This window comes from Zonotrichia leucophrys, chromosome 14 (assembly GCF_028769735.1).
Source record: "Zonotrichia leucophrys gambelii isolate GWCS_2022_RI chromosome 14, RI_Zleu_2.0, whole genome shotgun sequence".
NCBI lineage: Eukaryota > Metazoa > Chordata > Aves > Passeriformes > Passerellidae > Zonotrichia > Zonotrichia leucophrys.
Genome location: NC_088184.1, coordinates 11,410,375 through 11,533,188, shown reverse-complemented (window position 1 = coordinate 11,533,188; position 122,814 = coordinate 11,410,375). Strand labels below are relative to the sequence as shown.

The 122,814-nt window shown below is 49.4% G+C and overlaps 1 protein-coding gene across 4 annotated transcripts; it reads right to left on the bottom strand.

Moving 5' to 3' along the window:
* Positions 1–2,997: 2,997 nt before the first annotated feature.
* ELFN1 (extracellular leucine rich repeat and fibronectin type III domain containing 1) lies at positions 2,998–105,871 on the bottom strand. 4 transcript variants are annotated; one of them, XM_064726029.1, is made up of 4 exons: positions 105,697–105,871; positions 83,882–83,994; positions 48,570–48,703; positions 2,998–6,604 (listed from the first exon to the last, which is right to left on the bottom strand). In XM_064726029.1, exon 4 carries the CDS (start codon positions 6,163–6,165, stop codon positions 3,775–3,777), a length of 2,391 nt encoding a protein of 796 aa, XP_064582099.1. In that variant the 5' UTR covers positions 6,166–6,604; positions 48,570–48,703; positions 83,882–83,994; positions 105,697–105,871; the 3' UTR covers positions 2,998–3,774. The 4 variants fall into 4 exon arrangements, with proteins under 4 accessions (XP_064582099.1, XP_064582098.1, XP_064582100.1 ...); XM_064726028.1 differs by lacking the exon at positions 105,697–105,871 and adding an exon at positions 102,758–102,935; XM_064726030.1 differs by lacking the exon at positions 105,697–105,871 and adding an exon at positions 93,359–93,435.
* Positions 105,872–122,814: the final 16,943 nt, after the last annotated feature.

Here is a 122,814-nt window from a genome sequence, read left to right as displayed (position 1 = left end):
CTGTGGACACAGGAAGGACATCAGCAGAATGCATTTCCACATAGCCCAGGGCTATGGCTCTACTGCAGGGAACTGTGAATTTTTTTCCCCTAGCCTCCCCTCCTCTTCACTGAACATGCCTTTCCTGTGCTCTCTCCTTTCTGCTTGGTGGGGAGCCCTCTTCTTTGGAAGAGTTTGGGGCAGCAGGAGCAGCCTGGCTGCACAAGGGATCACCTCTCTCTGCAGAAGCAGCTTGAGAGCTTTGGTGGTTGAACAGGAGACATAACAAAGAACAGAAACAGCCAGCAGGTTAGAGGTGATGAAATCCCTGCTCTGTCCCCAGAGGGGGTCGGTAAGGCAGCTGCCTTGGAGGAATGGAAGCTGCTGTGGGCAGAGCTCTCCAGGCCCTGTGCAGAGCCAGCCCTGGGCTCATCCATGGGGTGGTGGCCCTGGGGACAGTGGAACCCCTTTCTTTCTCTTGTCTGGCTTTTTTAACAGCTCATTTTATGGCATGTCCTGCCAAGGGATGTGGAGCATGGCTGCAAGGACTGCACCTTGCTTTGGTGCAAGGTGAGAGAGGGCAAGGGGCTGGAAGATGCTCAGCAGCCCAGGAGCCATCTGAGACCTGTGGTGAGGCCCCACCAGCAATGGGGTAGTGGGTGATGCCTTAAAGATGCCTTAGAGATAGAGAGGCCTGGACTTTTTCTAATTCTCCTTCTTTCCAGTTGCAGACCGTTTGCATGTGGGAAGTGTTTAATTTAGAAAGGCCAGCGCTGCTGTATCACATTCCTGTCAGTCTCTGTTGGTTTATCACCAGTGAAATCCTGGTGTGAAAACAGAATCAGGCTTTGATTTCATCTGCCCCTGCTGTTTTACACCACTAACAGCTTTGCATTTCGATAGCAGCTTTTATTCTAGGAGCTAAATGGGCTTCACAGACAGCCAATTAATTAATTGAGCCTCCCCAGCCAGCCTGTGCCCTCAGTGCCACAAGGAAGCATTTCTAGAGGAGGAAACAGAGGCAGAGAAGCAAAATTATTGGCCCCAGCTAAAGAGCTGAGCTGGCTGCTGCCTCCACAGTGATGCCTCACCCTGCACTGGCTGGGCCATTGCTCCCAGTCCCGTGGGGATGGTCCTGGTGCCTTTTCCAAACTGGTGTGGGAATGGTCTCAATGCAGAGATCAGCTGAGGGGGTTCTTTGGGTGTTTATCAGTGACTGGAGCATCTGAGCCCAAATGAACTCATGAGCTGCCATCACTTTGAAGCACCCCAGCGTCTTGATAAGGAATCCTGTGGGACCATGAAACAGTGTCAGGAGGCCCCACCACTGTTTCCATCATTCATCCTTGCTGACCAACTCTTATTTCTCCTGGCTGGGACCTTGAGCAACGTGATTTAGTGGGTAGTGGGTGACATCCCCACCCATGGCTGGGGAGCTGGAACTAAATGATGATGACTTTTTATTTTATAATCCTAGATGATTTTAAGGTCTTTTCCAAGGTCTTTTATTCTTTTTTTTTTTAAGGTCACTTCCAACCCAAACCATTCTGTGGTCCTATGAGGATGCACTCAGGGTTTGCAAGGAAAGGCTGTTCCAGCTGAAAGGTTTGTTTGGTCCAGGTGCTGGAGCTGAGATCTGAGAAGGGACCTGCCAAGAGGCACTAAACAAGAGAGAGGTGACCCCCAAATCCCCTCAGGTCCTGTTCACTGCCTGGTGAGCAGGACACAGCCCTGGAAGCTGTATGCTGTGGGCAGGATCTGGGGCACCTGGAGGAGGTGGAGGAAGAGCGAATGCATTCCTGCAGAAATTACCTGCCTTTTATTATGAAATCCTGCTAATGGTTTGTTGTCTACACAAATAACCACGGGGAATGAACTCGTGCACTTCCCAGCCTGCTCTGTGTCTTCCTGGCTCAGCTCCTTTCTGAACAAACATAACCTTTTGCAAGAATACCTGTCAAAATCGTTTTGAAATACTGAAATAACAGGATGGGATATGGTTTGCTCCTGGGCCCTAGTGCTCATCCATCAGGACTCAGGATGTCCATCCAAAGCGACTTGTGAGCAGGATGCAAGGGAACAAAACCCTGGCAAGCAGCAGGGCCTCAGAGGGCTGCATTTGGGGAGCTTAGCACCTCACCTCACTGTGCTGGGCTCCCACACACCCACCTGGGAGCAGGGCAGCTCTCAGACCCTCACTTTTTGTTGGTCATGGGTGGGTGTGATTCAACTAGAGCTGATCAGGACAAACCAGTGTCCTTTGGGCCTGGAAGTGCCTTCATGGCCTCACCACCTCCCTTCTCACCTCATGTGAGTGTTTTAGAGATGGGGCAAAAAGCTGTGGAGTCTTGGAAGAGTGTTGGTCACCAATGGTTGAGGGGCACGTGGATGCCTGGGTGGACCCATGGACACAGAGCCATCCCCTCCCCTCCAGTCTCAGAGTGCCAGGGGCTGGTCAGGGCCTACCCAGGGTGTCTCAGTGTGGGAAAAGCTGTAAATGCTGAGTGTCTTTACCTCATAAGAAAAATCACCCCTCCATTTTCTCTTTCCCCAGAGCAGCAACAGGCTTTGTGCTCTAACCCATCCCTGGCTCCCCACCCTGAAAGTGGGGGGATAATCCACCCCTCAGTGGCTGCTCCCAGGGCACAGACACATCTGTTTAGGGACAGAGACCAATGCCTTCTGATTCGCAGGAGAAACCCCACTGCATGGTGGCACCTGCTTGGCCAAGAGCCCTTCACCTCTCATCCCCTCCCCAGTTCCTCCCACCTGGAATAAGGTGAGGGAATCTATTTTCCTGGGTATGAGCCTTTTTTCTTCAATGCACTTGGAAGTGATGAGCACTTGGACACAGGCAATTGGTGGAAGAAATCAAAACAAAACACTTAGAAATCCAAACAGTCCCCCCTCCAAAAGATATCCCATCAACCAACCAACCAACCAACAAACAAAAAAGTCCTTCAAATAAAACTCCATCTCTTTCTCTAAAATCCATGATTAAAACCTGGTACAAACAGGTGAATATAGAGATATATATATATATTTTTTTTTTTAGTAGATGTAGTATTGTTTTTTTTCTCCTCTCTCTCTCTCATTATACAGCAAACATTGCAAATATAGAAATTTTCTCTGTACAATTAACGACTTCGGTTTACAATGCAATGTGTGGTAAAACCTCTTAGTGAGTGAAAATGTGAACGGGCCTTCAACCGGGTGAAAGTCTAAACTGGAAGACTCCGTTTGCAAAAACAGCCCAAAAGATGGAGCTCCTTCTGGTCTCTTTTTTGGTTTTTGTTGCTGTTTTTGTCGCTGTTGATTTTGGAAGGGAAGGAAGGAAGAACACAAACTGTTCACAAAGAATCCACAAAATCACGGAATAGGGACTCATGCAATGCAATATTGGAAAACGCCAGACCTCAGCTCTCTGCCCGCTCTTTCATTTTCATTTTATATTCAATTTTTTCTTTTTTCTTACATTTTTTTAAAAAATCAAAATGAAACAAAACTTTTTTTTTGTTTTTTTCCCAACTCCACAGTTTGTTTGTTTGCAAAGTTTGTGTTCAAATTTGGTGCATGTCTCACCAACGTGAGGACATTTTAATATCTCACTGTATATATTATATAGAATATTTATAGATTTTTTTCATTATTTGTTCTCTCTTTTAATTTTTTTTTATTGACTCTCTTTTTTTTTTTTAATTTTTATTTTGTTTCAAAGACAGTCTGAATAAAAATAGCTGCTGCGGATTTCTTTTTGGTCCAGTTAGTGTGTTAAGTCACGAGTTGTGTGAGGACTCAGGACTTTTGCTGGGCAGAGACGCCCTTCCAGTAGTCTAAGATGTCGTGGAGATCCTCATCTTTGGCAAACTGGACCTTTTTGCGTAGGGCGTGGCCGGCTGCCATGTACTCCTCCTCGTCTTTGTGCCGCTTGCGGTTGAGTTTGAAGCGCTCCCAGATGCTGTGCGAGGGTTTGCAGGTGTACTCTGGGCTGGAGGTGTAGCTCAGGTTGTGGTACTGAGGCGAGAGCTGGGAGTAGGCCAGGTCTCTGGGGCGAGGGCGGGTCAGGGGCTCCAGGATGGAGGGCTTGCGCCCGCCCATGCTGTCGTGCTGCTCCCCAGGGTGCGAGCTGGGGTACGAGTGCCGGTGCTCGCTGTACTGGCGGATCTTCTCCGCCTCTGCCCGCAGGATGGCCGCGGCCGGCGTCACAGTGAGGATGGTGTCGGTGGTGGGGGAAGTCTTCTCGATGTATTTGGCTTCGGATTTGTGGCCCGATCCCTCGGAGCGGTAGGACCTGGGGCTCCGTATGGAGCCGCTGGAAGAGGTGCTGGAGCGTTTGGGGGCCGCCTCCATGCTGTGGTGTCGCTGGAGAGGGTGGTTGTAGCTTTCCTTGTAGACGGGGGAGAGGAATCCATGCTTGCTGGGGATCTGCTCTGACAAGAGCACCAGCTGAGGCTCCACCGTGGAGACCGCCCCCGACTTCACCCCTTGGAAGGAGGTGGACTCGGATTTCAAGGCATCGATGCAGTTGTTGATGATCTGGTTCACCTTGTCCACCTCCTTGGCGATGGTGGAGATCTCAGCCACAGAGCCCTGCGTGTCTGGCGGCAGGGACAGCTCACAGTCTCTCCTCTCAGGCTGCTCACCTGTCCTCACCTCCATGTAGTTGCCCTTGGTGGCCTTGGGGGTCTCACTGCTCTCAATCAGCTTGTACTGCTCAACCTCGCCAGCAGAAGGCAGGTAGGGGATGCGGGTCACTGTCTCCCCACCCAGTATCTGCCCCTGGGACAGCTGGGTGATGCTGGTGGTCTCCATTTCTGGCCCATACTTCAGCTCGATGATGGTCTTCTTCATGCTGCCGGCAGCCTTTTTGTGCTTCTCCTCCTGCTGGCGCCTCTTGCGGAGACAGTAATACACCACGCCCAGGACAATCACCATGCCAAAGAGACAGCCCAGGATTGTCATGATGTAATGGGTGGCAGTGGAAGGGGTGGGCACCGGCTCCTTGCGGTTGGGTCTGGTGGGGGTGATGGTGACGCAGGTGTGGTTGTACTTGGAGTACTGGTGAACGGAGACTACACAATAGGTGTAATCTCTTTGTGCTACTAGGTTGCTCACGGTGATGTTCTCCTCCTTCTTCCTGAGCTTGGTGATCATGGAGGAGAAGCCGTTTTCGAACTGGGAGAGGATGTACATCTTGCTGAAGGGGTAGGGGATCTGCACGGTGAGGACGGCCGAGTTGTGGTTGAGGTGCTTCACCTGGATGTTGGGGCGCACCTCGGTCTCACCGATGGGCGTGAACAGGGAGAACTGCGGCGTCGTGCCGTCGCCGGAGGAGCACTCCTCCTCAGAGCAGGGGCTTTCGGAGGGCACCGTGGTCACCTGGTACCTGGGGGGGATAAAACGAGGGATCACAGTGTAGGAGCCACCAGTGCAAAGGGAAGAGAGCATGCTCAGAGCATTGCGGTAGCCAGTCCGGCCTTGGCCTAACAAGTAGTAGCCCATGTAGTCGGGCGGGGAGTCGCACTGCATCCGGTCGTAGGTGCGTGTCATGTTGGTGAAAGCCTCCAGCCATTGCAGGAAGCCCAGGAGCTCGCAGGAGCAGTAGAAAGGGTTACTGTAGAGTTCACAGACAGAGAGCTTGTTTAGGCCCCGAAAAGTGTTGCTGTCCAGTCTCTGGATCCTGTTCATGGACAGGTCAATGTTCACTATGTTGGGGCACTCCCAGAAGGCATTGGGGGTGACGGTCTCGATGAGGTTGGCCTGGAGATAGAGGTACTCCAGCTTCCCCAGGCCCCGGAGGATGCCCTCGGTGAGGTTCCTCAGTCGGTTGTAACCCAGCTGCAGCACCTGGAGGTTGAACTGTCCTGAAAAGGCACCGTCCTCGATGTAGGAGATCTCGTTCTTCGTCAGGTTGAGGTATGTCAGGTTGCCGAAGCGGCTGAGCGAGGCGTACTGCACGCTCTTGATCTTGTTGTCATTCAGCCGCAAGTCCACGATGGTGCTGTTGATCTGCTGGGGGATGGACTCGTAGGGGGGCTGGTTTTGGCTGCAGATGGCCAACCAGACGAAGCCCTTGTCCCCCTCGATGAGCCAGCAGTCCGCCCGCACCCCGCCGGCGTGCAGGAGGGACACGGCCGCCACGCACATGCAGAGGGCTGATGTCGCGGCCCACCGGCGACCTGCCATCTGGAAGGGCAGCACGGAGAGGGGCTCCTGGTCTGCTGGAAGCGGGGAACAGGACAGGGGCTGGGAAGGTGAGGGCTAGTGCTCCTTGGGCAGCTTTGCTTGCCTCTCCCTTCTCCTCATGGCTCAGAGACGGGAGGGAAGCGTCCGTGGAGAAAGCGGAGCGCGGTGCCCACGGTGCTCGGCAGCCAGCAGCCAGGGGCTGCTACCAAGGCCTGGGTGGCTGAGGCTGGTCCCACATCACCAAGCCTCTGGCATCTCGAGGAGGGAGTCATGAAGTTAAGCGCCTGTGCAGAGGAGTCGTTCAGGCTTAGAGACAAGCCTTCCTCTCATTTTTTATAGTACTTCTCCTCGTTTTCTTTCTGCTGCACATCGTGGCCCTGGTCCCCATCTCCCTGTGCCTCCGGGTGTTTGGCTGTCCCCGCTGGGTCTCCCGGCTCACCTGTTCAAAACAAAACACAAGCACAAGCTCAGCACAAAGGAAAGACAGTCAGCAGTCAGAGGTGTTGGAGATCCATCCAACTCCCTTCTTAGTTAGGCACTCGCCTTCTCATCCTGGCAACCACCTTTCAAGGAGCCTTTGGTTTATTTGGTTGCCACTGGCACTGTTTGGCAGCACAAGGAGAGGTGGTCACTGACCATTGAGGTCACCCTCTGAGCCCTTGTCCAGCATCACTTTTTTGGCAGTTGAGACCAACACACATCCAGCGCACCGTTCGTCTGACCTATTTAGGTGTCTACCTGAGGAGGAGAGGAGTGATGCCCCAGAAGTGTCTGTTCCTCTCTGCTGAGAGCAGATGAAGTCTAGACAAGTGGCTCTGATGTAGATTTGATGCTGCAGTGTTTTGCTGAGGGGAATCCTGACTGTCTCATGTGCTGGTGTGTGCAGCAGCAGTGCCCACACAAGGGGTGCTGGTTGAGGACACTGTGTCTCTCTGCATGCACTGCCATGTGGCATCTGGGATACAGCCCAGCATCAAGCACTTGTCCTGTTCCTGGAAACCTTTGCAAAACCCACTGGTGTGACTGTGAACCATCCAGCATCCCCTGCTTGTTGGGGGCTTGTTGCCTTTCTCCAAGGCTCTCCCTCCCAGGTGAAATGATGCAGAGGTGTGGAAAATCAGCAAACATTCAGTGCCATAAGAAGAACTTGGAACAGTTTCCATTGGAAACATGGCTGGTAAGAACTGCAGGTTTCTTGGGAAGTTGTGAAGGAGATAGGGCCACATCTTACATCCAAATTTTCTTTCATTAAATCTGAAAAATAGTATAAATCCAGAAGCAGTTTTCCAGACCATTTTACAGTGCCCAGGCTGGACTGTTCTTGGTGCTACACACCTGAAAATTGTGTGGGGCTGATTGTTTAGAGGCAGATGTATACTCTGACCCTTGTCCCTAAGAACCCAGGTTCTTTTCCAGCACAATACCAGCAGAAAAGGAGAGCATATTTCACTGCAGAAACCCCTGTCCACCATTCAGTTTGTACCCTGGTAAACAGGCCAGTAATAATAAGCAGTGAAACAGTTTATTTGGTTGGATTGTGACCAGTGAGTCTGTTCCCTGGTCACAGTTGTGTTTCCATTACATGGACGACAAGACCTTCTCTCACATCAGCTCTCTGCACATGAGACTTTCTTTCCAGCCACCTTTCCCTCCGTGTGCTCTCACTGCCCTGAGATGCTCTGGCAATACCTGCAAGTCCATTTTAACACAGCTGAGTCCTCAGAGCCAGCAAGGGAGGCGGGACTGTGCTCCCTGGCAGATTGCAGGTGAGTGCCCCCCCTGCCACCCCCACAGAGACACAGGCTGCAGTGCCAGACTGAAACACGTCTGCTGCTGCATCCCTCTGGTGTTAGACAACTCAATTAACCTCTCTGCACTCCAGCCTCCTCGCTGGTGCTGTGAGATAATGATAGCTCTTCATGGGGTGGTGGGAGACTGAAGCAAAGTGCCCTGAGCTCCTCTAGTTGGGGTGAAAATCCCAGCACACACATTGTGTTGTGGAGACTTTCTCTCTAGGTGTGCCAGCTCTCCTCTGCCACAGGAGCAGCCTGGTGTTCAGCTCCTCCTGCACCCTGTGGGGATGTGCATTGCCCCTAAGGGTGTGGGATGAGGGCATTCCTGGCCTGCAGAGCCATAGGCAATAGCTTATATTGTCCCTCTGGGGTGGCATTTCCCTGTTCCAGCATCTCCCTGCTCTCCTCCAAGGACCTGTGGCAAGGGAAGCCCTGCCAAACCCAGCCCAGGCAGCAGGAAAGGATGAACATGGCATATTCTCTTCAGCAAACATTTATTCTGTCCCCTCTATCTCCCATTGTGGCCCAACCACCCTGTCTGGGCAAGCTTGCGTTTGGGAAGGCTCTGCAGAGCCAAACCAGCCTCTTCCTCACAGAGGAAATTCATGCAGTGGGACCATCCATGAGCAAGGAGCAGAGACAGATTCCCCACAGATCTTGCCAGGCTGATCCCCTATAGCCTTCCCCAACAGCACCTTTGAGCTTCCCCCATCTAATTGGAGGTGTTGAGGATGAAAAAGAGCAGCAGTAAATGACTCAAACACGTTCAGTAAGTCTCCCACTGTATGTTTTCTCTTATTTCCCATACATTGCCTATCAGCCAGGTCCTTCCCAACAACAGAAAGGAGAAATGGCATTTTATCAGCAGCCCGAGTTTAATTTCAGCTCATTAAAGCAAGCAATTTGCTGGTTTATTTGCTTTACAAAGTGTGAATAAAATGACAGCATTAAGGAGATGTGAGAGAGGAAAGAGGGGCTAATCTCCCTTTTTATTAGATTCTCGGGACATGACTGGTGAGTGGAGAAGTGGGTCTTGTTGCTTTGCAGAAAAGGCATAATTGTTCATCTTGCTGGCTCCTGAGAGCCTCCATCCCAGCCTTGGTGGGTGTGTGCCCAAACACCAGCACCAAGCATCCTGCAAGGATCCAGTGGTTTAACCCTCCTGCCTGCCTGATTCATCTTTGCCCAGTTGTCCTGAGTTCATTCTCCTGCTAACACAATTGCACATCACTTTTTCCAGTCCTCTGAACCCCCACAGAGCTGAGAAAACCTGGGAACAAACCAGCAAAACTCTCACATGAAAAAAACCAGGAAAGTGGCAATTTGTGGGTTTCTTTTGCTGCTGGAGAATGAAGCAAAAGGTAGGAATGAAGAGAGTGTGGAATAACAATAGAAATGTTTTGGAATGATGGGTTTAATCTCAGTCAGAAAGGCTTGAAGTGTGGCACCATGGTGACAATGACAACAGCCACATCCATGACGAGGCCATGGCAGCCACCCAGGAAATTCCTGCACCATTCCTGCAGTTTCCTGGACCCTCCAGACTCTGCTGCAATTCCCTTTTCTTCCATTCTCAGGGGGCAGAGTGGTTTGACCAGCTGAGGTGATGCTGGGTTTTTGTGCCCAACAGAGGCCAGCAAAGGGGCAATGACCACTCCCTCACTCCTTGCTCCTCCTGCACATTGCCTCTGATATCCAGTATCTCTGCTTCTCCCTGCTAATCCTCAATATTCACTGTGATATCTCCCCTCCTACCCATCTCTGCTTCTCCAGCCCTGCTCCCTGTCAGCAACCCAGCAGCAAAGAGGGATGGCTGGAATTTCGAGGCTGCAGCCTGCCCTGATGAGCAGCAGCATCCTTATCCTGGCTGAAACCCCACAGCAAGGGAGGTGGAAAGAAAAAGGAAAAGCTGGAGCTTCAAAAACCAGCACAAGCTGAATGGGAAGTTTTTGCTTCCATTTCCCAACTAATGGCATCTTGGAAAATCAAACCAGAGCAGCAGCTGCAAGGAAGCAAACAAAGCAGCTGTGGGGGCTGGGAAGAGAGCTGGCACTCGGTTCCTAATTTTGTTATTCTACTGAATGAGTTATTTCAAACTGTGGATTACATTTACTGAGGGAACACAAGATTACGCATGCGTGTGCGTGTGTATACACACAGCAGGGCTCCTCTCCTTGGCATTTCTGCATCTCCACAACTTTCTCTTCACTAGCTGCTCCATCTCCAGCTTCTCTGAGATCCCCTTCCACAGCCACTTGGACTCTTTTATCAAAAATTTATCCCCCCTACAAAGAGAGCCAGAGGAAAATGGAAGTGGTACAGTACAAACATGAGTGTTCAGTCACCCAAACAGAAGGGGAGGGAGAATTTGGCTAACAGAAACCAGATTTTAAAGCGAACCTTGGTTCTTCATTGTGTGTAAAATAATCTGGAGAGCTCCAAGATGGCAGATGAAACCTTTAATAGTGATGAAATCACTTGTAAATAGTTAATGTCCATCCTGTATATGTCAGGTGGGGAAAGGAGGCTTCCAGGCAGATTTTCCCTTATTCATACTCCTGGTCTTTGCTCCATGACTCCTGCTGGGTGATGTTGGTCAGAATCAAAACCTCCCTGGATCACAAAAATGCTCAGGCCTGTAAAATTCAAGTTTGTTTTATATCCAGACATCCTGGTCCCTTCACTGACAGGGCTTAGGCAGCATTTTGTGCATCCCAACCTTATTCCCAAAAGCCTCACAGTGTCAGATAATAGAGTTCTCCAATCAATTCTACTCTCTCTCCTGCTATTATTTATTATTTAAGAAAAACAGGCAAGGGAGAAGAGATATATTTTCCACAGAGGTTTGAGGAGAGATTAAGAAGGAATGAAGCACAGAGGTGAAGGGGAGGCTGAGAGAGAAGTGCCCAGCATTGCATCCAGGATAGTTTTACTGGGACTCTGGGAGGTCACAGAATGTATGACAACTGTCCAGGTGGGAGGGATGGCAAAGAGATAACTTTTCTGGGAGACACTGGGAGAAACAAAGAGAAATTAATGCTTGCTCTCTATACAGGGACATTAATATTACCAGTATGTCAACACTCTGTATGGTGTTGGGGCCAATCTCTCCTTGGCTTATTCCTATGTTAACCTTGATGGAAAAAGTTATGATTTTTACTGGAAGCTGATAGTCAATCCCATTTAATTTAGCAGTAAACTTTGTGTCTGAGGGGAGCTCTAGTTCAAAGCCACTGTGCCTCCCTACAAAAGCCAGGATGAGGCCAGAGCTGCAGCCTGGCAATGGCCAGAACAGTCTTTCTTTGCACAAACATTTTTAAGAACCTTTTTTTCTATGGCAAGATAAATTCTGGTTTAAAATGACAACATTTTCAAGACAAACTGTTGGGATTTCAGAAAATAAGACTATTCTGCTGTTACTCAGCTGCAGTCTGAAATCATTTACATCCATCTCATGCTGCTTGGTTTCCAGGGTCTGTTGAGATGACAACCCTATCTCATGCTGCTGTGGGCTGCTGAGCAGAAGCCTCTGCTGAGTTTAAGTAAATGCATAAATGATCTTCTTGGTGAGCAACCTCTTAAGCCCAGCCGGGGTACCTGTGCATTAAACCAGCCTTCCAAAACATCAGCACGAGCTGCAGTGGAACATCAGCTCCAGCCCCTGACAGAGCAGCTGAGCCCTCAAGGAGCTGAGAAATGTGATGAGAGAGACAGAGTTAGGGGAAGGTGAAGAGGAAAAACATTTTAGGGAATGTAGAGGAGTAAGAGCTCTGATCAGGCACCACTCTAGCAGTAAGGAAGATGTGTTTCCATGGGAGAAAGCCTCTCTAGTACTTTCTTGATGGGGTTTTTCCTTGGAAATAATCAGTCTGAATCACAGCTTCATTATGGGATGGTTATGCTGATGGCATGCTGGGGAAAAGCAGAGGTCTGGTGTGCAAGCAAGAGTCCCCTTTTCCCTGTAAATAGTGAAGATCACAGGATGTTTTTCAGCACCATGCCATGGAGGGAGCCAGTCCCACACTGGAAATGGAGCTGCTGGTGCTCCTCAGCAGAGACAATCTGAGCTCCCCTGCATTGTCATCCTCACTCAGATCCCTGCTGCTGTTTGGAAAAGGGCTTTACTGCTTTCATTCACTAATTTATTTTTGCAGGAAGCCTGCATAACCCTTTGCCTCCCAAATGGGAAAACCCACTTTTGCACAGGGGGAAATCTGGCGATGGATGTGTGAAATGGTGAGTTGTCAGGAATTATTTTTAGAGGTGCAAGTGCCTTTTTTATTCTGATATTTTTATGGTTGCATTTGCAACCATAAACTTTCCCCTCTGTCCTGCCCTTCCCCTGTGAAGGGGACTTTGTGCAACATCTCAGTTTCTAGGTAGGATGTAATGCTGAGTGCTGAGAGATGGACAAGGAAACACACAGCTCATGAAGGACTTCATGAGCTGTGATCCCTGGGTGGGCAGAACAGAATTCACCCTTCCATTCCACCAGCACGTGTCCTGCACACAGGAATTGTTATGTTTGTGCTGTGAGCAAACACCTCTGCTAACCTCTCACTGACTCACTCACCTTGGAAGCTGGTCCTGCTTTTCTGGTTGGAGACTTTCAGATGTCTCTCCCAATCCAGGTCATCTTGTGATTTCAATAGTCCTCTGGAGCTGAGAAGCCTAGCTTAAGGCTGAACCCTCTGGCCATCCACTTTCTGAAGGGGCTTCTGCCCAGATTTTGCTATATCTGGCAAGCCCCAGTGCCCTACAAGCCTAATTTTAGCTCAGTGCTGCAGGCTGGCTTCTTGTCATGGGCCAGGAGAAGGTTAATGATCATCTGGGCAGCCCTCCAAAACCAATCTAATGTTTATTCAGGATAACAGCATTGCAGAGGAAACCAAGCATGACCACCTTGCACACAGAGCTTCCCCATCACAGCCCTGCTCCTGCAGGTGGCTCTGCTGGAGCAGCTCACCTGCGTCCCCTCTTGGAGGAGACCCTTCCCTAGGTCCTCATCAACATTTCCAACCCTGCCCTCCTAACCCAAACAGCTGCTGTGTTTCTACAGAAAATCAGTTTACCAGGCTGTGGGTCTGATGTTTCAGCAGTGGAAATACGCACCCACCTTTTTATTTTTTTATTTTTTTTAATAGGACACTCCGCTTGGATCAGACAGCCAGGCTACAAACAAATATCCATTTATTTGGACATTTGGGAGGTGGGTCAGTGGTCCCAGCCTGATGGTGGGATGTTATGGCCTGGTTAGAAGTGAGAGGATGAGGGGCTGGTGCAGGTCAGCACATGAGGAGGCACAGGGATGTGGCACAGCAGTGACTGCACCCTCTGGCAGAGGGCAGAGTCCACAAGATGGCTGTGTGCATTCATTCACCTCAGCTGCTCTTTAATGGTTTAATTTCAGCCATGAATTTCAGCTTTTTCTTCCCACCAGGACAGCCTCTGCAGTTATTCCATCATGCCTTTGACATAACATTAAAGGATGTGCAACAGATCCATCCCAAGAACACCCTGCTCCTGCAGGGAGGTGACAACACTGATTTCTTGGGGCTCTCCTCAGGGTTCCATGAAGGGATTGGGTATAAACTGTAAAGCCTCAAGGCCTGAGATGTGCTGTGCTAAGGGAAATATTCTATTCAGCAATAAGTACTCACAGACATACATGGCCCAGGAGAGCTCTTGATGCTTCCCTTGGGGTGCAGGAAAAATTGTACAGAGAGAAAAAAGAGTTTTCTGAGGCAGCCCTGAGATGCTGGTACTGGATTCACCATCAACAGTCCCAAAATAGCTGATATTCACTGCTGGGAGGCACTGTGAGAACATCTATTTAGCACAACACTGGGAATGTGCCTCCTGCTACCTGAGATGGTCAGGGAGAGGGCTGGACAGCCAGATGGCCACAAGTGTTTGGAGCTGATATTAATGTCTCATTTGATTATGTTTACAGCATGATTAAAAGGCTCCTAGACTCCTGAGCAGGTATTTTTATTATGCTAAATCTAAACAGGACACAGATACCCCACTGTGGGCTTGGCTGGTTAAACATGGTGCCAGGCAGTGTTTCTCTCAAGAGAAACCTGATTTCCCACTGGAGCATGCCCATGCACTGGTGGGAACAAGCAAAACCCATCTTTGCCCACAGAGGATACCCAGCTACAGGCATGAGGGACCACTGGGTTTATTTTTTCCAGCATGCCTAAAGCTCAACCAAACAGCCTTCTACCTAAAAGTGTGTAGCCAGATGCAGAGAAGCTTGTAAAAAATGGGTTGTGCACATGCTAGACTCCAAAATAAACTGGTTTTTATCAAGGCACATGCCCAACTGATGGTGGAAAAGCAGCAGTAGGAGCTGCTGTGTGTTAGCACACAGAGCCCTTGCTCAGCGTCCTGGCTGCCCCTCAGCCAGGTCTGTGGCCACTCTGAGCCTCTGTGTTTCCCTGCTTGTACAGAAGATATGGAGAGTGGAAAGAAGCTTTGGAGTCCAAGGGAACAGAAGCAGGGATCTGTGCCAGAGTTTGGATTGCCCGTCCTTTCCCCAAACATCTCCTGTGGAGGTTACCCAAGCTGAAAAAGCAAGTGAACCCAAAACACCTACCCTCTTTGGAGGATTGGAGTTTATTGTTAATAATCTACTGCTAAAGGGTAACATCTGTTTTGGACAAACTGTAATGAGATTTAAACCCCAGGTGGAGGGAGGACTTCACAGTAATAAATGACTTTCTGTATGTCTAAATAGTTTTAATTTTTTTTCTGGCAGAAATAGCTGCTTTTCACCTCAGGCTTCTTTTTGCCAGCTCTTTTTGTTTAATGATTGCTATTAATTTCCAGGGTGGCAGATGGATTCTGGGCTGGTGTAGTTTGAAATGAGGAAAAACAGCCCATGAAGGTGTGAGCTTGCCATGAATGTGTGCACAGGTCACACACGCTGCTGTGATGCCATGTGTGGGAGTTTGCTTCCCAGGGGAACAATTGCTTCCTGCTCCTCCCCACTGGGATGTCTGAGCATCCCTCAGCCATAAAGGAAGGTAAATTAACATTTCTGGTCACTGCTTGTAGCTCTGCTTGTTTAGACCTTCGTTTAATAAAGGTGCTGATTTCAGCAAGGGTTCGGGAGGGACTCAAACCAGCACCAAGTGCTTGGCTAAATCCAAGTGAAATTAGCTGGAGAGCAGCACATGGTCCCCAGAACATGGAAAGGAGCTAGATGCTGCCAGGTGATGGGGATTCCTCCTTGGGCACGAAACAGACATTTTTCAGTGCTTTTCCTATTTATTTGGATTTATTTTTTTTTTTAATAGTGTGGGATTTCCCAAACAAACAACCATTCTCCATCCTCCAGCTGTGGTAGTAAATATCTGATGCTGAACCCAGCACACCCTGCCAAGATTGCAGTGCCCAAAGGAGGACTTTGTTTATCCTCTCTGCTACCAGCTCCTCCTCAAGGAGCCTACTGAACTAATCCCAATTAGTGCCACAGCGTGCTGGGGTGCCCTCCTTTGTCTTCCCCTCCTGTGGAGCATCCCTGCACTTGGCTCAGGATGCAGGACGCATGGGTGGCCAGGTGGGAAGCTGGATCTAGGAAGCAAGGCTGATGATGGACAACCACATGGCAGCACCCTGCGGACAGACAGCTGTCCTGAGACCAGAGCCTGGCAGAGGACACGGGAAGGAGGGAGGGGTTTGTTTGCCTGGGCCTGGGTGAGCTCCTGGGGATGGAGGAAAGGGGGTAGAGATAGAAAGTGCAGCATCTCAGGTGATGCAGATAATCGCCTTTAATCTCCTGCTCAAAATAACCCAAAGTCAAGTAAAGGAGGGATTACAGGGCCTAAGCCACTGTTATTGCTGGGGTGGAACAGACTTAGGTTGCCTCTGAAGGGCTCCTGAGGAAGAAGAGGAGCTGCAGCAAATGCCAGCATGCTAGGAATGCCCCCTGGTGAGGGTGAGGGACCCTCCTGAGTAGCCCAAGGGGATTTGGAGCTGCAGGGCAGCAGCTGAGGGGACACTGAGGAGCCCACACAGGGACCTGGTCCCAGGCAGAGAGTGTCTCAGATGCCCACTTGTCACCTTGTCATTGCTGATGGGTTTATTCTTAGTGCAGGATCCAAAGTGCTTTATAGCCATTAATTATCCTAATGGGGAAGCAGTGCCCGTGAAACCCATTTCACAGATGGGAAACAGAGCCCAGGAGGAGCTAAATGACCTACCAGGTACTGGGGCAGGGCAACTGAGGCAGGCTTCCTCCCATTTTAAGGTGCTTTTCCTTGGATTTGTGTTCCCATCAGCTGTGAGGCTGAAGGCTCCTCCTGCCCTTTGCCAAAAAGCCACAGCCTGGCTGCTGAGCTGCTGCCAGGGGAAACTGAGCTGCCGAGCCCCATCCATCAGCTCCTGGTGCTGCCTCTGAGATAGCAGCAGCACAGGGACTGTGTGAGGCAGGGCTGCACTGGGGAGGGAGCAGAGTATGCTCATTTTAATGAGCCTGTCCCTGCCTAAAGGAGAGAGAAAGCGAGAGGCCAACCTGCTTTAATAAACTCTGGCATGCGGATTTAATCAGACGGATCATTGTTCCCCAGCACAGGGATGAATATATTAAAAAAATGATTCAAACTTTTCCCCTTTGTTTTTCATTTGTATTATGTGCTGTGGTGTGATAAAACATCCTGGGGCCAACTTGCAAGGCAATAAAAGAGAGAGTGGAGGAGAGGAAGACATTGATCCATGCGAGCGAGCACAGGCGCTGTGGGGAGGAGGCTGCTGGCAGGCAGGGCTGGCAGAGAGGGGCTGCAGCCTCCTCAGCCCCCACCAGAGCCCCAGGGGAGATGTGGTTATGGGGGCTGACCTGCTGTCAGCTCCCTCTCAGAGATCGGAGATGACTAATAGCAGTTTAAGTCCAGTGCTAAATGCAGCCTCCTTCAAGCATGAGGCTTCATCTCACCACAGAAACAAGAATATCCCCACACCCCTGCCCCAGGAGGGATGGAGGGACAGTCCCCACCTTTCTACAGGGACACCAGCACGTGGATTGTGCTGGTGGTGTCTTTTGGAGTTAGGTGGCACTGAATGGTGCAACAGCACAAACTTTCCTCTGGACTGTCCCCTTCTCCTCACCAGGAGTTGTTTCATCACTGCCTCCATGTGCAAGGGGATCTGGGTGCTGCTCATTAATTTAGAGAACCAAATAGCTGTGGATAGAAAGCTGCAAACTGCACAGCTGGAAGGCAAAGGCTGCTCCCTGTATGAATGGCACACCCCTGTGTGCCTCTGAGTGTCCCCTTGGAGGCACAGGAAGGTCCTGATCCAGCACAGCAAAGGCAAATGGGTCTGCAGGCAGCGCAGGTGGGATTGTGTCCGTGTGTGCCTCAGCAGCACCTGGCTCTGGGCTTGCAAGGCTCTGCCTACGTGGGTGGGAATAAAGCCAGCTTAGACAAAATAGTCTTTTGTGCTAAATCCTGGACAGACCACCTGGAGCTGTGGACAAGGACAGACCTCAGAAGCCCCAAGATATCTCCATGGAATTCACCTCCTTTGCCCTGCCCCAGCTCACTGTCCTTGGCTCAGGCTTAGATAACCCCCAGCCCTTGTTGTGCTCACCCTCCTCTGGCCCATCAGGCTGCTTGTCACCCTGAGACACAAAGAATTGGCTCTCCAGGGATGGGACAGGGCACTCAGATGGGTTTTTAACCTCTCCCCCTGGTACTAAGGCCAGAGTTGTCTAGCGGCACTAGGCAGCTCCCTGGCAGGGATTTGGCTGAAGGCAGCCCAGAGGTGTTTTTTGAGGGGCTACAGGACCCCCTGCCAGAGCAAAGCTGTGCCTGACAGGTTTGACTGGCCCTAGGATTTGTGATGAGAACCCAGGAATTACTTTTTACATCCTGACCTCCACCAGCAGCTGCAAGGCCATGTAATGTTTAGAGTAGGGGGAAAGGCATCTCCTCCCTTGGAAAAGATTTCTCCAAACTGTGCCATTGACCCATCCACTGAAGAGTCACTTATGGCCACTTGGTGTAAAGTATCACCAACTTTGGCTTCTAACACACCACCATGCTGCTGCTTCATTAGTTCATCCACTACTGTCCATAAACACTAATAAATAATCCTATTTTCATTCCCCCCATTGTTTAAGTGGTCATTAATTGTAGTTTATATGCTGTCTCTGTGTATTTGTGTACGATAGCTTCTTCATGATTCCTTGATTAACTGTGATTGATCGTGTATTTTAAAATCAATTAAAAGTTTCAACACTAAAAGGTAGAGTCTTTAGCAGTAATTCTCCAAGACATTGCCATTTATAATGGAGCTATGGTAGTGCTGGGATCCATTAGTGTGGCAGGCTGTGATCTTTATTTTCCACATTTATGCAAATAGGTGAGTGTGAGTGTGCACGTGGCTATGTCTGGTGTGGGAGTTATAGGCAGGAAGAGGGTGTGGGAAAGAATCAGCTTCTCACAGGGTTGCTGGCTTTTGTGGGTGACCAGGAATCACCCACTCCCTTCCTTAAAGCACTAATGCAAGGGCTGAGCCCCTGGACCCCATAATTTCCTTGCACTGTGTATTAATTTTGTAATAGCAAAGAGGTGCTGATACCCTCAGCTGAAGGGGGCACAAAGTGGGATGGGTGCTCTTTGCAAAGCTGCTTTAGTGAGTGCCCCTGTGCCCTGCTGGGGTGCAGGTGAGGGGCATGAGGGAGCATGGGGAGGGCTGGGAAGGTCTGTGTCTGTGGTGCTGCTGCTATGATGGAGGAGGAGGAGGAGGGTGGCCACCACCATGGTCAGGGCATGGGCAGGGGCACAAATCATTACTCTTTATAGCATCATATCATATAGCATCATATTATATAGCATCATATCATATAGCATCATATCATATAGCATCATATCATATAAGCACTGTGTTATATCAGTGCTTAGCTCCTTGTATTGCTGTTCTGCTGGGGAAATGTGTGTCCAGCACCAGGGCTGGAGGAAATGGGCTTAACACCATGCTGCCTTGCCCTGTAACCCTGGATCCTGAGTGTTTATGCCTCTGTGCACCCTGTGACTGCAGGGCAGCTCTGCCCAAGCAGCTTCTCATGGCCCATGCAGAGAATCAGGGGTGGGGAAGCCACAGAAGAGATTTTGTGCAGGTGTTCTGAGGTGGGGAGCAGATCCCCAAGGCCCAGTGGGAAATTAGGCCCTTGTAATGGATCCCCTCCTTGTGCCCCATCCTCCTGGATGTCTGCCAGGGGCAGGGCCCTCCCAGCCATCTGCCAGCTCAGGCAGAGGATTCCTGTGCTCTAATCTGCTCTCAGATATTTGTCACCCACCCCTCTCCCAGCTGCACGATGCAAAAAATGCCTCAGTGCCCCAGTACAGCTGCTGGGAGCACCTCTAGAGGAAATCACCAGTCCTGTTAAATGATGGGGGGACTATGCTGTGCAAGCCCTGAAATGGGATCACCCTGTTGTATTAAGTTGCCTGCTTGCATTGATGTTAATGAAATAAAGAAATATAATGGTTCCAGACTTTTAAACTTCTTATAGCTCGATTTGCATAATGGCCACCGCTACCCTGAACAGGAACTGATCTGTCAAAAAATATTGTTCCAGCCCTCTATCATTCAGCTCAATGGGAGGTGCAGATTGGCCCACAGGAGCTGTTTTTCGCTGATGGAGTGGAGTTTGCCTAGTGCCGACCATAAAAAGCTAATATTAGCACGCAATCCAATATTGTAAAAAAGAAATTGGTTAAAAGTTATAGATCAATAACTGTTAGCGTGGCTCTATTTTTCAGACACATCATGTTTGCTGATGGGGAGGCAGGCTCCCTCCTGCTGGCTGAGGCAAGCCCAGGGTTCCCCCTTGGAGGAGCCTAGAGCTGCCAATTGAGGCTCAGCTGTTCTGGACAGCCCTGGGAGCTGCAGAGTTTCCTGTGGAAGTTTGTTCCCCTCTAGCCTGGAATATGAAATCCTGCTCCATGATGGTGTTCACAGGGGGCTGAGGATGAGGGAAGAGACGAGGATCTGACTCCATGTTTCAGAAGGCTTGATTTATTATTTTATGATATGTATTACATTAAAACTATATTAAAAGAATAGAAGAAAGGATTTCATCAGAAGGCTAGCTAAGAATAGAAAAGGAAAGAATGATAACAAAGGTTTGTGGCTTGGACTCTCTGTCCGAGCTAGCTCACTTTGATTTGCCATTAATTACAAACATCTAACATGGGCCAATCACAGATGCGCCTGTTGCATTCCACAGCAGCAGATAACCATTGTTTACATTTTTTTCCTGAGGCCTCTCAGCTTCTCAGGAGGAAAAATCCTAAGGAAAGGATTTTTCCTAAAAGATATCTGTGACACTGGTCAGAGCTGGACATTAGCCCTGTCTCCACCTTCTTGCATGTCCCTCCTTAGTGCTACAGATCCCTCTCCTTGATGCCCACAGCAACTCCCCTTGGTGCCTTAGATTGTCACTCCTTGATTACCTAGACCCCTTCTCCTCCCTGCCCTAGATCACTGCTCCTTGATTATCCACATCTCTGCTCTTTGATGCCCCAGATCTCAGCTCCTTGATTACCTACATCTCTGCTCCTCCATGCCCTAGATCTCTTCTCCTTGATTATCCCAATCTCTGCTCTTTGATGCCCTAGATTTCCTCTCATCAGTGCCCCAGATCTCAGCCTGCTGCCAACATGGTGTCTCTCCCTGCAGATGATTCCTGCAGTGCTTCCATCTCTTCCAGAATAACTGGATACTCTCACCCCTATGGGGAGAAGGGTGTTGGCATGCATCTGTCCCCTCCCTAAAGTGAGGTGAGCATCCCTCCTCTCACTGTGTGGATTTAAAGTGTGCCACCCACATGGCAGGGGCTTCTCTCCACACCAGAGTGTGTTTAAGGAGTGCAGACCCAAATCCTCAGCCACAGTGGTGGGGATGGGAGTGTGCAGGAGCAGGGGACCAGCTGAGCACCACCAGCCAGCATGACAGGGGCCCTTTTGCCCCCACTGACCTTGGGCTTGCCTCTGGTAGCTCATTACAGCCTGCCTTAGATCACTTGCCTCTTCCTTGCCCTTTATTGGAGATGCTGGAGAGCTTTCCTGACCAATATCATCAAAAAGGACACTTTTACTTCCAAAATATACAACTTAATTAGAACTGTGAAGGCAGAGAGCAGCCAGTCCATAAAAACACCTACTCTGTGGCAATCTGTACTGATTCTGTGGGAACTGGGGACAAGAGACTCCTGGTTCTCAGTGGGAACAGGGTGGTTTCCCAAACGTTACAAATACCACTCAGATCCCGGACAAAAAGGGTTTATTCCACTGCAAGAGAAGGGTTTGGAGTGGAAATGCCCTTACCTGCAGCCAAACATGCTTTGCTGAATTGGGACCCATTGGAAGCACGGGCTGAATAGCTGCAGACAGCACCAGAGAGACCCTCACCTAAATCATCACCCTCAAACACACCTTCTGGTTGGATGCCTGAATATCCACAGCCTTGCTCACACTCTCACTGAACTGGGACCATTGCCAGCTCCCCAGGGCCGTCTCCCTGCAGGCAGCAAGGCAACCCCACCCCATGGCAGGGCAGGGGTGTGTTTGCATCCAGCTGCCAGGACCTGTGGGCAGGACCTGTGTGTGTTTGCATCCAGCTGCCAGGACCTGTGTGTTTGCATCCAGCTGCCAGGACCTGTGGGCAGGACCTGTGTGTGTGTTTGCATCCAGCTGCCAGGACCTGTGTGTTTGCATCCAGCTGCCAGCTGTGGGCAGGACCTGCCTAACAAACCAGCTCCAGCCATCCCCATCCCTGCAGCTGCCCCATCAAACAGCTGACACCTTAAAAATTGATGGGGTTCATTTCCTGCCTCTGTGCACTCACTTGCAGCACCAGCTCTGCCATTACCAGCAATGTCCACATTAATTACTATCATGCCCAAGTACCTTGGCACAGCTCCCCTGCCTGGAATGCCTGTCCCAGCAGTGACCTGCATTTCCCTCCCCCTGGGACCTTTGGCATGGCTGGGATTGCCAGCACTGGGCAGAGCTGATGCTGTGATAGCCCCTGGGGACCAGGACAGGCACTCAGGCTCTGGTCCAGGCTCACCTGAGCACAGGGGGCTCCTTCACCCCTTGTGTCCCTGAGCAGTAGCATCAGTGCTGCCCCATCTCTGAGAAATGGGCTTTTCCACGTGGCATAAACAATTCAAATATTCATTGGGGACTGACTCTGTGGCTGGGTGGGGGGAGTATTTCTCCTGGGATCATTTGGAGTCCCTGCACTGAGCCCCTTTAGGTTTGAGCCCCAGGGACGAACCTTCAGCTTCCCACTATGGAGTCCTTCTGGACAGAAACCTCCAGTTTCTAAGGAAAAAAAGTCATGGAAAAAGGCTCAGCTCACTCTAAAAACAGCTCCTGAGGGATGGAGACAGGCTTTTCAATGCTCTGTTGGCTGCAGAAAATTGAAAATCTCATCTCTTTTGCATAAAATGCTGATTAACGACTGCTAAACACCAGCATATTTTAGACAGTAAAAGGACATGCACAAAAGAGATAAAACACTAGAAATTATGAGGTAGTGGAAGTCAGCAACTGAAAGGATCATAAAAAACCAACTTCAGCATGGACAGAGTTACATCTAACCCAGGTACCACACAGTCTGACCAAAAGTGTGCTTTGAATGCATGAGCACACCAAAATCAGGACCAGCAAGAGACTGACAAACACAAGAGAACACAACATTCATTCGAGATGCTTCATTTCTGCCTTTTGCTATTCACCTCAAAACCTCATGGGAAACACCAAGCCCACAAGCAATAGCTCCCCAGAAAAAGGTCTGTGAATTTTCATGGGTCACAAGCTGAACATGAGATATCCCTGTCACATCAAGAGGCAGACAGAGCCCTGGGATGCACCAGCTGCATTGTGGCCCAGGAGCCTCACAAAATCATCTCTCTGATCTGCCCAGGCCCCGTGAGGTCTACACTGGAGTGGATTCTGGTATTGGCAGCTCATATCAGAAAGGAGGTGGCGCTGCTGTAGGCAGCACAGAGCTAACAGGATGATCAGAGGTCTACGAGACATGACCTACAAAGAAAGATTGAAAGAACTGGGTTATTTTGCCTAAAAGAGATGATGGAAGAAGAGATGTGATAACAGTTTTCAAGTGCTTAAAAGGCTGCTGCTAAGGGGAAGAGAATAATCTGTTCTTTATGTTCATGGTGGACAGGACAAGAAATAATCAGCTTAAATTACAGCAAGAGAAATCAGGTTAGACTTGGGGACAAAAAAGGCTCCTGGAGCAAGGCAGTGGTTACCTGGGAAAATGCAAATGCTGTTTGGGGACAGGCTGGCAGACATCCATGGGGAGAGGGGGCTGTCCTGGGGCAGGGCTGCTCCCTCTCCATGCCCCTGTGGTGCCTCCAGCATGAGTCTGGAGCTCCTGGATTGTCCAAAGTGAGATCATCCTGCAGCAATCACTTCAGCAGGCTGGACAAATCCCAGACATTTTGGCTTGTGAGAAGATTCAAGATAGCAAAACTTGATTTGGTAGCAGGCTGGGGGCACAAGTCGACGTTTCGGGTTATTTTTCTTGCAGTAAAGAAATACTTCAAAATTGATTTTCCTTTTCCCTCTCATCTCTTTCAGTCACTCAATTGTAACACAAACGAAGCGGAGCATCCCAGCCACGCCACGCAGCCAGGCTGAAATGACACCATCCAAATGAAACCTGTTTGATAATGTCCTTGCTGAAAACAGCAATGAAACCAATCTCTCTCCTCCAGACAGCCGGGGTGGGGTTGAATCACCAGTTCTGAGTGCACAGACTTGCCTGGAGAGGTTTTTCAGCCAGATTGTTGCTACCAGAGAGACAAAAAGAAAACAAAACCAGGGCCCCTTCCAACCCAGCTGTGCCCCACTGAACAGCAGCCAGGATGGGAGATCCACCAGGGTGTCCAAGAGCAGCTCCATCCACTCCCACCTCCACTGTGCTGCTGAGCCTGCACCTCAGGGCTACTGATTAAGAGATTCTGTGCTCTCCTGAGGAATTATCATTACCCCTGGGTTCCAAGAGCAATCCTTTATTTTAAAAACCTGCCTCCTAATTCATTTTATATTTACCCATAGAATCTTGGCCGGGGTTTCTGAGAGTTGCAGGGTTTTTGGAAAGGCCAAGTTTTAAATGGAGCTGACTCAGCAGAAGCTAACTTGATTGAAACAGTGCCTGTTTGAGTTTATTCCATTCCTGGGCAGGATTGGAAACAAAGCAGCAGAAAATGGACTCTTCCCAGCTTTGTTTTCTCCACAGGCTATTGGCTATGTGCAGCAAATGTTGTTGCTGACCCACAGGGCTGGGACTGAAATGGAGGAGAGCAGAAGAGAGCTGGCAGAATCCCTGCTGCATATCCCATATTCTATGGATTTAAAGTTTAATACAGTTGAGATGAGAATCAAAAAACAAAAAGAAGAAAAATGAAGAAATAATGAAAAAATTAAAACCCTGCAATTAATTTTCAGCCTCGCTGCCCAGCATCAGCCTCAAAGAGGGGACTGGGGATGCAACTAATACTTAGATTATTAAAATATCTCTCCAGTTCCCCCCAGGTAGAGGCAAGCCTTGCCATGGGGAACATGGTGCCAGTTCTTTCCCACATTACAACAGCAGCAAACTGGGGCTTGGAGTCATTTTAACAAAGTCCATGCAGCCAAGCCTGCTTCTGCCTTCCTTTTGCCAGGCTGTGGATCCTTGGCTGTGCCTGTGGCACAGTCAGATCACAGAAATCTGACTTCTGTCCACAATGGCAGCACACCTTGTTTGTTGATGTTGGTGGGGCAGTGCTGTCCCAAGCAGGTCTGGCCTGGGGGATGAGTGTCCCCTCCACAGCCTGGCCTTTCTCTCAGGTTCTCCTCCTTCAAGAGCTGGAGCTGGAAAGGAAGATGGATTACAGAGGATGGCCAAGCTGCCATGCCAATGTAGCACTGGGGACTGCAGTTGGATCCTGTGCCAGGTGAACCAAGATTCCTTTAAGGAAAAATTCATTTCAGGTTGAAGAGAAAAGAATAAAAGGGCTGAAAGTCGACCATCTTCTCATACCTTGGAGAATGCCTGCTTCTGATGTCCTCACTGTTATGAGGTGCCTGAGTGACAGCCAGGCTATGAAACACAGCCAAGGGGTTTTCAATTGTCAGCTCATTTCATGTACAAGCAAAGCCTGAAAGACAGTCCAGAGCTGCTTAGCAAGAGCAGGCTAATAGCTGAGTACACAGCAGAGACCTAATGAGAGCACCAGTATCTGCTCACTCCAGCCTCATTCAGAAAGCCAAGAATATGGAACTTGTCACTTAGTGTCCAATGACCATAACGAATGTGCCAGTGGAGGTGCCCAGGAAGAATAATGCCATAAATTGGCAAGGTGGCAGCTGCATTCATCAGCTCTAACAAGAGCTGGTCATCCATAAAATCCAGCAGGATCAAAGACCAGTTCTTCAACGCCAATGTTATTGCCACCTTTAGAGTGTGGGTGGAAATATGCTTCAAATTTGCTGTGTCTCTTCTGTCAGACAGAAATATGGGTGATTTGAAGCCCCTGGGCCACCAAAAGTTGTGCAGTGTTACCCATGCAACAGCTAATGAAGATCACTCAATCCATAAAGATTTTAAGTCAAGGGTTTGATGTTAATTATGGACCAAAATATTTAATAGCCCCTTTCACTTCCACAAGGCATTTTTTTAAATTAAAAAATGATATATTGCACAAAATGGGGGGAAAAAAGGAGATAAATAATTGAAGATTGTTTTATTCCAGAACAACCTGAGGCAGGGAAGGCAGTAAAGAGATGATGTGTTAGGGAGTGTGATAGCAGCATCACAAGCCATGAACTGGTGGCAGAGGAGGCCAGGGAGGGAGCAGGCTCATCACAGTGGGAGGAGGTGACCAGGGAAGAGGAAAACAGCCAGAAGCAGGTAGATGGAAACCCAGGTCAATCTTTTGGGCAACACATTGGCCTGCCCTTACCTGTTCAGTCTTTACTTTGTGCTGCTGAGGACTTGGTTTCAAATCCCTCTTTCTGACTCTCTGTCAGACAGCCAAACCCCCAGAGTGGAAATGAGTCTGGAATGGGTCAGGGATGAAGAAAATCTGACACATCTGGCTCTGACCTTGCTCTGGTTTTCATTCAGTATTTAAAGATACTGCACATAGTCTGTGCAAAGGGAAAGTCCTCAGCAGAGCAAACCAACATTAGGCAGTGCCCATCATCTGGTGGTGCACAGGGAAGGGGCAGCAGGAGGGAGCAGCTCCAGCTGGGAAGCTGCTGCTGGACTGACTCAGGGAAGGAGGAAGAGAAATGGATGGAAATGTGATCTAGGGCTGACTAGGAGAACTTAGTGTGACTGTAAAACTGGAAGTATCAGGAATATGAACCAAAGTGCCTGGCCATGGATGGACTCAAGTCCTCCTGTGCCTCCAGCTCTGAGCCTTGCTGTTGTTCTCTTCCTTCAACTCTACAAGGGGAATAATATTATTCCCTCCTCACAGGGTTCTGAGATGCTCAGTTACTATGGTGATGGGGCCATAAAAGTACCAAAGATAGCAAGAAAATAATAATATCAGACATGGTAGGAGCCAAATAATTGCATTTAGGGCACGCACACAACACAAAAGGGAGAGCCACCTCCATTCACCACGGCTCTCAAACCCCAAAAACACAGCCTTTGTTGTACCAATGGGCTCTCAGCCTACTTAAAGGGCTAATTCCCAATTCCTGCAATATCCACTCAATGCTAGGAGTGGTCACTGCAGCTCCAGGGCTGGTCCTGCCTCTCCCAAGCTCCAGCCAGGAAAAGGGGAGAGCAGGGCTGGATGGCCTTTGCCAGTGGAGAAATCAAATGTTCCTGGCACCCCCTGTGTAACACAAAGTGCCCACAGGTGTTTGGCCAGTGCACGGTGTGACCAGCCAAGCATTCCCTGCCCGCAGTGGTGAGTGGGCCCACACAGTACCACTGACAGCTCGTTCCTTTGTCTCTGCTGAGCACAGCGCCTGCCTCGTTATTTTTTTATTAATTTATGGGGTTTTAATTGAAAAAATTGTGCAACATCTGTGGCTGCCTCCTAACACCTGTGTGAGACAAGGCTGATTTTCAGCAGTGATTGTCACAGCATTCTCATCTAGGCAATGCTGACTCAGTGCTGTGTGGCCTCCTCTGAACTGCTCAGGCAAGAACCATCCTTGGGTGGTGGTGTAATTAACGTGTGATGGAAAACAAGGGGCTGAGGAAAAAAATATGAAAGACATCCCTTTAAAAAGGGGAAAGCTTGGCATGAGCAGGTTTGCAATGGCTCACCTGGACAAATGGTGCTGGCATGCAGATGGATGGATGGGTTGGCAGCCCAGCTCTGGTGTTATGGTAAGAGGAGGTGGCAGAGGGGATTTGGCCCTTCCATCAGCATTTTGGGCTGTGTTTGCAGCACATGCACTTTGTGGCCCAGGACCTGCCTGCTCCCTGAGGTGGGCACAGACAAGGCTGGTGCTCCTCTTGGAGCCCTTCAGAGCAGCATGTGCCACAGCAGTGCCAGCTCTGGGACCTGCTGAGCACAGGGGGTTTGCTGGCAGCAGGAACACAAACTGCCCTCCTGCCATTTACACAGCTGCTGTGGGCACCTGCTCTGACAAACATCTGCACATCTGCAGCACCCCAGATGTGGCTGGGAAATGTCACCCCCCGTGCTGGGCACGAGTTGCTGCTGCAGCCCTGGCCCTGCCAGCTGTGCACAGAAACCCAGAAGGCAGCAGGCACCCCCAGATGGCTGAAAGCCCAGCATCCTTCTCCTTCACTGTCAGGTCTGGAGGCCCAGCACTGCCCAGGTAGTTTTTATCATGAGTAGAAGGATCCTGAAGCTCACTGCTGGTGCTGCCACCCAAATCCTCATGATTTTGACAGCCTTGAGTGCTGCCTACCCAAAGCTGCCTCCTTACAGCATCTCCCAGGGCTTGCTGTGCAGGTGCTGGCTGTAACAGCTTGGCTGCTCAGGAAGCACAGAGCAGCCTGGGAGGCTTACAGGTGCCTCTTACATCTCTACATGCTCATGACAAAGCTGCTTGGTAGCACGAGCGAGCGAGGAGCAGCAGGGACACAGCTCTGGCTGTGCACAGGCTGAGGTTTCTTCCTTGCAGGAGCCTCCCTGTACAAAGCTGGAGGAGGTTTTATCCACTGCTCACAGCTCTGGGAAGCTCAGGCTGCCCTAAAATCCTTCTTCCCACTGTGACTTGGTAAATAAATAAAACCCTGTTCCCTGCTGAGCTCAGTAATGGCAGCAAGGCTGCCAGGGCAGCAGACAAGCAGGGCTGGCAGGTGGAAAGCAGGGCCAGCTGAGCAGGGAGTAAAGGAGCAGCAGTGCAAACATTTCAGTGTCCTGCCCCTTGTCACTATAGCTTGGCAACACCCCTGTGTTACATGGGCTTTTTGAGCAGATTCCCCCTGCACATGCTGGGAGCAGCCCCCAGTGCTCTCCCCTTCAGCACAGGATCACCACCATGCCCCTTCCTCCCTCACTTGTTCTGCCCAAGAACTACCCTCATCTCTCAGAGCACATTAAAAATCAATGTAATTACACAGCAAACATTAATTATGATCAGAAAATGCAACTGAGAGGGATTGATCTGGAGGAGGGTGGCATCTAGCCACCAAATTACCAAACACCAAATCAAAGGGGTTGGTCCAGACAGCAAAGCTGACATTGTTGTCATCCTTAGTGACACATGGATTGACCATCTCAGTCTCTGGTTCCTTTCATTGGCTCTCCCAGTCTGTGGTGCAAGGCAAACTGAGAAGTGGATAAATGTAATTTGTTTTTAGATATATGTATATGTATATGTATATGTATATGTATATGTATATGTATATGTATATCTATATCTATATCTATATCTATATCTATATCTATATCTATATCTATATCTATATCTATATCTATATCTATCTATATCTCATCTATCTCATCTATATCTATATTTATATGTAATTTTTATGTAGATATATACCTACTAGGTGCCCCTGGTATGGCTGCTAAGAGGACATGAGACAAGAGAAAGCAAATTGCTTGTCTCAACCTGGTAATCCCAAGAACACAGCTAATCCTGCTTGGGGTGAAACTTCATCCCTGCTGTGGAGGTGACCTCCATGCAGATCCTTCCTCAGGTGGTTGTTGAGGCTCTCCTGGGGACAGGACTCCCACACAGCCCCTTTACAGCCTGCACAGGCTCTCAGACAACCTTGTCCTTAGGAGGCTTTTCCTGAGCACCTAACCCAAGACCTCTTGGCTGCAGTTTAAGCCTATTACAGCTTGTCCAACCCTTGACCAATTGATCAGCATCATTTTTCTGGCTGCTTTTTTCCACCCTGATGAATGTTACACATCCTACCTCCAGTTGTCTCGGTCCTGGAGCACAAACCAACTCTCTCAGTCCATCTTCCCTGGAGCATGTTTTCAAAACTCTGTGAACTCACTCAATTTGTCTGAATCTTTCTCAGAGTTGTGATGCCAAAGCCTGGAGATATATGTCTCCAGCTGATGCATCACTGGCACTAAATGGAGCCAAATAAATTACCTCGCTGCCTTCTATCTGAAACTATTAATACATCTGTGGGCAAGATGTGCCTTTGCTCTCCCTTTCTCCAGCACCAGGTTATTGTCTGCTGCTCACTTTGAGGGCTGCTCCATTGCTTGAGCCACTCTCCTGCTGGCTCACCAGTCCTTCCCCATCTTATATCTGTGATTTTGATATTGCCTTCCTAAGTGCAACGCTTTGCACTCGACTTTATTGAATTTCAGTGTATTGATTTCAGGCCATTTCTCCAATTTATCAAGATCATTTTGCTCAGAGGAATCTGGCAGCAGCTTGTCTTATATCTGCTCTGTTGACAAAAGGTCTTTAGACCTCAGGGCTATCAAGCCAGAGCTTTGCATTAGTCCTGAAAATTGTCAGAAAGAAGCACATGGGAGGCATGGGGACAGTGGCAGGTGGCAGTGACAGACTGGCTCACACAGAGCAGCCCCACGCTGCCATCTCAGCCAGGCAAGGAGCAGGAGCAAGAGGAGAAGACAGGAGGAACAAGATGGAAATGCTAATGGGTCCCCAAGGGCGAGAGCAGGGATACCTGCAGAGAGATGCTGGGACCCTGCTGCAGCCCTGGGGACAGCCCTGGAGCAGGGGGATGGAGGGAGATGGGCTCTGGGATTTAATGGGGCCTCTTTCCTTGCAGGTCAGCGTGTGTTGAGCTGCCCTGATCCCACCTGAGGGCTTGCCTGCAGACTGGGACAAGCCCTGCAGCATGAGGCATTAATGGCACTGTCTGGGGACAGAAAAACTGCAGTGAGATGGAGACAGAAGTCCACTCTGGTGTGCACAAACCAGGTCAGATGGTTTTATTTTTGCTGCTATTATTATTATTACCCAGAGATTGGAGTTCTCCACTCTTCAAGGCAACAGAAAGAGCCTTGGGAAGCTGCTGCTGGTCCTTGGGGTGGAAGGAGCAGCTCCCAACCCTGCTGCTTGGGCACTCTGCAGGAGCACAAGGCTTTGGACAAACATTATGGCTATACAGCAGCATCCACCTTCCCACCACACTCTCCTTCTTCTACTTCTCCCACCAGCCTGCCAACAGCCCCATCCCCTGCCTCCTCCTCCTGCCCCTCAGGAGGGCTGCAGCTCAGTCAACAATTACCCACAAACCGGGAGGAATTTCCTAGAAAACTTTGCAGCAAAGCACCCTCCTGCAGAGCTGCTTCCTGCAAAGGGCCCATTCCCCTGTGGAGGGCAGGTGGAGCAGCTGCTGGCACGGTGGGGAGCCTGGGGAAGCATTGGCAGAGAGCTGCCAACAGCCCTGGGGAGGGGACAAGGCAGAGGCGGGATGGAGAGGCTGGAACAGCTTGGGAGAGGGCAGTGCAGGTGGTTTCCTTGGGAAAAGCCTGGCAAGGCTCAAATGGAACAAGGATAGCAAGGAAGAGCTCCTCTGGGTGCAGAGGTCATGAGGAGAGAGGAGAAGAAGGTTTGGATGAAGCCCTGGTGCCACAGGAGCTCACCTTGGCTCCTGGCATGGCAATGATGCAGACACAGACGTGTGATAAGCTCTGCTCCGCACACGCTTTAAAAATCTAAGTAGCTTATGAATAAGTAATAATCCCTTATTCCCACAGCCATAATCTATATTTAATTAAGAAAATAACTAAATGGTGGCAGTAAAAGGGGCTGTGTGGGGAAATGGAGAGAGGAGCACTGTCAGATAAGCTGCAGTGAGAAAGGGAACAAACAGGAGCCTCAGCATGGCAGAGGCAGCAGAGTGTGGCCTCCAGCTTGGCTGCAAACACAACCTGGCCTTCAGAACACCTGTCTGCAGCAAAGTCTGACTCAAGAAGCTCCTTGGGCCAACAGGTGAGCTGCAATGTCCAAGAGGGACTCAGCCATTCACAGCAAGTGGGAAATTTCCTGCTGTCCAGTGGTGCTGGATGTGCATGGAGAGCAAGGCTCAGAGGAGCCAAAGCAGCCCCCACATCCTGTATGGGAGCATCCAACAAACACCTTCAATGCTGCCACAGCAAAATGTCTTACAGCATTTCAGTGTCCAATGTCTCCTAATGTCTGGCATTGGCACATTCTGCAGCTGAGCAGCACACAGGGCTGGCAAGCTGTGAGCCTGGGAGGGGCCATGCCAGCCCAGCCAGTGCCCAAAGCAGGTAGAGATGTTCATGTAATGCCTGCAGGAGCTTCTCAGCCAGGCCAGAGCCCACAGCAGCGCTCTGCTGGACCCCTCAATGCTCCCCTGGGACCCCCATCCTGCTCAGCATCACCCCAGCACCCATGGGCATTGCCTGTCTCCAGGGGTCTTTGCCATCCTGGAGCCAGTGCCAGGCCAAGGCTGGAGCTTGGCTTTCCCCTGCTCTCTGTGCTGGGGATGGGGCTGGTGTGAGCACTGAGCACTCCTACTCTAGAAAAGAGAGAAAAGATGGACATAGTCCAAATACTCAGCACCTCTGTCCAGAGCCCCTTCAACCCCACCAAAAATACCTCCCAGGTGCATCCCCAGACCTTTCCCTCCTGGCACCTTTCACCACTTCCCCACAGCATCACTGCAGCCTTGCTCTGTTATCTACATTTCACTTATCATTCCACCCACAGGCTCTGCAGGTGTCAGATGCCCCTCTGCTTCCTTGGATTGTAGTAGTGGCAATGACAACACGTTTTAAAGGCTGGGTTAAAGAGAATAATAATAATAAAAAAAAATCTCAGTCCACATACTATGCATTATAAATAGACTGTCTGGTTTTTAAATTGAAAAACAGCAATAATCACTGCTAAGAGCCTGCTGAACAAAACCAGCCTTATTACCACTGGGACAAATTCATACTTACCAAAAGAACACAAGTATTTTTTAAGCTGCTCTTGAGCTCCCTAAGTTGTTAATGCCTTGCTGCTTCCTTCCCCTCACAGAGGTCCCTGGGAGCAGAGCCCCAGCAGGGACACGTGGGCAGTGCAAAGTGGGGGCAAGAGAGAGAGAGGAAGTGATTTGCCAGGCTGCAAAGAGAGATGCCATCAGTTTTTTAGCTGCAATCTTTTCCTCTAACTGCTGTTTTATGGTAGGGAGACAGGAGGTCTGGAGAAACCTGAGCAGAGATGAGGGGCAGGCATGGCACAGGCTGTGTTTCAAGGAGCCATTCAGGCAGGGCTGTATTTCCACCCCTTTAAGGGACAGAGAAAAGCACAAATTTTAAAGGACATGGAATTTTGGTCCATGCAGTTATTAGGGTAGATAGCTTTAGGACTTTGTGTTTAGGGTAAGGAAAATGGTTGCAGTTATTTTAGTGTATAGGTAGAAGTTGAGGAGGGTGCGTTTAGGGCTGTAGGTGATAATGATTGCTATTCAGCCTAGGTGGGAGATGGAAGAAAAGGCTAGGATTTTTCAGATTTGTGTTTGGTTGAGTCCCATTCCTCCTCCTAGGGCTGCTGAGAGGATTGCTAGGATAGTTGGGAGCGTTGGGTTTAGTGAAGGTGAGGTTATGTGCACAGAGCCCACCAGCACACAGTGGGCTGCTGTTCCTGCGAAGGTGCTGCTGAGAGGTGAAGGAATGGTCCAGGGCAGCTGGGCAGGCAGGAGTGGGAGCTGCAGGCACTTCTTGAGTTATCCAGGGGGATAACAGAGATAACCACCTCACCTTGCCACCACAGCTGTCACAGTGCTGATAGCAAGGTCAGGATGCACTGAGGGAAGTGCAGGGATGGGATCCCCAAATCTGCCTGTTCTCCCCAAATCTGCCTGTTCTCTTCTTCACCAGAACAAGTGATCAGGGCAGGGAGATGGGCCTGCAGAAGCTGCCATGGGGAGGAGGGTGCACTTCAGTGGGATGAAGGGCATTGCTGCCAGGCCCCAGGGCTGTCCTGAGGCTGCAGAGCAGGCTGAGGAACACAAGAAAGGAAAATTAAACCAGCCCCATGCCAAGGTTCTGAGATCTTCCTTTCCCAGGCCACAGCACAGTGAGATCACTAGAAGCTGGCTGCTCAATCTGATCTGTCCTGAACTTTGGGAGCACTGGGGTACCACAGGAGTCATCAACAAGCTGCCAAGGTGGCTGCCAACCCAGAGCCAGGAGCATGGCTTGGGCAGGTCAAGGTAACACTCTCCCATCTGGGTTTTGGGCCCTGAATCAGAGGGTTGGCCAGCATTAACCATCACTGATGTGGAGCCAGCATCTGAATGGCTGCAGGAGAAGCTCACCCTGGCTGGAGCCCTGCCTGGGCACTGTGTCAGGCACAGCTGCCAGCAGGCTCATGCAGTTGGCTGTCCTGTGCAGTGATCAGCATGAGTGATGTGGCACTGAGAGCGTGCCACAGCCCTGGCCACAGCTCTGGAGCAGCACACCCTCATGGACAGGGCTCAGTGGGTCTTCTCTGTGCTGGAGCCTGACAGAGGCCACTGGGGAGGAAGCACAGACTGGTGAGGATCATCTACCAAGTGATGCTGACTGCTCCACATTGGAAGTTGTCTCCGAGCTTCAAATGTTACAGAGAAATAAGAAAAGTGCAGCTTTGGAAGGTGGAGGAGAAAGGAAAGGAACGATTTAATAATGAATATATTATGTAGACATGTCATGCCTCTTGCCTGCTGGCATGGATTAATATCCATAAATCAAAGAGGAAGGAGCTGTTTTTAATGCTGGAGATGGATGCTGGTCCTCAGAAAATTGCTAAGGGGGCATTAATGAGGAGAGACATCTGGGAATGGCTCCAGGTGCATTGGCTGCATGCACAGGAAATGCTGCAGTACTGCTGTCAGCTAAAAATGGTTCTTTGCTGGGGACATGTGTGGTCCATGAGCACAACAGCAGGAACCAGAGTCTCCATGTGGAGGTATTGGTCAAACTGAGGAGGAAGGTGGACAATGGACAATCCCTGGGTTCTCTGCTCCACAAGGCAGCTCCTTCCCTTCTCTTGCACACTAGGAATGTTGGCCCCATCCTTTGCCTTTGCTCAGCAGGAAGGTCCAAACAGTCCAAGTAATGGGACAGCTTCAGCCTGAGGAACACAGGAGCCAAAGCTGGAGTGAGAGGAGCCATTGCATCCATCCTGCCTCTGCTGGGCATGCAGCCACCAGAGACAGGAGTCAGGGACACCTGAGTGTCACCTCACAGCCACCAGCACTGCCAGGACACAGGGCATGGGGAGAGGCACCTCTCCCTGTTGTTCCTGGAAGGACACACAGCATGGTGAGTGGCATCTCTTCCTGCTGTTCCTGGAAGCCCTGGATCAAGCAGAGATAAAGACTTGGGGCTAGAAGGAGTCTCCATGGAGGGGACAGAGGCTCAAAGCATGGAGCATCTCTCTGCAAGGTTCTGCAGCCCACCCTGAGGGTGACTGGGGGTGTCTGGGCAGGTGCAATTACCCTGCTGGACAAGCACAAGCCCTAAAGCATTGATCAGAGATGACCTCCTTGGGATCTTTCCCTTTCAGCAGCACAAGGCCCCTCCCAGGACTTGAGAGGGGTGTTAAACCCAGGGACAATGGCACAGTGAGACATTTCACATCTCCAGGAGCTCTGTGTGCTGGGGCTGCTGGCAGGAAAAGGTAGGATCCCTTCTGCTGTCAGTACCTTTTCCTAAGTTGAGGGCATTGAGTGCCAGGATTTCATTAATCACATTTTATGTGCATTTTAAAACCCTGAAAATCTGATCTGTCCTGTACTTTGGGAACACTGAGGTACCACAGAAGTCATCAAGAAGTTGCAAAGGTGGCTGCCAACCCAGAGCCAGGAGGATGGCTGGAACTGGTGGAGGTAACACTCTCTCATCTGGTTTTGGAGCCATGTGAATAACCTGAAATCTTCACTTTTTAAAAGCGTCTGTTCCTCTTCCACCTACCCTGTAATCTGGCAGGGGCTGCCTCTCATGCCTGCTCTCTCTCTGCTCTTCCTAGGACCACCTCGTTCCACTTGCACTGACCCACTTTAGGTGCCACATTTGCACCCCAAGGCACACTGGGGGAAGAGGCTGGGTTCACAGAATGAATCTGCAGAGCCAGGGAGCCAGCCAGGGCTGGGGGAGCAGGAACAGGCTCAGCAGGCTCAGCAGGAACAGGTTTTCCAGGAGAGAGAGACAGCCACAGCCGTGTGGTGTGTGGAGAGGTGAGAAACCTGCCAGGGAGAAGCCTGGGAGCAAAGGATGCTGAGAAAGCATCTGTTCACAGTATGAATGGATTAGAGGGAAAAAGTGGAAAGAAAACAAGGCAGGAAGGAGGTGAGCAAGGGAAGGGCATGGCAGAGAGGGCACAGAGCAGTGGAAGGGAAGCTCACAGCCAGGCAAAGCCCTGCAGAGCACAGCTGCTGCTTTTGAGGTTGCACTGCAAGGGAAAGGTGTGATATGGGAGAAAGCTGGGTGCTAGCACAGGGGTAATCTGTCACCCCAGAGGGCTGGAGCTGGACATTGCTGGCCTGGAGGATCCTGAGGGCTGCTGGGACTGAGCTGTAGAAAAGGAGAGATGAAGGAGGCTGAGTATTAAGAGATGTTTCAGCATTTCAGGGCTTATTCAAAAGGAACACAGCTCCTGCAAGGTTCACCTCATGTGATGAAGCAGCCCCAACTTCTGACAGCAGAGAAGAAGCAGCTGCTGTCCCAGGGTCCCAGCAGAGGGATGGAAACCCCAAGCATGAGATCCAGGGAGCTGCTACAAGCAAATCCATGTGGCAACATCAGAAAGCCACGCTGGGGCCGAGCTCACAGGCAGGCAAGCTTAGCCCTCAGAGAGCAGGGAATTGCTGTCTGTCTGTGTCTCCCTCTGTTTTCCCTGATTTTATTGTGTTTTGTTTAATTGAATCACACACACACATGCACATAAAGCCCCAACTCGTGGTGTAAAGGCTGTGAGGAAATGAGCAGCAAATGAAGGTTCCAGGAGGAGCAATGCTGAGCAAACACTGACACGGCACGAGCTGTGAGCTGGAGACAGGAGACACTGCCAGAGAGGGAAGAGAGAGCTGCAGAAAGGGTTTTCCTAGGGGAAACAGAGCCCAAAGAAAGCAGAACAAGGGAAGGAGGAAAACCTGAGAGAAGAAATGAGAGCACAGCACAGATAATGCTGGGGGTTCCTGTGGTCAGTGTGTGTCCAAACTCTGGTCCCTGTGTGGAGCAGGTCAGAGCACAGGGAGAGAAAGCTCACACAGCTTGTGGCCAGGGGATAGCTGGGCTCAAACTCCATCACTGTTCCAGTGCTCTCCTGCCCAAACATGAGTAAAACACTCCTCTGGACCCAGTATCCAGTGCACCAGGACCACTGTCATGACCAGCTCAGCTTCTCTCCTCTGGTGTGGCACTCCATCCCTCCCTCAGCTCTCAGCTCAGCCAAGACCCCATTTCCCTGCCTCTTGTCCCATCTGGAGTACAGCAGCTCCATACAAGATGCTCATCCTCAGGAGGATACTGGACACTGAGGAATGATGGTGAGGGATGTGCCCCAGCACTTCCCAGGCGCCTCATCCCCACAGAGCTGCTCCCCAATGGCACCATCCAAACCCTAGATGAGCAGTGTAGCCCTCAGCAGCTCCCTGTGACCACAGTGCAGAGGGCAGGGACACAGAGGGAAGGAGCATGTCCAGCACAGAGGGCTATCTGTGCACACAGGCAGCTCTCTGGCCTCTCCTCAGCTCACAAAGGGCTGGGAGGCAGCACAGCCCTGATCAGCCACTCCCCAAGATGAGGTGCTCTGCAGTACTGGAGGAGTGCAGGGTTAAAGGATTCTGATTCTCCTGCCCAGGCTAGCTGTGACAGCCTTCACATGTGTTCAGTCACATCCAGATATGAAGCCACTCTGAAAACCAAGACATTTATTCAAAGGAGCAGCAGCATTGCACACACATCTGCCTGTGTAAAGGAGAACTTCAAAAGGGCTGACAGTCACAGAGCCCAGCAGTAACCTTTGGCTAATTAGCTGTCTTGATTTTCTTGCGGTTTATTTTTATACTTCTTGGGCTCTGAAATGCATTTACTGTAATGTCAGAAAGGCCGTGGTAAATATAAAGCTTTCTAGCAATAAGTATATCCACCCCACTGAGCTTTTGGGGCTGACAGCTCCAGCTTGGCGTGGGCCAGGTGGAGTGACAAAGCTTTGCTGAGGGTTTTGTCTTGCACAGGATTCACTGGCACTGTGCTGGTGGAAATGATAAAGGCACCTGGGGCAGAGCAGGTATGAGCATGGAGCACAATGAGCACAGAGCAGAGGGCACCTGTGATGGTGCTTTCCTGAGGTCAAACCACAAATGAGCAGAAATGACAGAGGGCTGAAGAAGTCTGCAGGATGCAAAGCCATGAGCCAGCTCGCCAAGGAGAGGTGAGGTCAAGAAAAGCAGGCAGCCAGAAAGGTGGGAGAGATGCTGAACCTGCAGAGAGAAGCAGGTGGGACCCCATTCTAAGCATTAAGGAAATCATCAGTGGGAGCTGCACTGCCTGTAGAAGCCACAGAGCCTTCCTGCTCCTGACAGAGGAGAAAAAGGCCTGGAAAGATCTCAGTCAACAAGGGATTTTCAAGTCCCGTTGGGGTGGAAGATAACAGAGCCTGTTGAAGCAGGTCACTGCTCCCCACCCCAGCTGTGCTTGAAGTAAGTCTGCACTCCAGGTGTCACTGCACAGGGTCACAGACACCCTATGACCCTTGTCAGAGGGCTTGTGACTCTCTGAGGCACCCAGGGCTTCCCTAATAAAGTCAATGTTAGGAAATTGCCACCCCCTCCATGCCAGCAGCTCCTGCACTCTCCAGGATCTTCATGTAGCAGTGCTGAATGCCCCTTGGCCAAGGTGCTGGGGCCAGCTGAGGCTGTGCACAGCCTGGGATGCTCCTCCCTGCTTCTCTCTGCAGGGACATCAGCCCACCCTGGCAGGGCAAGGCTGCTGCCCTGAGCTGGGCTGAGACCAGGCTGAGCTGAGCTGTGAGGAACAGCAAGGGTAAGAAAGCAGCTTTGTTGTCTCTGCACTGCGATCTCCACTCAGTATGTGGCTCTCCCTGGCCTGTGCACAGAGAAGATCAGTGAGAAGAAAACCAATGCATTAATGATCAGAAATGAAGCAGTGCTCCTCTGCTCCCAGATCTAGCAGGGAGAGCTCTGAGTCCCTGCATTGGGTGCCAGGCACCCAGGACATCAAACAGCCTCCCCTCCTTGGCTGCTGCTCCCCTGCCTGGCTGGGTGTCAGTCCCAGGACTGCCCTGGCTACCAGCTGGGAGAACTCAGTGCCAATTAAAAACTAGGCTTGTGAAGCCTTTGAACTGCAGAGAAACAAGAGCTGTGAATTTAAACTTTGCCTTTTTTTCCCCCAAATGATGTCAGGAGTTGAGGAGACAGAGCAGTGCTTAGTGCAATTGCTGTTGAAGGCTGCTGGCTGTTTCTGTGTGCTTCTTGAACTGCACCAGTGCAGCCATGCTGGAGTTGGTAACTGCAAATCTTTAATTTTAAGTGTCAAATCATTACAGAGTCACTCAGGGAAGTTAACTGGAAGTTTACCTTTGACTCAGTTATGTAAAATCTACAAGAAATTCCCCACTGATCATAGTGATACACAGTTCCATCTCCAATCCCAAACACCCCTTCTACAAGTCAAACTCACATTTTCATTTTTAAACCCATTCTTCCACTTGAGGCTTGTGCTGCCTGATCAGAACCAAAAACTCTCTGGGACTGACTTCAGCCAGCACTCAAATCTGAGTCTCCTCACCTCTGCTGAGGCTCAAGAGTTTCAGGACTGAGCTCTCTGCTGAGATAATACACCTGCAAGGGACAGCATGGCTCTGTGCAGGCCCTTGGTGTGCACTTGGTTGAAAATCCCTTTGGCCTCACCAAAGCACGTTAAAAGCCCTTTGTACCAACAACTTGCACCTTCCTTTAAATGCTGAATACCATGGGGGCAGTTTCAAAGCACTTTAAACATCACCAGGTTTGTGAGCAGAGCAAGGCTCTGCTGCACCCACAGTCCTAAAACCACCCACAGGGTGATGGTGAGCTGCGAGCACTGAAGGTTTCAGGGACAGGGAGGGAGTTATTACATTGCTCATGCAGGCCCAAAACTCACCCCCATCAGCCCTTTTATTGCCCATTTTCCTCAGCCAGATGTGTGTGATGCCTGTGCAATCCCAGCCCTCTGGTCTGGCCAGAGCCAGGGCATGGTGCAGGGATCTTTTAAAAGAGTTGGTGCCACTCAGGCAGGGAGGGTCCTGAGCTCGTAGGTCATGCATATCTGCCTGCATATCCATTATTAAAGCCCTCCACATGACAGCTGCTGGCTGTTTCTACAGACTCTCTCCACTGATGCCTCTCTCTGAGTCACGGCTGCGTGAAGCTCCTTGACAGACCTGGAGGATGAGAGATGTGGTAAAATCCCGAACATGAGTATTGCATCAAAGGTTCTGTGGTTATCAGAGCACAAATAACATCTCCCTCACAGTTTTAGGGGCAGGAGTAGTGCAAGGGCTGTCTAACCACCCTGCTGGAGCACAGGGTCCATACCAGGGCCAGTCAGAGATGCTCCAAGGGGTGCAGTGATGTGGTCTGTCCATGCTGCCGGCACAGGAGCTGGGAAAATCAGCAAGGAGCTGGTGGGTGGACTTGAGTGGGATTTCTCCTGCATGGAGAGCTCAGCAGCCCTCCACACATGCCTGGCAGTGTCAGTCACTCCTGGTTGAGCTGACACACAGGACAGCATCATGTGGGACTGACAGAGGGTGCCGCACACTAATGGGGGGAGATTTCCCCACGTGCCTTCACCTGAGGCACTGTGAAGTGCAAAATGCAGAGGGATGGCTGGGACAGTGTCCCTTCTCCCAATGATCTTTCTGTTTTCATCACCATCTTTCTTATTCTCCCCAGGCCCTTCACCTGCTCTGAAGCTGCTGCTGCCTCAGCCACCCAAGAAGAGTGAAGGGTACCTGAGCATCCTGATGGGCACCACAGCCACTTCCAACAGCAGGTGCCCTGCTCTGCCATGGGCATTCATTTACAGACACTATTCCAACCAATCCTTGAGGCTGGGCAGGAGGTTTTCTACCCATATTTTGCTGGAGCTCTGCTCTGGGGGATAGCTGTGGAATCAGCACCCCAAGGCAAGGGCACCTGCATGGGGAAAAGACCCCAATCCGGGAATAGACAAGAAGCAAAACATCAGGGAGGATCACAGCAAAGACAACTCTGCTCCTTCTACCTCCATCTCTCTGCAGAGTCAGTGACTCCTCCACCATGTATTACATTTTATTCTATAAGTGCAAAGCAATTTCCATTGAGGATAGGGACAGTGAAGCACAGAGAAAGAGGAGAATAATATCTCATCTTTCTTTAATCCCCACCATCCCAAAGGATGCTGGTGGCCTTTGCTTTACTTTCTATATGTATGCACAGTTAATTAGCATTACCACAGAACTGCAGGTATTCTCAGGCTTAGTAGAGGGAATATCTTGTAATAGAAGGGTAAGCAAATTGTTTCTGCTGTTTCCATTACAGGCAACTTTGATTATCCAGGGTAATGGGATAACAGGCACAAAGCAAAAACATGGATAACATGAGACCTATGCAAATTAAGCTGGGGGGGGGAAAAAAGTGATGCTGAGAGTAATGAAGGAAAGAAAGGTCAGTGATGCTGATTAAGGAGCATGGAGATCCCTGTGTTAGCACTGCCTTAAGCTCACAAATCCATACACAATGGTACCTGGGCATGGTAGTTATGGAGCAAATCTGTAGGGTCTGTCACTGTGAGAGGGAAGCAGAGACATCCCCTGCACAGCAAAGCCAAGCTGCAGCAGAGGGAGGAAAATTGCATTAATGCTGAGCATTTCAAAGCCTCTGTGTGAAGGATTTGTCATTAAAATGAATAAGATTTGGGCACTCAACCCACCTCCTCACTACATGAGCAGGAAGAAGCCCAATTTAAAGGTCAGCATCTTAATGGTTTTCACTGCGTATATAGCAGGATAATTCCTCTCCAAACAGAAATCCAGCACCTCCTCAGCGAGCCACAGGCAGTGCTTGAAGGAGCACAAGAGCATCCATAGCTGAGGAGGTACAGGAGAACACACAGGTACAGCTTCTGTGTTAAAAGAGGCTCCAACTCCATCTCCTTGCAGAACAGCCCAAGAGGAGGAACAGGAACAGCCCTGGAGTTCCTCTGTAGTCCCATATCTCAGCAAAGACCAGATTCACTCCACTCTGTCAAAGGGGATGTTCAAATCCTTGGCACCAATATCGTGGAGGCAGCTCTGAAAAATCTCTGGTGGTGGGTGGATAAAAAGGGCACCAGTGGAGATGAGACAGAAAGAAGAGAGGGAGGAATCTTAGAGGAAGAACCTTCTTAATAGGTTTTATTGATTTAACCCAAAGAGAGAACAGTAGGGGGAAATATATGCCATTTAAATGTAAACCAGCAATAAAAATAATCATTAGAGTCATAATCTCAATCTGTTAGCATTTTATGTAGAGAAGATCTTAGTGGGAAATATCTTCTGAGTAAACTATTTGCATTTACTTAGAATGAAGGAGCCTCTTAAATATAACTCAATCATTATCATGGACTGTTTTGCAGGGGTTGTTATCAGTACTCAGCTCTTGCAAGTGCCTGATTATTTCACAGCCCCTGTAGAGCCTGACTTGGAGAAGCTGCTGGCCCATCCCATTTGGGATCTCCTGTCCATATTCCTGGGGATGTTCCTGTTTCCATACTGGAAATATCTGTGGGTTTCAATGGCAGCTAGAAATCATCATTCTCCACCCAAATGGTGACTTTGTGACTGGCCAAGAAGGCTTCATCCCTTGCTCAGATCTTGTGAGCTTTAATTGAGGAAAAGTAACTTCAGAGCATGTTTCCAGGCCATGCACATTCCAGAAGAAGTGAGAACCACCTGACCATCTCTTTTAGCTCTCTCTCTTGTAAAAGAAAAGGAAAATGAGGAGTTTTCCCTCTGTGGAGGAGCTGCAGGGCTGGCAGTGAACATGCAGGGCAGGAAGCCCTTTCCTGGTGCAGGAAGGGAGATTGGATGTCTGTATCTCGGAGCTTTCCTGGTCACTGTGTTTCCCCCAGAACAGTCCCCGTGGGGACACAGCCCTGCCCACGTGCCCAGGGGAGGTCACTGTCCCTGTGCCTCCCACACCATGTGCATCTCAGCCACAAAGAAAGGGATAAATACCCTCTTCTGCCTGGGGACACCTTTTAATCTTCTTGCTAGATTTTCATACACTAGTCCAGACTCCCAGCTGGGCCAGGCATGATCTCATTTAGCATCCCATGCACAAAGGCAGCTAAACCTGGGCTGTTATGTTATGCCATGCACTGGTAGGGGCCGGGGTTGCTCTCATTGATGGCACTGGGGGTTCTCACCCCTCTACAGCAGCCAGACCTTATCTCAGAGGGGAGAACATCCCTTGGAGGCACACACCTGGACCAGCAGCCCCAGTGGGATGGGGGATGAGAGCAGACAGTGCTGGGAAGCTCATCAGCCCCTTGCAGAGCTGCTGGTGGCAGGACATTTGCAGGCAGCAAGAGCCAGAGGAGCAGCTCTCCAGGGGCCAGGCAACAGCCAGGGTTCCACACTAGCAGCTGCCACTGGCAGAAGGCACTGCAGCCCCTGGAGTGGGTCTGGCACTGTGCCCACAGACTGGGGAGCAGGAATGGGCCTGTGCCCACAGCCTGGGGAGCAGGCCTTCCTGGGGCCAGGAACGCCAGTTCCACCCGCACTGGCGACTGGTAGGCCTTGCACACCCTGGGTGGCTGGCCCTGTGTCCACAGCCTGGGGAGCAGGCCCAGCCCCTGTGCCCACAACCTGGGGAGCAGGAATGTTCTGTCCACAGCCTGGGGGGCAGGAATGTTCTGTGTCCACAGCCTGGGGAGCAGGAATGTTCTGTGTCCACAGCCTGAGGAGCAGGAATGGCCCTGTATCCACAGCCTGGGGAGCTGGTTTGGCCCTGTGTCCACACCTTGGGGAAATGGCTGGCCCTGTGTCCACAGCCTGGTGTGCAGGCCTGGCCCCTGATGCCCTGCTCATCACCAGATCCCCACCCTCACAGTGGCCCTCACGCTGTGTGGGTAATTCAGGCTCACAGGGGGGTTATTAAAACCCATTCAGAGCTAATGTCAGCCAGCTCCGTGTTAATGTCAGTGCCTGAGAGGCACAGCAGGGGTGGGTGGAGAAGGACTTTGATTTCCCCACTCGAATTTCCAAGCAGGGTGGACTTGGCAGGCAGTGATGGGGAATGGGGAGTGCTGGTGGATGGAGGGTGCAGTGCCACATGTCACACAGCAGACAGGTGGGACTCGCAGCCTAATCCCAGCAGCACAAACATTTCACTCCATGTTTTGCCTGACAGCATCTCTCCCTGGCTGGCCATTCCAGAGGCATGTTATCTGCCAGCATCCCAGCAGGTGAGGCTGCCTGAGCAGTCAGCTCTGCACAGGGGCTGGGAAGGGGCTGCTGGTGTTGCTCCACGTAGGACTCCATCAGGTATTTCAGGTGGATTGGGCATCACACCCAGGTGCATTTGGAGCTTCAAACCACATGCCCCATCTTCTGCACTGACTCACAGCCCCCCAAATCTGCTGGGGCTCAAAGCAGGGCTGCAGTTTACTGTGAGTGCAAGCCATCCCCCGGATTTTGAAAAAATCCGGGTAATTTCAGGATGTGGCCAGCATCGTGCAGGCTAAGATAAGAGTAATCAGAGCTCGGGGCTGTAAGCCGATTCCTTGGATATGACAGGAAGGAATTAGCCCGGTGTCCCCGCCCTCCCTCCAGGCAGCGTTTGCACACATGGGCACACACCTGGCAGGGGGCTGAGCCACGGGACACGTGTGTGTGTGTGTGTCCTGATGCTGGCCGGGGACAGGGTGACAGGGATGCTGGGCAGGCAGCACACAAATCCCACAGGCAGAAGAAGGGGCACAGACAGCAAAGGAAATCTGCTCCAACTATCATTCACAGGGCAGGTATTGCCCCCACACCTCCGTGCACTGGCACAGCAGTGCTGGAACCCCCAGATCTCCTTCCCAGGAGCTCCTGCCCTGGTTCTCCCCTGTTTTCAGCATCTGGGATTCCTCCACCTTGGCTGGAAATGCATTGCAGTCTCTTAATAGCTCATCCTGTCTGGAGCTTTTCCTTGTGTGTAAATACAGTGTGTATAACAGTGGCCTCATTTCCCACTATAGGAGTGCATCAGACACAGCTAAAGGAACTGAGGATGGCTAAAATGGTCCACATTTAACATTTGGTTATGTAGGCTGAATATTTCAGTGAGTTTTTAGGTTAGAAGGTTCTGTAAATGGAGCCTGACCTCCTAGACAGTGAATTTTACCCAGGGATTTAAATCAAGTCTGACCATTAAGCTTCATCCTTCTGACAGATAAAAATTAGTCCAGTTCATAAGCAAGGGGGACAGCTGCTGAAGGCAGACTGGGCACAAGCCACAAGATCAAAGTGTTGAACAACATCTCTGAAGGGCAGCAGATCCTGCCTGATGATACAGCACAAACCAGGTTATTTTGCTTTAGCCTGTCTGATTTGTGAAATGAGGGTAACAAGCAGTTCTGAGGTCAAAGCCAGTGTTCAAAAGCAATATTTGGTGCTGCTGTTTTCACCTAGAAAATAGCTGCTATTCAAAAACCAGTGGTATTAGAGAAAAATGAAACTTTAGTGGTTGCCAGCTATTGGCCAGATGGGTCAGTGAGGTGGTTTGGGGTGGCAGGATGACTGAGATGTGTGGCACTAGCAGCCCCTAGTCCCATCCTGTGTCCCTGGGGAGAGGGGCCACAGGGGTGGGAAGGAGCTGCATCTCCCTGCAGCTGGCATCTCGTGCCACGTGGCAGGTTACCAAGCAGCTGAGAGCGGGAGATGATTTTCTTTTGCCAGTTTTCTAATTTATCTAATGAGCAAGAAAATAAATCAAGCTGACAGACACCCAGGTGGTTTTGGGCCTCAGCTCCTCACAGTCCCCTTGTTCTCCCAGCCCATTTTATAAGAGGGTTGCAACCCCAGGACACTGCACTAACTCCTGCTATAATCTTTTCTTTACCAACGTCACTTAGCAGATGGAGTCATTTAGATGTGCTCACGTTTAAATGAGTGCCTTGCCCTGAAAGGGACAGAGCTGGGGCTGCTGGCAAGGATTTTGGGATCGTTAGCCTAGAAAATGCTTAGCAGGGGAAGCAGTTGGCAGGCAGATTTCACGGACATGGCACCGCTGTCCTCTGCCAGCAAAATTACAAGGCTGAAATCCTGGAGCTGGATGGGGCCAAAGCGTTCACAGCAAACAATTTAATTGATGAATGAAGTGAATTGCCCAGGAGACAGGTTTTAGTCATCTCCTCACTGCATGAGGCTGCTTGGAGAAGGGTTTGCACAGTCGGGTGTGGCCTGGGATGGGCTGGCTGGTGTTGTATTTGGGTTCCCCTCAGATGAAGGAAGGAAGGAGTGACAAATCTGATTCCATGTTCTCAGAAGGCTAATTTATTATTTTATGATACTATATAATATTAAATAATGCTATATAAACTATACTAGAGAATACAGAAAGGATACTTACAGAAGGCTAAAAGATAATAATGAAAACTTGTGACTCTCTCCAGATCCTGACACAGCTTGCCACTGATTGGCCAAAGAGTCAAAATAATTCACAGAAAACCAATGAAACAATCACCTGTTGATAAACAATCTCCAAACACATTCCAAAGGAGCAAAACACAGGAGAAGCATATCAGATAATTATTGTTTTCCTTTTTCTCTTAGGCTTCTCAGCTCGCCAGGAGAAAAATCCTGGGTGAAGGGATTTTTCAGAAAACATGAATGCCACAGGCTGGGGTTCCACATGGTGGGAACCTTCACCAGAGCCCCCTGGGCACCTCCTGCCCAGTGCAGTGAGCCTGGCTACCTCCAGGCTTGCCAATCCAAGGTACTTACAGCTGTCACTGCTCCTAAGCCCTCTTAGCTGGACCAGTGATGGGACCATGCAGGAGATCTCAGCATTCAGTGCTGGAAAAGGAGCCAGCACAATGCAAGGAAGAGCAGCACCAATCTAAACAGCAAAAGCTGCTTTTCAGCTCCTGCAAGAAATTCCACAGCAGCCTCAGAGGTCTCTCCTCTCCAGCTCCCTGACCTCCTGCACAAGGCTACCTCCATAAACTCCTTTCATTTGCTCTAATAAAGTTAACTAGTCCTCCAGCTCTTCCAAGGAGAATAGGCATAAAAATGTGCATTGAGATGAATGCTTACAACCCTTGAAAATACCTCTTGCTTGTGAAAAGGCTTCTGAGGAATGAATAGAAGGGACAATGATTACCAGAAAAGGAGGAAATATTGTTCATGCTGCCTGGGAAGCGCTTGACCCTTACAAAGGCTGGAGAGAAAAGGAGGAAGAAGGCAGGGAGCTGAGACACTAATGGCAATCATTGCTCTGTTGGGAGCAATATCTCACAATGTCCATGGAGATCAATCCCAGATTATTCAGCCTAATAGTCCTCAAAACAAACTCTAATTCTGCTCCTTTGTGGCAGGCATGAAGCTTTCTCTGCAAGGCCCATTTTACATCTTAGGTAACTCAGTGCTGGATGGTGTAACACTCCATTGTGAAATCCCTGCAGGAGCCTTTGATGCCAGCATCTTCCAGACGAGATGTAGAGCTTATCAGCTCAAATAACACAACTGTCTTTTATCCTTTGTGTCCCAAGCCTGCTGTTTTGGCACTTATATTTGTAATTTATTGCCTGGCTCTGGGTCTGGATCCATCTGGACAGGCAAACTGTCTATCTGTCTGCATTGCTGAGATATTTGTGTCTGCCCCAAGGGACCTGAGCACCTAAGCTCTGCTTATCTTCATTGATGCTGAGGTTCCTAATTGCTTAAAAGTCATTTTGGAAAGGTGGTCTTAAGGGCAGTAGGCTTGTAGATGCTTTCAAAATGACTTCCCCCAGGCCAGGCTGTCCATCTTTCCCTGGGACTGCATCTCTGGTTTGGCTTCCAGACATGCCTGTGAGCCTCCAGCCCTGCTGTCCCTCCCTTCCAGATCAGTGCCAGCCCACAGCCCTGCCTGCCTTTCACCAGCACTACATTTTCTTCAAAAACGGACAAATGAGGTGGAAGAAGAAAAGGTGAAAACATGATAATAGCTGTGGGAAAAGGCCACTGCTAAAGATTTGACAATGCTGGAAATAGAGGCTCAGAGAAAAGTTTTTTCTCCAAAAATTATTCTTTTCAATCTCAACAGCACACTGAAGAGAAGTTAAGGCACACTTTTTAGCACCTTTTGTACTCAAATTCAAAATTCACATGTCTAACCAAGCAATAACAGAAATAATCTTTTTTTATCCAGCTGCACATTTTGCTACAGAAATTTGTTTCCATTAAGCTATTCCCTTTTGTCCTCTTAGAAAGCATCTTTTAAATAATAACAGTGTAAAAAAAAAATTACACACTACCCAAAAAACTCAACCCTGTCAACCGTGCACTTTTATACAAAAGTTATCTCCTTCTTTCAATGGATTGATGAAAACTCTTTTCATAATGTCAAGGTGGAGATGAGAAAGAGAGAGAAAATTTCAAAGTGCCCAGCACAGCTAGTCATTTGAACAGGGAACAGGGGGCAAAATCTGGTCTTAGAAAACTGAGCTACAGCTCCAACATGAACCTGATATTCTTTTTCTGCTTTGTAAAACACAATTTTGTAGAAGCTGGGATGGAGGCACGCACTGCACTTCTCATCTGCAGGGGAGAAATAATGTGCTTTTTCTTTATTCCCTAAACCTCAAAAGAAGAATTTGAACTCAATCTTTAAAAAAATAAAAATCAAACATGCAACCACGATAAGTCTCACTGCTGCCACGCTTTCAGGAGTGCAGCTCAGGGATTCCCCAGGAAGGCCAGACTTGGAGAAGAGCCTCACCAGGAACCCCCCCATGATCAGCAGTGTGAAACACAGCCCTGTCCCATTCTTTCCTGCTGGGAATGAGTGCCAGAGGCTCCCCTTCCCCATCCACCCCGGGAGGATTTCCCAGCACTCAGCCCTCTCCAGAGGGACCTGCTCCATCCCTGCTGGCTCTCTCCCACAGGCAGCTCCTCCTCTCACCCCAGAGATGCCACCCCTCACCTCTGAGCCCGTGTGTCACTGCAGGTCCCAGCCACAGCCCTGGATGTGTCCTAGTTGTTGTCCTCAGGGGCTGGGAGGCTCGCTGGACACGGCATTCAGGATCTCACGGGTGGTCACCAAGCCCAGTGTTTAACCTGCAAGGAGAAAAGAGAAAGCATAAGAGGGAGTTTCAGCAAAGGGGATAAAAGATTGATTGATGGCTTGATTAATACCAAGCCATCCCAGGGACAGAACAGCTGCTTAAGCCATGGATCAAATGCAGAGACACAGGAACCAGAGGTGAAGGGGATGAAGAGCACAGGGAGGTCCAAATGAGAGCAGCTGCTCAACAGAGTAACTCAAAGGGAAAAGAAATCCACTTGCCAGTGGATTTGGGACCGTGAGAAATGCTGGAAGGGAACCTGGGACTGAAGTAAAAAGAATGGGACAAATGCCAGACAAGGATGGAAAGAGATGCAGGGAAGAAGGATAGCTCTGGGCATGGCCAGGGCAGATGGTGCAAAACATCAATGCAGAGCTCCTGGAGGAGTGAGGAGCCACTGCCACCACCAGCACCAGCCACCCAGCACATGCAGCCTTTAATAAGTTTAATAATCCCTGTTACTCCTGAAGATAGGTCTCATAAATGTATTTTGATATCTTAAGTGTGATTTTATTTTTCTCAGTGGTCAGCTCCCACACCTTCACTGTTTTTCTGTTACTTTTGGACGCCTGGCTGGCCAGGGCTCTCTCTGCTTCCCACTGCTGTCAGCTCCTGCTCACCCATGATGCCAAACAACCAGTACAGCAAGAAGAAGTGACACTGAGGGTAACAGTACTCATCTTTGTGATATCCAATGTCTTCTTTTATTATCATCTGCACAGTAACAATAATAGCAATATTGGTGACAACCATTTTGTTACTCCTCTTGTTGGTAATATTCAGACATGACCTAAGAGGTGTTTCAGAAAGACAACACAAATCCTGTGCAAGATCCAGGAGAATGGGGCAGTTAATTAAATGTCAGAGTGATGGACAGAGCTGGGACAAGCCTGGAACAATATCAGAGAGCTGGACAACCTCTGGCAGGCACAGGGAGATGGATGGATCTGGGACACGTCCCAGACCTCTCCCCTAGCAGACACAGAATCCTCCTACCCCCCACATCTTTAAAAACAACATTGTTCCCTCTCTGTCACTTCATTGACTTATGCAGGTGAGGAAATTTCCTGGGGAAAGCTGCCTTCCAAGCCATGTCACTGATCACAGCCTGATCTAATGACATTTTTATACCTCCAAATTGTGCAAAGAAAATAAAGAGCCCCATTGAAAATGACAGTGTCTTAGAAGTGTGTTTTACCAGCCGATGTGTGAACTCACAGCAGGTAGGGGTTTATTTTGCAGAAGATTTCTTGTCATTTTTTCCAAACTAGACATTCATAAGAGAGGCAGGTGGTGGCCAGGGACTATGGAGAGAGAATGGCAGCCGGAGGGTGTTCCAAAACTCCAAGAATATTAGAGAACAAAAGGAAGCCTGTGACAGATACTGGGCAATCTGTAAGCCATCAGGAAGAGTGCAGAGCATAATAGACTAATCAATCAGGCAGACAAGGGTGAGGTGTCACGGGGAGGCAATGGGTAGTTGGAGGTCAGTTATGAAATATAATCTCTAAATTGGAAGGAGAAGAGCAGTAGCACAAGAACAATGACAGGTGTTTGAATGCAGGTAGGTGAACACTGGATTGGTGATTTCCAGGAGAGTGAATGCTGGATGGGAATATTATGGGGGTAAGGAAAAATAAGCTGGTATTTTAGAGACAGGCACATATTCTGTGAAGTGAAAGGCTGAGCTGGCGAGACTTTAAAGTGCTGTTCCATTTCAGAAAATGCTGCTGGAAGACAGACAGTGGGGCTCCTGGTGCTTATTCCTCTGGGTTTCCAGACAAAGTTTGTCAGGGTAGAAGCAAAACAAAAGAAAGGGATGCTTTTCCTAAGCATAAGTCCTGCAAATAACAGCTGGGATCTGAAAGCCAGGCCAGAGCCTTTCTAGCTGGTGCTTTCTCATCAGCATGAGTAATCTCTAATCTAGTTAGCAGAGATGCAGGGAAGTTGCACACTGCCACGCATGAGAAGATGGGGATTCTGCAGGTGAATTTAATTACTCCTTCCACAGAGAAAGTGGGAGTCAATAAGGCACCACTCACCCTCCATTAGCTAACTGGGCTGGCATCATTTACTAACAGGGCAGCATCATTTACTGCTCTCTCTAAGCTAAGAGGGAACAGCCCTGTTACACCCAAATAAAAACTTGACTTAACATTAAGTAATTTCTACCAACACTCTTCTGACCTTAACTGCATGTTCCAAAGATGTCACACAGTCCTTCTAAGAACAGTTAGACCCAAGCAATTAGAGCTGAATGAACAATTTCTAAAGAAAAATCATTTGGCAAACTTCACCTCATTTTATGCTCAGGAAACATTCACACACAGATTGCAAAGTCCTCACATTTCTTTTTCAATGGATATAACTTGCTGGTTTTTTCCACTGAGCAAACAGCAACGTTACAGTTCATTGAAAAATCTGCAATCAAGCACAGGCTGGGTGGATGGGTTCCGCCAGACACGTGGTGCTGTTCCTCCGTTCTTCCATTGGGTGAGGAATCAGAGGAGCTCCAAGAAATGCAAATCAGGACTGTTACCTCTCTTGTTTGAAATTCCCTTTTGCCAAATCTGTCAGTGCTGGAGCACATTTACTGGGCTGAGCCATGGATATGGGCAATGTGGGAAGGGAGCCAGCCTCTGTAACTGATGGGGAGAGCTATTCACCAAGGACACAGTGGAGAACCTGGAGACCTTTAGATGATGACCCTGACTCCCTTAAACCCTTTTTGGAAGAGACCTCTAAGATCATCGAGTCCAACCTCTGCCCTAACACCTCAACCAGACGACAGCACCAAGTGCCATGTCCAGTCTTTTTTTAAACACATCCAGAGATGGTGATTCCAACACCTTCCTGGGGAGAGCATTCCAGTACTTTGTTATTCTTTCAGTGAATAATTTTTCCGTGCCCAGTGCTGGCCAGGGCTGTGGAGGAAGGGGCACAGGTGAGCAGCCCAGGAGGTGGAAGCACTGGTGAGGCTGGACCAAGGCTGGGAGAAGAAGCTGAGAACAAAGTGTGCTGTAACACCCAGGGGGATAAGGGAGTGTGGAGCAATAACTCAGGCTCTCAAAGCAGAGCATATTAGGAGATCAATGGGACAGACATTAGTCCAAAGGAGCAAACTCCAGAGAGACAGGAGCAATTCTTTTCCTCCTCCTTCTCCCTTGTTGCTAAGGATTTTTTCCTTCCCATTTAATACCATCCTCATTGTTTTTAAATGAACAGCAAAGCCAGTGGGTTCCACGTGGCATTAGCAATGTGTTTGTGAAAGGGAGAGAGGCTGGCTCCTAGCAGGATTTGATAAAAGCCTCTCCAAGTTCTGAGTGATTTACAGCTGGAGAAAACAAACACGGACTGATACAAATGCAGAGAGAGGCACTGACATCCAGGTACACTCAATTACCAATTCATCAGCCCAAGTGAACTTGAAGGGCTTTTCAAACTCTACATGGCTCTAAATTAAAGGAAATATTTAGATGGATAACGTTCTGCAGCGGGGGAGAAGAAGATTAATTTGCAGATCTTCAGCTCAGGAGCCCTGGCCTTTCGTGGGCAAAGGGCCACAGGAAAGGGGAGCAGGTGGCAGCTCCCACTCCCCCCATGGGACCAGGGAATGCACCAAACATCAGGATGATGTTCACACACTGTTACAAAGCTGTCAGCACACAGCTCTCTCTGTTTCTCACCATGCCAGTCCCCAAACAGACTTTTTTTCCCTCTCTCGAAAAACTTTGCTTTTACCTGCCCCCGAGGTAATAATGGAAAAGCTGTGAAAATAACCAATTTTTTGGTTCATTGGTTGAACTAAAAAAAAAAGGAGGAAAAAAAAATCACTGCACAGTGACCCCAAATTGGAATTGTCCAGGGTCTCCACAGAAAAATAGATATAAATACATATATATATAAAAGATATAGCTCTATGGTCAAACAATGGTTTAATTCAATCTGAAACTAACTCATGGGGAATGTCATTTTTCCCTCCATCCCCTGCCCAGAAACCCATTTTTTTTCACGAGAAGAGATGATTTAAAGCTCCATGCTCCAGCAGCACTGACACAGCCACAGTGTTTGATATCCTCCCCTGTTCAATGAAGTTCCTCCATGCTGGGGCATGGGCCCTTCAGTGCTATTCTGATACAAACTCTGGCAGCTGGGGGGAGAAACAGGAGGAGTCCGGCTGCTGGGAGACTGCAGGGAGCTCTTTGTTAGTTGTTCATGCAGAAACTGTTTTGATTTCATTGTCTAATTGATATCTTGGGGAAATCTTTACAAAAGGCAGTGCATCCTCCCCAGAGCCCACCTGTGTGTGCTCAGCTGAGGGGCCCCACGCTGCCAGTGCTGATGGAGCCCCAAGGCCGTGGGGTTGTCCCTGTTCCCCTGCTCCACATCCTCATCCCACAGGTTGGGAGAGCTGAACCAGCACGAGAGCCCTGGGGCAGTTGGAGGGGTGGGTGCTGAGCTGCAGTGATGCTCAGATTTTTGGCAGAGAGGAGACTTTGGAGAGTTCTGTGCTGTGATGTCTGTTCATCAGCAAGGAGAGCTGTGTCAGCCTCCCTCAGGAGCAGGGACTGCCTGCATCCCTCTGGAGGCTGCCAGCACCATCCCTCCTCCTGCCAGAAGCAGCATCAAGCCCTAAATTTTCCACTGGATATCAGCCCTCCTCTTTCCTCTGGCCTCCTCCAAAGACAGCAGTCATGGCTCACACATGCAGCTCCGAGGCTGGCTCTGAACTATTTAGAAGCACAGCAGGTATTTTAATTATTCACATGAAACTAACGACTCTCTGAAGCTGTCATGGCTGCATGGGGTGGAGCAGAGCCCTGCCAGCAGCTTCCCATGGCCTGGCCTTGGGGCAAAGCCTGGCTTTGCAAACAGCCATGACCCAGTGCTGTCACTGAGGGCAGAGGGGACACTTGGGTGAGGAGCACCCTGGCAGATCTGTCTGGTCCTGTGGGCACTTGCCTACCCAGCCCATTGTCCAACTTCCTGCCTGGCACCTTGCATCCTCCAGGCCAGGGGTATCAGCCAAATGTTTTTCCTATTTCACTATTACTGTGAGCTGCTGTGCCCCACACTGACAGATCAGCTCTTGTCTCATTTTAAGGGCACTGGAATCACCAAAATGCAAGCAAAAGGAGGGGTACTTATAGAGCACAGCTGGGCTGCTTCAGATGAAGGCACTGGAGGGGATGACACACTTCCTTGCTGCCTTGAGCTGCTCCCAGGGTTTGAGGCAAGGAGCTGCTTTGGAAAACAAGCCCTTGTCACCCTGCAGCAATGTCTTTATTTGCTTCTTCCTTCCCAGCACCATCAAAAATATTTGCTGCAATAGCATCACTCTTCTTAGAGACATTAGGAAAAGATTCTTTACCCAGAGGGTGTTTGGGCACTGGAACAGGCTCCCCAGGGAAGTGGTTGAAGCACCAAGCCTGCCAGAGTTCAAGGAAAGTTTGGATGGCTCTCAGGTGTGGTTCTTGGGGTTGCTTGTGTTGTGTAGGGCCAGGAGCTGGACTCAGTGACCCTTCTGGACCCCTTCCAACTCAGGATATTCTGATTCTCACCCACATGTCTCCTTGGCAGAACAAGCTCATCTCTCTCAAGGTGAAATATGTGCAGAAAGAAGGTTGATAGCTTGTGTTGAAGGTAGCCAGGCTCATCCCAGGCTCACAGAGGCTTTTCTCAGCTCTAGAATGCAAGTGAGGAGCAGAAACAGGAACCTCACCTGCAGAAGCATGAGTGCTGTGGTTTCCTTCATTTTTACTTCACTGAGTCTCAATTAAAGGCGAGCTTCCTTTAGGGACCTCAGGATTTCTATCTGAGGTTGATCTGGGTTTTTTTTGGAGGTTCCTCTCAGTTATTTCTCTTATTTCTAGTAATTAAGAGGCTCTTCTTCCAGCCTTTCCTCACCCTTACCTCAAGGTAAATTTGGAGGATTTCCAAAAATATTCAGGACTTGCTTTTCCCCTCTTCAAAATGAGCAAGAACCTCATCATGGTAACCCTGAGCTCTTCTTCAGCAGCAACTCCCCATGGGCAAAGCCTGAGAGAAGAGAGGCCCTCACAAAAGCACATCCCCTGGGTGAAGAGCCAGGCTCTTCAAGCCTCCTGGACCACCAGAACCAGCCCCTCTCTTTTTAACCTGCATGTTTTTCAATGCTAATTCCCACCACATGCCCAATTCGAAGCTCTAATAATGAACAACTGCTTTCTTCCTTTCCTTCTGATTTCATATTCATGAGTCAGGCTTTCCTGGCACTAAACGCAAATGCTAAACGGAAATCGCTGCACAGTGACACGTCTGTGTAGCTTCACTGTCCATTTATTTGCCTTTTCAAAGAGCTGCTGTGTTAAGCAAACATCTCTGCCTGGATCCTATCTGGAGGAGTTTGTCTGGTACGGCGTGGTGCCTGCCGGGCTGGGGGAGCGCCGCGCTGTGACGGTGTCTCGCAGCTCTGCTTTTGCTCCAGGGAACTTCTTGTACTGTAACTTTGAGCTCGGTGAATATCTCAACCTTTTCTGGAATGTTTTGCTTGAGTCTTGGCAGGATGTGTTCAGCTCTGACGCAGCAGGGATGAGGCAGGGAACTCCCTGAGAGAAACATCCCCTGCTTCGGCTTGGGCTCCTGCAGGCAGCAGTGGGCAGGTGTCTTGGCAGGGGGAGCAAAGAGGCACCTGCAACATCACTGGGCAAATTGTTTCTTCTGGCAACTAGAAAATTCATATACACATGCAAACAACAAAAAACAAAACAAAACAAAACCATCAAAACAAACAAACAAAAGAACCGCAAACATTTCAGGCTTCATCCAAGCTTCCTCCCATCTTCCAAAAAAGAGAGACAAAACACATCTTGAAAAAAGGAACGTTTTCCATTAACTATATTGGTCAATGTGTTTTCCAAGTATTTTCCTTGCAGACTGCTCTTCCATGTTGAATTGAACTTTTAAAAGAGCAAGGGGAAAAAAGTAATCTAAAAGTGAAAGTCAAAGGAATTAAATCTTCACATATTTGAAGGCGAGCTGAGATGTTCTTCTCTGCAGAGATGCCAAAGCTGTGTAGTTTCCAAACCTTTTAACCTGTCTGGGATGGAAGCTTTAGGATCACTGATTGGCACCCTAAAGTTTCCTCTCCATCAGTTCTCATCTGCCCTCCTCTGCCAGGGAACCCTTCATCCCCTTGGAGACATCATCATCCTCATCATCCCCAGCTATCTGCTCTGCAATCAGTGGCAACAGGAATCACAGTTCTGGGAGCAAGGACAACCAGGCAGGGCTGGAGCTGGTCTGTGCTGGCCCCTGCTCCCTGGTCTCTCCATGGGAACACCAGCTGAAGGTGGCTTTGCTCTAAGTGCTGGGCTGAAAAGGGGAGCACCCAATATCCCCGAACCCTGGATTGCTCTGCCGGCTTTGCTGCTGAACTGGTCACCTCCGTGGGGCAAGGTGGGCAGTGAGGAACTGCAGAGGTGGACTGGGAACTGTCAGCTCCAGCTCTTTGGTTGTCCAGTGCTGGAGGCTTTCCCTCCTCTCAGCTGCCTCCACTGTGGGTTCCTTCTCCAGGGCTCTGTGGATGCTCCTTATGATCTTGGTGCTTTGTTGTCTTCTGCAGTCAGCCATTGCCTTTCCCTGTCTGCCTTTCCCCAAATACTTTAACAAATGAGCTCATGGGAAGGCAAGAGAGAAGATAAGAGATGAATTTCAGACCATGAGAAATGAACTCACAAATAAGAGTGTCTGCAAGCACCATCTGAAGAGCTGTGCTCCTGCTCATGGAGAACATCGTGTGTTCAATCAAAGTAATCAATGGGGACCACATTTTGAATATTATCTACATGTAACAGACTCCTTGGGAGGAAATTATGCAGCAATATTTAATGGTGGCAATGGTTCAGCAAGTAACAGAAAGAAATTTTCCTCAAAACACCATCAACTCCTCATGGATAACTCCCAGATGGGACTGAGGGTAAAAAACTCTTTCATTAAAAAGCTATTCAGTTATGGTAAAACTGCCATATGTGGCTCACTGAGATTCTGATTGTCAGTGACTTCAGCTAGAAAGCTGCTGTGAAATCAGAAAACTACTTCCCATTTGAACAGGGGGGTGGAAATCAGTCCTTAGGGACCTGAAAGCACGGCTCGATCTCACGCAGCTGAAGGTGTCTTACAGCTGGATGTCTAGGTTAAGGTAATTGTCTAGACTTCTTTTATCATCAGTGAACAGAGAGACATGCACCAGCCCCCAGAGAGTGATTCATTCTTCCTGTCTTAAACATCTATTTTTGGATGGGATGAATTACACACTGGAGGTGTTCAACTTTCTCCAGTGACTGTGGAGCCTGGATGATGAACTTGGCCCAGACACTACACCTTTCTAGTGCTGAAACAGGGAGTGCTCCACCAAAGACAACTCAAGTTGTGCCAATAATGGTGGCAGGCTGGGAGGAATTGGCCAATACCTTCACTGAACAGACACAAGAGAAGCAGCTCCCTCAGCAGACAGGAGATGGAGGAGGGGAAATCATCACAAGCATACCCTGGAGTGATCTCAGTATTTAAAAAAGACCTGAGGGCACGCTGGTGCCTGATTATCTCATCTAGTTCTTTTATGTCATGCACAAGGTACAGATTACATCCAATTGCTTTTTAAGTGTGACCTGAAAGGTGTAATTTTGCAGTCCTAGGAGGAAAGCAGGGACTGGTCTCTCAACTACATGTAGTCTTCCTAAAAGACCAAGCCTTTTACTGAGCTTGGGTTTTCCTGAGATTAGCAATTCCAAATTTCTACAAACCACCAATTTATTTCTGAGACACCACCTGTATCCTTCTACCCATCCTCCCAGTCTTGAATAGCGATGTCTTGCAATTTTAAGGGTTTCCTTACAACCTTGAGAGCTATTTGGAAACAGAAGGTTTCATGTCTCTGTTTTGCCATAGTCCAGAGCCAGTGCTAACAACTCACAATGCAGAAATAATCCTACTGTGTTCTAGGAGGCTTCTTGCTATAAGTCTTCCATAAATAAATGAGATTATTACCTTCCATTACTTCAGTGGGAGCCAGTTTTAGTCCTCTCAGAAGACCAAGCTCTTAGTGCCAGCTCAGGTTTTAGATCTTAGAGCCATCCTGCCAAAACCTCTCCAGATTCCACTCCTGCCATATAACATGGGGCAGGTTATTTGTGCAAAATCCAGGAGTCAGGATTCAGGAACTCTACAGGAAAACCAGATAGTGCCATTTCAAAGATCAACATGAGAAAATCAAATAGGGACCTAAATGGCAAGAGAAGTCACTAGAGGAAGGCCAGACTGCCATCCATATACAGGAAAAGTTTGCAACTGGTTCTGAGCGGGGCACACAAATTGCAAAAAGTATCTCAGGACCCTTCTCCAAAGCCAACAAATGTGGAGGAAGAGTGGGGATGAAATTAATAGTTGTGAGTGCTAATTCACCAGGAGAGAGATTTGTGCACTTTGCTGGGGCGAGCTGCTGCCAGGAACAGGATGCAGCTGATGACAAAAAGCCCATGGCTGGAAGCCAAAGGGTTCCTTGGGGGCCAGGGAAATGCCCTGGAGGCTTCAGCTCTCTACACCAACTGGCTTACACCTGTCAAAAAACATTCCCAGTATTTTTTCTTGACTCATCTGGAAAATCAAGATGGATCATCCATATTTAACAGGCTATTCGCGATGCTCATGGGAGCGTGTTCAAGACAAGGCAGAGCAAGACCTTCAGTTCACGGTGTGATACCAAAAGTAACTCAGACATGTGAAGGGAGCATCCATCTGTCTATGCAGAAACATGGAACACACAGGATTCTTGGAGCCTAAGTGATATAAATTACCCTCCTGTGAATTGAACAGGTTCACTTAACAATACGACAGTCCAGCAGGACAGATACCAATGCTGGGTTTCTCCTTTTCAACTTGTTTTCTCTTTTCCTTCCTGCTTCAAGCACTGAGTTTCCTGAGATGACTTTCTACATCTCCGCCTCAATTTTCCTCTATTTAAAAAGAGATTAATGTGACAGGGAAGTGTTGGAGATCTCTTAAGGAAAGCCACCGCATGAGAGATTTTTCTATTTTAAATGGTGAAAATTGCTAGCCAAATGCTACTTCTTAAATACAGCTGGTAAATATATAAGGAAAATTGATTTCCTCAAACGACTACATCATTTAAGTGAAAAGTCAATAATCATCTTCCATACCAGCATTTAAATATCCGAGCAAAAACACTCAAATAGTGATATCTTCTGGGTTCAGATTGTTCACTGGAAAGAAGGGAACACACAGTATTAGACTCAATACTATGTTGACAGAGAACACAAATGTCAGTTTGACCATCTTAGAAAAGACATTTAAAAAGATATGAAATTAAATGACTCAGGATTACTCATGATGACATCTTGCATTAAGCAGTGAAAACTCTTATTTCAGGACAGTTTTTGGGATTGATAATAATGTAAAGAAAATGCATTTGTGAAAAAGCTGCTTCCCTTGATAAAGAAACACAGGGACAACAAGCTCCAAAGATGAACACTGTAACCCAAAAGCAGGACAGAATGCTAAAGAGTCTACCAGAAATCTCAACACATAATCAAGGGAAAAGGCAAAATCACAAATAAAAGTGGCCAAAGGAGACTTCCATGAAAGGGGCAGCAAGATAAAAGGGTTTGCTTTGCCTTATTACAAGGGAGTTTATGTAAAGTGCAAAAATATGGAAATTTTTCAGAACAAATGCAAAATTATTTTAATAAGAAGATGTAGCTCAGTTTAGAAAAAAGGCAAAAACAAAAAAGCCCAACATTACAGTATCATGCCAATGGTCAAAGGGTTCATAACCACGTAATTTCTGGCAAAGGAATAAATGTGACCAGCAGGCTCTGCAGCCAGGCAGCCCTGGTCAGGTGTTAGTTCACTTTCCCAGCAGAAAGCTGCATTTCAACAAAGCTGAAATTTCTCATGACATGAATTAGGTCTGGCAAAATCATATTTTAAAAGAATCAGGAATGTTTCCATAAATCAAACATTTCATTTGCAAGACTTCAGGAATTTTCCATTTATATTTTTATTGCATATCAAAATCTTTATAGGTTCATATCAAAATGACATTAAAATTAACCTGAAGTATATTTTAATAATAACTTCATATTCTATTCATAATGCAACCTTGTGTCAAAATCTTGTATTTTTCTGCAAGGTACAAATTTTTCTATTATCTCATTGCTAAATTTTTCAGCCTTTCCAGGTGTTTATTCCAGAACCTGCACTGTAACATAAGAAAAAGGCAGACTCTTGAAACCCTTAGGCATTTTGTTGTTATTCTAATGTGAAACAAAAGGAAATCTGTAAGCAAACATACCTGCAGCCCACAGCATCAGACCAAAATGAGCATCAGGACTGAGTCTGCTAAACAGCCTCAGAGTGCAGTGAACTGCATTCACTCAGCTTAGGTGAAGAAATAGGAATTTAAAAATACTTTTGGGTACAGGAACAGCACCTGACTTTGTAGAGTGGCCATTCTTTGTGAATCTTCCTCTTTTTCACCTCAGTTGGGTTTATATTTAGAAATGCTATAAATATCATCTGTTTAATCAAACGGAAAAAAATATTTTGATAGATCATTCACTCATTTATTCTCCCCAAAAGAAAGGCTGCCGATAAGACTGTCTGTTTCCACTGCATCTGTTCACTTGGCAGGAAAAAATAATTTCAGTGGAAACATTGCAAAAACCTACCCTTTCTACCCAGATGCTCTATTTCCATATTTCTGATGCCATCCTGCCTGCAACCACTTCTTTAGATTTACATGAATTAACTAGTGTAGGACAGACACCAGACTACAAAGTGCTCACAAAGTAACGATGGCTTTTGATGATGACTTTGGAAGTTCAATGGAAAAGCTGTAATCTCTTGTCCATGTACAGAAATAAACATTATGGGATGGGTTTAATACACCTAAAAGTTTCATCCCATACGGTGTTTTTGCATAAGTTTCAGAATGAAACTGCGAAGTAGAACAAAGTACACAGGTTCCAGCTAGGCAGCATTTGAATGAGCTCCTTCCTTCATCATTTCCTCTCTTTTTAGGGTTGCTTCTGCAGCTATCCAAGATTTTTTGGCACTTTAAAAAAAAAGTTCAACCATAGCTATACAGGCCTTTATGAATAATAAAACTTACTGTGTTTTATTAAGTTTTATTTTAGGAACTTAATTTTCAAAACTTAATTTTTATTAAGTTTTAAAAATCAATCTCACAACACTTTTTAGAGAAAACCAATATTAATCTTCAAGTTGAAGTACGAACCAGAAGAAGAAAAGATATTTGGGAGGTAAATTAGGAATAATTTGTATCTAATCAAAACTGAATACTCAACTTCTTTAGGTCTTTCCACGACCAAGCTGAAGGAATCTACCAACAAGAAAAACCTCCAGTATAAATCTGCAGCCCTGTTCTGGCTCACCAGAGTAAATTGTACTGATTCAAAGTTTGTACAAGGCACAGAGCAGGGCGAAATTAACTGTTTTGATCTCAGGGAATTGGCAAAAGATGCAACAAAATGCAATTTTCCACAATTATGATCCTTCTATTTTCTCCCAAAGCACAGTACTAGGAACACAGCCTTGAAGATTACACAAAGCACTTAGGATTTGTAAGATAATAATGATTATATGGTGCAGCCAGGGAGTAGGATTTTACCTATTATTACCAAGCTTAAAAGAGAGGTTCTAACTCTGCAGAAGTTTGATGGTAAATTCACATTCTTCTGGAGCAAAGTGGCAGACAGAAGAGCAAAAAAATTGTATTTGTCACAGTTTCTGGCCTGTTTTATTGCATCCAGTTCTAACTGCTGTCAAAATTTTTATAGACATCAAGGAAAAGAGAGTAAAAGCCAAAAAAATCAGAAAAACAATGAAAATTAACTACAGTGAGAGGGTTCTTTTTGCCAAAACCCCTTATCATGCAACAGTGCACTAACAGTCATATTGTACTAAACCATGTGACCAGGAGAATTCTGCAGCCATTGGACAAAAACTCTTGGTAAAATCCTTGCAAGGTCTGAATTAAAAAAACAAGCCATCAAGATAAAAGCAATTGCTTTCCAAATGGCCAGGCAAAAATTGATTGATATAACATGATCAAGTAGCTATTGCATGTAATTTTATGGCAAGTCTGTATAAAACTTAATATAGCCTCTATTGTGCCTCTTGCAGATGATGTTCTTGATGTAACTGGCTTGTGAGTAGTGCTGGAGAAACTGCAGTGGGGAAAGGCACTTCCAACATGTAATTTGGTTTTGTCCTAAAATACAGACATATTGTCAGGAAATAGTAACTGTTACCAAAAATACTGCTGGAATGAAAAATACTGTGTTTTTTCCAGTGGAAATAATCTTAGGAGAGGAAAATACCAAAATAGCCCACACTAAAACACAAAGTCCCTGCAAGAAGAACGTGCCCTGATTCAGCAAAACAGGTAAGAATGGCTTCATGCCAAGGGAGTTCTGCCCAGTGGAAATCATTTGTGTATGACAATTTTGGAAATCATTTGTGTATGACATTTTTGTTTATGTCCTCTTGAAGTTAGCTGGATGCATGATGCTCCACTAAATTGGGTGGTAGTAGAGAACCTTCCCCTTCCCATGGTAGCTTGGGAGCTATGGCTTCAAGTATTGGGGAAACAAAGACCTGAGAACTTCATTCATTGGGGAAAAAACCCAAAGTGAAGAGTTGTAAAGGTCTGCAACCTTTTCCCTGCATCATTCACAGCAAGAGGGGAGCAGAGGAACAGATCATTGAAGAGGGATCTGCTCACTTGCAGATGTTGGTAACCCATGGGATGCTTTGAGTTTTTGCCTTTTGCCAGCAGAGGTGACCAGAACCTCTTTGGACCCTCCCAGATGTGGAAAACTGAAGCGTAAGGACAGAATTTAAGGATAAATTCTACTCCAGCTCATGGCCATGTGCAGCCTTGGCACAGTTTGGAGGTCCCACACTTTGTGTCATTCAGATCTGAACTTTCACGATGCCCTCAGTGCAGTGTGAGCCCCTCTCCTGCCCCAAGGCTGCAGCTTGTGACCCTTCCTCAGACAAAAGCAGAACTGCTCTCCTTTCCCATCTTGAAAGACAGATCCTTAAATATTTACCTCAGAATCTGGATTTTCACTTTTGGCTCTTTGATCTTTTCTTTTGGTTAACTTTTTCCCCTCTTTACTCATTCTGGAGTATTTAGTCTCATCCCACAGCTCCTGCATGGATGTCTTAAGAATAAAATAACAACAAGGGGTGGGATTTTCCAAAGCACTCAGCATCGGCCTGACTTTATTCTCTTTGAAGTCAGCAGGAGTTTTATTACCAACTTCAATGGGAGCAGTTAAGCCAGTGCTACACATTGTGAACGTGCATATTCATGAAGCAAGCAGGATTTGCTAATAGAACATGGATTCAAACGGCTGATAAAATTTTAGTGAAAAAGATACTTGGAAAAAAAAGAAAAACAACAAAAACCAACCAAGTAGTTCCATGAGCATCAGAACTATGAATTCCTGCTTTCTTTGAGCTTGATTGACTTGGGCACTGAGAAGGGGCATGGGCTGATTGAAGTCCTTCCTGTGGGTGGGGTGCTGAAATTTGTGCTCTCTCCCAAATGGATTCACCAGCATCAAATAAAGGCTCAGCACAACATGGCAGCTTTTTCCTCTGTAGAAGTAGGGCATCTCTCTTCTACCTCTGCCTGTCTGCTCAAACCTTGAGGGAACTTGCTATTTTTGAGACTGCTACCCTCTATCAAATTCGGCTGGAGTTGGATAATGCACTTAAAAGTTGTGAGGCATATACACCCAGGTATAAACACACTCCATGTGAGCATGAAATCCACGTTTTTGCAGGATCTGCAGGAAGGCAGATGTTAAGACTGCTCAGAATCAAGTTTTGAGGCAATGGAAAAGATGGGTTCAGAGCAGCTGAACAGCAAACAGCCTCAGATGGATGAACCACAGCCTCCTGAGAATCTCAGCTATGGAGAAGGTGTAAGAAAAGGGCAATCCTTGAGGAAAGAAGAAGACAACAATATAGTCCTCCAGAGGAATTAGAAAAATGGTTGCTGAGATAAGTGCATTCCAGATAAGAAGCTGACATATATATAAATGTGACAAATTGCTCAAAGTACTCAAAATGTCAAAAAAAAAAAAAAAAATACAGGACTTGAAAGGGTGCAGGCTTTTTGAGCAACAGAGGCACTGCACCTCTGGAAATCCAGAGCCTTTCCATTCTGGAAAGCCAAAGCATCTTTGTCTGCACAAAGAAAATGAAAGGAAGCAGCAGCACTGGCTGGTCCCTTTGGCATCTGGGCTAAAGCAACCCAAGAGGAAGACAGAGAGAGTTGGAAACAGTCCCCAAACTCCTTTCATATGGCAATCCAGACTCCCAGGAACAAAGGCTGGCAATGGACCCTCCCCGCCAAGAGCAGCCCATTGCCAGCCCAGGTGCTCTCACTGCCTTTGGCACCAGGGATGTCCAAAGAACAGGATCAATTCTCTCTCCACCCCACAATTTCCACACCGCTGACAATTCAGAAAACAATTCAAGAGGGAATTCAAAGGATCTGTTGAAATTTCAACCAGGAAATCTGAGTGAGTGAGCATATGTAAATAGAAAGAATGAGTAGCACATAATTACATCAAATTGTTACTTAGCAAGGGAAGTAAATAACCCAAAATATGCAGAGCAAAAAATGGCAATGAATTAGAACTAATTACTTAAGGCTAATTAAAATAAGAATGGCTTGAATTGAAATATGTTAATAGCATTGAACCTGCCTTCTACCAGGGAATTTCAATAAAAGTGATAATGTCACTTCAACCTTCACCTGACTCGGGGAGGGAAGTTGGGATTTGGAGCTCATGGATGCTTGGGCGTACTGACCACAGCAATGCATTATTTATGATGGAATGGACTGGATTGCTCTGGCAGGTGCAGATCTCCTGATCATGGGTAGAAAGAGGTTTTCTGGAGGTGAAGTGGAGAAAATACTGTGACAGGCAAAAGTTAAATCTCTCAAAGACAAATACATCCTAAGGTTCCTCTCCATGCTGGGAGCTGCTATGGTTAAAGAGACAAAAAGAGAAAGGCATGGAGATAATGAGATCACAAAGAAGAAAAGAGAAAGAGGGAACAAGAGAGACTGAGGGAGTGAGGAATGAAATAGATAGGGAAAGCTCAGAGCCATGACAAATCATCACCAGCTTCAATTACACGAGCCTGCTGGGCTATGAAATCTGCCAAAGGTCACTGGATTCCTGTCTTTGCAACTAAAACCCAAGTGGGCTTTGCTGGTTCCACCCCATGGCACCACTGTCTGGTGGGAGTGCCCAGGGAGCAGCAGCCTGGCTGATGGGCACTAACAAGAGAGCACAGACAGCCCCAGTTAGGAGATGAATGTGCCAGAGCCATGCACCAGCTCCCAGCACTCTGCCAGCCTGCCACAGTGCTCCTGTGCCAGCTACTCAGGGCCTGCCAGAGAGCAGGGGGAAACCTGGAGCAGCAGCAAAGCCTGGTTCAGCATCTTCTTGCCATGCCACAGAGCCCAGCTTGTGCTCCACCACCACCCTGGGCAGGCTTGTGCCCCAACACACCCTCAGCCATAGATCCCAGCAGACCTGGATCCCTGCTGGCACAGGCACAGCTGCTTCAGCATCTGCACATGGCGAAATCCTGATCTGCCACAAGCAGAGAGTGCCCTGGCTGTGCACCACACCCTGGGGCTCATCCCTTGGTGCTGAGCTGGGCACAAAGCTCTCCCTGCTCCTCCAGGAGCCGAGCCCTTAGATGTGTTTACTGCCTCATTCTTTCCAGTCCCTCTGGTTCACACTGGAAAACCTCTTACCTCTCTCAAGCCCTGGGATTCCCATAAAAACCACGAGCTTCTCACCCCAGCACTCTGCATGAACAGGGGTCACAGCGAGGATGGATATGGCAGCAATGCAGCCTTTCCACTTTCACTCCATCTCCTGCGCTGGCTTTTGAGCCAGCTGAAGGAAAGGCTGTTGCCAGGCTTGCTGCCAGCTGATGAATCCAACTGGATTCATCTTGGATCTGTGCATCTGAGAAAGCTCCAAAGCCAGAGCATGGCTGGGCTGTGCCCAGCAGGTTTGGGATGCTGTGAAATACCAGAGAGATGTTCAGCTCCAAGCACTGCTCTGTCCATGACAGCCATCCCAAAATGTTTGGGATGCCCTGGAATATCAGAGAAGTGCTGCAGCTCCAGAGCACTGCTCTGTCCATGACAGCATTCCCAGTATGGAGCAGCTGAGACTGGACTCAAAGCCAGTCAGGAGCAGGAGTACGGACTGGCTGAGGCAATGGTGACAATTGGATGGATTGCCTGAACTACAGGCTGTGACCTACTGATGACCACCTCCTCAGAGCTCCATTTGTCCTGAATGCCAGCCAGGATGGGTGACAGTGGGACACACCCTTGGAAAATGTCACTCCACTGTCACAGACATCTTTTATGAAAAATCTTTTCCTTAAGATTTTTCCTCCTGAGAAGCTGAGACGCCTCAAGAACAAAATGTAAACAATGGTTATCTGCTGCTGTGGAATGTAACAGGTGGATCTGTGATTGGCCCATGTCAGTTGTTTCTAATTGATGGCCAATCACAGTCAGCTAGCTCGGCCTTTGTTATCATTCCTTCTTTTTCTATTCTTAGCTACCCTTCTGATGAAATCCTTTCTTCTATTCTTTTTGTATAGTTTGAATATAATATATATCATAAAATAATAAATCAAGCCTTCTGAAACATGGAGTAGGATCCTCATCTCTTCCCTCCTCCTGTGAACACAGTCACACTCTACTGACTGCCAGGGCTGTACCTTGAGCATGCTGGTGGCTGTAATGTTATTTCTATCCCTCTAGTCTCCTTCAGAAGGAAAACACTGCTTAGAAAACCAGAGTTCAGACTTGCTGCTGCTGCTGCTGTGCAGGGAGGAGCTGTGGCAGGCCAGGAACAGGTTCTGTGGGCTGCTGCCACACCGCTGTCCTTGCCCTGCCTGACCCTGTGCTGCCAGGGAGGGAAGCCCTGGCCCTGGTGAGGATCCTGCCTCGGCAGACACGAGCTGAAAGACATTTCCTCTTTGTTTCTGTGCCGGTGTAATGAATCCTGCCTCCCACTCAGATCTGCTAAGTAAGAGGAGTTACTGTGAGTAATCCCCACTCCGACGTCTTCGGCTGTAATCGCAGAGAAATCACATTAGGTTTTTTTTTTCTAGGACAAGGAGAAATTCATCAAATTGCAATCCAGGGAGAGCACACACAAGAGAGAGAGAAAGCCAGCAACACACACATACCCTGCAAAAAACATCCCAAAGTTGACATTTACATTTCAAACACTTATAACAGCTAAACAAATAACAGTAATTATACTATTTGCATACTTTGTTAAATAATTGTTTGTTAGGTAAAGGCAGCCTGTGTGTGTCTGTCTGTGTGTGTGCAAGGAGCAGATGCCTGAAACCCCAGGAAGCAGAACAGCTGCTGCCTCCCTCCCCAGGTGACCTGTTTGCTTTACAAAATGGTGACAAGTGGCCCAAAGCACTGGCCAGGGGGGCTGGATGTGCTGATATTTGGGGCACAGAAGCCCTTGGGTGAGCAGGACAGGGCCATGAGCTGTAATGCTGCTGCTCAGCACCCCCATCACCCTCCTGGGCACAGGGACAGCTGAGTGCTCCAGACATGAGCACCAGCACTTGAGGAGGTGAAGCCCCAAAGCTCTGAGCGCAAATTGAGGATTGCAGAAACATTGCCAAGAAGGAGAGCTGGGGGAGAAAGCAGGGAAGGCACAAAAGCTGGACAGAGGGAGGCTCTCCACCTTGCAGCAGGAGATGCTGAACACCCCTGTGACGAGGATGCCTGACTCAGAGCCCACAAACCATCTCCTAGCTGGTGATCTCCCTTTGCTCCTGCAAAAGCATCTCAGCTTTCATCCCTTTCTGCTCAGCTCCTCGGGCACACAGCTAATTGAAGGGTTTTCCTTTAATTTCTAGTACAGAAAACCTTTTAGTAAATGCCTTTTAGTCTGCACAGTTTCCCCATGATTGGCTCTGTCTATCCGCTCACCACTCCTATCCTGTTTATTTATTTTTTTTTTTAATAGACTTGAATGATGCAAACTGGTGGAGAGTGGAGAAACCTTCTGCCTCTCCTCACATGGTCAGAAAAGGTGGAGCAGAGCCAGAGCCACTGCATCTTTTCACACCTGGATGGAACCAGGTCAGGCAGCTAATGCATTTCTCAGGCTCAGTGGCTACTTGTTGGAGACACACAAATGCTGCTGGGCTGCTTCAGTGCTGGAGGCTGGGAGGAAAAAAAAAATCCAGCAAGAGACATATGTGTCAGAGAGGCTGAGAGGGATGTGGTGCCAGGAAAGAGAAAAGTGATGCACACACAGAGAGCTCAGCTCTGTGCAGCAGGAGGAGATGCAGATTGAATAAAAGCCTCCATGGCTTTGAAACTGCCCCTCACAGCATCAGTAAAGAGGTTTTTTAAAGAGGGTTCATTAAGCATAAGGGTGAGTGCTCTTTCACCCTGTTCATGGGTGAAATCCCAGCTCCAGAGGTTAAAACTGTCCCTCAGTGTGGGAGCAAAGCCCTGCTCACCGTGATCCCCCCACACAGACACTTTGTCCCCCCAAGCAAGAGCAGGAGAGTCACAGTCCCAAGGAGGAGCCCAGCATCCACAGGCTCTGATCTGTGCAGCTCAGATTTTTCAGTGTACAACTAAGGGCATCCCATGGGGCTGGGGAAGAGAAATGCTCCAAAATAACCATTCTCCCCTCAGAATATGTTCACTGGAAACGTTTATATTTACCCTTCAGAAAAAAAAAAAAAAACTTTTTCCTGATTTTTTTTCTTTAAGTTGAAAGAACATTTTCCAGTTCAACTCTTGTTCTTTCAAGTAGAAATGTTCGGTTTTCTTTAATGACTCCTTTTCCCCCCACTACTCTGCTTTTTACTTAGAGTTTAAAAAAAGGAGATGAGGAAAGGAAAACTAACAAAACCAGAATGAAATTTTTTACATGAGTTTCAAATAACTTGAAAAAAAATTTTTTTTAAGCTTTATAAGTGATTTTGAAGGATGCAAGAGCTTTCAGCAAACTTTTTTATGTAGGTCAAAAAAAGTTCTTCCAGGATTAAAATAAAAAATAGCCTAAACAAAAGCCCTTAATGTGGGTGAAACAATGTGGATCAGCTCTCTATAAAAGCTTTGCCACAACTGCCTGTGCAAAAAAATCATAGAATTATAAAATCATAGAAGAGTTTGGGTTGGAAGGGACCTTTAAAGGTCACCAAGTCCAAAGTCCCTGTTTGCCAGGGACACCTTCCACCATCCCAGGTTGCCCAATGCCCCATCCAACCTGGCTTTGAGCACTTCCAGCAATGGGGCAGCCACATTTTCTCTGGGCAACCTCAGTGTTTCACCACCTTCATTCTAAAAAACTTCCCTTTATTTAATCCAAATTGACTCTCTTTTAATTTAAAACCATCACCCCTTGTCCCACCACTACTGACCCCACTAAAACATTTGTTGTACCACAGTGTGAGCCTGGACAGAGCAAGGAGCCTTGGAAAGTATCCTTGGTTTGGGACAAAATGGTAAAAAATCAGAGAGAAAAGAAGTGTGATTCCTGCCTCTCTTTAAATAATAATTACAGAAAAGAGCTTATGGAACCGGACACATTTTCCTTCAAAAGATATTTAACACTTCATTTTTGTTCCATCCTTTTCTGAATACTTCTTAGAAAACACAAAGGCTTTAAACAAAAGGTCATTAAGAGATAAAGAAGTGAAGCTCTTCTTGCAAGAATGAAAGGAGAAGGCATCTTGACATTTTTAACAAGGTTTTTTTCCCCCCTCTTTTCCAAACTGAAAATTAATCAACATTGATTCGATTTCACACACATAAGCCTATTTTGTGGAAGTGGCATTTGCTGACAGAGAGCTGTTTGGACAAGAAAATTCCAGCCAGAGGAGCACACAATATGCTGCACACCATTAGGGCACACAGGCTGCAAGGACACTGGGCTCCCAGGGTTCGTAATAAATCCTCTCCTTTTTCTGGGTCAAGAAACTCGCAGCTGTCTGGAGGTTATGCTAACACGCCAGGGTTTGGGGACTGATGTCGAGATCTGAGGAATTCCTGTTGCCTGGAATAGAAACAATGAAATTGTTCCAAGGCACCATTTATTCCCAGGTGCCTGCGAGCTGTCATTTCTGGGGAAGATGAACAATTTGAGAAGATCTGATGTCTTCAGAAATAATTCAGGAAGGCAGGATTCATTCAGGTCCCCGGGTCAGTAATGAATGGGACTCGTGTGAGTCAGAGGAGGACAGGGGGCACCTGAGCAGCCTCAGCTCTGCAAAACCAGGTGAGCCTGTGCAGGGGCACTGACAAAGGCTCTGGTGCCTTGAGAGGCTGAACCTGGAACAGAGAATAGACAGAGCTAAAGAATAAAGCAGGGATTTATTAAAAGGCCTCAATGGATCCACCTCGGGCAGCACAAGAGCCCAGCCAGGGCTACACAAGATGGACCCAAAATGGCCACAAAATGGACAACCAGTCATGAGGCTTCACACTTTTATAAGTTTTGGTCCATTTGCATGTTAGGGTTAATTGTCCAGTTACAGCTTTGGGTTATGAAGTCCCATCCTCCTTGTTTGCTCCCCTCAGCTCTTCATTGTTTATTCTTTTGGTCCTGAAGTTTGTAACAGTTGTCCTTGGTCTCAAGCTGGAAAAGGATTTTTAATTCTAACTACCCTGTGAAGAGAGCTTACTACCACTTAATATAAAGCTCAGAGCTACACACCTAGGCAGCACAGAACCTGAGAAATATGAAAGTTAAAGCTTAAGGTATCAGCCACAGGTGCTGCAGAAATGGGTGGGAGCAGAGAGCACCAAGGGCTGCAGCACTCTGGGGCTGGCAGGTACAGCCCAACGAGACTAACATGGTCTTGAGCCTTGTGCTACTCCAGCAGCCCAGTTCCCCCAGTAAATGCCTGTTTTACCTCACCTCCTTTCAGTTCTAGTCAGGAATTCTAGACAGGGATTCGCTAAGTGGGAACAAACAAGCCATGCTATGAACAGTGGGATATTGCTCTTAGGTACTTGATAAAGAGCTGTGAAACACCTTGAATGTGCCACAGCCTCCACCTGCAATGAGGGGTCAGAGGTGGCATGAGGAAGGAACAGCATGGAAAAAATCACAGGATCATTAAGTTTGGAAAAGACCTCCATGACCACTAGACCCTATCACAAAGAACTACCCACTTCCCCTGGGTACCAGAAGCAGTCCTGCTTCCCTGCATCCTGCCCTGGCTGGCATTCACTCTCCTGCTGGCATCCCACTGCTTTGGAATGCTCTGGGTCCCTGTATCTATGTCAGGGAGCAGAGAAAATGGCAAGGGAAAAGCAAACAAAGTGAATGAGGAAAGCATAACAAACCCAGCAGAAAAGTCTTCCCACGCCACTCTGTGCTTTCAAGTAAATGAGGCTAATTAACTAATTGCCTAAATTATTAGGGCTATTTTTACCCTTGTATGAGGGCCTGGCGTTATTGCCAATTTCTTAAGACTCAGCGCTGAACTCTTAACTTATCAGGGAGTTAATGAAGCAAAGCCCCTGGAGAGGGGACCCTCAGGGCACAGCAGCTGCCAGGCCAGGGCTGGGCTGGGGCTCAGGTGGGCACCTCTGCAGCTGGGAGGGAGCATCTGCAGCAAAACCACCCCCTGGGTGCTGCTGTTTAACACAGAAGTTCAGAGCTGTTTGCTAAAATCTCCCCTGCCCCCAGTAAAGGATTCCTCTCCATCAGCTTCCCACTGCAGGCAGGATGAGAGAGGACGATTTGGAGAAAGATTTCACACCTGGGCGAGAGGAGGGGAAGGCTGATGGCTGCAAGCCAACCCTGGCTCCATGGAAGCCCATCTGGCACACCCGGAGTTGTAATTTTGGACAGCAGGACCACCCTCCACAGAAGGAAAGGGCTGATCCACCTGCTGCAGCCTCACTGACCACACTCCCTGCCCCAAACATGCAGGAATCCACCCTGGCAGGAGCTCCCTCCTTCTGCTTTGAGAAAATGCTGTTTTCTTGGGGTTTGTAAGAAATCTAGATGTTTTCTCCTCTTCAGCTAAATGCCAGCCTCTGAGCTCCCTGGTGGCAATCTCAGTTAACTCCATCACAATCCCCCAGTCATTCTGGCTGAAGAGCTGGTCCCCTCAGGAGCCAGAAGACTGATAGCTCTCCTTTCCTGTAACAAATCTCACCTATCAGCTCTAATGAGGTGACATTTCAAGCCTGCTTCTTCTCTCAGCACAAAGCACACAACAATTTGGGGTGCCAAGTCTCTTGCAGGCGTGAAGGTGACAGCCTGCTGTCCTTTGGATGCAGGAGGGAGCTCTCCTGTGAGTTATCTCCAAGATTATCTTCACTCCTGGACCAGCTTCGTGTGGCCGAGTCCTGGAGGCCTCCAAGGATGGAGATCCCAGGGCCTTTTCTGGGCATCTGTCGTGGAGCTGTGCCACACTCTCAGTGCACATCTCCTTCCCAGTGCCCAGCCTGAGCCTCCCAAGCTGCCTGTGTGCCCTCTGCCCCATGTGAGGCTGCTCTTGGGGAGGGTTTGGCTCTGCCAGCTCTGCCCAAGCAGCTGCAGCTGTTTCATGCTGCCTTTCCAGCCTGGATCCTGCTCTCTGGCAGGATGAGGAGCCTCTGGATGCCCTGGAATGTTGGTCTGACAGTGCTGGTGAAGGGAACCAGCAGTTCACACCAAACCAGATCTATAAAGACTTCTTAGGTCAGCTCTCCCCAGGCATTTGTGCCTCCCAACAGGATCCTGGGCCCCTCTCAGCTCTTTCGGTGAGGGTCAGTGAGATGAGGAAGGAGGAGCAGATGGATGGCAGCCACTGCTCTGCTCAGCAATGCAAGAAGGGCATCTCACAGCTCTGTTAGCAAGGAAATGTGGCTCATCACAATTTTTTGGTATCTGTCTTTCTCCCTGCAGGCCCTCTCCCCAAACCCTGGTCACCTTGCTTGCTGAAAATCCCATTTTGGTTGGAGCTAGCCAGCTTTTGCTATTGAAAAATGCCATGTTTGACTAGTCCAGAGTGAAACCTCTGTCAGATCAGGTTCTTTCATCTTAGAAAAGATGAATCCTTTCTCCCGTCTTGTCAGGGAAGCACAGAGAGACATTGTTCCAAAGTTTTGTAAATATGAAGCAGAGATTATGGTCCCTGGGGTGACTTGGCAGGAAACTTCACCATTTTCAAGGGCCTTCCTGTGTGTGAAATGGAAAGAGCAATGCTGCCCTGTAGCTCCCTGTTTGCAATGTACTTAGAAATTCTTGAATATCTGGCACAAGACATGCTGTATTATCTCCTACCTCATCTCCTGTGTATAAAGCTGGCAGCCTGGTCAGGGGAATTATTCCAGATTTGTGCTCTCCAGAAAACAGCCTGACAGGAAGATTTGCAAGTCACATCTCCCTGCTCAGCACCATCTCCTGCCCCACTGCTCAGGAACCCACCAGAGATGATGGAATTTGGGCTCCCCAGCCTGGGAGAGGGTTGGCAATCCCCAAGCAGGAGCTGGCAGGCAGCTCTCACTCCAAGGGCTGCTCACTGCCTGCTCCCATCACTCTCAATGCTCCCACCACCTCAGCCACCACTGCAGAGAAACCAAATTCTGCCCTTTCACACCCAGGGACCAGCAGGGAAACTGGGTGACACTGGGGAGCCCAGGAGAGGTCAGTCCTGCTGCAATATTTGCAATACAGCAGAATACCCTGGTTTGTTCATCGCCCCACATAACAGTGGGGATGGAGAGGATGTCAGGACACAGATGTTTCCCTACTGCTGGAGGTGTTGGGGCAAAAGGAATAAAAGCCTGTTTTCAATTTACCAAGTGAGATTTGCACATTTGCAAGTCAGATTAAATTTCCCAGGTTTGCCTTCTGCATGTTTTATCCACTAACACATTTGCATAGATTTAAACACAATACGAAGCTGCAGACACCATCAAAAGAGGCTGGAGGGGAAAAGGGCAGGAGAAGCTTGTCCTTTTTCTTTGGGTTTATGGAAGATTCTGTTCCCAGAGGTTGGAGAAGGGGCATTTGCCAGGCTGCAGCTGTGCCAGCCCCTCACCTGAGCAAGCACTGAGATACAGCAGGAGCCATGGGAGATCTCAACAGGTGGGTCCAAGGCAGGATCTGGCACTGGTGGGGCTGGGACAGAGCATTCAGCAACCTCAACCCATGCCAGTAGCCCCTGAGAGAGCAAGATGTCAGCTCAGAATTTGCTAGCAGAAAGTGGAAAAATCCCTTGGATAATGCCAAGGTTCCATGGGAATGCCCCACTGGTGATCTCTGCACTGGTACAGGTAAAGCACAGTTTAAACACACACTGGACAAAGAGCAGCACCATGTTGCATGATTAAATCACCCATGTACCTGCAGGAAGTGGAGAACAGATCCTGCTCACCAGAGCTGTGAAACATATTCACCTGTTGCAGGAATTAATCCTTTTTTTTTTTTTTTTTTTACTAACAGAGAGTGGCAGAGCTGTGCACACAGAAATCCTGTCTGAAATGAATCCCTGATAAAGAGGAAGCCAAGTTGAAAGGTGAGTTTTACTACCTGCCAAGGCTTTGGGTTTTTAAAGGGTCTCTTGTGGAATTACTGTATTAGCAAGCTATTACAGGTATAGATATCAAAATGCTATGCACAGCAAGAAAAATCATAAAAGTTTTGAGATGGGAAGGAAACACACAGAAAAAAATGAGGCAGAAGAGGAGAAAAGGGGGAGAGAAGAGAAGCAGTGATGTGCAGAGGGGATGCAGGCTGGTAAATGATGGAGGAGAGAGTGGAAAGGGGTTGAAGAAGAAAGCAATGAACAGTAGAGTTGGAAGAACAGAGAAAGATAAAAAGAGGAGGAGAAAGGAAAAAAGAGATAAATGAGGGCAAAGACCAACTCATCATTTTGCAATTCCACCCCGGTGGAGAGGAAAATTGATGTCTGGAGCTTTTTTATGGCCAACCTCCTGGGCATGGGACAAAAGACAAGTTATTACCCAACCCCAGGTCAGGTCTGTAGCCTGCCAGCTGCCTAGACACATTCAGAGAGCCCAGGAGAGCTGTAAATCAAGGGGGCCAAGGAGATCAAGAGAGGCTGGGACCAGGAACAGCAGTGAGCAATACAAGCACAGGAGGGGAGCAAACCCAGGAGCAGCCAAGGAGTGCCCAGATCAGAGGGCTCTGCCCATCTCTCCTTCACGCCATTCCTAAGGACAGCACTCCCCCAGAGATGCAAGTCCCCCTGCATTTCCTCCTGATTTCTCTTCCTATTGATTTCCAAGCCCTGAATACCATTTATTTTTGCTTGCTTGATTCACTCATTCATTGAATAAAGGCTTCATCACTATTATTATTATTATCCCCGTCATTGGGCTCCTCATCACACATTATATTATTTGCATTGCAGAGCTGGAAGATTTCAGGTTGAGGCAGGAAATTTGTGCGAGTTGTTATTACTGCAATCAGATGAAGTGAGAATTGGATCGGCCGAGGCTGCCAGAGCACAGCTCTCCCAGCAGGACACCCAGGCTCTGCCCAATCAGGGAAAGCTGCTAGCTCGATCTGCAGGTCCCACCAGCAATTTTGGACTTGCCTTTGGTGTCCCACCTCTCCCTCCCATCCCACCTCCCAGCCCCACCAGCTGCCAGCAGAGAGCGGGGAAACGCATCGGGACAGGAGGGCGAGGAATCAGAAAGGACTTGGCGAGATTGCACATTTTCTGCCTTGCTGATGGTATTTATTAGACAACAGAAAATAGCTATTTTACCATCTGCCTTGTAAAAAAAAAAAAAAAATCCTCATTAAATTAATGGAATGTGCAGCTGCTGAACAGAGTGTTCCTCTCGCGGCCGCCTCCCCATTAGCCCAGCACTTGCTGGAGCAGGGAATCAGGCTGCCAAGAGGAGTGTGGCTAACTCCAGCTTGTGTGGCTGGAGAGGACGGACAGACAGACAGCCCCCTGCTCCTCTCAGCCCCAGGGTCATGCCAGGGGACCTACAAATGCCCTGTGGCTGCAGACAGGGTGTAAGCGTTGCCTTGCTCATGGTGCATCCCCCTTCCTGCACACAGCCCTGCAGGGCATGATCCAAACTCCAGCTTGAGGAGGTCAGTGTTGCTCAATGTCATTTGTTGAGAAAGGCAGGGTTTGCAGGCCAGTGAGGTCCCAATTTCCTGGCCTCTGCCACCTCAACATGACATAGTCCATCCATCCCAATCATCCATCTCTCCATCTCTTCATCTCAGAGTTCCACTGAGCTGATGTTTGCCCTGAGGAGTTCAGCTGGGACCCAAGGAAGCCCCAAGCCTGGCTGGCTGCACAGCCCAGAGGAGTTCCTACGCACAAGCCTTTGTTTTGCCTGAAAGAAAACCAAAAATAACGAGCCAATCCTTTCCCAACCCCAGCAAGACAGGTGCACCATAAACCCAAGATCCTGAATGATTTTAATGATGCTGACAGAGAGAACACAGCCAGTCTTATCCATTCATTTCTACTGAACAGCACTGGAGGGGTTTATGTGAACCTTTTCTTCTGATGCTTGGTGGAGCCTGGGCAGTGTTTGATGGTGAAGTGATGTCCATGGATATTACATGGGGCTTTGGGGAGCAGATCCACCAGTTTGCATTGCCAAACTCTCCAGGAGGTACCAGACACCAAACCATGCTGCCTTGGCTCACTGCCTCACCACTTCATCACCAGCACCTCCTGAAGAGCTTTATCTACAGCTGCTTTGGGCCCTGCAGTTCTTCTCCTTAGGAAATAAAGTCCTTTGTTAGTTCCCTCAGCACTGCCGACGTTTCAGGATCGCTGCAGCATAATCCACATTTAATCCTCAATTGTGTTTTCTGCGGCTAACCCCTCTGCTAAAGCTGGGGAGCTCCCAGAGCCTGCACTGCTCCTCTGAAGCTGCAATCCCCTCCCTGCTGCCCTCTCCTCCTCTTTCTAGGAGGATTTTCTGTATGGATGTTTCACCTAGGTGAGATTTTACCTGTCCTTCACAGGGAATTTCTTCTCTTAACTTGCTCCTTCAGCATTTACAAAGGGAAAAGCTGACTTTGGGAGACAGGTCCAGCTGCACAGAGGTTGCCCCCATTGTGTCTGTGGTGGGAGCAGGAGAGGGATCTCTGGATTTCAGCAAGCACAGGGAAGTTACAGGACTACAGCATGTTGAATCACCTCACGCCGAAATAAATCCTGACATAATAAGCCCTAATACTGCCAAAGAAACTATTACAGTCAGTTACAGAAATAATCCACATTGAAAATCGGTGCAAATACCTCTCCCCAGTGAAATGACATGGCTCTAGAGGATCAGTTCCAGTCAAAGATGATCATTTCATGTTTACCCAACAGATGAGGGCAGCTCCAAAAGTCAAATGTTTGTTGCCAAAAAATCTCTGCTTAAGTGAGATTTTGCCACCTCTCATCAAAGAGTTGCTTTAAAAAGCAATGAGCAAGTACAAAAGGGAAGACCATGAAAGGCAGAGATCAAATCAAAGTCCAGAAGGCTGCTCTGACTCTCTCTTACACCACTGCCTTCATTCCTATCAATCCAATCAATTTGCAGCAGCAAGGGCAGAACAAACACCGACCTGATTGCTTCTTTAGCAGAAATGTTTGGGTTTTCAGAGCCTAATGGCAAAATTTCTCCTAGCCTTTGCCTGTGTTGCTGCTGATCTCAGGGATTTTAAAGCAGAACCTTGTCTGTAAGTCACTGATTTTATCTAGAGCATCAGTTGGTTGTGTTTTCAGGGCTGTAGGTGTCTTGGCAGGTGTGGATCTGGCCAGTGGTGTGCACATGCTGCCTTGGGCACTCGTGGCAGTGCTGCTCTCACAGAGGAAGGAACCTGTGACACAGGACCACCAAGCTGCTGAGCTTCCTGCTGGAGAGGCTCACAGGTTGGTTCAGAAAGCAGGTTAGCCAGAAAGAGATGGCAGAGTAGGAAAAAAAACAGGGGCTATCATTTTTTCCTTGGAAAAACATTTGCTTTCTTCGGAAAAAAAAAAACCAAAAAACCTAATTTCACGGAAACAAACAAACACACACCCCCAAGTGCCATTAATTAAAACTTGAAGCCTGTCACAGGGAATTTTGATAAAAACGTTGACATTTTGCAAAGTTGCCCTTGGACAAATCATGAGCTCTGAGAGCTCTGAGACAGGGAGGCTGTGAGAAGGGACTCTGCATTGGGGAAGGACATTCATCTCCCTGCAGTCAGGTGTGCTGCTAACGCCGGCATGTTCCTCATGTGTTTGTCCTTCCCCTACCCACGTGCAACCTGCATTGCACGGGGGCTGTGGCAGGCCTGTGAGAAGGCCAGGGGAAGGTCGTGTGGCTGCACACAGGGAGATGCAGCGTGCCCCTGGCAGGCTGTGCGCGCACGGCTCTGCGCGCTGCCCGTGCCGCTCGGAAAGGAGGCGCTCTGTGTGTCTCCTGCTGCTGGCACAGACACGGAGCTGCACCACTTCACAGAGCCCAGCACACATTTTTACAGAGGCCCAGGGTCAGGGGTGCTGGCTGGAGCAGCCAGAGGTGAAGCAGAGCTCTGAGATTTCGGGTTATTTGTTTGTTCTGTGGGAATCTATGGAGCCGCAGGTCGACGCAGCACCCACAGGTCCCCAGGACACCTCCAGTGCTCAGGGCCTCACACTGCAGGATGCTCCCACCTCCTGAGTCAGAAATGCTGGTGCTGAGGCTCTCTCCTGCTTAGGAACATCCTGACACATCACCCAGGCTCAGGTCTCTGGTACAGCCCTGCTCATGCACACAAGGACCCATGGCCACCTCATCATCCATCCAAACAGAGGAGACAGACAGGGAGGAAGGACCAGACCCATGGCCACCTCAATCATCCATCCACACCAAGGAGACAGACTGGGAGAAGGGATCTCACCCTCCAGGTCTGCCCCTGGTGTTGATCTACATGTGAGGAGCCGCTGCTTTTGAACACCACAAGTCTCATCTCAGCATCATTTCCCCCTTGCTCCATCTCCCTGCTTCTGCCGTGCCTATGGGAGCACTCGGTTCACACCAACAGATCTGAGCGTCCCCGGATGATTAAAGGAAGCTCTGCCTTTTAAATCGCTCTGATTGGGGTTGACGGCTGTGTGGAATTGGACACTTGGCTCTAATGATGTGTGAAAATCTCCCTGCTGTGACCCGTCCTTCCAGCTGTGGAAAATAAGGAGAAAGGCGGAGGAGGGGCATTAAAAAACCCTTCAGTGGGAGTCCCTGATCAGACAGAGGTTTGTCAAGCTGGACAGTCCCTCTGGGGCTCTGCTCAGTGCCTGTATGCAGCTGGGAGAGGTGGCCCTGCCTCACAGAACTGATGGGGATGTGTGTAAATGTGTCACACCGGTGGCAGCAGATGAATTGGGGTCCTGGTCTGGTGCAGGTCAGCATGACCAAAGCATCTGAATCCAGCCCACTCCCAGGCAAGGAATGCCTGCCAGTTTCATGGATGGGCTCCATCCTGGCTCTGGCTGGTCCCACCCATATTCCCATGCTGGTGTTGGGGGGAATGATCCCAGACTGAGGTGCAGCTGGTGTGTGCAGGCTGCCATGGCACAGCTGTGCTGCTGGAGCATTACTCCAGGCTGTGACTCCTCTGGTGAGGCTGTGTGAGCTGGATCCAGCCCCAGGGACAGGCAGGCATGACCAGCCTGCAGCACAGCACGGTGGCTTCAGTCAGGTCCCATGGGCATGGTAAGAATCGTCTCAGTGAGCAAACCACGCTGTCCCTGACACACAGGGGACACCAGCTGACACCTCCTGGGCTTAGTCTCCATCACTGCTGCTGCCAGGGGACCAGCCAGCAGATCCCTGTCAGCCCAGCCCGTTCAGTGCCTCCTGTCCCCACCACCTTCCCCTGTCATTAAATCCCTGATGATACCTGGATTCAAAGCAAATCTGGCCATACACAGTCTAATCCTCCCTCTCCAGACAAATTGGCCTCTTAGAGGCCCTCCTCGCTGGGATTCACTGTTCTGTGGCAGAGGGGAATGTCCAACTGGGCTGTGAAACAAAGGATGAGTTTCCTCAGGGGCTAAACAGAGGCACGGGGGGGAGGCCGGAGGTGTCCTGCAGCGAGTGACCCTCAATGTGACATTGATGGCTCTTAATTCCTAAGCCTGCTTTGGAAGGATTGCAGCAGATCCAATTTAATCACTGCAGCCTCTTCATCTCCCCCGTCTCAGCTCAGGGAAATGTTATGCATTCTCCTCCACTGCTTTTCTCCAAGAACTGGCCACCCTCCTCTCCCTCCAGCATCAGCCCCCCGAGCCCTTCACCTGCTGCACGGTGTGGAGCTGCCAAAACCACAGCTGCCCTCGGCCTGTTTACTACCACACAGCTCCAACAGCATTTGCTTAATTTCCTGTGCCTGTGGGAGGACTCGTTGTGCTAACGAGGGGCACAGCTCCCTGCAGGTGCACCCACCACCTCCCCACAGCCGTGCATAGCATTAAACATTTAAGCGCTTGTCAAAACGTTGTAACTACTTTTTTGTCTTGTTCCATTAGCTCCGTTTCCAAAGGCCACCACTGGAACTACTGAACATTTATTTCTATTGAATCCAGCTTAGAAGTTATGATCTGAGGAAGAGGGAGACAGGACAGTATGTTCTGCGGCACCGGCTTTTCCCCACCACCGCTCAGCTGAGACACGCTGGCCTTTGAAATATCATTTTTATTCCTACCTTAGAAAAGCTAAAATAAAGAGATTGACTCTTCCATCTGCTTGATTTGCCTCTGCTGTTTAAACAAGGCACAGAAATATCAGTCAGGTGGCTGCCCTGTGTAAGTTTTGGGGCTGTGTGTTTAAACACCCCGCACAGTTTGTGGTACCAGCCGTGGGAGCTGGATTTCCTCTCCAGGTGCAAAATAAAGTGTGGTTATTACATGATTTTCCTGTTGCTAGAGAGGCACACACAAGAATCTTCCTCCTTCACTGCCTGTGCATGAACAATGTCTTATTATGCAAATACTAGGAGTATTAGACAAAAAGCACAGAAGAAAGCCAGTGGAGCCAGCAATTTAGAGGGAGTGAAGCATGGGCAGGGGTGGGCTGTGGGGATCAATGATCCCCAGGTTTGCTTTGTGTTCACTTTATCAGCAAGAAATACAGAGCAAGAGGGAGTTGCATGGGGCTGGGGACACCTGCAACCCCTCAAGGAGATGTCCAACATCAGCCCTTGTCCACAGAATCCTGCACCAGGGTCACTGCAGGGCTGAGCATCCCCAAGCAAACCCCACGTTTGCATGAGGGAGCTGGGCTTGCTGCAGGACAAGGAGGCTGCAGCCAACAGCCTCCCCTCCTTCAGGGTGAAAAAAGGGAAATCTAAAGCCTTCTTAAAGACTTCCCTGTGTTTAAGTTCCTTGCTATTTAAAGCCGTGTGAGAGCCCGAGAGTTCCAGCCCGGCTGCCTGTGCCTGGGTGCTTTGCAAAGTTGTAATCCCCGCTAGTGACATCACGGGCTGTTGCCATGGGGATGTCACAAACTCAGAGCTGTGACTTCATCACAGCAGAGATGGGCAGCGAGGGAGGCAGTGCTTCCCAGTGCCTCTGGTAATTAGCAAACTGGCATGGAAAATGAGGATGAAACACACAGGACAGGGACATAAAACCATTTAGCAAGTATCGTCTACTGGAAAGCATTCCCTCATGAGAAAGCGCCTCCTTAATGTATCCTGAGCTCTTAAATAACCCACAAAAGGCAGGGAATAAAATAGAAATTATAGTGATTTGTTTTATTGGGCATTTCATTGAGTAATTAAGAGGGTAATTATGAGAAGGAACATTAAAAGGCGTTACTCTCAGCCTTCATCCTGCTTTAGAGGAGCATCCTCATATTGAATGTGCAGCATCATCCAACACTGTCCTGTGCCAGCTTGGGTTTCCCTGCAGGGAGGAAGGCATGCATGGATGTGGGAAGGGGTGAAAAACATCTCCCCCATGGCCTGACAGGATGCCAGAGCTCTCCCAAGAAATGCAGGGTGGAAGCAGTAGGTTGCAGGGAGCAAACCCCACTTTGATGGTGTCTCCTGGCACGTGGTGTCAGGCCCTTGTGCATCATGTGTCGTGCAGGGGGAGGCTAAAGGAAAAACTGGAGATCACTGTGGTGTAAAGTACTGATGGAACACCACAGCCAAAGCAGAAGTGGCAGAAATCTGGAAACCCAGCTGAAAATTCAGCACAAAGGTGACCCTGCACCACGAGGGCAGCTCTCATCCACCCCCCCTTCTAACACCCATCCCCTATTGTGCCTCCTCACCTTTAGAAAATACATAATTACATACAGAACTACTTGTTTAACTAATCCACACCCAGACAGGACCCAGCATCACCCAGCAGACACAACTCAACCTAAGCTGCCTCTCTAAGACTGCCAGTATTTCCCATACATGAGGAAACCTTGGAGTTGGCCAGCACATCCATGAAACACATCAGTGAAACAAAGACCTACTCAAGCCCCAAAATCTGCAGCTCCTTTCTGACCCCAGCACGTCTTGCTCCACTCCATTTACCCACCAGCACAAACACACTCCAACAGAGTGTGGGACATCAGGCGCCACCACAGGCTTCCTCTGGAGCCCATGTCACGTGCTGGGGACCCCAATGCTCACAATGCTGCCACCTTCTAAGAGGCCCCAGGTGAAATCCAGCCCCAGAACAGCAATTTGTTCATGTGAAGTCCCCAGAGGTCACTGCAGGGAGCAAACGTGGTGATAACGGAAATGCCACAGGAGTGATGGACACGATGAAGAGCAAGAGGTTTACCAGAAACAACGACTCCCACAGGACAGGCATCTATAAACACTGAGATGACAGATGAGCTCAATCCCACTATTTCCTCAAACCACTTGCTCAGGTGGCAAAGCAAGCAACCAACCCATCCAGATAAATGAGAAACCTCAACCTGCAGGATCACAGTGCTGACCAGTTACCAAGATTTAAGCAGCCCTTGGGTCCTTGTTTGCTACAAAACATACATTTAGGGAAGCATACTGGAGAAGGCTGGCATGTTTTAAACTGGCCTCTGTTTTTCTCTCTAGGGAGAAAAACCCTTTTTTCTCCCTAGGGATGGATATGACAGCTATAATCCAGTTGCTATGCTGGATTTCAGGGACAGTGGCTTGTCCATGTTGAGCCCAAAGCATCAGACAACTGTCAGTAAAATCCACATTCAGAGAGTCACCAACCCTCCCTTTTCTTGTCCTGGGAACCACAACTCCCCTCCATACTCCTCTGCTCATGGGGAGCAATTTCCATCCTCTTCAAAAGAGAGTAAAACCAGCTTTTGGCTCCCGGCTGGCCCTTCCAGGCACGAGAGCAGCTTTCTGGGAGACTCAAGCACTCAGCTCAGCCCTAAAACAAGGCTCCTGTTTGAAGTGCATGGATTGAGGCTGGATTAAGAAAACCCAGGAGGAGTGCTTAGCTCTGCTCCTGCTCTAAAAAGGCTGCTGAGCAGCAGCAGCAGCCAGCCAGCACAGCTTCATCCTGCTCAGCTCTCCATGTGATCCCTTCCAAGGGCCGGGGAAGCGGCAATTTCATATGCGCGGTTTGATGTGATCCGGGAGCAGGGAATGGCAGGGTGTGTGCTCAGCTTCCCATTGCTGCAGGAGAACCAGAGAGGAGCTGAACCAGGAGCAGGGAATGGCAGGGCTTGTGCTCAGCTTCCCAACACTCCAGGAAAACCCAGAGAGGAGCTGAACCAGGAGCAGGGAATGGCACGGCCCATGCTCAGCTTCCCGATGCTGCCAGAGCTCCAGAGCAGAGCTGATCTGGTTCTCACTAAGAAGAAGGATCCAAAACCTCCACAGGGGCAGGGAAAGAACAACAGCAAACACAGGACAAAACACCACCATTAACCCCCAGTAGAGCCTGAAGAGCCTTGCACTGTTCGGGTGCAGAGTAGACACTTATCTAAGGCTTGAGACTTTTAGAGAATCCCTTCTGAAGTTTCCCTTTTGCAAACACCTTATTTCCCCCCTCTAATCAATGCTATGAGCAAGCTTGGTGAAACACAAATAGAGAACAGAGGATGAAACAATTTTCCAGCCCATACCTGAAGGTGCATCCTTCTTTTCTCACCAAACAGCAGGGAGGACGTTGCTGTCTCTCGGTAATTTTCCAACATCCTGTGTTGCAGGTAGATTTATGCACTGATCATACTTGAAGCTGTTAATAAAAAAGTGCAAAGAAAACGGATTTTACTGTGAAGTGCAGGGCTGCTTTTCTCCCAGCTTTGCATTATCATGACTTCCTCCTTTTTTAATCTTTTTTTCTGTGATTGACCATGTTTGGGGTTCAAAGCTTCAAAAATAAATCGCGGATCGTCTTTCATCTACTATGCATGAGAGAGTCAGAATCATTACATGGTTTAAATGGATATTTTGGGAGCAACTCTGGACCAAGCAGTTCCTGCTTTAACTGGGAGCCAGAGGGATGAAGCTAATTTGCAAATAATGTTACATGCTGGTTTTGCTTGAACGCAGGGAAAAGCTGCAGTGGCTACTTGTCATTCTTTGTGAGAAATTGAACAAAATGGAAATCAGTTCACTAGTTAAAAAAAGAAATATATATATATATATATTAAAAAAATCTGCAGCAGACCAATTTCTTCCGCATCAGGGGAACATCCCAGGACTGCAATTAAGCTGTGGCTCAGCACGAACCCTACAGCTGCCTGAGCACTGAGGACAAACACACCGGCCGTCCTTTTCCTGGGAGCAGGTTTTTAATTTGGTGAACTGCGAGCTTTCCCACAGCTCCGCTTGAGCCACTTCTTCCTCAGGCAGTTCACAAGTCAACTTTCCCCTTTAGCATCACTCAGGCCTTCCCCCAGGAGCAGGGAGTCTGGATTCTGCTGCACTGCACCTTCACAGGCAATCACCTATCGATGACTTTGTGGCTAGTGTCTACAAGGAGAAGCAGAGGAGCTAATATAATGTAATTTTCCATGTTTACTGCATTATTACAGTGGTTGAATCTGCTGATTAGTTCCCTTTTTTTTTTTTTTTTTGCCATCTTGTCCTAAGCATCCCTTTTATTTTTGCCCTGCTTATCTGCATAGAGTCATTTATTCACATGGCTGCTGTAACAGCTAGCAGGGCCAAAGCTATCATTTCTCCTCCCTCTCACATTTTAATCTTGCAGACCTCAATCTCTGTGATACTGCTATTATTTTGTCCATATCTGATCTAACGGGAACCTGCCATTATTCTTTTTTTTTTTTTTTTGCCTTAAAAAGAGAAAACTAATCTGAGCAAAAGATCATGGTGGCTGTGGCACTTATGATCCCTGGCATTCCTCCTTGCAATGAATCCAGTGCTGGAACAGAGAATGTTTGTTTCCCTTTTCTCTACAGAGCTGCAGGACTGACCCCTCATGCACAGGCAGCTCCCACGAATAAACAACATTGCCCCAATCTCCTGGGGGATCCATTTCTCTGCCAACTATCTCAGCAGCTCTTCTTATTGTCTTATTTATCCAAACAGGGGAAAAACAACTCAAGAGGAGCCACTCTTCAACAACATGACTGTTACTCGTTTATTCAGATTTGCTCCCCTACGAGCTGGGATGGGGCTCTTGCCCCAGAGGTCATTAACTGAAAAGAGAGTGGGGAAATTTCCTGTAATATGAACAATAACAGAAAAAATGCTCTTCCTTCCTGTTCTTTGAAGACCATGGCAAGACATTTCACCCCCTGGGCTGCACCCCAGCATGTATTGTATTCACTGTTAATGAAAGATTAAATGTGCCAAAGAGCAATATTAATTTTAAAGCTACTAATAATCATCAGCTGTCCCTCACTTCACCTCACAGGCTTGAGAGCTGTAAAGAGCAAATTCCAGCTCCACCAGAGCATCTGTAAGCTCTGGTCCACAGCCCAGCTCCACAGCTCAAGGTCCCACAGGCATTTTCTGCAAGTAGTGAGAACCCTCAAAGATCTTCTAATGTGAACAATCATAAATAATCAGAAATTACAAAAAATAACTCTGTTACCCTTGTATTTGAAAAGCAGGATTAAAACAAGCCTCTCAGCTCTGCAACACCAATTTGACTTCTCTGTGCCAGTCTGCACCCCTGTGATCACCCCAGGAGCCCAGGTTTGCTCAGCAGCATCACAGCAGTCATTAGATAGTGATCATTTAGTTCCAAGAAAGTTTGCATATCCAAATGTATCCCTTACCCTCCTCTTCCTTGGGAAAATGCAGCTCCTTGCAGGAACAAGAGCAAAACAAAAGTCACAACAGACCCATCCCAAACCAGTTCTCATAGGACAGGACTGTCCATAAGATCACACAACACCCACCTCACCTCCCAAAAGTGGCATTTTCTCCCACCAGAGGTGCTCCATCAGCACCAAAGCAGGGCCATTTCTGCCCTGGATCCTCCAGGCATTCACAGGACGAGCAGAGCAGGAAGGAGCAGCCCAGGCAGGGGCTCCGTGTGTCAGAGGGGCACATGTGCAGGGACAAAGCATCCTTTGCACACCAGCAGCCTCCCTGCTGCCTTGGCACATCAGCACTGCTGGTGAATCACATCTCCTTTGTATTTCACTTGGAGGAACAGGGAGAAAGACGTATTTCACAGAGGAGAGTCACAAAGAGGCCCACCTAGGAAAATGGGTTATTTTTGGCACTAAAATCCCTTTCCTGTGAAGAAGAGAGGGAGGCCCAAGAGACTGAAGGAGCTGCTGAAGCCCAGAGAGGAATCTGGTAGCAGAGCCTGGGGCTTAATTCAGATATCAGGGACCAGCAATTAGAACTAAGATCCACATTTAAAGACTGTAGACCTGTGCTTCACCACCTGCCTGCCCACCAACCCTGCTGTGAGCCATGCCAGAGCAAGAAGGTAACCAGGAGCACTCTGCTTGCTTCCACAGACCTTTCCCAATCATGCAAAGACCTGGCTCTTCATTTGAGTGCTAATTCTCACTCTCTTTCATCCCAGTTTTTTGCAGCTTTTCCACAAATCCAGAATACATTTGAGCGCTCAGCACAATGTTCAGTGAGAAAATCGTATGCTACATTTCCGCTTGGCATGATTTTGAAATGGTTAAGCTGTTAAGCCCTGAAAGGGAAGTTTTAAGAATACCGTGAATAAAAGACGCCAAAAACAAAAATAAACCAACAGCAGCAAAATTAGAGCATGGCATAAAGGAACCATTTGGATGGATCCTTTTTTCCCAGAGAAATGGTGCACGCTGGCTGCTCCAATGTCAGGATCTCTGCAGTTGTGTAGCACTTGGACTTCCATTACAATGGCAGAGAAATAAATGGAAAGTCATCACTAGCACACAGGAGAGGGAGGAAGTTTTCCTAAGCTGTCATCAAATCCTTTACAAACTTCTCTAAATGGCCACATGATCCTTGAGGGTCCCTTTGCCCCACTCAGTCCCAGCAAGGGAGATGCCATCAGAGCAGGAAGGGGCTGCTTGACACACACATGAGGACAGGCAATAGTCCAGGGTGGGAAACTCCACCTAGAAATGCTTGTATATCCCCATTTTCCAGATAAACTCTTCCAAGGAGAAGCAAATCCTGCCCCAGTGTGTGTCTCACACAACACAACCCCAGTGATGCTGCTCTAGGGACAGCAGGTTCTGCCCAGAGCGTTCTGGGGACAGGGGGGACTCCCCACCTTCACCCAACCCACCCACAGTGCAGTGACAGCTGGGTGGCCCCTCTGTCCCACTCTGTCCCCTGTGTCACTCAGAGGTTCCTCCTGAATTGTGCCTGGCTTTGCTGCTGTGCACAGACTCAGTGACTTGTGCAGCCACTTACTGGGCTGAAGGACACAGCTCAACCATTTTACACTGATTTTTGTCACAAAATGTGATACAAAGCCGGATCAAAAGACCTCCCAGAATCCGTACATGTGACAGTGTCCCACTCCAGCTGTGATACAAAGCATTAAGGTAATGACAGCTGCATTCATGCCTGCTACTTTTAGGTCCACCCAGCCCAGAGCAGCTGAGAGGAACAAGGGCTCTCTCTTCCTCCCACTCCAGCCTCCCCTGAGCCACTGTGAAGTGCTTGCTAATCAAAGAGCTCCTGCAAGAGAGCCCTCCCACCCGGGAGGGCCTGGATCAGAGACATCAGGTCAGGTCATCCACAAAGGTAATGGTGGGGCAAACATCATTCCTGAGCACATCCATGTCTGTGCACATCTGTGCAGGGGTCAGGCACGCTCTGGGTAAGGGCATCTCCTGTCCAGCTCTGTGCCCTGACCCAGCTTCAGCTGGGAGTGACAAAGCAGAGGAACAAACAGCCAAACCCAGCCCTTTCCTCACGCCCTACAACTTCTGCAGCTCAGGTCCTCGCTCCTCCTTCTTTGTGAAGTGCCAGAGGATCTCACACTGGGTCTGCAGCCACAGGATGAGGCCCATGAGCTGCACCCCAAATACCTCTGCTCCCCCTGAAGGCAGGAACTGAGTAGGCAGCCCACCACCCACATCCACCCTGGCAGGAGTTCTGAGACTTGTCCAGACAAAGTCAACACCAACCTGAGACTGGCAAAAGTCCTGCTTCAAAAAAGGAACTGAGCTGCACAGTCCCAGAGTCCTCCCCTCCTGGTTCACCTTCCTCCACAATCTTGAAACTGCAGCTCCTCTGGAAAGCTCTCTGTTTCCACAAGCAGAAACTCTCATATATGAAGAACTGACAAAACACTAGGATTTCATTTTCATTGGAAAAACAAATCCCCCTCTGCAGGTGCCCCTCCCCTGGTAACAAAGAGCCTCTCTGCAGCTGCCCCCCTAAGCACAGCACACACAGGGACAGGCATGGGACAGGGCACAGCTCATGGTGACCTGTACAGGACTCAGGCTGAGTAAAAAGCACAGGTGCTTCATTGCAAGTCAAGGGCCAGCACTTCCACAAGGAGAATTTTTACTCTGCATTGATTTTTATATCATAAACTGCTCCTATGGTGTGGTCTCAAAGAGCCCTTGCTCCTCCTCACTCTGGGAGGAAGGCTGGCAGCCTCATCCCAGGACACTGCTTACATTCCAGGCAGGGGGAATAATTCCTCTGGATAAAGGTAACAGCACAGTGCTGCTCGTGCTCAGGGATGCACTCCCCTCCCACCAACCACCAGTGCACGTGGGCTCGAAGTTACCTTTTATTATTTCAAACTTCCTCCATCCCAGTTCTAGGTAAGCTAATGGGATTCATGGGAGGCTGGAGCTGGACCTTCAGATGTTGTACAGAATAATACTAAATAAGTATGCACCTCTTTCTTCCCCCATCTGAAGTGCCATGTTATCAAGTGCTAAAATTCTTTAAAGAAATTACTGGGCAAGTGTCCCTACTATTGCAGCACCAAAGAATAAAAAAGCACAGGGCAAGAGTAAATCAGTGTCTGTGGAGGAGGACTCCTGCCCATGGGTATTTCTCCACACTGGCAGCCTGGTGACCCTCAGTGCAACACACAATTCCATGACAAAAGATGCTGAGAAGGTGCTGGTGAAGAAGGCAAACTGTTTTTCCTTCCCTTTTGTTTTACAGGTGCTTCTGCTGGCACTGGCTCCTGGACATGCATTTCAGCATGCCCAGCTGAGCATGTTAACCCGGCAGCACAGACCCAGGCACTGCTGTCTGTGGGTTCAGCTGGGGGATGAGGAAAATGTTTGTTTGCATTGCTGGCATTTGGTGTTTGCAGCACACCCAGAGCACAGGATGGTCACAGGAGTTAACCTTCACACCACACACCTTCCTGAATGCCAAACCCTGTGTGCCAGCCCTGTGTGCCACCCCAGGGTGGCAGGGCAAGGTCACAGCACCCAGCTCTGCCAAAGGCTCCTGTGACACTGATAAAGCCACCACAGGCTGGAGAAGCCCTCGGGCTGCACTCAAACACATCAAGCATTCAATTCTCATCTAGGGAGCTGGGAAACACCAGGAGAGCCTGGAAGACAAGCAGTTGTGTTATCAGGCATTCATCATCAGGAACGAGAGCACACAACTCAACACGAGTGTCCTCCACTGCCTTCAAGGGCACACATGCATTGAAATTCCCAGCAGACTCAGGGATCTTGCTTGCCCTTCCATCACAGCCACGGCCAGAAGCTCTGTAGGCTTTCCAGGCAAACCCAGGAGCTTCACCAGGACTGGCAGCCTTGGTTTGCACCTGTGCAGGGCTTTGTGGATGCTCCTGGGAGAGTGATGGAGGGATTTTTGCTATTTATTAATTAGAAGAGCAGTTTACATACTTAAAATCTAAAGGTAGAGGAGATTTTGCTTTTATTTGTTTTCCTTCATTTATTTCTGAAGTGTTCTAATCATCAGAACTTCTTGCCACAATGAACAACTAGGCAGTTGTCATTTTACCTCAGATGTATCATGGCAAACAGCTAATCCTGTTGGTCATAAATCATGTCCCTTTCAATCTCCATTATATAGCCAGAGCAAATTTGTTATGATGCATGTGTCATTACACACCAATGCCTTTCCATTATCATATAACTGGATACCCCCAAGGTTTGTAATTTGCAGTATAATAGTAATTTTTAAAGAACCATTGATAATCAATAGCTCTCAGCATCACTGTCAGGATCATTTGCAAAACAAATAACAACACTGATCTCAACCAACTTTACAGGAGGGATATTTAATCCCCATGAACTGCATTATATGATGGATAAGCGAGGAATCCTAGACTATGTATCATGTATTTTCCTTGGATTAAATATCACTTCAATCAATGTTGCTCCCAGCTGTACAATGCTGTCTGTGTTTTCACTGGGCAATGCTGAAGTATTGTTTTACAAATTGACATCAGCTACAGTGCTGGGCAACAAAACCCCAGGGTGGGTGTGAGGAGGGGGCACGGCCAGGGGCAAGGCTGATGTGATGCTCAGGGCAGCAGCAAGGCAAGGCTGGGGGCACAGGGGGCTGCAGGACCCCCAAACAGGGCAGTGCTGCACCCTGACCACCACCCTGCTGTGGTGGGGTGAGCACAGATGGCTCCGAGCAGGGCAGAGGTGATGCTCCCTCCCTGGAGGCTGCACACACACACACAGCCCTCCCCAGGAGCCCTGGTGGACAATGACTGAGCCAAGCAAGCAGCCATTCTGCCCAAATTCACCCCATGTGCCCCTTGGAGGCCAGGGCACCCACAGCTGCTGCCCCTGGTGCAAGGGGAGAGGGGACACACCCTTTTCTCTCCCTTCCCTGCAGAAACCTGGAGATGGAAAAGGCTTTCAGCTGTGTCCACATCCATCACCCATCCCTCCCAATGTGGGTTTGCCTGCACAGACCTGCCCTGGACACCCAGCACAGCCTCTGTGCCAAAATGGAATGAGCAGCAGCAGGAGGAGGTGCAGCTCCCAGCCCCGTGTCCATTCAGAGCTGGGGTTTAACCACAGCAACTCCACAAAAATGCTGTGTAGTGTCAGCTGAGAGGTTCAGCCACTGCCTCACCATCCAACAGGGCAACAAACAAACTGTACTCATTGCTTTTCCTTTTCCTTCAGCATGCAGAGGCTGGAGTTTGGAAGGCAGCTGCATCCCAACCACCCTGCCCTGGCTGTGGTCAGTCTGTCCATCTGCATCCCAGGTCCTGACAACCTTTAATGCAGTTTTTTCATGTAAAAATGGGGGCACAAGCAGCTGATCCAGCCAGACCCCATGCAAGCAGTGCATGGAGAGCACTCACAGGGACATCCCTGGCCTTGGGCTCCCTAATGAACATCTCCCAAGTCAGATTAAACACCTCACCTGTGCCTCAGCAGCCTCACAAGCAGCCAGCCCCAGTGACCTGTTGCATGGCCAGCAGCCAGGCAGCACCTGCACCTTCCCTTGCAGATGGCTTTCTGAGGCATTAAATCCACATTTAAATTTCCTACTCAGTTCTGCCTCTCCAGAGCTCTCCAGCAGAGCCCTATCTCGCTCCTTGCAGCTGGAGACACCTTTAGCAAAATCTCCAGCTCCTACTGATGTGGAAAAATTCATGCATTTCTCTCTCCTGGTGTAAGCACGGGTCTGGCATTCACAGCACTTCCCAGAGATAAGCCCCAAATCACTCATCACTAGAAACCCCACACTTGGGTGAGGGCAGACACAGCTGGGATGAAAAAAACCCCACCCATGGACCCTAACTAAACACTTCAGCTGCTGGAGATTACACAATCCTATTTAGTTATACCAGAGAGCATTTTTCACAGAGGAAACATCATCAATCTGGCTCTAGGAAAAAATGTTGGAAGGAAGAAGAAATCCAGCTTGGTTTGGTTCGTTTTTAGAGACAAATGTGGTTTAGAAACGGGATTAGCTGGGGTGTCCTGGCACCTCAACTGGGCTGTGCACTCCTGCAAGCTCCTGGCTGCCCCAAGGAAAATGCCATTAAAGAAAACACAGCTATTTTTAAAGCCAGAAGGACAAATTCTCCTCCCAGTTACACCAGTGACCTCGTGACTCTCCACAAGGTTGGACAGGCAGAGCTCTGATTTGGGGCTATTTTGAGCATCCTCCAGGCACCCAGCAGGCAGAAAGCACCAAGGAGCAGGATAAGGCTCTTGACTCCAGATAGACCCAACCTGTTAGGACAGCGATAACTTTCACCAAGAATAAAATAAGAATTTTCTTTTGAAGTAAAAAAAACTCTAAACAACATCACCACTTCCCCCACATGCACATGGGCCTGAGCAGGGCTGGTGCCACCCCCACTCATTCATCACTCATGCACATGTGGTACAAACTCATTCAGGGCTCTTTTGCAGATGAAATATTTAAATGGTTTATACTTTGCTATCCTTTTTAAATAAGATGGAATCGCCATAAACAGACTTGGGCTGACTTGCTCTCTCTCTCTCCACCTTTTTTCCTTTAATATTCTCCCTGCAGTTTCATCAGGCTGCATCCAGATGGATTCAGGAGCTTCCTGGGCACAATCCATGCTGGTAAATGGATGGAGCCCCCTTGGATGTTGCAGATATTGCAGTGGGATGGGGAAGCAGCCTGTGCTCTCTAGAGCAAACACACGGGCCATGGTGTGACTGAGGGGATGTCACACATGAAGAGAAGCAGAGCCTGGGCTTTCCAGTCTGTGTTTGACCAGCTGGGATGAGCACAACCTGCCTTGCCATCTGACCCAGCCTGTTTGTGCTCCCACCCCAAGGCAGCAGCCACATTTTGGCGGCTGGTGACAAAGCAGGAGCAAAACCCTGGGCAAGCTGTCAGACAAGACAGGGCCAACATGCAATGTTGCTGCTGATGTGCTGACATAGCACCCAAAACCTTCAAGAGCATCAGGCTTGGAGGAATTTCCCAGCTTGTGTGGTGCAAGGGAGAGGTAACCACAACACAGAGGCTTTCTCCCTGCAGCCATGCATCCCAGGAGGCTGCACCAGGAACCCTGATGGACAATGGCTGAGCAAGCAACCAGCCATTCTGCCCAAATTCACCCCCATGTTCTCACATGGAGGATTCAGGGAATTCAGTTCTCACATGGATTCACCCCCATGTGCTCCTTGGAGGGCAGGGCACCCAGAGCTGCTGCCCCTGGAGCAAGGGGAGAGAGGGTGTTATGATCTTACTGCAGGGGTTTCATGCTGTTGTCTCTTTATCACAAAAGTTTCATAGCTCCTTGGTGTTTCTCATGGACAGCTCCTCAGAGCACTGACTCTTCTTCAACTGACTCCAGTTCCCTTCTCACCCAACCACCCCATTCTTTTATAGCACTTTTCTTCTCATTGCTTACAGCTGTGGCCTGTTAAAGTCAGGCCTACTCCTAATATTTCATAATTGGCTCAGCTGCATCTCCTTAGGGGTAAGATTACTTTCTACACCATCTTTATTTTCTTATATTCTATCTCCCTACAAGGGGGCACACCCATGGGCAGGGAGGGAAGATCTCTCCCTTCCCTGCAGAAGGAGATGGAGAAGGCTTACAGCTGTGTCCACATCCATATGCATTAGAGAACAGGCCCTGATCCAGCACACGCTTACGTCAATCCGCCGTCACCGAGATTTAGGAGAACATTTAAAATTAAACAAAAATTTCCTTGCGCTGCAAAACTAAGGACAAAGAAAGCGAGGAAGTCTTGTGGGTAGTGCAGAAGCAGGTGTTGGAGGACCTGGACCCAGCAAAGCACCCCAGATAACCCTGGGCATGTTATCACTTCCAGGTTCACCCACTGAATGCAGCTGCCAGCCCTCTGGATATCATTCTGATGAGATAAGGGGCTCTCAGACAACCTGATCAGCTCAGGAGGTCATTTCCCATTTGGTCCCCATGCCTGGCTCTCTACAAGCTGTGTGCAGGACAGGTTACCTGTAACTCAGCGCCTTCCAGAACCCCACAGGCCCTGGCTCCGAGGAGCTGCTTGCAATCTAAACCACAGAATAAGTCAGCATCTGCAACAACACTTCAGATTTCACCTGCTGAAAATAAAGACAACAGCTTTTCAAAATAAATGGGGAGAAAAAGCAAGATCAATAAGTGACACACACCTAATTCCCAAGCCAGCCTCATTAAAATGAAGTGTGTTATTCTGTTTACCCCCACAAATTAGAGTTCCAGTGCAAAAGAAAGTGTGCTGTCCTAAGGGCTATACAAGCTCATGCTGTTTTATGGCTGTTTTGTTAAGACTGGGACTGGAATGGACAAAAAAAAATCATAACATGAATCATCCATTCTTTATTGACAGAGAGGGGGAAAAGCCATGCAGAAAGTTTGGGGCTTTTTCTTAAAGCCAGTGTGGTATTAGAGAACCTACAAGCTAGTCCACAACTGGAAAGGATTTTAATGTAGAAGAGGCCTTTTCTGCAAAATAGTTGGAGAATCACAGAATCATTTACATTGGAAAATATCTCCAAGATCACCAAGTCCATCAGTGAAGCTCAAGATTAACAAACTGACCCACACAGTAAACAATGAGACAAACTTCTCTGAACTTAGATGGGGCCATGATGTTCACTTTGCTTGTGAGCATTATGGCTGGACTTTGTCTTTTAGGCTATTTTCCAACCTAAATGAATATATGGTTTCTAATGAAGCTTTAAGAATCTCATCCCACAGACTTCTCCTTTTTCCTTTACACATGAAGCAGTTACACAAACTCCACAGCCCAATTTCTGCTCCTTTGTGAACTGGGACAGAGGGGTGAAATGTGTTGATTTATTGAAGTTTTCCCCTTGCTCCTGTGTGGTAGATGATCTCCAGAAGCAGTTGCATTATTCCTGAGCCCAGGCTTCAGCATTTCCATGGGCAATGTAAAAAAGGAGCCAGGACGGGGGGACAGCACCAGAGGGGCTCAGCAAGGTGTGAATCCCCATCCCCCTGTGTGTGCGCCCCTCATTTCCAGCACAGCTGGGCAGAGGCAGAGCTGCTCTCCATTGCCCTCTCAGTGCCCTGCTCTGCTGCACAGCTGGCAAAGCACAGCCTGGGCCAGGTCCCTGCAGCCCCTGGGGACAGAGGCTCAGACCCAGGCAGCACAGAAGTTCAATGGTGCCAGAAAACACAAGAGACTGGCTTGAACACCCAGATTTTAAACACAAAGAGATTTCCTGCAGCTCTCCATCCCCCTTGGGCTGCACACCAGACTTTGCAATTCATTGTTCAGCACCACCTTTTCCTAGGAAAACACTGGAAGTGACATTGCTGCAGTGCATCCCTCACCCCCAGGAGTCAATCCACCAGCAGTGCATCCCTCATCCCACTGCTCCTGATGGGAGCTGTGTCTGCCACACTCCTGATGTCTGCCCACATCAGCCTTTGTACCTGCATCACCCTGAGCAGGTGAGACCACCACCAGGGTTACAGGGTTTGCTTTCCAGCCCTGTGCTTTGGCAGGAGTAAAGCAGAAACAGGTATTTTTACACTGCAAATCTGATGTTTAATACCTTTTTTAATCATTGCTTTTTTGCATTACTTTAACAAACCTACCCCTTTTTTGGGGGGCAGTGAGAGCTCAGAAGGGTGAGTGGGAAGTGCCCCTACAGTTCTGCTACACACACCCCTGCTTTTACTCCAGGCCAGGCACAAATTTCTCATCACATTGATAAAAAGAAGCTACTTCAACTTCTCAAGTGTCCCAGGCCTTTTTCTGGTAACTAGACTGAACAATTGTTTATTCTGGAGAGGGAAGGGTTAATTAATAAAGTCCCTGGGCCATACAACTACCATCTCCTGCTTGGTGAGCCACCAGCATTAAAGGAACCAGCACTGAGCTGAAGTTAAGACATTTATCCTTTGACAATTCTCCATTGCAACAACTTTATTTTGATGATACGGGATGATTAATGCTTACAGCCACTGTCATTTCCTTTGATAGATTTTTGGGGCTGTGGAGTGACATTTGCTCAATGCTCCATTCCTGAAAAGCTGCACTCATTGTAGCATGGAGGAGAGGGATGCTCCATGCATCAGCCATCAGTTACCTGCCTCTGCCAGCTGCAGGTGGCCAGGAGAGATACTGTGAGGAACTGGGGGGTGCTTACAGAAAGCTGTGACTGGTAAAGGCTGTGGAGCAAGAGGAGAGTGTGTTAAACAGACAGTGCTGTAAGAAATTGTGAGTTTATCTTTCTCAATAGAAAGAAAGGAGACAGTTGGTTGCAAACACCACAGCCAAGAGCTGCAGCAGACTTTGCTGTTTTGCCACAAACAGGAAGAGCAGATCCTGAGAGAGACTCTCCGGGGCTGAGTGGCAGCCACAGCAAGCTCTCACAAAGGCTCCTGAAGGCAAAACACATCCAAAAACTCAGACTGATCAATCAGTAAAACAAGATAGACAAATGTCTCAACTCTAGCCTTCACTAATAGCAAAAAAACCCAACCTAACTTGGAAACCTTAATCTTAACCTGTTCACCTCTGAGCTCCCCCAACCTGTAACATGAGAACAGGAATCATTTCCCTCTCCCGGCTGCTGCAAGGTTCTCCTAATCAATCAGCTCATTAATTCATGCAAAGCATGAGACAGGCAGCAGATGGATGGCTTTACACAATAGTGTTTTCTACAGTGAAATATTTCTACTTAATTCCCCACCAGCAGCTGCCTGCCCACTCTCATCACACCAGCACGGAGTGGTCCGGGCTCACACAAGGACACCCGTGACGTCCAGAGCAGCAGAATCTTCTCTGGATCCAAACAGCACTCGGTGCCACATGGAATTCCCTGGCTGGAGACACCCTTTCCACAAGGGCTTCTTCACAGACTTGATTTTGCTCATATTTAAAAGCTGTCTCAGGAGCGTAATGATTTTAAATTCACTGCGCGCCGCAGTCAATCAATGGAGCGGCGGCTGCCGGTGCCTGGCGAGCAGGCGGTGATGAATGGGCCTTTGGAGGCTGCTCCCTCGCCTCCGAGCCACAGCACAGCGTGGGCAGAGGGTGGGGAACAGGAGCAAAGCCAGGAACAAAAATTAAAAGGAAGAAATGGGGTGGCAGGTATAAAAACCCAGAGTGTAAAGTTGGACAAGTGTTGGTCTGGAAGGCGTCGCTTGGAGAGAGCAGTCCTGGCTTGCCTTGGTCTCCCTGATCAGTTACCATCCTACAACTCGAATAAACCAGGTAACCCATTTGTTTCACAATGTTGACCCCAAGCCTGGCTTGTGGCAAGGCCCAGAGCCCTGGCACCAGCCCCCAGCTGCCCGTGTGCCACTGACCCAGCGCTGCTTTCCAGGAGCTGCCAAAAACAAACGCCCGAGAGCAGCTCTCGGGAGCACACCCTCCCTGCAGACAGAGCAGCGAGGGGCACAGCAGCAAAGTGCTGTCCCTCAACCTTCCCCATGCAGAAGCAGGCAGACAAGCCCCACAGGATGGCAGACAACCCCCAAGAGTGGCACACAGCTCCCCGTGCCCCCCATCCCTACACAGTGCCAGGGAGGAGCAGCCCTGTGTGTCGCGCTCACCCCAGAGGGACAGGGAGCACCCATCCCTGCAAGTACCAGGAGTGTCCAGAGAGGGGAAAAAAAATCAAATAATCCCATTTGGGGGAGCCCAAAGGGGGTAATCCTGCCCCAGCATGCTGCAGATCGCCCTGCTCTATGGAGAGCAGATGCTGCTCAGCATTCAAAAGGAGCTGCTTCAGATCTAGGCTCTTTTTTTCCCTCTTCCTCCTATTACGGGGTCAGGTCAGTGCTGTGCTGCCTGTCAGTGTAAAAAAAAAATATTTTAAAAAATTATAATTCAGAAATCTGGTATTCCCAAAGAAGCTGCAGCTTGTGGCATGAGCATCACAGCTGAGTGTTACGAGTCTCACAAACCAGAGAGGGGAAAGAGTCGAAAATGAAACTCACCACACCAGTAAAATAAAAATATGACGCAGTAAATTAATGATGTTGCTCCAATTTGAGAAAACACTAATTAAGAATGTGTAATTGAATTAATGCATTATTTAGAAACTCCAGCAAATCCTGAGTGGGAATATAAATACATTATAGGGTTCCTTTGACATTAAGTCTCTCTCATACCTCACTACCCACAATTTATTTTAATGTCACCCGAATCCCCAGATTTATTTATGTCCTTGCCATTGACCACTGCTTTACATTTATCCCACATATCAATATCCTCTCTCCTCAATTCCACACACTCAAGTGCTCCATATGGGGTGGTGATCACCATTTGATAAGTCATAAGTAAGTGCAATTAATTAGCTCAGCTCATCAACCACTTCCCCTCCCAATGCCCTGCAGCCACAGATCTGGGTCTAATTTGTTTAGAGCCTGGAAAAACATCAAATACCTCATTAGAAAATAAATCCATCTCCTAGAAATACATTTTTTCTACTGCTTCAAGTGTCAGTTTGCTCCATGTTACACTGGGAAAGGCCCTGCACATGCAGAATCTAAACCCAGTCCAGAACAGGTCAAGAAACCAATATCATCACATCGTGAAAATAGAACAAAACAGTATCTGAGGGAAAAGGGGGGGAAAGTCAGCCCCTCAAATATCTCACAGCACCTGTGAAATGCCCTGAGATCATGCATTTGCAGCTGGGATGGTTTAGGAGAGCTTTGGGTATTTAGCAAGAGGCTTTACAAACATTATTATCCCCTCATTTGGAGCCCTTCAGAGCAAGGGTTAGAGTTCTTATTACCATTTCTAGGAAAAGATACAAATACACCAAAAAAAAAAGAGAAAGAAATCCAGTTAAATTGTTTAAAACTGCTAAAGACTCTTTTAAAGAGAGGAGCAAGAAAAAATAATGCAGGCAAATCCAAGTTCACAGATGTACATATGGCTCTGGGAAACGGAAAAAAAAAAGCAGCACTAAAGTGCCTTGCGTTAGGTATGAGCATACACTGTAGCAAAATATGCATGCTGTTTATAAAACATATTGGAAGACTTTTCCCTATAAGATGCCACGGAGAGTATAAAATTTTATGATCTCTGCCTGTCCATTTTACAAAGATATACACAAACAAGTAGCCAAATCTGCCTGCAGTTTAACTCCATTAAATCCAATGAATGAGTTTGGCCCATGAAAACTCTGCACTTACTGTAATAAAGTTAAAAGCTGATAGCAGCTGATACAGTAAAACACATACATTTCCATACACTTATTCCTGCAGATTTAAAAATACGAATGAGTTCAGAGATTGCCCTTGTCTAGCTCATGAAGAAATGCTGGAATAGGAAAAAAAAATCCTCAGATCTTGGAGATTTTCCCACTGACTCCCTCTAAGCACAGAGGAGAGAGGGGTAGGGGAAGCCAGCAGAGTTGTGGTCATTTGGCTTTTCTGGGAGCCCTGAACACATCAAATGTGTGTATTAGAACAAACCCCTGATGTTTTGGTCCCCAAGAGGGGCAGGACCCACTCAGCAGGAGTAGACGTCACAGCCCTGGGACCCCATTTCTCCCTCATCAGTGCCCAGAGAGAACAAGGAGCTCTCAGGACACAGCTGTGGGATGCTCTGCTCCCTGAGGGAGCTGTCCACACCCCCATCAGCTGAGGGCTTTCCTCATGAGCACTGGTTCTACAGCCACTGGGCCATCTTCAACTGTGCCTTGAGCCTCACATTGCACAAGGGACCAGACCAGGTAGTGCCCAGGCCAAGCCCAAACAACAGATTTGAGCCTGCCCTAACTGACAGGCATTTTGGGTTTGGTTATTGAGGTGGTTTTTTAAACATGCAGCTTTCTCACAGGCTCCTGCCATAACCACACCAAGTTCCATCTCCACCTCCCCAGCTTCATAAACCCCCTGCACCCTCCGTGCCACCTCCCCCAGACCCTCCTGCCCCAGCTCCTCACGGTGCATGGAGGCTCCAGGTCCCCCTCACCTGGAGCTAACTCCCCCAACTCCTTTCTTTGATATTGATTATTGTTTGCTCCTGTTATAGAGATGTAATTACCCTTGTGCTGGATGCACACACTCCCCACTCCAGCAGCCAAATAACACCACACAAATAATTTCATGCTCTTTGTCCTCTTTTTCCCCACTGAGCCCCTGGCACTGCTCTGCACCCTGGGCCAAGGCTCAGGGTCTCCAGTCCCTTCACCCCAAGGTCCTCACAGACCTGCTGCTTTCACAGCTCTGCCTCCCTCCTCACCCAGAGTTTGGGCAGTGTATGACTCCATAGCTGTCCCATCCAGCTCCACACAGCTCCTCTCCTCCTCATCACCCTCCTCTGGGCCCAGTTCACTGCTGGCCATCAGATTTTCATCTCCACACACCAGATACTCCACCCCAAGGCTGTCCTGACATCGGGCTCACTCCAACCCTCCCAAGCCCTGGGTTTGCAGCACCAAGAAAATCCAGCAGCTGCACAAAATCATGCCAAGCACTGCTCAGGGCTGTGCTCCTTGCTCATACCTCCTTTAGAGTCTCCACAGCAGCTTCCCATCTCCTCAGCCCTGCACTCACAGCCTTGTTGGTGACTGCACAGAAGCCTCCCCACTGCCAGAACAGCACAGCTGACCCGCAGCAAGCCCCCAGCCCCACATCCTCTCCTCCTGAGGCTCCTCACTGCCCAGAACAGCTCCTTCACAAGTGCCTCTGCTCCACCAGACTTCCCAGTGCCCTTTGCTGAAAAACCACATAATGCCAGGCTTTTGCTTTACCTGGAGCTAACACCAATTCACAGCAAGAGCTGGCAGCTGGGATGCTGCAGGTGATGCTGTGCTGCTGGGGCTTTTTCAGCATGAAATCCTTGTCCTGGAGCAGCCAGCAGAGATGAGCATCCCAACCAGCACGGCTGGGTGCTGCTTTCTGTGTCCCTCTGGAATGCAGGGCTTCACTGACACAATCCACTCACTTATCCCCAGCACATACATGGAGAAATAAGTATTGGAAAAAACTTGCCAAGGATGGGGCTGAGACTTGACAAACAGATGGGACAGCTCTGGGCTCTCCAGGGCATGGACCTCGTGTCCTGTTCCCATCACAGTTCCTCCAACCTCAGCTCTACACCCAGAGCTCAGCTCCTAACTCTCACAAGCACTGACCACGTCCTTCTGTTTGCATGCATCGTGCACTCCTGTGTCTGGCACAGACAGGAGAACTGGAATGCACAATCCACAGCTCACAGTAACAAACCTTGCACCTAGAACAAGCCAAAAGCCTGACCTTTCACAGCTATGCATCCTGGTGAGAGGTTAGATCTTGTGTTTTCTGATCATCAAACAGGGAAGCATTAGCCAGACAGGGAGAACAAGCTCTTATCTAGACCTGATTTCTCTCCCCTCCAGGGGATCCTGTAGGATATTTCAGCTCTCTCTCGCTCGCTGTATGATTCTTCCCTCCCCCAGCAGCTTGAAATCAGCCAAATTCACAATCTAATCTGGCCAGGAGTCAAAGGGGAGAAAAATCAAGCCCTAATGCAGTGACTTTGAATGGGGAACCGAAGCCAATCAGAAAGGCATTATTGATCCCAGCTCAGAGCACCTCGGTCAGGCAGGGGGAGGCTGCGGGCAGCCGCAGAGCAGAGCTGCCCACCGCAGCCAGCCAGGGCTGCCCTGCCAGGCCTGCAGTGCTCCCGGCAGAGCTCCCAGCGCCTTCCCGGGCTGGGAACCGGCACGATGAGAGCACCCACCAGCCCTGAGCCGCCCCTGGCGAGCAACACCAGCTCCGGGTGAGCACCGGCCCCGGGCGGGCATCACCAGCGCCGGCTGAGCATCACCAACCCCGGGCGAGCATCACCGGCCCCGGTTGAGCACCGGCCCACGTGTGTGCGGGAGCTCGCCCGGGGTGCTGCCTGCAGCGCTGTGTTTGTGTGCAAACACTTCCAGAGTGCATCGCCCTGGCGTGGGCCCGTCTGCGGGAGCAAGGCTGCTCTCCGGGCCGGGCATTCCAGCGGCGTTAGTGCGGGGCAGCTCTGCGGGAGCGCCAAGGGCAGGGCAGGGCAGGGCAGGGCAGAGCAGGGTGTCTCTGTGGGTAGGGATACCTGTGCCTTACAGCGAGCAGGGACAGGCAGCGGGTGGCTCAGCGCGGGCTGCGGAGCAGGGGCGAGCGAGGATGGAGAGCAGCCGGGCAAGGCTGAGCTCGGCTCTGGGCATCCCTGGGTGCGATCCCGGTGATCCGGCCCGCGGCAGCGCTGGCTCCCGGCTCCTCTGCCTTATGTAACCGCGGCAGGGACGGAGCGCCGAAGGGGGATGGAGACCGGGGGGAGAGGAGCTCCCCGCTGAGCCCCAAAGCAAAGGGGCCACGGCAGAAGCTGCACATCCCCGGCAAGGTAACTCCAGACGCCCGGCCGAGTGGCGTTGGCACCGGGCAGGCTGGCCCTGCTCGGGGCTGCCCCGGTGCGGAGCTGCCCTGCCCGGAGCCCTCCACAGCCGGCGGGCTCGGGGCGGCGGTACCGGGGGAGGAAAGGAGTCCTAGGAAGTTTAGAGACTCCACATTTTGCAAGGAGTCAGGAGGAAAACATGCTTCCTAAAAAAAAAATAATACCCAAACCCATGCAGGATCCCGGCAGCTCCTGTTCCCCCTTTGGCTGTGACCCCCAATCTGCCATCCCGGGCACGGCGGTGCTGCACCGGCACCCCCTTACCTGCCGGCGTCACGTCTGCTGCTGGCTGCCCTGCTCAGGCTCTTCCTCCTCCTCTCCTTCCTCCTCCTCTCTCCCTCTCCCTGCTGCTTGGGGCTCTTTATGGAGATTCATTCATTCATGCCTTCCCATCGGTCCCTCAGCCTTTCCCTGCCTCCCGGAGGCAGACCGTGTGACGCCTCGCCCCTTTCCAGCCACTTTCTGTTGTCACAGAGCGGCGCTGCCCCGGCCCGGAGCGGCGGCCGGGCTGGGACACGCGTGGGCAGCACCGGGCCTGGGCGAGGGGCGTGGGCGGGCGTGGGCACGGCACCGACCCGCCCTGCTGGATACACACTGTCTCTGGCACCCGGAGCAGCTCGGCCCCACGGCTTTCCGCCCTGCCCATCCCCATGGCGAGCCGCTGCCCATCGCCGCTGGCTCCCACTGAACAGCGGCTCTGCGGAGAGGGCCCGCACTCCTGCCCGCTCCCCGGGCAACCCTCGCCCTTTCTTTCCCTCTTTGCTCGCCCCTCCATGGTATTCCAGCTCGTCTTTCCTTCCCCTCTCCCGCTGCCTCCGCACCCGCGCCAGGTCCGCATCCCGCTGCCCGAGCGCTGCCCCATCCCCGCCGCTGCCCGGAGCGCTGCCCCAGCTCGGAGCGGGGTGTGCGGGGCCAGGGCTCACCGGGCACCCGCCAGCCCCGGGTCCTTCCCACCCCTCCCTGCTGAGGCCGCCTGGTCCCTCCACTGCACAGCGCTGCACTTCGGGGGGCTGGGGACAGCTCCCGGTCCCTACCAGCAGCATCCCCGCTGCCATGGCAAACCCGGAGGGTCTGGAGGAGTGTGAGCCCTGCTTGGTGTCAGGCAGCACGGCGGGAGGTGCTGACGGGGGATTTTAGGTGCTAAATTCGAGCGGGCTGCCTCGTCTCTGCGAAAGCAGAGGGTTATTCTTTCCAGGCAGGCAGGGCGGAAAAAACATGCTTTTTAATGACATCGTCGGAAATGTGAAGAGCAGCTCCCGGGTTTTGGCGCTGCCACAGCATCGGAGCGATAAACCCTTAACTTGGGGTGAAACCCCTTAAAAACCTTCCCAGGAGCGCCCCGCCCGCTCCCGTTGAGCCGCGCCGCTCCCGCCGCCGGTGCCACCCCCTTTGCATCGGTGCCATCAATTTCTATTAACGATCGCTTTATTCACCGCTGCAAACTTCTAAATATTTAATCCAGCGCGAAGCGGCGGCGGAACGCGCGAAGCTGACGGGAGGAAGGAGGCGAGTCCCCGGCCGGGGAGGCGGGAGCGGCGGCTCTGCCCCGGGGGAGCCCGGTGATGCCAGTCCCCCCCGTCCCCTCCCTCCCTCCGCGGGGCTTTCCCGGGGCTGCAAATCACAGCCTGGACGTGGGCAGCACCGCAGGTCCCGAGCCGGAAAGGCAGGGATGAGCGGAGGTGCGGGGAATTCTGTCCAGGGAGAGCTGGAGGAGGAAAGAACTGCGGGGCGACACTCGGCATCTCCCCGGCACCGGAGGGTCCGGCCGCGCACGGGACGAGCAGCCACGCTCCACATGGAGCGGGATGAGAACTGGGGACCGCCGGGGTTTGGGCTGTTGGAGGGATCCTACGCAGGGAGCGGAGGCTGCCCGCATCCCCCCGGCACCCCCGGGTTCCACGCACCGCCCCGCCGCCGCCCCGAGCACCCCCAGACCCGGCCCAGCCTCGTTTAAAACACAACCAAAAAATTCTTTGGCAACTCCGCTGCGCCGACGGGCGAGTGCCCGTTCCGACGGGCGAGTTTGCCGGTGCTTCGCGCTCTGCTTGTGTTCAGGAACCGAGACGGAACTTTACGGCAACATCTGTCATTATAATTAAAACTGCAACACACCCTCCGGGAAGGACCGCGTTCCCGCGTCGTCGTGTGTCCGTACCACCCCCCCATACACACACACACACCTCCACTCCACCGCCACCCTTTTCTAAAAAAAAAAACCAATACAACAACCAACCATGCGAAAGCGGCTCAAACTCTCAGGCGGGCACATGCCCCCCACCTCCCCCGACCATCAGCAGTCGCACCCGAAGAGGTCCCGGGGACCGTCCCCCTCTCCGGAGCACGGACACCCCCCCTCGCCCTCCTCCACTAATTTTCTTTAATTAAAGCTCGATGTGCGGCGCGTTCGGCGAGGAGGACAGAAATAGCCGCCGAGGGAGCGCGTGTGGGGGGAGGCAGGTCCCAACTGCCGGCGTGGGAATGCAGAAGGGATTGGGGGGGCGGGGGGAGCGAAGCCGGGGAGCGGCTCTGCCACAGCTCCCACCGCAAGGTTCGCAGCCTCCAGGGTTATTTGGGGTGAGGGGACGGTCACCCCTGTCCGAGCGCTCCGTGCGGCGCTGTGGCGACCCGGGCGGAAGACCCCTGCCCCCGAGGCGATGCTGCTGCCCGCGGCGATGCTGCTGCCCGCGGCACCGGCTCTGCCCCCGGAGCACCGGAGCTTCCCGCAGGCAACAGTTGCAGGGGCTGCCCCGGGGGATGCCCCGGCTCGGAGGGAGACCCCGAAGTGGGGATCCCCCCTGGGCGGGGGAGGGAGCACGGCCCGAGCGGCCGCAGGGGTTCCCGGCTCCGTGGTCCCGGAGCGGCTCCGCTCCCGATCTCCCGCTCGCCCCGGGGATGAGCACAGCGGGGCAGCCCCGGCCGAACCGGGGACTCCCCGCCCGCGGAGGGGAGGGCGCCCCGCTCCCCCCGCCGCCGGCCCCGCGCTCCCCTCCCTCCGGAGCCCCAGCCTGGGCTGCAGCCGCTAAAAGTTTGGCGACACGGAACGGCCAGCGGGGGCTGCGCGGGGCTGCGGGCGGCGCGGGGCGCCGCGGCGGGGCGGCAGCGGGCGCGGGGCCGGAACGGAGCGGGGCGGGGGGCTCCGCTCGGGCTCGGGGGCGGCGCGGGGGGCCCGGCCGGGCTGCGGCGGGGGACGCGGGCGCGTTTACCTGCTCCGGAGGCGGCTCCCGGCGCTCGGCGGCGCGCCCAGCCCCGAAGCGCGGTGATGGGCGGCGGACGCACCCGCGGCTGCGGCTCCCCGCGCCCTTCCGAGCGGGCGGGCCGGGGGCAGGAGGCGGGCAGGGAAACGCAGCCGGAGCCGAGCAAATCCCAGCGCTGGAGCCCGGCCTCCGAGAAGAGAAGGGCTGCAGCTCCTCACTGCGTCAGGCGAAGAGCCCTGCCCGTGCAGGCGGCGCCGGGCAGCGCTGCCAGGCCCGGAGGGCTCCGCCGGCACGGCTCGGCACGGCTCGGCTCGACGCGGCTCGCATGGGACGGGATGGGCACGGCGCGGCTCGGCTCGCTGCGGGCCGGGGGCAGGGGTGCGGTGGGGCACGGCACGGTTCGGCTCGGTACGGCCTAGCACGGTCCGGTACGGCTCAGCACGGCCGGCTCGGCTCGGTTCCGGCTCGGCACGGCACGGTTCGGTTCGGGAGAACTCTCCGGGGCTCGGTGACGGCCCGGAGCCATAAACGGCTCGGCCGGCAGAGTCGGGCTGGCACCGGGGGCTGTGGGTGACACTGCGAGTGTGACACGGGGTGTGTGACACTGTGACACGGGGTGTGTGACACTGCGCGGCACCGTGTGTACACGACACAGTATTTGTGTCACTCGCATGTGTGCGACACTGCCTGTGCGAGTGACACCTTGTGAGAGCGGGGCTGTGAGTGTGCAGGGCTGTGAGGGTGTGAGTGTCCGAGTCGGGGACATCTGCCTTTGTGTGTGTGTGTGAGTGGTGACACCCTGAGGGGGTGCGGGGGTGATCGTGTTGGGTGTGTGTATGTCTGTGTGCTGGGGTGTATCTGTGTGTTGGGGTGTGTGTCCCTGTGTTGGGGTGTGTGTCTGTGTGTTGGGGTGTACCTGTGCAGTGGGAGGGTGCAGGTCCGGGCTGTGTCTGTGTGTCTGTGTCTGTGTGTCTGTATTTACACACACGGGTCTGTGTCTCTATGTGAACATCTCTCTGTGTCCCCATGAGTGCATGACATCCACCCCACCCCTCACACCAAATATGAACCTCCTTGGGCCAAATCTGGGCAGCTCCAGGTGATGCAGGGAGCACAGGGACCGGGACTAGCCCTGACACTGATGGGGCTGGACCATGACCCCTGTCCACAGCTCCCCGGGGTCCCCAGCCCCTGTGCTCAGCCCTTCCCAGGCATTCTCCTGCCTCAGACCTCCCTTCCCCTGTCCCACAGACTGCCATTCTTCCTCCCCATTTTGGGCAGGATTTTTATGCTGTTTTAGCAACACAACGCACCTTTAATCAGGATGATTAAAGTGTGGCTGGCACTGAGCTGGCCCTTGGAACAGAAGCGCTCTTCTCTCTCCCCAGGCGCTGTCATTTGAGGTAAGGACTGGCTCGTGCATTTTTTGTGATTGTTTGAGATGTCTCAAACCATCTCCAAAACCACCTCCTAGCCAGTGATTTCCTTTTGCAGCCCTGAAAGGAGGTGGAAGAGGAGAGAGAAAAGGATGGGTGCAGGAGAGAAATTTTACTCCTTTCAATATAATAGCAACAACACCAACACCACCACAGCCAAAAAACCTGAAGCGTGGAGTAATAGATCTGGGAGAGAGCCTGGGAACAGGCAAGCAATGGCCCCTCTCCAAATGGCAGCTGGCAACCTGGCACAGCACTCAGCTGCATTAGACACACAGCCCAGGGAAGTGCCCATGGGAGTGCAGGAGATACCCTGCACAATGGAGAGGACAGGCATGGAGAATGCATCCAGCATCCTCTCTGGCACAGCTGTGACCCAGTCCCCACGGGCTTGCTCTCTGGGTGAGTAGGTTGATTTGAGGTTCTCCCATTCCATTTTGCCATCACCACCTGTGCTCATGCCCTTGAAGCATGGAAAACCCCTTCCTCCCTGGATCAGGCATATCCCGTTCCCCCACACCCCATGGAATGCCCTAAAGGCAAGGAATTCCCACTGAAATTGCTTTGGACTCATAAATGCCCAGGCAATGACATGAAATAGGGGCCACCATAAGGGTGGCTCTGGGGTCAAATGTCCTCCTGGGGAGATGACAGAGAAGAGGTGCCATCCCTCCTCTGCCTTTGCTGGAGAAGGAACAAACTAGATTTCCTGGCCAGGGAACAGATTCTGCCAGGAGCAGGGTGCTCTGGGGTTCAGCCCCCACATCTGTGCCACACAAACCCTGGGCCAGCCACAAACACTGAGGGCTCATGCCAGCCCTGGAGCTGCAGCTGGAAGAAGAATGGCCCAGAGGGGACACGGATACCACTGGCACCCCATTAAAGATCTTCACCCATGGAGATCAGCACTGAGGGAAGATTTGCCAAAGGCTCTTTGCAAATTTCCTGCCTTTGTCCCTGCTCCTCAGGGTTGCTTTGGGAGAGGCAGCCCCAAAACCTCAAGCCTCACCCATGGATCAAGGACAGGCTTTTTAAGCAGCATCATTTCTTCCAGCTGCCAGGTCAATGGGGGGTGGAAAGACTTGGTGCAATCAAACAACTTCACAAACCAAGATAAATTAATAAAAGGAGTAAGTACTTCTGAGCAAGCTGTTCCAGTTCTTCTGGGAGGAAGTGACGCCAGTCCAGACTCTGGCCCCTATATTTAGTAAAAATCTAAACCAGACATTGATAATATTATTAAAGACAGGAAGGAGTAAAAGAAGACGTAGCCATGCTGGGATGACTGATCTATTTATGAGGGATGGCAGGAGGAGGGCTGTGAGAAAGGTGTCTGGGGTCAGGAGAGCTCCTGTGAGCCCTTCCCCTCCACCAGCAGAAGGTGTCTGACACAGCAGGCTCAGGCAGCCCCAACCCATTTTAACAAGGAGAGAGAGGTGGTTAATGAAACACTGGCTGCTTCCCACGATGGTGTGGAGGGGGAATGGGAATGAGAGCTCCTCTGCTGCCTTTTTGAGAATCACCTGGAAAGAAATTCTGGCCAAGGGACAGAGTGTTGGCTGGGCACTGCTCCATTTGCCCATGCAGAACGGGGAGGTGTTGAGTAAGATAAGGAAACAAAGTGTGACTTTGGGTAGGTGATGTCTCCTCTGTCCTTGCTCAGGGCAGGGACTGAGTTGTTCCCCTGCAGTGCCCACAGCAGCAGGGCTTGACTCTGGATTCTCCTCGTGTCACAGTGAGTGTGACAGCCTGGTGTCCCTGCAGAGAGGGAAGGGCTCACCAAAACAGGGGGGTTTGGAGGGAAAGGTGGAGATGTGACAGCTGTGGGACTGCCTCTGTGCAGAGCCTGGGGGACAGTCACAAGTCCTCACCACATCTCCACAGGACCCCAAGGGATGGAGGTCTGGTGTACCTTGCTTGGTTATACTGTTCATCTCCCCCCAAAAGCTGTGGTTTCAACTGGCTTAAAAACCCCAAGCACCTGAAGCTCCACAGTGAGACCTTTAACAACAATGACCCACCTGACACAGAGGGTGAAAATCCAACCAGCCCTGCTCCACCTGGGACAGCACGAGGGCTCTGCTTCCAGCTCCCCTCTCTTCTGAGGGCATCTGAAATATGCACACACATATTCCCCTCAATGGGGAGCTCTTATCAAAAAAAGGGAGGATGATCCTTGCAGGAAGGGTGTGATCTCCCCCTTTGCATCCCCACAAGACTGGCTGCTGTCCCCTGGCTTGGAGGGTGAGTAGATGTGCCCAACCATGAGTCACCATCCAGTAGGATGAAGGGATGCTGCTCTGCAGTACCCAAGGATGCACCAGCTTGGCTGTGGGTTACTTGACATCCAAGGGATAATTTTTTTTTTCAGCCTGAAATGCTTTTTCACTGCTGTTGTCAAATCCTATCTAAAAATCATCAGATTAATTAGAAAACAAAAAATGACATTTTATGGGCTGTTAGTGCTGTTAGTGGACTAAGGCCTTATGGTATTTAGAGAATGTTTGGAAAACAACTGCAATATTTACATCTGGGAAAGTTACCAGGCCCAGGCAGAAGCTGCATTTCAAAACATTTTTGTTTAACATACTCAGCCTTGGTGATGACAAATATTACTGCACATCATTACTCCAATTTTTCAGGGCATTAATACCTCATCCATTGCAAATCACATCTGCTGTAGACTTGGCAGCTTGGATGTGTTTTTATAGGTCCCCATTTGTTCTGAGCTTCTCTTTCAGTTTTGACTTTGAAACTCCCAAGAAGCCCATGAAAGTCAGCGAGAGGTGACAGCAGTGGGAGCAGGGGACTCCTGCCAGCCCACAGCCCAGGTGCAGAGTGATTGTGCATCCTGAGCTGCTCTGCTCAGCACCTGCAGCTGGTGGGGACATCCAGGACTGGCTTGGTCTCTGGTTTTACCTTTACTTGCTGGTCCTGGCAGCTGAGATGTCCATGAGGATGGTGCAGTTCCCATGTAGACATTCCTGCTCACCCACCTCCCAAAGCAGAGACACTTCCCTATCCTGTGTGCTGCTTGTATTGACCACTGGCTCTGAAAATGGGTTTCATTTGGTCCTCGTTGATGCTGATCACTGCCTCCCTGCTGTGCTTGCATCCCTGTGGAGCCTACATCTGCAGATCTGGGTTCAGTGCAGCATGGCTGGATGTCCTTCACCAAGGCCCCAGGGGACTCATCCCACTGTTGATGGTTTCTTTTGGACCTTCTGGATACCTTGACATGCTATTGTAATGCAGATTGCACAGCACCTTCCTCTTGGGGACTCCAAGAAAGTAGACAGAGTAAATAATTCAAAATGAGCAAATTCTTTCAAGATATTTGTCTTTTTCTTTGTTTGTTTTTTTTTTCTCTATCTCACATACATTGTCCATGAAGGAAATGAGGAATTCTCCAGTGCACTTGTTAGGTGCTATTCAGAAGGCTTTTTGGAGAATAACTCTCAGCTTGTGCATGCTTTCAAAGCAAGGAATCTGTCACCAAACCTTCAAGTGGCAATTTGATCATGGCGCAGCAAAACACACATTTCAAACCATGCATCCCAGGGCAATGTCCAAAATCCACTCTGCACACTTAGCCATGTCCAAACACCAGGGTGTGGAGAGGGAAGCCTTGTCTCTACCCTGCTGGCCCTGCACAGATCCAAGCACAGACACTGTGAACCATCCATGGTCACTGGTTTGGGGGCTTCATTCAAGACATCCAAGCCACACTGTGGGTACCCAAGGCTCAGTCTCCTTTGGGGTGGTGGTCAAGGAAAGTCAGCCTGACCCTGAAGGCCTTCACAGTAAAACCCTTCCTTGGTTGCTGTTCATTTGGCTCTCCCACTCTCCTGATATCCATGAGGATACCTCCAGTGACCCTTTGCTTGAAGAGTCTCACCTTGCCATGCATGAGGGGCATCATCTGTTCCTCAAAAGGCAGAGCCAGTTCAAGGCCTGTCAGTGGCATTGGCCTGACCAAGTGATGCTCTTCAGGGCTGTCATTAAAATGAAGCTATTCACTTTTGCCAAAGCCATCCCTGAAGCTGATTCCAGCAAGAAAGGTTGACAGGGAGCACACGCCTGCCTTGGAGACATGTAGATGCAGCAAGACTTTCTTTTTATTTACAGAGCATCAGATTGCACATTCCCTAAGAGCTCTGATTCATCCCTCTCAAACCCTAGAACAAATATTCCAAAATCAGTCTACAGCATGGGGACAGGCTTTGTTCAGTGCTTTGAAAGAGAGCAGGTAAAGTCATTACCCTCACTTTGCATAGCAAAAAATGATATGCATAAAGCTGCATAGAACAACCCTGCAAAGCTCAAAGGAAACAAATGGGCGACTTGCACCATGAATTTCAATGGGACTTTGTGCCGCCAGGATAATAGCCAGGGAGACAGTGAAATATTGCATGGAGAGACAGTGGGCAGTAAAAACATGTTCAACTTGCTAATGCAGTGGAATATCCTGCAATATCACACGGGGGGAGATTGCAGAGCAGTTGTGTGGGGACACAGATCAGCCTGGGAGATAATGGATTCCAGGACAGGAATCAATTGGGATGGTAACTACAGGGATCTTTTAAACACAGGGAATCACCCTGTGCCTTCTCTTTGGAGCTGCCCCCATGGCCTGAAGAGCTATTTATCCAGCTTGCCTTGCAGGCAGAACCTGGTTTGCAGGGAGGTCTCCAGCCAATTTTTCACATGGGTTAACTACAGCCCTAGGAGCGCTTGACCTGGGACAGAGATCTGTAGCCAAGTTTCTGATTATTATTCCCAGCAACTGCCTTCAGCCTGATCCCTGGCTGCCAACCACAGCCTGCCTCAGGTTCCCCCCTTCCTGTGGTCCCAAACAGGAGAGACAAAGCAGAGCCCAGGGAACCCCAGCACAGGCTACAGCATCCCAACAGCATCCCAGCTCCATGGGGATGGTGTCCCAAAGCATCTCTCTCCCAAAGCATCTCTCCCTGCTCCCCCAGCTGTCCTTGCAGGATGCCCTGTGGGCCCTGGGCTCAGCAAAATCTCTAAATACAGACTGAAGAAAATCATCCTCCGATTTGACACCCGCAGAAAAGGAGGTTTGCACGAAGCTGGATAACTCACCCGAGGATGGAGGGGAGTGAATTAGCATCCTTTAAATTAAAGAGCTTTAAACAGCATCTTCTCCCCAAATTGCCACTATATAATATCCATTTCAATAGTTATAGCAGACACTTTGCAAGTACACCCAGAGGAAGAGGAAGGAGGAGGGAGAAAGCCAAGAAAGAGAGGATGGGGGATGCTGCAACGTGGTGGGGAGGGGGCCAGGAGAAACCCATTTGCACCAGGAGCAGCTGTGCTGTTACCAAGCAAAAGATGCTAAAGCCAGGAATTCCCTAAGGCTCCCTAAACTTCTATAGATTGCTGATGGTGAAAGCAGTAAATGAAAGGACACCTCTGAGTGAGCACTCATGTATTAAGCTGACTTGGAGGTTGTCCCCATGCAAAACAGAATGTGCCTTTCAAAGCTGTGTGACTCCACAGCAGATACAACAGGTGAGGGGTGCAAAATCCAGACAGGGAAACCTCGTTAGGACCTTCAGGCTGCATTTTCAAGATGTCCATGACAAGGGGAAATGGCAGTACCCTGTCTGACAGCCACATTGGAGGCTGGCTGCTTGTTCCTGTTTGTGGCCACCTGCACTATTTAAGGGTCATTTGTAATTTGGGGAGAAAGGAGAGAATAGTTGAGAAGTGTAGGTGAAGTTACAAGACAGGACTGGTTTTGGCTTAGTTATGGACATTTAAACTCTTTTGCTTTGAAAAGCAGGAAAAAAATTAAGATGGCTGAAAGCAGTGAACAAATTAGAAATTCAGATGGGAATCCAGCTACTCAATCCACCAAATCTGGGATTAATGACACCATCTCAGCCTCTTCTCCTATTTTAAGGCTGACTGGAGACCCAGGAGAACATGAGTGCTTTCAGGAAGGGAATGGAACTGGGCTCAGAATGAGTCTTGTGGTGTATCTCCTTTCCCCAGGATTCAGGAGCAGAGACCTTCACATCCATCACCTTCTTCAGCTGGGCCCAGGCAGGCTGAGTGCATCCTTGGAATAAGAGTGTGGGGAGCAATTCTCCTCCCTCCACACCAACCCAGCACAGGGCTCTGAAGGCAGAGCTCTGCTAATGTCCCTTTTATTGACACGACAACCAAAATAGGGCAGCTGGGGCTGCTGACTCAGAGGTCCCCAGGTAAGGAAGGAGCTGCTGGGAAGGATCCAAAGCTGCGAGCAGATCCCACGACGAGCCCTGGCCGTGCAGTGACTACAGCCATCCAAAATAGCATTTGTCTCCACTGAGACTCACAAGCCCCTTGGGAAGGGAAGGGACCAGCTATTCAGCAGTGCCGTCAGCTCCCAAGGGAATGTTTTGCTCAGAGAATGGGAGTTTGGAGGTTTTCTGCAGCTTCCCCTCCCAGTCTCAATTTACCTCACCAAATTAAAAGCAGTGTGGGCTGGAAACGACGTTAAAAGGAAAGAGACGACAGAAAAATCACACTGAGCGTATTGTTCTGGATAAATAAGACACAGGCGTGTTGTGGAAGGTAGCTAAACCCAGCCCACAAATGGTCTTCTCCTGCCAGGAAGATGTGACAAAAATAATTACTCAGGCTATACATAATTATTGTGCTGCTTTGAGCAGCTGCCTGCCCTTGGCACAGCAAAGGGAGCCTTCCCCTGATACTGATTAGTGACATTAACCATGAGCCCATTAAAGTCCTGACCTGCTGAAGGGGCTGGGATGTCCCCAGGGATGGTGCTGGGTGCCCACCTGTGTGTCTGATGCAGGAGAAATTATCCCAGTTGCCATTCCCAGTTCCACCAGTGCAATTCTACATCAAGATCTCCATTCAGGAGATGCTGGGTGCCACTGGACATCCAGGCTGGCACCACAGATGCCAGTAATGGTTTGTGGTACTCATGGGAAGTAGGATCAATGCTGGATAACACAGAATTGGTCTGATGATATAAAAAGACAGGGCAAAGGTGATGAAATCATTTTTTTTCTCCCTTGCGTGAAGAAAGCTCCAAATCCCTCCAGATTTGGTCCAGCTGCCAGAAAGAGACCTGTTCCATGGGTCACTTGGGGAAACCTCCATGGAATAAATTAAATGTTCTTCATTTAATTCTCTCGAAGGAGGAAATAAGAGTTTTACAACCAGCTGTCAAATGCTCGGCAGCTAAAATATCAACAAAGTATGACAGATGCAAGACTGAAAAAGCCTCTGAGGTTTCCTTTTATTGACTGGGAAGTCTCTGGTTTCTATCTTATTATCTTTCAAGCTAAACTGATATGAGCTGAACAATCAGGAAATTGAATAGCATCATTGGCAAAGACCATCCTCTCCCAAAATAGCTGACAGTGATGAATACCTGAGAAGATCCATTGCTTCAGCAAGGTGGGATCTAACAAAGCAATGCTCGATCTTATCCCATACAACCATTTGGCCAGAGATGATGGAGCACCAAACGTCCTGCCTCTCCTTTATCTGGGAATAATCTGGGTCACATGGAGCCAGGTTGCAGGTTGATAATCGCATCCTCGAAGATCACAGGCTATGAAAATTATTGCTGTGCTGGCTGGAATAAATTATGCAAAGCAATGCGTTATCTGGAGGGCTGCAACGCGCAGGCACACGCACACTTCGGTGATCTATCGCTCTCCATGCAGATGTTCTGCTGCAAAGACATTTTAATTAATACATTGAAAATATGTTTCCTGCCTTGTCTGAGCCGGAGATGAGCAGGGAAATGATGCTGAGTGGGGTAAAGCCCCCACTGCAAAAGAAATCGAGAAGGGAAACGCAGTGATTTAAAACCAGTCAGAACTAAGAGGTGTCTGAGCTGAGGCCCAGTGGTGCATTGAGCAGGAGGTGACTGCAGGAACTGAAGATGCTCTCTGAAGGCACCATGGGGCTGTAGCTGTAGCACAATTCAATCTTTACAATCCCTTTTCCTCCTGTTGAGGACATCCCTGCCACAGACATCTTCTTATGAAAATCCTTTCCTTGGGATTTTTTCTTCCTGAGAAGCTGAGAGGCCTCAGGAACAAAATGTAAACATTGATTATGTTTACATCTGCTGCTGTGGAATGCAACAGGTGCATCTGTGATTGGTCTCGTGCTTGTTTGTAATTAATGGCCAACCACAGCAGAACTAGCTCGGACAGAGAGTCTGAGGCAGCTGCCTTGTTATCATTCTTTTCTATTCTTAGCTTTGCCTTCTGATGAGAATTTTTCTTCTATCCTTTTTAGTATAGTTTTAATGTAATATATATCATAAAATAATACATCAAGCCTTCCAAACATGGAGTCAACATTCTCATCTCTTTCCTCACCTGAAAACCCCTGTGAACACGGTCACACATCCCTTCACCCACTCTTCATCCCTGGCATTCCCACTGCCTTCGTGTGCATCACCAGGGATGACCCAGGTTAAGGCTCAGTGAGTCACTGTTCAAAGCAGAAACCAAATTTAATGCATGAAAATGTGGCTCTTCCAGAAGGGCCACTGGAATGAAAAGGCCCAGTCAAGACACCAACCACACCATCAATATTTGGATACAAATATCTTTCCAGACAAAGAAATTATCTGAAAAATCAATTTCCATCCCTCTGTACAAACTGGAAGGGTAGAACATCTGCCCTAATTACGAAAAGGATTTTTGCCTTGCATGCTCTTCTCCTTTTCTATTTTATCTTTACTGACTCTCCTGCCTCACATCTGAGACTCTTCCATACAGACCAACCAAGGACCACAGTGGCAACAATAAAAAAAGGAGAAATTTGGCCAGCTGTCCCCATTGCCCACCCCAGGTGGCACATTCACTGGGACACAACTCAGTGAGCACGTCCTGCCCAGCTCACAGCTGATTTGGCCTCACTGGGGGTGACAACCATGTAGCATGTTCTTCTCCATCATGTTCCATCAGAACTCAAGAAGAGCAATCACCAAAACCACTGTCTGAATCCAATCAGCATGGAGGGCTCCTGCCTCAAGCAGGGAGAGCCCCAAATATACTCCCTGGAGGAAAAAAAAAGTGAAATTAGCCTTGCCACACTAGGGAGTGCTTTTAAATTGCAGCAGAAGTGTTTGAGAAATAGCTCTGCTCTCCACAGGAACTTCTCCCCATCCTTGGGATTTAAGCCTGTTAACAGTGGAGTATGATGATATTATCTGTTGGTATTGCACTTTTTTATCATAAACAGTCCCCAGAGTGATTTGCTATCATGTCCTCTGAAAGCTGCTGAAGCACAGGCCCTGGTGGGATGCAACAGCAGCAAAGCAGCCACCACCCTGCTTTTAGGGGAGAGGAAGGGGGAATTTGGACCAAGAAAACCACGTCATTGGCTCCTCAGACCCTCACAAACCAGCAGGGGTGTGGGATTTATGGTCCTACCCAAAAGATCTGTGTACTAGACAGTCCAGTCTCTATTCACATCAGCTGCCAGGCCTGAGCCACCATCCCTGCTCCTCAGTCAAGAACACATGGAAATGCATTTCTCTGCCCTCCTTTTGGATAGATCCTCACAGAGCAAAACCTGGGATTATTTCTGCAACCTCTGCTCAAAAACAATCTGACCCACCAATATTAGAGCATGGACAAGGGGAAGGCAGTGTTAGAAGGAAAAGTGGAGAAATGAAAGGTGGAGGGGCAGGGGAGTGGGAGGAGATAAGGAGTGCAATTGAAAGTGGAAAAGCAAAAGGAATATCTATCCTCAATGAGCAATGGCCTGGCAGGGTGGGAGAGGGAAGGACTCATTGCAGCCATGCAGTCCCTGGTGCTGTGCAGTCCCACAGGATGCATGCTGTGTGTGTCCCCAGGACTTCTGTGTCTGCAGAAGCTGCAGATGAGATCTCAGCAGCTGAGAACATCCTACAAGCAAAACCTAATAATCATAATAATATTAATAATATTAATAATATTAATATTATTAATATTAATATTAATAATAATAATAATAATAATAATAATAATAATAATAATAATAATAATAATAATAATAATATCCACCCCACCTGCTGGGCTCCAGAGACAGTGGCTGCAGGATGAACCTGCCTGCCCTGACCTCTGTCCTGGCTCTGTGTGGGGATGCCAGGAGCCACTGGCCAGCTGCACTCGAGGTCTGGCAGCCTTTCAGCTCCATGCCACTGTCCCTGGGCACCATGCATTTGTCCCAGCAGGAGGAATGGCAAGAGATGGTCCCAGAATGATCCCAGAACAGGCTGCAACCCCAGCCCGTGGTGCAGGCAGTGTCCTGGAGCAGCACCGAGGCTCTGGCCAGGGCTGTGGTGAGGGTGGCTGCATGTACAGCTCAGTGCTTGCCAGGACCAGAAAAATCAGGACCAGCTTCTGCTCAACCACCTGGCCATCCATGCTGGGGACTGCAGTGCATCACCCTGTGAGCATCACCTGGTGATGCACACAACCAGAACAAATATTTCTGTGAGCTTTCCTTTGACACAGGGAGCTGAAGCATTTCCCTCCCAAAAGCCAAGCAGAGTTGCTGTGCCCAGTTCTCCTTCCTGCAGCCATGTTTTAATGAGACATCCTGGGCACAGGCACGCAGAGCTTCAGGAGCATCATGGAGCATGCAGCTCCGTGCTGGGAATACCAGTGCAGACACAAAGAGATTTCACTCACAGCTAAGTTGTTGCTTGACTGACACCCTGTAATAAAGAGATTTGCCACATAATTACTGTGCACTTGGGATGCAGCACCAGGGATTATTTTAACCCAGTGACAGCCTTAAACAGTAGTTAAAGTATATGTTTATATTAATGCCATTAGTTATTTTTGTGTCTTTTACTCAAAAGGCTTTTCCTTGAAATGGCAATACAGTAAACAACAGCTCAGGTGAATTCCAGAGACATCTCTACCCCTACTTCCTGCTGAAGCAAACAGGAGGGGAAGGATCTGAGCTGAGATTCAACGAGCAGCACCTTGACTGGAGGACAACAAGTGGTGCAGGATCAGGCACTGGTGTCAGGAGCCTCTCACCTCTCTGCATACAGGGTAAATGCAGGAGCCTGAAACAAAATCTCTTCCATACTCAGTGTCCAGCTGTGGCAGCAAGGAATCGCCACATGTGACACACTGCCAGTGGCTCAGACCTGACCTCTGTTAGCACACCTACAGCTGCAGTCACGTTCAGGTATCTATTCCAGCCTTGCCACAAAATATTTTAATCTAGACGTATAACAAATGAGAGAGGGAGCTGAGCATTTACTGGTAGGGAATAACAATAATAAATGATGGTTTTTATTAAGGAATATTACCTAGAAAGTTTATTTCTATTTAAGGGCCTCCAACAGCCAGCAATGTAATAAAAAGGAAAAAGAATATGGGAAGGGGAAAATTAGAAAAGTGAAGGTGATCAAATAAAAACACACGCCTGTATACACCTTAAGTCAATAATATCTAACAACATAGTTGTGTTTGTGTTCCTCTGCAATGAAAGAAAGGCCACATTTCATAAACTGATACAAATTATCCTGGAATCAAAATGAAAATGGGTACAAAAGAGGTGGTGAAAAATTATCAGTCAGTATTGGTAACATAGATCCTTCCATCACTGTCACCATGAATTGTGATGCCAGCAGATGCACAGAGCCTGGCACAGCCCCTGCTGGTGCCCCTGTGTGCCATGGGGGTCTCATACCACCTGGGAATGTCCTTCCTTTATTTGGCTTACATCCACATTGTGCTGAGATGCTGAGATGGACACACCAGGCCACTCCTGGGGCTGGGCTCCATCTCTGCAGTGTGGTCACCCACCATTAACTACGTGACTCAGGCATTTTTCCCGAGCTGCTGCTCAGTTCCCAGCTGGTAGCACAAGTTCTCCTCATCTGCCCTTATGTGAGCGACCTTGCACTGCTGGCACTCAGATTTAATCACTTCTACTCATGTTGAGATCACCCAGGTCTTCTGCTATGACATTATGTGCCTCTCTATTGAGGATATTTCACAGCATTGCGTCTCTAGAGCGTCTCATTAGCATAAGACTAATTTTTATACCAAGGTCATTAATTAAAACATTAAATGATGAAAACATTGGCATTCCTGAAACCTGCCCTTGAGAAACCTGGTCAGCCCTTTGCTTAGTGCTTCCCTGCTCCTCACCACCTTTTATCCCACTAATTCCCACCTCCTCTTGTTTAATTAATAGGATGTGAAGACAGGTGAGGCAGCCAGGCTGGGAAACTGCCCAGGAAGTCAGGTTTGGGGTAATGATGGAACAAATGTGGTCACAGTGACAGCCTGGTCACTGCCTTCTCAGGAGAGGGAAGCAATGTGGAGATTTAAAGGTCTGTATCTGAATTTAATTAGAAAACACTCCAAAACCTTCCTCTTTGCATACATCCTTCCACAGTGATGCCTGCATCCTTAGCAGGAACCTCAGCCCGTTCCTGGAGCACCACAAACCTGTCCAAGAGATCTTGCCATGGAAAAGAACAGCCTTAAAGCATCACCACATCCCAGAGGGATGTCTCTGTTAGCACTCACTGCTTGTGGATCACCAAAGTTACTCTGTGTGTGTGTAAAGAACCAGGAGGAAACTGCAGAGAGGACACTGAAATGCAAGGGACAAGAAAGAGAAGGTCCCCAAAGGATGGAGGATGCCACAGTGTCCACAAGGAGCCATTCCAGAGCCTGGCTGGTGGGAAGGTCAGTGCACACCTTCTCATGGCCCAAAGACTTAACTCTTCTCCCCAGCTGAGTGGCAGGCAATAAGTAACCTCAGTGATTGCATTTCTTTGTATGACCCCATCTAAAACTTTCTGCATCAGATAAACAACTCCCAAGGGTCAATTAACATGTCTTGAGATGATTAGAGTCTGACACTGATGAAACCCAGCAGTAATTAGCAAATTAAAAAAAAAAACAACCCTTTTGATTAGTACTCAGCATAATTCCCTCCAATTATTCAAAGTTCATGACTACAGGGGGTGGAATATCTCCAGGAATATTTATTTATATCCCTATTTTTTTCCAATCAACTTTGTGAATCTAGTTAATCATCAGCACTTGAACTTGTTAACTTGGAGAGTTTCAGAGCTGTCACTCTGTCTGATTGCTGGAGACAGCCCAGGGAAGAGTTTGGGGAGCACAGAGAATCCAAATACCTGTCTCAGGCAAAGAAAAAAAAAAAGAAACAAAAACAAGAAGAAAGAAAAAACTCCAACTGAGTGCAGCAGCAGAGAAAATAAAAATACCCTGTTTTCCCTCTCTTTGTTTCGAGTCACAGCTTGGTGCTGGCATGTTTTGCATTAGCCTGTCAGACAGTGCTTTGCAAAGGCAATACATTTCCTTCTGCACACGGACAAAACCCCCTCCAAAGGGATGTTCCTGCCTTCAAATATCTGGGCAGGAGCAGCCCAGGCAGCCAACTCCCCTGAAAATGTGTTCCGTGGTAATGCAGGCAAAGAAGGGTGTTAAGCTTGGAAGCTCCCTGTGTGCAGGTGCAGTAAATCAGCTCCCCAGGCAGCCCCTGCTGCGGCCGGGGCACGGATGGCCTGCCCACCATTCACGGCAAGGACAAGCCACAAAAAAGCTGGGATTGCTCTGGAAGTCGCTGTTGCCTGCAGGGAAGCTTTGCTATAGCATTTCATGCCTGTCTTCAGATGGTGTGAGAACAGTTTTCCTGCCCTAAATCCTCCCACATCCTTTCCAGCAGGAGGGAAGGGACTGGGAGCCATGCAACCACTCCTTCACCATCCCTCTCCAGAGGGGGGTCACTGCTCCAGTGACCAGTGCTTCTGGCTGAATAGGAGACAGCATCCCCACCCTGCTGTCACAGGGGGAATGTGGGACCCCATCCCACTGCCACATCTGCCCCAGAGCTGCCACTGTGTCCTTGCTCCCAGAGATGGCTCCACACCTATGGGAGAGGCAGATGAAGGGCGAGTTGGAGATGCTAGAACTTTGAAGGACCACAGTGGTCTGAGCACCATGAGGTTTTACCAGGAAACTGCTCCAGTGGAGTCAGAAAAAAGCTGCACTTTGCAAGAGGACAGGCACTCTCAGCATCTCCATTTTTCTGGCCCTTGCCTCCCACTAGCCACACTGTCTGGGCAGAGACACTGTCCACCCTGGTGGCCTGCAGGGACTGCCCTTGTTGATCTGCATGGCAAAGTGGCCACATGGAAAGTGGGTTTGTCAGGCTCTGAGCTGCAACTCCTCCACCCTCTGCTTCATTAAAAATTTCTTCCCTGCCTGACTGAGCCCTGAGGGATGGAGAAGTCTAGTCCTAGATAGGAAGACATACACTTAAACCTTTCAAAGCCATTTTTCATTGGACTTTTCTATATTCATCACTGCAGACTAACAGAGATTTTCTCTCTAGTTTAGATGATTTTTTTTTTAATTTAATCCTATCCAGAGAGAGCCCTCTAGGGAGCTCCTAACCCTGCTTTAATAACATGCTCATTAGCGAGGTTATTCAGGGAGTGGTTTCTATTTGACACTCCAGCATCTTTCCAATTAATGTTGCTTTAAAACAAGCAAACCTTAAAAAAGAGAGAATATCAAACAGCTCAGAGTCAGCACTGCAGGAAGCCAGCAATTTCCTCTGGATTTTCATCTCCAAAACTTGGTTCTTAGTATTGCAGCCATTTGATGAGACAGAAGTAAATTAAAAGACTACAAGGCCCTGCCTTCTCCATAGCTCAGGGATGTTAAATGGGAAGCCACAACACCAAGCGGGACAACAAAAGTGGTTTTGTTGAGCTGGATCAGGCCCAGCAGGATGCATTCTGTGAGCCATGCAAATGTAAGGTTGTACCAATGCACACAGGCACTCCCATGGTAAAAGGGACAATTGGGTGACATTTCCTGCCATCTCTACAACTGGAAGTCCCTCCACCAGCTCAACACTGCCCAGCATAGGAGGTCTTCCCCTTGGTCCCTCACTTGAGGCTCCCAAAGGAGGTCACTGCTCCTGGCTGAACGTGGGATCAGCATCCCCACCCTGCAGGGATGGTGTGGGTGTGTGACCCCATCCCACAGCTCCCTCTGCTCCAGCTGCTGCATTGCACTGTCAGGACATGAATTATTGAAAACCATTTCAAAACGTGCTCAATTCTCCCAAGATAAGCAGGACTGAAGCACTTCCTCCCCTGCCCACCACTTCCCTTGCTGCAGTAACAGGACATATTAATTTCATTTAAGGTGTAGAAAATTGAAATCTGGGTTGGAAGTGTGTAAAGCAGAGGCACACAAGGCACACAGCCGCTGCAAAGAAATACCACCCCTGGCAGGTCAACAGCTACAAAGGGAGCAGCACAGGGACAAATGTTGCACTGTCCAGCACCAGTTCAGAGGCCAAAGAGAAGTACAGCAATTTGTACCCAGCTGAGCTTCGCCCCAGAGGGCTGAGAGCAAACACTGCTTGAGCCAGGAATGAAATCAAAGTGGTGAAACAGCAAGAGAAAAAAGCATTCAGAGTCTGTGAGTTCCTAGAGCTGGTAACAATACCAATACCTTGGTGTTGTCCTCAAGTCACTGCCCAGGACTTGGACTGAGGTAAGTGCATAACTGTGCTGCCCACCAAGCTCACACACCTTGCTGCTGAGATGCAGGGAATGTCAGCATTACCTGGCTGTGGGAACAGATCAGCTCTGAGTAAGTCTGCTGGCATCCTC

Bases quoted from the DNA above. Each gene is read 5' to 3' on its own strand.
- ELFN1 (XM_064726029.1), bottom strand. From the start codon at position 6,165: ATGGCAGGTCGCCGGTGGGCCGCGACATCAGCCCTCTGCATGTGCGTG.